This window comes from Cnephaeus nilssonii (genome assembly GCF_951640355.1).
Source record: "Cnephaeus nilssonii genome assembly, chromosome: 4".
In the NCBI taxonomy this organism is placed as follows: Eukaryota; Metazoa; Chordata; class Mammalia; order Chiroptera; family Vespertilionidae; genus Cnephaeus; species Cnephaeus nilssonii.
The window spans coordinates 74,257,843-74,402,021 of NC_137075.1; the positions used below are offsets into that span (position 1 = coordinate 74,257,843).

A 144,179-nucleotide genomic window follows, 5' to 3' on the forward strand; every position below is an offset into this window, starting at 1 on the left:
TTGCCAATGTTTGTTGTTCAGGCCTGTTGTTATTAATTTTCTTTCTTCCCCTCCCCTATAGCAAACACGCTCTGTTGTAAATGATAAGGAGGACAAGCAAGGAAGCTGAAGGTTGCTGTCCTTCCCCTTGGCTTGCAAAAGCCAAGGGAGATGAGGCACAGGACAGGGTCAGAGAAGTGTATCAAACAACCTCAAAAAAAGGGTGTTCATTAGTATGAATTCCTAAATCTAAAGCAGTTGGACACCTCCTTGGTTGCATATTGCAATCACTTGGGGGGACTTGAAAAGGGTGATGTCTGTACCCCTTTCCCATCATTCAGTGTGTCTGGCAAGAGCATAAGGGTTTTTAGTAAGTTCATGAGGTGATGCTGATGTGAAGTCAGGATGGAGAACCACTGCTTAGACTCAGTGAGCTGTCAAGACAACAATCTGCTCTTTAATCATTTCTCATCACTGAATTGTACCCTCTCAGTCATCGTGGGACCATGTTACATCCATCCAGGACCTACAAGCCCAGCTGGTCTTGCCCTCTCTCTTACTTTTTTAACAAATTTATCTTTATTGTTGAAAGTATTATAGATGCCCCCCCCACATTGGCCCCCTCTACCCCTTTCCAATCCCCTTCCCAGGCCTTCCCTGCACTATGGTCTGTCCATGGGCTATGCATATAAGTTCATTGGTTAGTCTCTCCCTACCACTCCCCGCCTTCCCTCTCTCTTTTGAAGCAGCTATGATGTGATCTATATTCAAGGACTAGACTCTTCTGTTCATAATTAAACTATGATGAATCATGAACCAATTAAGGCGTCACTCTGAGTCTCCCTTTTTTAAGATGCTGGACTTGGGAAAATTCAATGACCATTATGAAGATACCTAACTCAGTTTCAGGCCTATGGCAATACAGAGTAAACATTTTTGCCTTTGTTTCTGTTTTTATAGATAAGGACACTGTACCCCAATGGGATAAAGTAATTGCTTTCAGGCCATCAGATTTCTTGTTTGGGTGTAGTTTTTTTTTTTAATAATTGGACCAGTCGACAATATATCATTTAACTCTACCCATTGGTCACTCTTTACCCCCTACCCCTATCAACAAGCACATATACTCACAAATGTGGCTCAAGAGGATCTACAATCCAGGAGCAAACAGATATGCTAGTGCTGCCTCAGGATTTCTAGGGCTCTGACTGCTCACCAATTCATAGCTGTGAAAACATTCCACTTTGGGGTCCCAGACAATCTATCTACATCTTCTTCTCTATCTCTTCCATCAACAAAATGGGAAAATTCCACTGGAGATTAATTCTTGCCTGCATGGTGCTTTAAAGATTAAAATGCACTACATAAAAAAGCAAAGCATTAACCATAGGGAGGAATAGGAAAATCACCAAGGGAAGAGGCAATAACAAATGAATCAGCCAGAAGGTAAGTAAGCCTTTGCTAAAAATGAGCTACACGATTGATATGAACTTAAATTTCCTGTCTTGATCCCCGGAGTATTTGTAGTTTACCTGATTGAGACTAAAATCAAATTTCCAGGCAAAGCTGCTGTGTTTCTATAAAGGCAAGCCCATTTTTTAAATTAGAAAAATCCAAGGAAACTTAATTCTTAGGCAAGCATTGGGGCACTTTTTTCTGTCTCTCTCTCCCTGCCATCCCTGTATTTCTGTCTCTTTCTCTTTTTCTCATTTGTTGATCTTCACATTCAAACATGTCACAGATGATGGTGTTTTAAGTCATGCATTAGTGCAGCTACATATCTACCCATGAAAAGAAGCTTTTTCTCTTCCAGTACTGCCAAACGTGCCCAGGAGCCAGAAAACATTTTGAAAGCAGAAAACACTGTCAGGTGCCAACCTAAACTCTTGTCCCTTACCACTACCCCCAAAAGATTCCCAAGTTCCCCAAGTGTATCTTATTTGCTCAAATACATACTAAGCCAGGTCCATGTTTTCTGGAAAACTGCATCATCAGCTAGGAAAATATCCTTTATTTGATTTATATCAAGTCTGTCTTTCCTGAAATGCTTTCACTACCCCTTGGGACAACCACATTCCACATTTCCATTAAGGCCCATGCCTAACTTTCTTCAAGAAATCTTTGCTACTACAAACTGTATTGAAGTAACTCTGCTACAGATTTATAAAGTAAAAAAAAATATATAACAAAATGTTTTAAAAACACTAACAGGCACATTTGAATATGGTAATGATTGACAGCTACTCCCTGCCCAGCACTGCTCTCAAAGATGTTGGTTGGTGGGAAGACGGGCTGCTTGGATGGGAAAAGGGAGCTGAGGCAGGTAACCCCTCAGGAAGCAGAGAAGCCAAGGGTGGTCTTCATGTCCCCAGTTTTCCTAGATCGAGCTAATGAAATGGGTGCCAACTAGCTGGGAGATTCCTGGAATTACTGCCTCTTTCCTGGAAGTCCCCTTGACCACAGGGCCCAGAATCATTCCCTGTGTATTTAAGCTGGAGTAGACAACTGCCACCAGGTGGCACCAAACTGTGGCCAGGACCAGGGCGGATTTAGATGGCACAGACCCCTGGAACTCCCAGATGGCTAGTTAGGCAACCTCACTCTGGTCATTTCATTAATCTTGCAATACGATGCCAGGTTTTAAGCAAGTGAATTTTGGGACCATGCCTCTCTCATCACGAAGAGAACTTTACTTATTATTGCAGTCAACTTTATAGTGTTATTTTTGAGTTTGCATATGTCCACCCCCAGCCAAACCGCAAGCTCACTGGGCAGAGGAGTCATGTTTTCCATAGCTCTTGCATACCCCAGTGCCTAGTGTGATATGGAGGAGGGGTAAATACAACAACTTCTGTTTTATTGTTTTGATGCAGCTTTAGGAGGGTATAAATTGGCTCAATATAGATTTCTGTAACTTCCTGGATACAAACCTATCTACCCTCGATACTCCTCCCCCAGGGACATTCCCACACACACAGGGGCTCTCACATTTGACTCTATCAATGGCCACAGTCTCAGGTTGCAATCCTTTCGATCCCTTATCAGAAAAGTAAACTAAAGAACAAAGCATCTTTATTCAAAATACCTTTGTGATTCCATTGCTCCGTAATAAGCACAACTTTCTAGTTTTCTTTTCTTTTCTGATTTTCTGGTTTTGTACCTAGCTACTTATCCAACCTCTATTTATGTTTCCTATCTATGCTAAGTGATTGGTGAAAATAGAAACACACACACACACACACACACACACACACACACACACACACACACACTGGTAGTGTGTCCTTCTCAGGAGGAGCCACCAGCATAAAAGTCTGGAATGTGCTTGGCTTTGCACCCATCACAGCAAGGCATTAGAAATATTGGATTTAGTGTTGTGCGTCCCCAGATATAAAATTAGGCCGACAGAAGTCTGGATCTGGGCCTCACTCCATACTGCTAACTTGTAGAGCACTGGTAGCCAAAAGGGTTTGGAACGGTTGTCTCTCTACAGATGCTGCCATTCATTTCTGTGGGAACAGGACCACTTACATCTAATTACAGTTTCTGCTTAAATTAACAGGACAGATATGACAGCAAAAACTTCTTCAGACTAACTGGTGGGGAGACCTTTAGCTGACACAGCTTATGAAGTAGTTGGCTTGCAGCAAAGTAATGTCAATTTTAAAAAGCAATTTAGAATTCAGATGATTCCATCCAGCAATTTGTGGCAGCCAGCGAAAAATATGTGGGGTGGGGGTGGGGACAGCAGTGTGGGCAGGCAGGGGCACACACCATTTTAGAAAGAAGAATAGATTATCTTACAGAGTCAACAATTTTAGAGAGATTAGGTTATTTTACACAGAACCATCACCCAGCTAATAAGCCTGGAGCTGACGTTTGAACCCTGGCAGTTGAAATTCAGAGCCCTTTTCTTTTAACTGCCTCCAAGGATGTCTAGTGCCCTAACACACGTTGAAATGCACTTTATCAAATAATTAAAGGAGATTCTGGGCTTGAAACTGGTGTGATGACAGTTTTACTCACTTTCATTCTGGCCAGTCAACTTCATGCTGTCAGATCCACGGTGAATTGACCCTTCAGGACTCCACAAATTCCCAGAATGGGTCATTAAGTGACCCACAGGAGTCAGTCACCGTAAAAGTCTGCCTCCATCCAGCAAAGCATTCCAGGCTGTCCTTGAGAAGGGCTGTCCCAGCAGATACTCAGGGGTCATAGGATCTACTCCCAAATTGCCCTCTTGCCTGTTCTACACCTTGTTCCATCTCTCTTTCAGTGATCTAAACCTCTCCTGTCTACCTATTTAACCTGCCCATTTTTTAAATATATATTTTTATTGATTGCAAAGAGAAAGAGAGAGGGAGAGAGGGAGAGAGAAAAACATCAATGATGAGTGAGAATCATTGATCGGCTGCCTCCTGCAGGTCCCACTCTGGAGACTGAGCCCACAACCTGGGCATGTGCCCTGACTGGGAATTGAACCACGAACTCTTGTTTCATAGGTTGATGCTCAATCACTGAGCCACGCCAGCTGAGCGCTAACCTGCCCATTTGATACCCCTTACTAGATTCCAGCTGTGGTCTTCACGGCCTGGGCTCTAATTGCCATCCCTTTACCTTGATCAAACAACAGAGATTGTATGGCCCCTTAAATTATTTCCTTTCTCTACTCATAACTTCTGACACCAAATGTGTGGGTGTTTTCCCTCAAACCAACCAATCCTCCAACTCTCCAGACACCAATTGGATGTCCTACGATTCAATTCTAACACCAATTCTTCAGGGTTCGCACAGATCCCCAGGTTAAAGGCCCAGTCCCACAAGACTGCCCCCTCCTCAGACACCAATCACAAGTCCCCAGTTTTCACCTGTACTTCTGACCAACCAGTTATAAATTGAGATTCCTACTACCCTCTCCTCAGGTTTGATAATTTGCTATAACAGCTCACAAAACTCGGGGAAATGCTTAGGTTAATTGGTTTGTTATAAAGAAAACTAAAGGCCCGGTGCACAAAATTCATGCATGAGGGGTAGGAGGGACTACCCTCAGCCCAACCTGTACCCTCTCCAATCTGGGACCCCTTGGGGGATGTCCAACTGCCAGGGATCGGGTCTAAACCTCAAGTCGGACATCCCTCTCACAATCCTAGACTGCTGGCTCCTAATCGCTCACCTGCCTGCCTGCCTGATTGCCCCTCACTGCCTCTGCGTGCCAGCCTGATTGCCCCCAACTGCCCCCCCTGCCAGCCTAATCACCCCCAACTGCCCTCCCTGCTGGCCTGGTTGCCCCCAACTGCACCCCCCACCAGCCTGGTCACCCCTAACTCCCCCTCTCTGCCAGCCTGGTCACCCCTAACTGCCCCCATGCCGTCCTGGTTGCCCCCAACTGCCCCCCCTGCTGGTCTGGTTGCCCCATGCAGCCTGCTGTTCAGTCATTTGGTCGGCCCTCACTAACCCCCCTGCCGATCTGGTCACAGGCAGCCATCTTGTGAGGGTGTGATGGTCAATTTGCATATTACCTCTTTATTATATAGGATAGTAAAGGATACAAATGAACAGCCAGATGAAGAGGCACGGGGTATGGCCTGGAAGGGTCGTGAGTGCAGGAGCTTCTGTCCTTAGTGGAGTTGGGGTGTGCCACCCTCCCACCATGGGGTGTGTTCACCAACATAGAAGCTCCCCAAACCCTGAGGTTTAGATTTTTGTGGAGGTTTCATCATGTAGGTTGGGTTGATTATTAACTCAATCTCCAGCCTCAGAGGATAGGAGGTGGGGCTGAAAGTTCTTATCATGGGTTGTTCTTTCTGATGACCTGCTGCCATTTAAAGCTATGTAGCTGCCACCAGTCATCTCATTGGCATACAAAAAGACACTGTTATATTCCAGAGACTCCTTAGATGCTCCTATGTCAGGAACCTGAATCAATGATCAAATATTAGAACAAAAGATGCTCCTAGCACCAACTATCACTCAGGAAATTACAAGGGTTTTAGGAGCTCGGTACAGGAACTGAGGACAAAGATCAAGTATATTTTTTATGCCACACCCACAAAACCTAACGTATTTACTATCTGACCCTTTACAGAAAAAGTTTGCAATCTGTCTTAGATGAATAATATGGGCATATCAGCTGACAAGGTAGATTTTACCACCAAAAAGAAGCCTCTTGGTAGGTGTAGTTGAAGGCTATACCACCTCTGAGGTCCAGAATTCAGGACAGACTGTTCCAAATAGCTATCTGATTTTTAAATCCATACACTTCACAGTCAATTATTGAAAATAAAACTTGAACTAAAAATACCAAGACACTTCACCAGTTACTTTCTCCAGGGGGTACTCAAGTTACAAAATAAAATCATCATCCTTTATTCCCATAGTCTCAGACTAGCAAGAGTACATATTTGCCTGGTTGATTTATACAATGAAGAATAACAGGGGATGGGGGGAGCAGCTCGTGGGGTTAATATAAAATCTCCATTTCCTTGGATGTGAAAAGAGTTGGGGAAAGAAATAGTGATAAATATTTATTTTTTCCTTAGAGGGAGGAAAAAATAACAGCACTGCTTTCAACTAAGTTAAATAATTACTCATTTAAATATCATTGTGTGCAATAATGAGATAGGGATGTCAGTTAGTGGTTTCTGTCCTTCTAAAATCTCTTCTAGACCGAGAACATAATTCCAAAACATGCACAATGAACTAAATGAAATGTACTTATTTACATTTGAACTTATGAGAGACTGAAGGGGGTTCCTCACGCCCACACTGCACTGGTGTTGAGGAAGCAGAGTTTGGGGGGCTAATAAAGCGTGTACTGGACTCATGACTGTGCATAAAATCATCTACCAATACCTTGGGTACATGCACCAAAATCTGATCTCTTCTGAGTCTGATTCTCATGTTGTTCATTTTACTCTGTTTTAAAAAGGTGTTTCTGTCTTACTGAATGCTAGCCTGTTGTTTAGTTGAGGGGAAGGAGAATACAGTCCGCAGCATCTCAGTCCCGTAACTAACATACTGCCTAGCACTCACTGCCTCAAGGGAGAGAGAGAGAAAGGATTTGGCTGGAAATCACAAGCAGGGATTTGGGTCTCTCTCTACTTCTGTCTAGCTGTGTGCTCTCACGCCTCCCCTGTGCCTTAGGTTCCTCACCTGGAAAATGTAGACTATGAAAGAGGCGCTAAAGTACCAAAATGCCACGCTGCAGAAATAAAATGCAGTTGACGGTAAAGATTAATTCTTAAAAAAGTTAAAGTTTTAATAAAAATTAGCACTTTCTCCCAGGGGTATGTGTCTTCAATTCGATTTATCAGACATAAATTGAACATTTTCTTAACCTCAAGTGTGCTGACCATGTTAATACAGAAAACCCCAATTAGTTTAGGTGTACCAAGATTAGCAATGGACTCCTGTCCTCCCCTAGCCCTCATTCTCAAATGGTGCTGGTTCTAACTCCTATGGGGAGGGGGGGGGGATGTTTTAGGGGAAAGCAATGGGAAGCAGGGAAGCTGAAGGGGCCCCCAGGTTCCCATATCCTCCCAGCCCAAACTCCCACCATTGGACCAATGCAAGCAGAGGTAATTAATTATCTGGGAGATTTTTGGAATTACAGTCATTGTCTTGTCAGTACCAGACAGCCACAAAATCCAGAATTATCCACATTGATACATATGCCAGAGTGAAAAGTCACTGCAGGTTGGGCCAACCCAAGTTGGGAATAGGATGGCTTGGGAAAACGATGGTTCGTTTTTACCCAGGATCCAGCAGCTAGGTACAGGATTGCCCTGACCATTTCCTTATAATTCTGTCCCTTGCGTTTCAGCCTGTTTATTTTTTCAGCCCCCACTTGTCCCATGAGATGAGGAATGCTGACAAAATTGGCTTAAAATGGGGTGAAAAGCCAAATATCACTGGTGTTCAGCTGAAGTACTTGGTGGGGAGGAAACGGAAAGATCTAGCCCACTGGCCCTACTGATAAAGCTTTGGTGAGGGCCTCATTGCCACACAGCAGAATCTTGAGTTGTGACCAAGTGAAGAGGGGCTCTTGCTTAGCAAGGACCCATTCTCATTGAATCTGAGAGTCAAATAACAGTCAGAAACAAATGACCTTTGGATTTGTAGGGTCTGAATGTCTCTCTGCCTTATCAATTAGAATCCATCTTGTAGGGCCCAAGGCCAATAATAAGGTAAGGAAATATTTCCCCCATGTCTTCCTAAGGTGACTACTCAGATATTAATATGCAAAACAAGAAAACATTTATTACTGGTTATAGAACTGCCATTTTTACACAGATCTCCAGCACATTTTGAAAGCAGACACTGACACAGAACCCTACTTAGAGAGAGAGAGTATGACCAGCAGTCCCTCAGATAGCCACTTCAGTGGGTAGAGCAGAAGTGATAGAAATGGAAATTTTAGCCTTCAGCACACTGGCACTATCCTCCTTCAGGCCACCAATACGCATTATGATCAAAGGAAAGGCAATTTAAATTTGTTGGGCAGAATTTTTTCCCCCAAGCCTATGGGCAAGGCGGTTTTATTTGCTTGACCCTCGCTAGTCCTAAAACTATTTATGGTCAGATATTACCAAACGTGTGAAGAGCCACAGAACAAAATTACATTTCTTTTAACCAAGGGTAGGGGAAATAAGTTAATTTCATGCTATTTCTTGAGGTCAGATAACAAAATGCACACTTACCCAGGAAGAGAAATTATAGGCTTCGCTTCCCAAAATTGTTAGATCTGAAAGTAAAAGCCCCTGAACCCAGGAAGACGATGAAGCCAAGGTCTGAGAGTGCAGCCAGCTGGATGGGGAACCCAACGGCAGCCAGTGAGGGCCATTCATAACGGCTCCTTCATTGGGTGACTACAAAGAGGGTTCCTAAGAGGAGCTCCTGAAGATCACTATTCCAACTGGTAACGAACCCAGGAGAGAACACAGGTGGTCCCAGCTTCCTAGGTAGCTGATTTCCAGATCAGTGGTTCTTTTTTTTTTTTTTTTTTTCAATCCTTATTGTTGAAAGTATTACATTTGTTCCCTTTTTCTCCCATTGACCCTCCCTTTTAGCTCTCCCCAGCCCCCAGCCCAGGCCTTCACCACACTATTATCTGTGTCCATGGGTTATACATAGATGCATACACGTTCTTTCAGATCAGTGGTTCTTAAACTTTAGTGAGCATCAGAATCACCCAGAGGGCTTATTAAGACCCAGATTGCTGGACCCACCCCCAGGTTTCTAATTCAGAAGGCCTGGGGTGGAGCTGATGATTTGTTTGCATTTTAACAGGTCCCCTTGGTGATGCTGCAGCTGCTGGTCTGGGGATAACACTTGGAGAATCAAGGACAGTCTTAGGCCAGGAAAGGATAAACAAACACCTATGTTTCCTATTGATTGTATTTGCACAGCAGATCCCATCACACACTATTGATGAACAGCCACAAGTGCTACTCAGAGATTGCCTTGGATTGATGTTTTAGGAGACTCTCATATGCCTAGGGAATTACAGACCAAGAAAGGGGCCTTTCAGGACTGAGAGACTGGTGGACCCAAAGCTAAAATGGTGATCTTGAGAGGGAATTCGAGTCCAATATCCTCAAAGCCACATGGCTCACTCTGATTATCACAAACTGAAGTGGCTTAATCTAGAGCCTTACCCAAGGTCAGATCCACAAACCAGCAGTCCCCGAACATCTCTCTGTGCCAGATTCTGGGGCAGAGAACCCGATGAGTGATGTACCCAGAGGCAATGATGATGACTCTTGAGCCAAGGCTTCAGACAGGCCAGAGGATGACCTCAGCACATTTGTTCTTAAATAATCCATACACCAAGAGCAGATGACTTTAAAATAGCCCCAAATAATCCAGCCTGTTTATACTACACTGAAGAGCTTTAACAAGCCTTCCCTGTGGAATGGGCTTAGGAAGGGGGTACGGGGAGTGGGGGGGAGATCCTTTGCACAGCATGTTATCCTTTACAAATTAATTTCCACATGTATTGTCATTTGGTTCTTATCATTCTACAAGAGGAAGTATTAGCATCATTCCCATTTTACAGGTGAGGAGATGGAAATCAATAAGGTCAAAGGCCTGAGATTCAAACCCAGGCCACTCGAGCTCAATGCACGATACCACACTGCCTCTCAGAGGCCATGGAACACACATACAGCAGCAGCCCTGGAAAATGTTCCAAACAAAACGAGCAGGACAACCAACAAAACTAATTAAAAATCTTCATGCCAAGCAAAGTGACAAGTGAACAGACAAGGGGCAAGCTGTTTGGCCAGCAAATGATAGAGAGGCAAACAAAAGCAAGATAAAGTTTGGAATTTTTTTCAAGACTTTTACACAGCAGTTTCACAATAACAAAATAAGACATTTCCCTGAGGGCCCACTTCAAAGTTCTTACATAAACTATTCCGAGGATCCTTAAGCAGGCACCTCACTCACCACTACTCCCATAGGCGTATTTTAATACTCAATTTTGCACTAGTTTTTATTTTAGGATTTTCCAGGAAGAATCGGTACTACAGGAACTAAAAGTGCTTTGTTAGAGACGGTCAATTTCCGAAACCCAGTGATGTTGAGAATGCTTGTTGAGACGGTTTTTAAATAAGTATTCATGAAGATGCACTTTTCTCGTAAGCTCATTCTCCTCCTTGCTTCTTATCTCACTCATGTCCTGGGTCAGAGCCAGCCCTAGGCAAAACTGACAAATAGAAGTTTATTTTCAGCACCACCTCCTCAACCCTAATCCCCACTCTCCCCATCATCCTATAAAAACCCCTGGTACTTCTCCTACCTCCCCTCACTCAAAGATTCCATTTTTTCTCCTTTCCAATCAAAACCTGCCCTCCAGAAAGGATGTGATCAAAATTCTCACATTCTGGACCAATGGTTTCCAATGTTAGCTACACATTAAAATCACCTTTTATATTATTAAACATATTTATACTAATGCCTGGGCTCTTTCCTAAACCAATTGAAACAGAATCTTTGACAATGGAACTCTGGCTTCATTGTTTAAAAACATTCATCATGTGATTCTAACATGTAGCCAGGGTGAGACTCATGGCATATCCATTCATGAAAAGGTTCATTATAGTACCTTTTCTGGAGATATTTGTAATTTATATCATAAAGAAGCCTTAATAATGGATTTTTCAAGCAGGCCATGAGACACGAAGAGCACAGGGAGAAGTGGAGGGAGAAGAGAGGAACCCTGTGTTGAAATCGCCCCTGTTTGGGTGAATAGCCTATGGTTTTCATCTCCACTGTCAGCTTTGTGGGACTAGTAACTGGAGCATCCTGCAGACGTGCCTTTGGCTTAGGATTATTCTATCTCATTGTTTGCCTCTTAGACACAACATACTTCGACTGGTGCTCATGTTCCTACACTTAGATCCTTCAGTCATTTCTATTTTTCTCCACGCTGTCAGTTTCTTTTCCTCTCAGGCCTGATTCAAATATCTGCCCAGGATTTCCATCAGCTAAGGGAGTAAGGAGCCCCATGTTAGTTAGCATGGTATGTGCTGTGATGATGGTCTCTGGGTCTTCCTATGAAGAGGTGGATTAAAGCTAGCTGACTCTTTCTGGACAGAGCTCATAGGCTGGCAGTATGGTAGGATCATGGGGAAAGCAGGGTCTGGTTCTCAGCTTTGTGGGCTCTGCACCACAGTTTTATCATTGCACTTGTGAATAATTGGACCTTTATGAGGTGGCTCATATACCAACCTACCACACAAGTCATAACCCAATGTAACCATTTTTTAAAAATATATATTTTATTGATTTTTTACAGAGAGGAAGGGGGAGGGATGGAGAGTTAGAAACATCGATCAGCTGCCTCCTGCACACCTCCTACTGGGGATGTGCCCACAACCAAGGTACATGCCCTTGACCGGAATCGAACCTGGGACCTTTCAGTCCGCAGGCCGACGCTCTATCCACTGAGCCAAACCAGTTAGGGCCCAATGTAACCATTTTTATTGAGATCTTTGATTGCCAAATGGATGATGCCTGTTGGCCAGCCTCTACCTTAGCTTAGAAAATCAAATTCAGGGCAAGAGCTTTCCTAGTGAGAATAAAGGGAGAGCAGCAGTATAAAACGAAGAAGGGTCTCCACAAAATGCTCCCTGAGATCCTTCCTAGAAATTCTAGAAAACTAGATTCCTACATTTTAGCCATACTCACTGCCTCTTTGTCTCTTTGCCTTTGAAACAAAGACCTGCTTTCTAAGAGTTAGACTTTGATAGTGGCAGAGGAATCCGCCCAAGAGGATACCTTTGTCGATAGAACATTGCCAGAGAGTCAGACATCTGCAGTAGTCTCTTCAATTAGACCCATGGTTTTCAAGTCTTCTGCACATTAGATTATGTGGGACCTTTAAAAAATCCTGATACCTAGGCCACACCCTGGAGCAATCAGATCAGTGCCCCTAGGGATGGAAGCCCAGGGCATCAACATATTAGGAGCTCTAATAACACCACAGAAATGTGTTGCCAATGAACTCAGGTTATTTTTTTTTTTAACTCCCCTGGGGTGATTCCAAAGAAAAGCCAAATGTGTGAACTACAGAACTCTATCTATGTAACCAATTAGCATATCCACAGTCAGATTCCTTTCTCCCTCAAATAAGGCTGGAAATAAACCCCTGCTCCCTTTTTCTGTCTGCAATCCTGTTTAGGAAGGTTCAGGGTAAGGAAAGTTTATATTTATATTTATATTTACATTTACATTTACGTTTACGTTTACGTTTACGTTTATGTTTATGTTTATGTTTATGTTTATATTTACTAGAGGCCTGGTGCACGGGATTCGTGCACTGGTGGGGGGGGCGTGGCCTGCAGGGATCAGCCAGCTATGGGAGCTCCGCTCATCCTGATCAGCTGAGCGGCGCTCCCCCTGTGGGAGCGCACTGACCACCAGGGGGCAGCTCCTGCGTTGAGCATCTGCCCCCTGGTAGTCAGTGCACATCATAGTGACTGGTAAACTGGTTGTTCTGGTCATTCTGCCATTCAGTCACTGGGCTTTTGTTATATAGGATTTATAGTTATACTTATATTTATATTTATACTTATATTTATATTTACATTTATATGCCAGACACTGTTTCCATATATGCCTCATTAGTTATGAACATAAGCTGAGCTTCCTAAAAATATACATGCCAACCACATCGCTCTCCAGGTCTCCTTAATCAGAAATTCTAAGATCTTTAAAACTCCACAAATGAGCTGATTCAAAACTAAGGCTGAGAATTTCTGATCCAGGTAGATCACCTGGAACCTGTGATCTCTTTTGGCACTTGTCACAATAACTTCCATCTTTATACAGAGCCAGATTATGGGGTGAACCAACCAGACAAGTACCTGTGGTATCATTACATTGGAAGTGATAAAAATACCACAGAATGTCCTGCCAGGGAACTCAGGTCTCTATGCATACCTCCTAATTTAAAGGCAAAATGTAGCATAGCTCCATTTCTACTGAAGTAGGTGACCTTTCAGAAGAAAGTAAAAGGAAGAAAAGCATTGTTGCCAGTGTTGACCCCTCCTGACTACACAAATGTTGAATAAGTATTTCCAACATCCACATTGCTCACATATGTGAACCCAGCCCTCATTCCATGTCAGATTCCACTGATGCTATTTGGGTTGGTTGTTTCCATGTATTCTGTATGATAAATAACAAAGCCAATAGCACTGCCATTTATTGAGCACTTAATTATATTTCTGGCACTAAGTCTTATAACTTTTTACTTCTTACCAAAACTCCTCCCATACAAAGATACTCATTCATTCATTCATTCATTCATCCATGCATTCATTCACTCAACAAGTATTGACTGCCCATTGCAGAAAAAGACAGTATTGATAAGGGTAAGCACAGAGGCTTTAGAAGGATAACATGAATGTGAGCCCCCACGTTGCGAGCTACTGGTTGTATGCCTTTGAACAAGTGATTTATTCCTTTTAAGCCTCAGAGTTTTCTCCTCTGTAAAATACAGATAAGCATATCACCATAAATGAGTAACTCATTAAAGTGCTGAACACAATAACTATTCAGTAAGAGGAATGAACATCAGAGACTTTTTGCTACGAGGTGTACTAACTAGCTGGTAGGCTGAGTGCTGGACACCTTTATCTCGTGAGCAAATTCACCCATCATTGTTGTTTATTCATCTATTTCGTAGTTCAATCAGTCAACACATCATTTTTTAATGCTGTGCTAGGTTATGGGAGCTCACAGGTAAGGGGAGATAGACAATAAATAACCAGCGATGAGAGCTGCTGCGAAGGTGTGTGTGGGAAGCACCCTGGCAGTGCAGAGAGAGGCAAGAGTTTCATGGCACAAGAGACATTCGAGCAGCATCTCGAAGGAAGAGTGCAGCCAGCGACATGAGGGTGGGAGGTAGGGAGGGCACGGGCATGCCAGGCAGAGGGAAAGCTCCATGACAGGATAGGTTTCTGGGATCGTGGCCATCACTGATGGGAGAGCGAGGCCCTTGACTTTTCCATGGATTTGGCATTCTGAGGGGTTGGTATTTAATATTTGAGCCTGTTGACTTAGGTTTACCTACTCTCCTTCTCAGAAAATCTTCATTAAGACTTGATGAGTTACCTAGGCAATTCTTACAAATTCAGCAAAGCTGAAGGAAAGTAGTGTTTCCATTTTCGCAATCACTCATTCACTGGGAAGAAACTGCAAGTCCAAAGGCAAAAAGGAAATTTGGGTTTAATAGCTGTTTGCAGTGGATATTCCAATATAAATGTGCATACAAACACATGATGCTGCAGCAAAAATGTGCTTTTGAAATATTAACAGGAAGAGGTATTATCAGCATTCACTTATTAGGTTAGATTATATTCTAAACAAACAGGATTTCATCACGGGGGTTTCTGTAAGAAGAAAGCTCTGAGGATGCAGCTACAAAACACAGACCTAACCTGTAGCACTTTGTGCCACTTGCCCCCACTGCAGAGGCTGCAAGAAAGTCTCAGTGCTTCATGCTCCCAGCAGCCAGTCTCCTGGGAAGTATATTTTAGCCCTCAGATCTTTGCGATCCAATAAGATAAGGGTGGAAGGGAGACTGACAACTGTACTCCACTGTGATTGTCTATAAAACTGGGATTTTCCAAAATTGTTAAATGAATGTTTTACTTTTTAAGATATTTTCCAAAGTTAGGTAATCTATATATATAAAAAGCCAGCGACCAGAACACCATAACGACCAGAACAACCGGTCACTATGACACCCACTGCGGCCAACGAACCGGCCCAATCAGGGTGTGGGGTTGGCTGGCCAACCTACCCCTGTGGCCCTTCCCCCAGGCCAGCCCACCCCTGGTCAGTCTGCAGCCCTTCTCCCCGGCCGGCCCCACCCCTTATCGTCCCCAATAGGGGGCGGGGCCAATGGCCAACCTCCTGCAGCCCCTCCCCCCAGCCAGCCCCACCCCTGATTGCCGCCCCACCCCAATAGGAGGTAGGGCCAGCCAGCCAACCTCCTTTGACCCCGTCCCCTTGCCAGTCCCACCCCCGATGGGCCCCCACCACCCCGATTGGCCCGCAGCCCTTCCCCCATGCTGCCCTCCCCTGATCACCCCCCAACCCAATAGGGGGCAGAGTCAGCCGGCCAACCTCCTGCAGCCCCTCCCATCCTCCCCCCACCCAGCCCCACCCCAGATCAGCCCCCACACCCAGATCAGGGGCAGGGCCAGCCAGCCAACCACCTGCAGCCCTTCCCCCAAGCCGGCCCCACCCCCGATAGGCCCGAGGCCCCTCCCCCCAGTCAGCTCTGCTCCTGATTGTCCCCCTCACACCAATTGGGGGTGGGGCTGGCTGGCCAACCTCCCATGGCCCCTCCCCCAGCTGCTGACCCCCAATCAGTCCCCCCACCCCAATTGGGGGTGGGGCCCATCGGCCAATCACCCACAGCCCTTCCCCACAGCCAGCCTGACCCTTGTCGGGCCCTGATCATGGCAGGCCAGCCGGCCAACCTGCCGCCATCTCCTCCTCCCAACAGGCCCGGCCCTGATCCACCATGATTGGGGCCTCGTTGGCAGGACCCATGCATGAATTCATGCACTGGGCCTCTAGTTAAATACATAATAATGAGAACATAGGTCAAACACTAAATTACTTGCTCTTCACATGTAGCTCTTTGTCACCTCTCATAAGCCCATTTTGCTGTGTTTAATTGCAACTGTGCCGGTGACATTAATGCCATTTGCTTAAGTGCCTTCATGAAAAACACAACTCTGACTATTGTATAATGCATCTGATAACTTCCATTCCTGTGCATTTTCTTTTCTTAGTTGCATCTTGTTTTAAAGTTTATGATCTAATTAAGTATATTTTAATAATGCATGCTTTTAAATCAATTTGTTGTCACAGCTGGTAAAACAACAGGCATACAATGGCTGAATTACTGATCTATTTCTTACCAAAGCTTCACTAGAAAACTTGTAACAGGAGGAGGGGGCTTGGAGGTGATTCACTAAAATTATAATGACCCACATGAAGCCAGAACTGACATTTTGATCATTGCAAATACCAATAGCTAACATTATATTTTAAGAATCAAATCAGGACAATTATAATTTTATAAACTCCTCCTTTCCTCAATAAACTAAATTATTATAGAGGAAAAAAGTCATCTCCTGGTCATAGTCTTACACAGTAAGAAACATTTTAATTGTAAATGTGCCTTTTAGGGCCTTTACATTTTGAAAAGATGAGGAGGAGGACAGATCCTGAGTACTTACTAATCTGTAAATAGAGTACCAGGCCAGGAATCAATTCTGAAATGCGGCATCAATTGCACAGACTTCCACTTAGTTTTAGTTGAATAAAAGCCCTACTAGATACGCAAATAACATCCAACTTGCCAGATTAAAGAGAGGCCCCTCATAAATCACGATTGTCAATCATCACCCAGGATTAAGGGATATATTTTAAAAACCTAAAAGCAAGAGCTTCCTTTTAACTTCTGACTACTGTGCACTTTGGATTATCGCCCAGAAATAGTATTACTTGAAACAAGACTGCCTCCCTCCTACCATCGATGAGAAGTGCATTGTTACCATCTGCTGTTGACTGTTTGGAATAAACTCAGCAAGGCATGCAGCTTAGGGTTCAGAGCCCTTCGCAGACTATGCTTGTGTTTAGAACGCAGCTTCACATTTTACTGGAGCTGATTTTCAGTTTAGTCAGTGTTTTCTCAACACTGCTATCCTCCCCACCAGAAAGAAGGAAATTAGTCTCAGAACTAAGACGACCAAAGCGTATTCACATTGTAAAGTGGAAACTCCCTTTAAATCCTGCAACGACCAGTGAAGCTTTACTTGTAACCTCTCCATGTTTACTCAGGTGAATAATTTTTCCATTTTGTATTCTCTCATTAGCATTACCCTCTCTAGACATCCATATTATTTCACTATTAGAAAATATTCTTTTCTAAGGCATGTGTTCTTAGTGAATAATAGCCCAAAGATGTAATCACCAAAGGGCCTTGAATATATATATGTATATATGTATATGTGTGTGTATGTGTGTGTATGTATATATATATATATATGTATATATATATGTGTGTGTATGTATATATATGTATACATATATATACATACACACACATACACACACCTGTATGTATATATGTATATGTGTGTGTGTGTGTGTGTGTATATATATATATTTTTTTTTCAATTAAAAATATATATTTATAGCCTGGCCGGCATGGCTTAGCAGTTGAGCATTGGCCTATGAACCAGGAGGTCACAGTTCTATTCCTGGTCAGGGCATATGGCTGGGTTGCAGTCTCAATCCCCAATGTGGGGCGTGCAGGAGGCAGCCAATCATTGTTTCTCTCTCTCTCTCTCTCTCTCTCTCTCTCTCTCTCTCTCTCTCTCCCCCTTCCTCTCTGAATTCAATAAAAATATTTTAAAAAATAAAAATATATATTTATATATAAATTTATAAAAGGGAACTTTTAAAAAGAGTTATAACAGGTCTAACAAGCAACAGATTTTGTGAATTTGTATGAAAGAGATGTCCAAATAATAATCTCTAAAGTCTACAGAAGAAACTAATAACAGGTTTCTCCATTTAAGGGTGAGGGGAGACTGAGAGTCTAAAATGGGAAAGCCATGTATTAATCTATATTATTTTGTGCCTTTTATTTTTAACATGTAAATGTATTAAACATGTTTTAGTAATGATCACTAGTGTGGTTATTTAAAATTGTAAAAAATAAAATATATACTAGTTCTTTAAATTTAAAACAAAATCACATTCCAGCACTAATCTTATCAAGAAATAACCTTTTAATAAGATTATTAGAACAAAGTATTAATTTATGAAAAGTTCAGCATTTTATTAAATTGCTAACAAAACACTGAATTACAACCCAACAGGTTGCTTCATTGAATTTATTCATCCACTCCTGGCAAAGACATTCCAAATTTGAACTTAATTAATATTCCTTCTCCTGGTTTCCATAGTTTCTTTTTAAACATGAGTACCAGCAGAAGCTGGCAGTAACTTGACTCATATTCTCAATAATAACCCCCTCTGGCTGTCAGTATGTATGAAAAGGAAATTTTTTTCCTACTCAGAAGAGCTGCCATTTTCATGTCTTTTGTTTTAAAATATGCTAGTAACATTTCTTTCTCCCTCTTTCTTATTTCATATATACAGTTTGACATACTTAACTCTTTCCCTGACTGTGGTTCACACAATGCTCAGTGGGAAAAATGAATGCTCAAGAATTATAGTGTTGCCATTCTTGGGCCAAGCAACAGCTTCCATTCTACTTTCTGGTAACCTCAAAATTGCAGGGGTGTACGAAACAGGGGACTGACAATGAAATGTTCTGGTAGAACCCAATATCATGGCTTGAAATGTAGCTGGGTGCAGAAGATTTATTTGTTTCTATTGTGTCTTAATACCTAAATGATCTCCTTGGCCATTATAAACAAAGGGATGAATTGCTAAAACTACATCTATATGAGTAAATGGCATGTGGGTCCACTACACTGGTTCGTTTGAGCACCACTAATTCACTATATTCCATACATTTTCCCTAAGGCTAGGTATTTTCCTATAGTCCAAAGAGGATAGAAGCAGTCTCAGACCTAGTCTTGTACCTCCTCTCTGCCTTGTCTCTTCTGGGAGCCATGCTTGTCTTGCTGGGCTGATTGCCTTCTGTGAGTTACAGTGTTTCCAGGAATATGCTGTCGGGCTATGGCAGCATACCAATTATCTGTGTCCCCTTAATTGTAGTCTAAAATGCCCTCTTATTTCTGCCATGATGCTGTTGCTGTTTTTCAGACTTTGCTCTTAATTTTTACTAGGTAAAAATCTCTGTGCATTTGCACATTCTACACGGCTGGTGAAAAATGTTTCTGCTGACTAAATGTGTCTGTTGTGGTTTACAATAAGATTTACAGCCTTATTGATGTGGGATGAGCTCCATTTCCCCTGGTCGGCACAAATCAGGCCTGGACCACACATCACATCACACCCTGTGGTCCCTGCTTGTGCTGATCTTTGCATTCAGTCCTCATTGACCATCGGTGACAAAGGTAAATATGTAGACCCCGCCCAAGAGGCCATGGGGTCATTGACCTTTCGAGCTACTTCTCTTTGGTCTTGTTGACAACCATGGCTATCCCAACAAGTAACCACACAGAGCAGCCTGTTCTCATGGCCAGGGCGGGCCTTGTCTTGTCCACTACTACACTGACTTTGAGACTCACTGATCTCTCTGTTTTCCCCTGAAAGGGATTATTTATCCTATTTCATTGGGTTTAACTGAGAAGAATACACTCGCAAGCAAAAGACAGCTAGAAATACAGTGTGCCAGAAAACAATAAAATATTTTGTTTGTAGTTGTATGTTTCTCCAAAACTTTTTCAATTATCCTGATAAAAAGTCAAAGAAAAAAAATATGCCTTGCTGTGCCTCCAGAAAAGTCCTAAGAATAAATTCAAATATAATTTAAATTCAAATAAATAAGAAAATACCCTAAATAGAAAATATCTACAGGGTAGGCAAAAGTAGGTTTACAGTTGTGAGTACATGAAAGTTTATTCTTGTATTATTATTTACTAGAGATCGGTACATGAAATTTGTGCACGGGGAGGGGGGGAGTGGGGGGGGGGGGCGTGTTGTCCCTCAGCCCAGCCTGCAACCTCTCCAATCTGGGACATCCCAATCTGGGACTGCTGGCGCCCAACCGCTCGCCTGCCTGCCAGCCTGATCAGCCCCTAACCACTCCCCTGCCAGCCTGATCGATGCCTACCTGCTCCCCTGCTGGCCCGATTGCCCCCAACTGCCCTTCCCTGCTGGCCTGGTAACCCCCAACTGCCCTCCCCTATCAGCCTGGTCGTCCCCAACTGCCCTCCCCTGCAGGCCTGGTCCCCCAAAACTGCCCTCCCCTACAGGCTTGATCCCCCCCACTTCCCTTCCCTGCAGGCCCCGTCACCCCCAACTGCTCTCCCCTGCCAGCCTGGTCACTCCCAACTGCCCTCCCCTAATGGCCTGGTCGCCCCTAACTGCCATCCCCTGCTGGCCTGATTGCCCCTAACTGCTTTTCCCTGTAGGCCTGGTCACCCCTAACTGCCTTCCCCTGCAGACCCGGTCACCCCCAAGTGCCCTCCCCTGCCAGCCTGGTCACTCCCAACTGCCTTCCCCTGATGCCCTGTTGCCCCCAACTGACCTCCCCTGCAGGCCTGGTCACCCCTAACTGCCCTTCCCTGCAGGCCTAGTTGCCCCAAACTGCCCTCCCCTGCAGGCCCAGTCACCCCTAACTGCCCTCCCCTACAGGCCTAGTTGCCCCAACTGCCCTCCCCTACAGGCCAACCCCACCATCCCCATCTCCATATTTAAAATGAAAATGATCCCTGCCATCTCTTCTTTTTCACTACATCCTGATCTTTCCGCCCTTCCCCCCCCCCCCCCCCCCCCCCGCCCCGCCAAAGCAGTTAAATGTACTGTAGAATTTATTTGCTAATTATATTGATTGGCTTCTGCTGCTAGAATGTAAGTTCAACACCGACTGGGACTTTGTTCACTGATGTATCATCCCATGTGCCTCTAACAGTGCCTGTAACATTGTAGGTGTTCGGTAAATATTTATTGAATTGGATGATAAAATGGACCCTCAAGTGCTGATAGGGCCTCTATCCTAGACTAATAAAACTCTGTGAGGTAGAGCAGTGATTTTCAAGCTGTGTGCTACAAGAATTTTGAAAATATGCAATACCTATTTCCCTCTTTTCCCTTAGATTGTCAAGTTTTTAAAAATGACAACATTCAACACAATAGCAATTCGGTATGAATGAATCAAAATTATACCTATTTTTTGTCAGATCAACAAAAAATATATTTTTTGATGTGCAGCAGAATGTCAGTAATTAGTTTGTGTGTGCCACGAGATGAAAAAGGTTGAAAATGACTGATGTAGAATTTTGTGGTGATTCCTCACTGGTCATGTGCTGCATTGACCTCTGAACGTTGGGCACCCTTCCATGAAGAGCAAGGGAGGCATTGCGCCCCTCCACTCACATGCTTGTATTGCTGCTCATTTGCAGATTAGTTGGGTAAAAATAACCTTAAAATGGGCCCAAGTTGTCTATATTGCCCATCTTTGAACCGGAACTAAGCTTTGGGTATAGCCTTGCCCCACACTTGGGCAACATTACCAACTGACTTACTAATTCTTACCCACTGGCTCTAAATAACAAAGGAAAAGCTCACTCCCTCAGTTCTTTATGCTGGCTCAGGTACTTCCAACCTCTGCTCATGCTATGAAGAGCCACATCAATATCAACTTGCTGCATATTAAAGTATGAAAAGTATAGATTTCTTTAAGTGTAAGAACAAGTTTGAGAAGCTACACCAATCAAAATCCATGGTATGACTTTTAACAGAGTTGAGCTCTAAGCAGTATTGGGATTTTTCACTTTTTCAGTGTTCTGGCTTGTTTTGTGAAATGATCTGGCTTGGGGGTGGGAGGTGTTGCTGGGTAGTTTGGATTTCTGGTGGTAGATAAATCCATTATATTCTGAGGTGCACCCTTTGGGGAAAATTTTCCTGAATAGGATCTTTTGTTACACAGAATTAAGAGTTCATCAGTTGATCTTGGAGAAACATGAGAAGTCATCATAAGTCCAAATCCAGATGTTATATATGATCTGAGCAGCTGATTTTGCAAGAAATGTAACATGGTGGTTAAGAGTACAGGTACTAATGTCTGACTGCCCAAGCTCAATCCTGTCTCTACTTGCCCCTACCTGGGTGGATTTACATTGGGTTTCTCCATGACTCAACTCTTTCATCCATAAAAGGTTATGACAATTTACTATACCTCATAGAGTTTTTGTGTAGATTGAGTGTATTATTAAAATAACATCCGGCACAAAGTAAAAGCTCCATGAGTGTTAATTATCATCACCAGTTCTGCTTAGTAACTAGATATGGTGTCGACTGTGCTGAGCTCAAGAAGTACTGGAGAAATGCTTTTCCTAAATGTAGATTTAGATAGGACTCTCAGTGTTCCCATGTGGTGTTATTAAAATAAACTAATTTGGGCTTTGAGAAATCCACTCTACTGTAACTAGCCTTCCACTCCCTCTCTCAGTCATTTTAAAGCAGAAAACTCAATGGGCTTTGGAATCAGGAGTGTGGGGGTGGGGCAGAAAGAGCCTCTTTGAGTCTGGATTTGGAGCATGAAAGTTCTTGGAGAGTTTTGTTCATGGGCGTTAAATTGGCCTCGGTGTCTGGGAGCCTGATAGAAACTCCACAGGGACCCTGATATTGAATTTCAGGCTCTTGAACCTGAGAAAAATCACGGCCAATGGCAGACTAAATCACTTTTGGAGCTGTTCTTGGGTTATCCCCAAGCATGCAGAAAAGCTTTATTAACCACTAGGACCTTAATTGGGGGGAATTCAAGATATTAGACTGGAGATGTAACATTTTAATATTTTTTTTAAATTGACCTTTTGTAGACCAAGCCAGTAAAGCAGGAGTACACAACACTACATACTTCTAGTTATACCACATTGCGTAGTTCTGTAATGTTTGAAGTATTTATAACATGTATACATTACTTTAGAAATGAGAAAAGAGAAAAAATATCATATATACACATTTTAATCCATCTACACAAAAATTACTATAGTGGGGTCTTATCCTTTGAGGTCAAATGATGTTAAATATTCAACTAATAGCACAATTCAGAAAGTTCTAGAAAATGTGCCTCTGAATTCTACAGTATTTTTTAACAGCACCATTAAAGGCTATGAATATAAAACTGAAGTAGCCCTGTTACATTCAATTATTTTCTTTCAAATACCCTCTTTATTAAAATATAACTTAAATTCAGAAAATTGCACAAATTATAAATGTACTTCTCTATAAATTATTAAAAAGTGAACACGCTCACGTACCTGTAGCCAGGAAAGTAAACAGCACCCCAGAAGCTACGCTCTTGAGACACTACCCTCCTTTCCTTCTCCTCAAAGGAGAAGAGTGGAATCACTGGGTATGCATATGCAGTATAAAATAGCAAATAATTATCCAAAGAGCAATATTTCTGTTCCCACTAAAAGTGTATATAAATTCCACCTGCCTCACTTTTGCCAACACATGAAATTATCAAAGCTTCCTAATTTTTGCCATTCTGGGGAATGTGTAATGGTGTCTTATTGTGGTTTTAATTTGCAATTCCCTGATAACCAATATGGTTGAGGACCTTTTCATATTCCTACTGAGCATTGGGTAACCTCTTTTGTAAACTATGTTTCAAATTTCCTGCCCATTTTCCTACTGGAATGTCTTTTTCTTAATGTTGTAGATGTTTTTCATATATTTTAAATAAGAATCTTATAAATTTCTGCATTGTGCAAATATTTTTTCTTACTCTTTTGCCTTTTCAATTAAACTTCCACCACAATTTCTTCAAGAATCTTCATCTCTTTAAATCTAGTTCTCAAACCTCTAGACCCCAGAGATTCAGAGGCTTTCTATTCTAACTCTCTCACTCCTAATTGCAAAGTCCATTCATTTTCATGCCTTAGTATGATTGTAAGTTTCTAATTTTAATGTAATCCAATTTAGAGTTAATTCTTTTTGTTATTTGCAAAGATATTTTTGCCTATACAATCATGAAGATATTTGCCTACTATTTTCTAAGAGCTTTATCTTTCACATTTGGCTGCATAATCCTTTTGGAATTTATTTTTGTGTATTGTATTAAGTAGGAGGAATCAAGATTCATATATACATACTAGAGGCCCGGTGCACGAAAATTTGTGCACTCGGGGTTGGGGTGGTCCCTCAGCCCAGCCTGTGCCCTCTCGCAGTCCAGGACCACTTGGGGGATGTCCACCTGCCAGTTTAGGCCCTCTCCCTGGAGGATCTGGCCTAAGCTGGCAGTCAGACATCCCTCTGGCAGTCCAGGAGCACTTGGGGGTTGTCCAACTATTGGCTTAGGCCCACTCCCCCCAGTGCTGCTGAGGTGGGAGAGGCTCTTGCCACCGCCGCTGTGCTCACAACCATCAGCTGGGCTTGTGGCTAAGTGGAGCTCCCCCTGTGGGAGCGCACTGACCACCAGGGGCAGCTCCTGCACTGAGCATCTTCCCCCTGGTGGTCAGTGCGCGTCATAGTGACCAGTCATTCCACTGTTAGGGTCAATTTGCATATTACCCTTTTATAGAGGCCTGGTGCATGAAAATTCATGCACTGGAGGGGGTTCCCTCAGCCCAGTCTGCCCCCTCTCACAGTCTGGGAGCCCTCAGGGGTGGGAGGCGACCCGGTGATCAGGGGAAGGCGACGGCCCATCACACCTCTGCTGCTGCCACTGCCGGCAGTGCAAGCCTCGGCCGGCCCTTGTTACCTGAGCCTTGGGAGGCCCTGATCAGCTGGGCAGCTGCCATCCGAGGCTTGCCTGCACCTTGGGCCGGCCTTGGGCGGCTGGGCAGCCGCCATCTGAGGCTTGCCTGTGTTTCAGGCTGGCCCTGGGTGGCTGGGGGTTGAGGGGACTGGGGGACTCAGGAGGCAGGCACACGGAGCGGCTGGGCCTGCCTGGGGGCGGGTCTGGCCTTGACACAGGCCTGCCACCCCAGCAGGGCTGAGGGGACTGGGTGCCACCATCTTGTGGCTGTGGGTGCCACCATCTTTGAGGGCATGGCAGTCAATTAGCATATTCCCTCCTTATTGGCTGTGGGCCCACCATCTTTTGCAATGGCATGAGGGTCAATTAGCATATTCCCTTTACTAGATAGGATAGGATACTCCTTAGCACTAATATTACCATAAATCAAGTATCCATGTATGTGTCAGTCTATTTCTAAACCATCTATTCTGCTCAATTGGTCTATTTCTCTATTCTTTTGTCAATATTACACTGTCTTAATTATGGTAACTTTGTAATAAGTGTTGGTATCTAGTGATGCAAGTTCTCCAACTTTTTCTTCTCTAAGAATATCTTGACTGTTATTGGACGTTGGCATTTTAATATAAATTTTAGAATCAGTCTGTCAATTTCCACAAGCCAGCTGAAATTTTGATTAGGATTTTATTAAATCTGTAGATTACTTTGTGGAAAATTGATTTATGATATTGAGTCTTCTGATCCATAAATATAGCATTTCAATACCTTCCTCTCAATGTTTTAGTCTTATTCATAGATGTCTTGCATGTCTTTCACTAGCTTTATTCTTAGGTATTTGATGTTTTTGTAATAGGTATCATTTAAAATATTTTCAAATTTATTGCTATAAAGTCTAATTTGTATAATTTGTAGTATATTAATTTTTGAATCCCAACAACCTTGCTAAAGTTACTTATGATACTTATCTGTAGAATCTTTAGACTGTCTATGTACATAATCACATCATCTGCTAATGAGTTTTATTTCTTCCTATTTGCCTTAACAATTTTTTTCTTGCATTATTGTATTGACTAGAATCTCCATTACAATATTAAATAGAAGTGGTGATAGCAAGCATCTTTCCCTAATTACTGATCTCAGGAATATTGCTTTCAGTATTTTACGTTTGTTTAATACAGGGGAGGGCAAAAGTAGGTTACAGTTGTGAGTACATGAGTTTATTATTTCAATAGTTATATTACAACTGTAAATCTAGTTTTGCCCACCTGTATAATTTTTATAGATATTATCAGATTAATTTTGATTCCTAATTTGCAAAGTGATATTAACAATGGATATTGAATTTAATGTTTTCCTGCTTGAGATTTTTCCCTTAATTCTGTTTATATGGTAAATTGCATTGATTTTCAAATATTTGATCAACTTTGCATTCTTAATATAAACCTAATATGGTTGTGATATAGTTCCCTTCTTATATATATGTATATATATCACTGAGTGTGGATTTTTAATATTTAGGACTTTAGCATCTAGGCTTATGAGAGATTACTCTATAATTTTCCTTCCTTATATCTTTGTTTTACCATCAAGGTTATGTTGGCACCTAAAAGTGTTGGGAATTTCTTCCTTCTTTTCTATTGTTTGTAAAAAAATTGGTATTACTTCTTCCTTTAATGTTTACAGGAATCAAGAAAGTCATCTAAGTTTTCTTCACAGCAAAGTCTTTAAGGATTCACGATTTTAATATACATAAAATTGTTAATGTTTTCTATTTTATGATTTTTATTCCATTTAAAAAAATTTTTTTTGAAGTATAACCACTTAATCTAATTTTTAAAGTTTATTGGCAAAGAGTTCTGGTCATATTAACCTTTTGCTTTCCTTTTAATGTCTTAAGAACACGTACATAAGTTTCCCTCTTTTCTGATATTGGTTGTTTGTGCTTTCTCTTTTTTTTTCTGATCACCTCTTGCAGAGGTTTATCAGTTTCATTCATCTTTTCAGAAAACCAACTTTTTAAGTATTTAATTTGTTGGGGTGGCATTTGTTAATAAAATTATATAGGTTGCCAGTGTACAACTCTATGTATAGTACATCATTTGTATATTGCATTGTGCTTACCACCCAAAATAAAATCTTCGGTCACCATATATTTGACCCTCTATACTCTTTACTACCCTCCCCTCCCCTTCCCACTGGTAACCACCATACTGTTGTCTGTGTCTATGAGTTTTGTCAATTATTCATTTGTTGAAAAAATAAAAATGCCATTTGCAACTCATGGATGGATCTTGAGAATATGGTGCTAAGCAAGCTAACTCAGAGAGAAAACGTCAAGATCCTTATAACCACCATATGTGGGATATACAAGTTTTTACTAATCCTTTCTCCTGTATGTTTTATATTTTACTCTATTTTCCTTCTTTCCTATGTGTGTTTATTTTGACACTTTATTCTAAGCTTTTAAAATGGATACTTAAATAATTGTTTTCACCTTTGTTTCTTTTCCAATATACCCATTTAAGCTTTAAATTTTTCTCTATGCATTATTTAGCTGGCTCCCACAAGTTCTGATAAGCTGTATTTTTACCATTCAGTTCAAATCTTTTCTAACTTTTACAGTAATTTTTTTACTACTGAATTACTTAGAAATTATTTCATTTCCAAGCATAAGAAAATGTTTTAGTAAACTTTTATTTCTAGCATACTTCCACTGTAATAACAGCACATACTTTAATTTAGAACTGTTAAGACATTACAGTCTAGTACATAATAAATTTTGTAAATTTCTATATGCACTTTAAGTAAACATGCATCCTGGGGTTATGTGACTACCATTTACTTTGATATAATCTTTACAGAAAAATCAAATTATTAAAATATATTTTAAAGACCTCTTTACTGATGAAAGTAAAATTTGTATCAAAATTTTTCAGAATTTTAATGACATTTGTATCCATAAATTTCTAATATTCAATATTGTATAAATGTTCTTTTGATCAAAAATAATTTTATTTCATTGTTAATAAAATTGCTGAAGCAGAATAAAAGCAACTGAAATATAAGAATGACAATATGTGTGTTTTTTTCCTTTCAGATTTAGAAATAAATTACCTCTAGAGAATTTTGCTAACCCTTTGGTTAACTGGTAGCCTGCTTTAGACACCCCAGTTATGTCAAACTTCTGAAATACCCAAAACTATGCTTTCAAACACCTGAGATCCATCAAATATAAGAAAATTAGTTGTGGTATATCCATAATTTGTAATTACACTTTTCCACTACCATTGTCAAGGAGTCATTTTTGTTAACCTTGCTGAGATAAACGTGTTTTCTTTGGGATTACAGTTAAGTATAATAGCTAAGAACTATGTTACAGATCTCCAGAATCTCAAGATCTACAGTGTCTTCCAAGAAGTAGCTACCTGACATCCTCAGAATTAAGTGGAAAATTCTGACTCCGAAGTGGGAATCAAGATATAAAGCTTTCCTAACTTGTAAACAGTCCAACTATAGGAAGTCATCTATACACTTCCCAATTTAAACTTTCTGAAGGACTGACTCCAGCTGTCATTCCTTTTGAGTCTACACATTATATCCATACACTAAAATGCTAGAAGGTCTTTTTCTTTTGTGCTTTAAAAACAACTCAATTTTTATACATCTATCAAATAATGTATTATTTAAATTTCAAAACCACTCCCCTATGTTCCAAAGACATGGATTGGGACATAGATTTTTTCTTCTGTCACATTTCTAGTATTACTGAGAAAAATGCAGATTAAAATTAAACTTTTTAAAAACATATTTTTATTGATTTCAGAGAGGAAGGGCCAGGGAGAGAGAGAGAGAGAAACATCAATAATGTGAGAATCATTGATCGGCTGCTGCCTCCTGCATGGCCCCTATTAGGGACTGAGCCCACAACCCGGGCATGTGCCCTGACTGGGAATGGAACCATGATGTCCTGGTTCATAGGTCAACACTCAACCAGAGCCACACCAGCCAGGCAAAATAGTTTTAAAATTTTTTACATGACCTTAACCAACTTCTCCTGGTAAGAAAATAGATGTTCTTCCCTCACTCACTGATATTCCCCCTAAATCTATGGTTATCTAATGTCTCTATACCTCAGTTCCCTCAATTGCAAAATGGGAATAATAGTACCTAAGTCCCAGTGGGAGAATTAAGTGTAATATGTTCTTAGCAAGATGCCTGACACTTAGTAGTTGTTTAATAAGAGGTAACTTTAACAGCTTTACCTACCCCAACCCTAACTAGCCCACAAATTTAATAACTCTCTGGCCTCTTACAGCACCTGGTTCCATGCTACTATTATAGCACTTATTAAAGAGTATTATAATCTGTTGCATACATTAACTCTCTCACTAGGCTAGATTCTTGAAGGCAGGATCTTTCCATTTACCTTAATATCCCTACCTTCTAATTCAGTGTCTGACAAAAAAATAAAAATTTCAATGTTTGTTAGATGAAGAATGACTGAATGAAGTGATCTCACATGGGAAAAGAAGCACCTTCAAAAAATAGTAAAAGTGGTAAGGATGATAAATGACCACAAATGTCTTTTTTCCTCACTTTACAATAGTTGCACAAAGTCATATAATTAGTAAGTAACAAAGCCAAGATGCATATATCTGCCATTTCTTTGATTCAAGAGCCTTAGCTCTTCATCACAATGGTATATGGTCACTGCAGGCTGGTAGCATTGTGGGAGGATTTGACTCTCAAGATAGTTTCAGTTGGTTCAAATATGACTTCTTCATTTAATCTATTTCTGACATCACTATAAGTTCTTAATAGAAAGCCTGCACTTTCTTGCATTTAGAATTATAGAATTAGGGGCCCAGTGCATGAATTCATGCACCTTAAAAGGAACTGTGAGCCTCGAGACTGCGGTAGGCACAGGGGCAGGTTTCGGCCCATCCTCCAGGCTGCCGCCAGTCCCTCCCGCCGCAGCCCCCGGTCCTCTGTCGGCCAGCAGACTCGCTCCTGCCACCGCCGCTCCCATGCGCTGATGGTGCTGGCTCTGCTCACACCTGCTGACAGCACAAAGCGACTGGGGCCAGTGCCAGCAGTGGGTACGAGCGGGGCCGGCGCCATCAGTGGGTGTGAGATGTGGCTGCTGCCCTGATCACCCCTCAGGAGCAGGGGGAGGTGGAGAAGCCCTCAGGGGCGATCAGGGCTGGCAGCCACCGCTTGCACCCACTGATGGCGCCGATGATTGGGACCAGAGCTGGGCGCCGGCAGCGGGTGCAAGCAGTGACTCCGGTGCCGGCTATGGGTACGAGCAGGGCCGGGGCAGTGCCAGCAGCAGGTGCAAGTGCCAGGCGGGACCGTGGAGTGTGGGAACAAAGAATTTTCAGTAACCACCAGAAGCTCACCCCAACGACAGCGACCGGCGCCCCGCCTTGGTCTGGCGTCCCTGCTCACCTGCTCCACCATCCCACCACACCCAACGCCCGCCATGTTCCGCACACGCCCTCTGGTGGTCAGCACACGTCATAGCGACCAGTTGTTCCGCCGTTCGGTCTATTTGCATATTAGCCTTTTATTATATAGGAGGATATATATACTAGAGGCCCGGTGCACGAATTCGTGCACGGGTGAGGTCCCTCAGTCTGGCTGGTGATCGGGTCGATTGGGGCATCTCGCCCAATCCCGATCAAGGCCGCGGGAGGTTGGCTGGCCGATGGAAAGGGGGTGGGGGGCCACAGGAGGTTCCAATCAGGGCGATCGGGGCCAGCAAGCTGGGGGAAGGGGCCACAGGAGGTTGGCCGGCTGGGGGGAGGACCACAGGAGGTTGGCTGTGGGAGTATACTGACCACCAGAGGGCAGATCCAGCATTGAGAGTCTGCCCCCCCTGCCAGTGGTCAGTGCGCGTCACAGCGACTGGTCGTTTGGTCCTAACGGTCGCTTAGGCTTCTATATATGTATAGATATATATAGATGGCTTAAAACTACCCCTCTCCCCCCAAAAAAAATTAGAGGGAAAAACTACATTTACAGAAAAGGAGCCTGATAGGTATTACCTTAACCAACTGGTCAAAATGAACATCATCAGAAATGAGGAGAACTGAAATTGTGTACTACCTGACAGAATGCAACGAGAGCACAAATTTGCTTCTGTACTATCCCTGCCAAAAAAGGCACAACTGGATTCTCATCATTAGTAAATCTAAATTTAGGGACAGGCATTTTACAAAATAACAGGCCTACAAAAGTGCCAGGGTAACTAAAGTCAAAGAAAGACAAGGAACTGTTCCAGAGTGAAAGAAACAAAAGAGTCTACAACCTAAGGTGACACATGATTCTGAACTGAATCATTACAAAACATTATTGGGACAATTAGTGAAACTTGAATGGTGTCAGGATTACATGGGAGAAATGTTAACTTCCTGGTTTTGATGGTTGTTTGTGGTTATATAGAATTCCTTCTTCCTAGGAATACAAAAGTACCAAAGGGTGTATGGCACCATGACAGCAACTTACTCTCAAAGTAGAACATTTTTATTTGTATTGTATTTACAACCTTTCTGTAAGTTTGAGACTGTTTCAAATTTTTTCTTTAAAAAGTGGAATGCAGAGAACCAATCCACAGATTCTTAGAGTTGATAAAGGAATTCATGAGATATATAACTCTAAAAAAACGTAACTTTAATTATGATGGACTTTGTCCAACCCATGTCCACTGTGCACACATGTTCTTCAAAACTGTTTTAGTTTTGTCATTAAGTTGCCCAAATTTCTCACAAATAACTTTCAGAATCTCATTTAAATATCAGCACATGCACAAAAGCGTGCACACCTACACACACATCCTGTTAGGATAGTGACATGTTCATAGGTGCTGTTCAGTAGAGAGAAGCTATGTGAGTTCTATTTTTAAAATCAAACAAAAATATAGGTATTACTATAAAAATAACATCTCCCCCATGTGGCAAGAATTAAAAATACATCCCACTGGAGAATCCTAATATAGAGGCACTTAGTATTGCTCCTTATAAAGTTTTTCACATCACTTCATGTGAATCCTCTAAATAGCACACAGCATTTGCAAACAATATACTTAGAGGTAGTTTCTTGAGGTCAGCATTTTTCTTTAGGTCAGCATTTTCCAGATCCTATTTTGGATAATATTCTCTATAGCAAAAGGCTACAGATTTAACAGAACTGCCATAATAAAACACCAAGAGTTCAAATTTACCCACAGTATAAAGGTCAAAATGATAAGACAGGAAAAAAGGGATGGTCTTTCAAAAGCACCAGCCTATTTAATGTAACAGGAACATCAAGAACACTTACTATAAAAAACAAAACAAAACAAAAAAAACTTCCTAAGTCTCCAAGTTTAATCTAAAAAATTTGACAGTCCACCACTGGAAATTAATTCCTTGGTGTTGGTTCCATCCAATCTTCAGGCTTAGTTTATTAATATGAAGATACTCTGGAAGGAATAAACATTTCCTTCACTTAAAATTGCCAATGCTGCCCTAACCGGTTTGGCTCAATGGATAGAGCGTCGGCCTGCGGACCAAAGGGTCCCAGGTTCGATTCCGGTCAAGGGCATGTACCTTGGTTGTGGGCACATCCCCAGTAGGGGGTGTGCAGGAGGCAGCTGATGGATGTTTCTAATTCTCTCTCTGTCTCCCTTCCTCTCTGTAAAAAAATAAATAAAATATATATTTTTTTAAAAATTGCCAATGCTGAAGAGGAAGTCACTCATCTGAGTTATAAGTGAAACTTAACTTATTCCAGATTTCTTCTCCTATTCTTAACCCTCTATGCACCTTCCTATTAGTCACTAGTCACTGATAAATCTGTTGCACTGACCTTCCAGTGATTATAATATAATTTAAGTGGTTTTTTAAAGTAAACTTAATTCCAGTTTCAGACTTTTAAATTAAAAATGGCTCAGTTGGATACTGTCTCTTCAACATGCTAATATAAATATTAGTATCTTGGCTAAAATGAATTATTGACAAATTTAATACATGTTGCACAGTACATATTAATATAGAAAAATATATGTTATCAGCAGCATAATGTTGACCATGTTCTAATCCATTCCACCTGCTCAAATATTAGTGCAAATAATTATATATTTGTAATGCATCACTGCTGTCTAGCACAAATCTATGCCTTCTGAATAAATGATTTTCCTCTGAGGTTGTTTGCTGTTCGAGTATGATGTAATATATTCATATTTAAATTGGCTTTGTATGATGTGGCAGACTGCAACCTTCTAAACCACTTAGAAAATGAGCAAGTGTGGTTAATTATTTGTCTCTCCCCACAAAAGTAACATTAATCATAAGAACTGAAGTTTACTGTTTGCTCCCATATTACAGTGTTAAAGTATACAGGACCTAGTTTAAAAATACCAATCTTGTTAAGCCCACGGTTATCTGCCTAGCTGCTCCAAATCTGCAATTAAAATTCTTACTCTAATATATCAGGTTTCTCTCTCATATGCTCGTGAGGGGCTGTTTCTCCCCTAAATTTGAAAAGAAAAAGAACTGATCAGTGGCAGAAATGAAAGTTAAGAGTTAAGGCAATTTTTAAAAAGATTAAACATGCAATTTTTGATACATAAAAATGACTACCTATTCTTAATAAACCGAGTACATTTTTCTTTACATTTTCATTCCAACATTAGCCATTTAAGAACTACCAATGCACTAACAGAACTGGCAAACTTATGACACTGAAATAGTCTGGTTTTTGAAGGCAGAAGTCCTCATTTCTTCATATCTTCCCAAGAGTTGTCATTTACTCCCATGTTACAAGATATGATACAAAATACCTGGACTCTTTCTAGTACAAAATTATTAAGCAGAAACAGTATTATGATTATGTAAAATAATACTCACTAAAGAGAGTTTTTTATGGAACTATCTCTACTAGGTACAAAATTAATATTCAATTAAAATTTCATGACCACTTATAAAATTTTAAAAAACAAATTTAAAAACTATGACCAATTTTGTTAAGCCCACAGTTATCTGCCTAGCATTAAAAAAAAAACCCAATACCAAATTGGATACTGTATGTCAACTTCATAATCTAAACATTACAATGAGAAATAAACATTTGATGAAAAGAAAATCAGATTAACCAAAACGATTGAGCCTATAAAAAAGCACCTATTTAATGTTACATAAGGAGAATTGTATATAGAACAGAGAGAGAGCAAGAAAGACGTTTCAATCTTAGCCTATTACTCAGCCTATTACTAGCTATACACCTTGAACAGGTCTACTTAACCTTTTTGTGCCATTGGTGTTTCATCTGTCAAATGGATATAGAAGTACCCAACCCACAGGGCTGCTTTGGAATCAAATAAGATACTATATGCAAAGGGCTTAGTATAGTGCATGGGACTTAATAAATGTAGCTGTAGTTATCTTTATTAATTTAAAAACTGCTTTTACTTTATGTAGAATGATTTATTCTAACAATATGGGCTGGTCTTTTCCTCCAAACTAAGCACACTTGTATTTTAGGACAGACTTTTTCAAGCAGAAAAAAAATACTATAAGAACAGAATATAATTAAAATAAGTGCATGAAAGCACAGAATGTTTGTTATGAAATTCTCCATTAGAAATCAGAACTGAGTATGCTACCAGAAAGCATCTCACATTTGTGACTGAATTGGGCAATTTATGGGAAATATGCAGAATATTTTTGCATTAAAAAAAGTGTAACTACCAGATGTGAGCTTTTTAAGTCACTAACAAATTATGCACTGAATGACCTTAATTAATTACTCTCACGTATAGTTCAAGCATGCCTCAGGCACTGCCTTATAAACATGACCACCTTTAGGGCTTTGTGGTATTTAGGAACAAAATACATTACATGTATCTCTTTATCTGGATACATTTAAATATTCGTCACAGGTCAGAAAAAGACATTTTAAGGGAACAGTACATTCTCCACTTTGAATCAATCTACTGGCTGATAATTGAATTATTTCACTAAGAACCAGAGAATAAAATATTTAAAAGAAAGGAAAATGGCTTAAAATATATCATAAATTAAGATACTTAGCAGCTTTTCTTTTTGGTGGAAGTCTGGTCTTTTATTTTTAAAAATATATATATTTTTAAATATATTTTTATTGATTTCAGAGAGGAAGGGAGAGGGGAGAGACAGGAACATCAGTGATGAGAGAGAATCATTGATCAGCTGACTCCTACACACCCCCTACTGGGGATTGAGCCTGCAACCTGGGCATGTGCACTTGACCGGAATCGAACCCGGGACCCTTCAGTCCACAGGCCAATGCTCTATCCACTGAGCCAAACCAGTTAGGGTTTAAATATGTTTTTATTGATTTAGGAGAGGGAAGGGAGATAGAGAGAAAAACATTGATTGCCTCCTGCACACCCCATACTGGGGATCAAGCCGGCAATCTGGGCATGTGCCCTGACCGGGAATAGAACATTGACCCCTTGATATACGGGACAGCACTCAAACAACTGAGTCACACTGACTGGGCTAGACTTCCTTCTTAAAACTTGTGTTCTGTATTTCATTTTCTGTACCATTTTTTACAAATATAATATACTCAAGTTTTAGAAAACTAATTAATTTTCAATATTTTAGAGTATATTTTTAACTTCAAAATATTACCTAAATATTGCCTGTTAACTCATGTGAAACTGCAGAAAATTGCAAAGATTATCCTTATTCAAATGTTGGCTAAAGTTAGTAATATACAAAGTTCCATTATTGCTATGTACCATGTACATTTTACTCATCTCTTTTGAGCATAAATTTTGGGCAAAATTTTATAGTGGCTGTGAATATAAAAAATGTTTTTTAAATTGGAATATGAAGAATGCACATTGCTTTATACAACAAAAAATTCTTTTTCTTAGATAATCTGTTCAGGTGAAATTTCTAATCTTGATTATATAGTGAAGTATTTCTCTACTAAAAAAGGAAGTGAGAAGACCTATGCTAAGGAACATTTTAAAAATTTAAATAAAAATAATTTATGAAATTCAGTATGAGTTCTTAAATGTAAAATATGAAGTGAAATAAAAAAAAACAATTGCAGGGAATTTGTTTATTGAGCATTAATGTTAACACTTCTAAGTTAAGTATTCACTTATGAGTTTTGTCACTGCCCTGTCAATGGACATAAAGGAAAATACTGCAGAGAACTCAAGCATGGAAATAATAAACAAAATATCTATGCACAAGTATATGCTGTACATTTTAAAAATTAATCCAAACAAAATAATTTGAAGCACTTCTCTGACTTGGAAGTCTTAAAATGTTCTCTCATGTTTTATTTGAGGTCCCTCCTCCCCATTTTTTACAAATTGACACTGTATACAAAGAGTTCAAATGGCCAGTAAAGCTACTGCTTTAAAATTGTTGGCTTTAAGTAACAGAGGTATAATTTGAATTCACATCAGAGCTTTCTAAAAATGGCAATAGTACAAGCATATAACTTTCTCTAGTATCCAAAACCTATTCTGGCTCTCCCTTGGCTAAAGAACAGAAAACTAGACAGCCTTCTAAAGCTGCCACAATTTTCTTAACTGCTTTAATAAGAAATGGCATACTTCATTTTTCTTGTTTACCTTGATAACACTGGGCTAAACAGAAAAAGAAGGAAATTCAGTCAACAGTAACTTAAACAGTAGCTAGCTCTAGACCTGAAAGTTTAGGTAAAGTGGATGACCATTCAGAAACATTCTTATAAGAAAAGTAGTTTTTCAAAATTAGGCCAAAAAGCCTACTTAGAGAAAAAATACCAAGAATGAGTTGAACATTGAAGTTTATCTGTTCCTATAAGACTATGAATACAATGGAAGCTGAAATTACACGAGGTTAAGAATGCATTCCCAGAGAGCAAGTTTTTAGAGTAATGGCCTTCCTAAATTTCCACTGGATGTTTAAAATTTTATAAGTGATTTATTAAGTCACCATATTAAGCCAATTCAATTAACTACATTCACTAGGAATTGGTTCAGAAATGCCTTGAAAAAGATAATAACAGAAGCTATTGATTTGAAAAGCAACTAGCTTTTGCAAAGCTCATCTCCAAACTTAGGATATATGTTATCTATCAATTCCCAATTCCTCTTAAAATAGAAGACTATCTGCATATTTAGCCATCCCATCTTATTCCAGTTTAGCATTTACATCGAAATATTAAAGAATTGCATTGTTGCTAAACATTGTCAATATTTCTCATATACACCATTTAGATTATACCTTTTTTACTTCCCTTATAATATTAAAATGATGAATAAATATGGTCCTTATGTTAAGGTCCTCCACCTTATCTTAAGTGAAATATAAAATAAGGTAGTTTTATTAATTTCTTACTAGCAATGACTTAAAATCTGTCTACCAAATAAGAAATAGTAAACTTTAAGTTGTGGTGTGTTTTTTTCACCCAGGAGGCAGATATATTGTGATCCATACCTAATATCTACATAAAACATCTCATCGTTTTAGTTTAAAACTTTTTCCTTCAAATAGTATTACGGTTGTACCTCAGAAAAATCCAATCAATCAATTACAGAAATTATGCTCAATTGCTAACCTTTTGAGGCAAAAAGTTCTCTAGGAATACCTAAAATAACTTGATTAATAATCACCAGTGTGGAAAAGGTCATTAAAATTGATAAAATAGGATGGTGAAATTTCCCAGTGGAATATGTTAAAGAACATGAACTGGACCACTGGTAACATCTCATTTGCCTTCTGACACTAAGATTTTCCAGGATGAAAACCGTGACATGTAGTATCACAGGATGTGAAACTTGTATGTTCGAGAACAGTACTAAAAATCAAGTTAAGGGGAAAAAATAAGATATGGCTAGTAGTCCAAATTAAAAAAAAACAAAAAACTCCAGGGTAAGTATGGCTGCTGTTTTTCCAAACAGTCATTTTCCATAAAGTGTTGGCTATGTCATAAGAAATCTCCTGTGCTTTCTTTCTATCAACCAAGGTCTGCTGAAGTACAACACGTTTCCCTTATAAATTCAACCTCAGCTGAAATGTCGAGCAAGGCGGGCAGATCTATAGTCGGCACGAAGTTGTACGAAGGAGTGAAGAATGTTCTTGTCCAGATTAGCAAGTTGTTCGCCTGAGCAGACTTGCTTCAAATTATCTGGGGCAACTACCAGGAGATTGCAAAGTGCATGCAGAGTATCAAAGAGCTGTAACACCAGTGGGATCTAAATTGAGATAAGAAAAAAACATTAAAATAATTTCTAGTTTTACAATTATTCTGTAAATTCTTCTCACATATAACTGTCAGTCAGAACTTACTAATGTGGGACAGTTAAATATGTTAGACTTTTTAAAAGCTCCTGAAGTGTTAAAACTCAAATATTTCAGTCATTACATAAACTTAGCTATAATCTTTCTGAAAAGATACATATTTTGTCAACTTTCTTCAATAGTAACAATCATTTAAACTTTTGTGGACTAGAACTAATTATCATTATTTAGCACTTTTATTAATTTAAACCTTAAGAAAAAGTGACTTCAGAGAGATGTACATGAAGAAGGAACATATTTTGCTAATGTGTGACATATACAGCATTAGTAATGAAAGTCAATAAGGTCATTTGGACTGTGGAATAGAAATACGACTTTATCTAAAATAAAGCATGAAGAAAAAATGTGTTAATATTGGAAATATAATTAGAGTACTTTTTTCAGTTAGGAAATGTTATATGTCATTATAGTATCAACAAAAGTTATTAGCTTTACATAAATGATAAGTCAGTACAGATTTTTAATGGTCTGACAGATATTCATGAGCCAATTTACAAGTTTGATATTTGTGAATACATACCTTAAAGTCTTTGGCACACTTTCTATATTCAGCCACATCACAAATTGCTAACATGCCGCCCATACAACTGTAGGAATATTGTTGAAGATGCTCATAAATAAGTCGATGAAAACGTACTCCAAATTCCATCAAAACTGTATCCACATTCTTCCCATCCATGGAATTTTTAATCTTCTCTACTTGTTTTCTTACATAAGCACAGACTTTAACACAGGCCTGTAAAATTTTTCTACAGTTATTACATAGAAATGTGTATCATGTTAGCTAAGGAGAAAATACATATAGTTTCTCATTAATCTCTAAGTATAAAAAGAAAGAAACAGACTATAGAATATAGTTAGATACACCAATGAAAAAGTTAACACAAGTATTAAGAAAGCAGATATTCTTACTAGCATATCAAATAAGTTTACTCACATTAGTATACTGAATCAAAACATTGTTTTCATCTTCTGGCTTAAAATCTGTTTTCTTTTGTTCTGCAGCCAAAATATGCTTCATTTGTCCAATCATACAATTTAATGTCCTAGAGAATTGAGAACAGCATGTATTTGATCTGTTTAACTTATTTATATTATTTACTAGAGGCCCGGTGCACGAAATTTGGGCATGCGGGTGGAGGTGTCCCTCAGCCCAGCCTGCACCCTCTCCAATCTGGGACCCCTTGAGGGATATCCGACTGCCCGTTTAGGCCCGATCCGGGCAGTCGGACATCCCTCTCACAATCCAGGACTGCTGGCTCCCAACTGCTCGCCTGCCTGCCTTCCTGATTGCCCCTAATCGCTTCTGCCTGCCAGCCTGATCACCCCCTAACCACTCCCCTGCAGCCTGATTGATGCTTAACTGCTCCCCTGCCAGCCCGATTGCCCCTAACTGCCCTCCCCTATCGGCCTGGTCACCCATAACTGTCCTCCCCTGCCAGCCTGGTCACCCCTAACTGCCCTCCCCTGCCGGCCTGGACCCCCACAACTGCCCTCCACTGCAGGCCTGGTCCCCCCCAACTGCCCTCCCCTGCTGGCCATCTTGTGGCAGCCATCCTGTGTCCACATCTTGTGTGTTGGAGGACAGTCAATTTGCATATTACTCGTTTATTAGATAGGATAGAGGCCTGGTGCACAGGTGGGGGCCAGCTGGTTTGCCCTGAAGGGTGTCCTGGATCAGGGTGGGGGTTCCCTTGGGACGTGGGGCGGCCTGGGTGAGGGGCCTGTGGTGGTTTGCAGGCCAGCCAGGCCCCCTGGTGACCCAAGCATAGGTCAGGCCCGGCTGGAAGCAGGTATCGGGGATTTATTTATCTTCTATAATTGAAACTTTATAGCCTTGAGCGGAGGCCAAGGCAAGCCAGGGCAGGCGGGAAGCTTGGCTTCCTCCATCGCCAGGGACAACCCAAGCCTCCTGCTTGCTCCAGCTCTGTGGCGGCTGCTATTTTTGTTGGGATTTATTTATCTTCTATAATTGAAACTTTGTTGCCTTGAGTGGAGGCCAGGGCCAGCCAGGAAGCTTGGCTTCCTCCATCGCCAGGGGCAACCCAAGCCTCCTGCTCGCTCCAGCTCTGTGGCGGCCGCCATCTTTGTTGGGATTTATTTGTCTTCTGAAATTGAAACTTTGTAGCCTTGAGTGGAGGCCAGGGCTGGCCAGAGCAGGTGGGAAGCTTGGCTTCCTCCATCGCCGGGGGCAACCCAAGCCTCCTGCTCATTCCAGCTCCATGGCGGCCGCCATCTTAGTTGGGTTATTTTGCATACTCGCTCTGATTAGCTGGTGGGCGTAGCAGAGGTACGGTCAATTTGCATGTTTCTCTTTTATTAGTGTAGATACTAAGTTAAATTAACATTTCCTTTTTTTGTTGTTAATCCTAATTTGAGGACATCCTTTCCATTGCTTTTCTTTTATATATAAACTAGAGGCCCAGTGCATGGATTCGTGCACCAGTGGGGTCCCTTGGCCTGGCCCGCACCCTCTTGCAATCTGGGACCCCTTGGGGGATGTCGGACTGCAGGTTTTGGCCTCTAGTATGCATATAAGATCTTTGGTCAATCTCTTCCCGCCCTCCCCGCTTCCCTCTGAGATTCATCAGCCTGTTCCATGTTTCCATGCCTGTGCATTGAACGCCTGGCCCCTGGTCTCTTAGGCTTTTATATATAGACTAGAGGTGGGGATGAACCTGAAACCCAGATACAAGCCTTTGACTGGGAATTGAACCCAATACTCTTCTGTGTGCAGGCTGATGCTCTGACCACTGAGGAACCCTGGCCAGGGCTAAATTAAAGTTACTTAATTTAATATCACCAGAAAACTATTTTACTGCCCAGCCAGCATGGCTCAGTGGTTGAGCATCGACCTAAGAACCAGGAGGTCACAGTTTGATTCCTGGGTAGGGTAAATGCCTGGGTTGGGGGCTCGGTCCCCAGTAGGGGGCATGCAGGAGGCAGCCCATCAGTAATTCTCTCTCATCATTGATGTTTCTGTCTCTCTCCCTTGCTCTATGAAATCAATAAAAATATATTTTAAAAAACAAATAGCTATTTTACTATTGGTAGGCTCTGGATTTCAAAAAAAATCTTGATGTCAAAAAACTCTCAGTTTTTTTAGCTCCTGCTAAAAATGGGGTAAAGATTCATTCACCCAATACTTCATTTAAATCTTTAAAATCTTAGCAGCCTGTATATACATACTTCCTCAACAAGTATATATAAATAATGCTTAGAAAAGGGGAAAGATAGAGGGCTTAAGAAGAATGGCTAAATTTGGAAGAACAGGTGAGAAGAACATGAATTTCATAGTCTAAAGACAAGCAGGAGGCTGGGGACAAGTGATATTGAACACCTAGCATGCGTTTATAAGAACCTCAATAATGTTTGAGTTATGTGATATTCTCCAATAGTAATCAGTCACCTAGTTATGAGAATAAAAAAGACTGCACTGATCCAGAGTTTAGAATATTTAAGATAGTTATGGTTAAATAAAATGAATTTTAGGGTAATTATGAGAGTAATTCAAGGATGAATCAAGCAATATAAGCACAATAATGAATCAAGTAAAGCTAGGAAAAGAAGAAGAGATTAGCAAATGATGACAATATTAAGGGCTAGAGTTCCTGCTGAGGTCAGAAAGGTTGGAAGAAGAGGAGGTTGTGAGCACTGTGGGATTATTCAGTTTCAAGGATTTTGTTACCAGTGATAACAAGGTTGAACAGGGTATGAAAATGGGTAGCTGAAGTGGAGATGATCAAGAAAAGGACTGTGTCACACACATGGAAGTGGAAATAACCTAAGACTTAAGATTTAAAGAAAAATTGTGAATCAGATGCCCAAAGCCTCAATAAATTTAGGAAACTGATAACAGCAAAAAAAAAAAAAGGACGTGGGGGGAAGCCCTGAATGATGTAGCTCAATGGTTAGAGTGTCAGTCAAAGAGTAGGGGGTTTGATTTCAAGGCAAGGGTACATACCTGGGTTGCAGGTTCTATCCCCGGGCCTGGTCGGGGTAGAGGAGGCAACAAATTGATGTGTCTCTCTTACATCAATGTTTCTTTTTCTTTCTCTCCCCCGCTCCTTTCAACCCACTTTAAAAATCAATGGAAAAAAATATCCTCAAGTGAGGATTAACAACAAAAAAGGTGGGGGGAGGGGGCAGATGATGTGAGCTTCAAAGGCAAAGGGCCTAACAGATAGATATTGGTCTGAAAATATCAGCAGGGATGCAGGTGAATGCTGAGCTCACCTCTTGACCTCACCATACATGGGTAAAGGAGAACTGAAGTTCACATTCAAAAGACCACCACAGACCACTTTGCCTTCAATTAGACAACTAATGTAAATACTCTGAAACTGAGGCTTACATGGAAAGATGAAAATAAATGGCCTAATATATATTAAGAAGCCAACTAGGAAATTTGTACTTCCTATACTTTTGAAGGCTTAACATATTCAACTTCCCCACCTCTCAAACATGATTTTCAGGTAGTCTGAGGCAAAGCAAGAAGAAACAAGTTAGTATGAGGGATTTAGATTATAAAAACACATATGTTCTTTAAGTACTGATTATCATGTACATAATGTGTGTATTATAATTTTATTAAAAGAAGTTTTATGTATGTATAATCTCATGTGGTCCTGACTAAAAACAAAGGGAGAGACCAATTTCTAGGATTCTTTTAATTCTTCAGTAAACTGGTCTCATTAATTTTTTAACATTCTATTTTTCGTTTTATTCTTCAATTTTATTTTTTCCCCTTATTATCACATTTCTATGGTAGTTACTGATCTTAGAAGAAAACTGGGAAGTGAATTGCAAGTTTGTTAGTACTAATAAAGTAAAAATTATTTACTTTATAACAAAATAAAGTGGATTCCAGGTTTTCTTTATAACAGCACAGTAACTAAACTTGTATTCAAACATGCTTTCCTGAATAGGAGAGGAGTAGAATTACAGTAAAAAAGAAAGATATGCCCAGACCTAGTACAATGGGCTTAAGAATTTGAGTCCCAGCTCTACCAACATTAACTGAGTAATCTTGAGCAAATTACTTAATTTATTTAAGCCTCCACTTGCTCATCTGTAAAATAGAAAACTATTTCCTACCTAACTTATGAAATAATACAGGCAAAGATTCTTTCACTGTGCCTGGCACATAGCAAATGCTTGATATATAGCAGCTATTATAATCACCATAAACATGCCCACCATGATCTAAAAAGAAAAAAAAGACCCACTACACTATACTATGAATAGGTAATTAACTACAATAAACATTATAAAAATATTTTGAATGTAGAATTTGCATTCACTTAGTGGAAGTTACCTTTAGAAAATTAGTAGTATATTTATTTAAAGCATTTCAGATATAAGCCTGAAAATTCTAAATGAAAATAAAATCCTCTGTTACATACCATTGGAGAAAGAGGGAAGGAGTGAGAGAGAGAACGAGTGGGGGGGTTACAAAAAGTTTTTTAACTGAATCTGGTTTAAAAGTAAATATAAACATACTGGCTTCCAGAAATAATAAACTTAGGGAACTAATAAAAATAACATTCTAAGAAGGATAAAATCAACATGTAAAAATAAAGTCAAATGGTATAGCAGGATGGTAAAATTAAGATAAGACTTTTTTCATTTCTGAAAACCATTTTTATACTACTATAATGGTATTTTTATAATTTTTAGAAATGTAAAAGTAAAACTAACAACTTGCCTATCAATGCCAGTGTCCAATTTCATCTCCATTTGTTCAATTATTTCTTTTTTCTTCTGAAGGCATTCAGATAACTTAGGAGAAGAGCTATTGAATGTTTAAAGAAAAAAAATTACATTAGTAGCCTTACAATTCTAAGTTTTTCATATTCATATGTGTATTGTTACATACATTTATACACATACATGTTTCAATATGCTCTCAAATCCAAAAATTGCATAAGTAGTAAAGTAATTATAGTTGATTTTGAACAACATGGGTCTGAATTGTGTGGGTGCACTAAGACATGGATTTTTTTTCAATAAATACCATATATGTATTTTCTCTTAAAATACTGTATATGTATTTTCTCAAAAAAAAACCACCACAATATATTTTTATTGATTTCAGAGAGGAAAGGATAGGGAGATAGAAACATCAATCATTGATTGGCTGCCTCCTGCATGCCCCCCACTGGTGATCAAACCCACAACCAGGCTTGTGCTCTGACCGGGAATCGAACCATGACCTCTTGGTTCATAGGTCGATGCTCATCCACTGAGCCATGTCCAGCCAGGCCTTTTTAACTTCTTAATAACATTTTCTTTTCTCTAGCTTACTATAAGAATACAGCATATAATACATATAATGTACAAAATGTGTTTTAATCTACTATTTATTTTATAAGTAAGGCTTCCAGTCAACAGTAGGCTAGTAGTATAGTTAAGTTTTCGGGGAGTCAAGTTATACACAGATTTTTTACTGTGAGAAGTTAGGGGGGTTGGCATCCCTAACCTCCACATTGTTCAAGGGTCAACTGTATTTAGTATCCTAATATATAAAAAGCCAGGGGCCGTCACGACCTAAATGACCGGACAGACGACCAAACAGTAGGCTCCATTGATCAGGGGATGGCTAACGGGGGAACCGGGGTCCCTCAGGCTCTGATGAATCTGTGGCAGCAGCGACTGGTGAGCAGGCGGAAGGCAGACCACTTGGTCGCTCCCCTGGCCTGCAGGCTCCCATTGATCAGGGGATGGCTAACGGGGGAACCGGGGTCCCTCAGGCTCTGATGAATCCGTGGCAGCAGCGACTGGTGAGCGGCGGGCAGAAGGCAGACCGCTTAGTCCCTCCTCCCAGCCCTCAGACTCCAATCAATCGGTGGTGGAGGCGGGGCAGAACTGGGGACTGGCTCCCTCAGTAGTCCTGCAGGTTCAATCTCCAGAGGACAGGCCAGGCACCAACGAACCAGCGCCACCGGCACGATCCAGACAGTGCTGCCGGCCTCCTGGAACTCGGCCTCAGGCACTGCAGCCGCTTCCCCTCCCTAGACACTCCACAAGGAAGAAAGGATACCACCAGCAGCACCAAGGGCGACCAGCGGTGACTGCTCTCCCCGTGCTTCCTCCAGGTCACTTGAGCCGGGCCCCCGCCCGCCCCGCTCCAGATGAAGTGTGAACACTGCACACGGACGGAATGTAGTAAAAAAATAAAAACCGATGACCAAAAGAATGCTGCAGTCAACGTCCGGAGTCTGGCTGAGGAGAACAGAGAGAAGGGAGAATTCTATAAGGTGGCCGATACCAAGATATTTCTGAGTGACTGCCTGGCGTGTGACAGTTGTGTGACCACAGAGGAAGGAGTCCAAGTTTCTCAACAGAACACCGAAGACTTCTTCCGTGTTCTGAACCTTAATAAGAAATGTGATACCTCACAGTACAAGGTGCTGGCAGTGTCCGTGTGTCCTCAGTCTCTGCCTTATTTTGCTGCTAAATTCAGCCTCAGTGTCACTGATGCATCCCGAAGGCGCAGGCTTCCTCAAAAGCCCAGGGGCGCACTGTCTTTGGCATGAAGATAGCTGTGGACTTCAGCATCCTGGAGAGTCAGGAGGAATTTGTGCGTCGGTACTGCCAGCACTGTGAGGAAGAGCCCGGGCAACCCATGCTGACCTCTGCCTGCCCCGGCTGGGTTCGATACGCAGAGGATGCTGGTCACCCCATCACCGCCCACCTCTGCACAGCCAAGTCTCCCCAGCAGATCATGGGCTCTCTGGTGAAGGATTACTTCGCCAGATGGCAGAACCTGTACCCTGACAAAATTTTCCATGTCATTGTGGCCCCGTGTTATGACAAGAAACTGGAGGCCCTTTGAGAATATGTTCCCACAGCTTTGCATAGTTTCCAGGGTGCTGACTGTGGTGAAATTGTCCAGATAATGGAGCAAAGTGACCTTGCCTCGAACACGCCACCACGGACACTCTGTTTGGAGACATGAAGGAGGAGGAGGTGAGGCTCCACGAGGGTGCCAGCTCCATCGGGTACCTGGCGCACATCTTCAGGCACATGGCCAAGGAGCTGTTCAACAAGGACGTGGGGGCGCTCACCTACCTCACCCTGAGGAACAAAGACTTCCAGGAGGTCAACCTTGAAAGGGATGGAGAGGTTCTGCTATGCTTTGAGGCTGCTTACAGCTTTTGGAACATCCAGAAGTGGTCCTGAAGCTGTAGAGTGGCAAGTTCCCCTGCCACTTCGTGGAGGTCGTGACCTGCGCCAGGCATGCCTAAGTGGCAGGGGCCAGGCCCAGGAGAATTATGGGTGTGAAGACAGGGCACTGCTGCGGCAGATGGAAGGCATCTATGCTGCCATACCGGTGTGGCCCCCGAGACAGTGCCCATGTATAGGAGCTGTACCAGGAGTGGCTGGGGTGGGGGGCTGGGGAGAGGCGACTCCCCCTGGGCCCAGGTAGCCCTGCACACCCCTTGCAGGGCCCAGGGCAGCCTGCCAGAACATCACATGGTAAAGGTCCAGCAGATGCCTGGCCTGCAGGCCACCTGAGGAGGCATGTCAGACGCACGAAGGAAAAGCTTAGCATATCTGTCATTGCTTTGGTTTTCAGAATTCCCTGCTCCCCATCTGTCGGCTCCCTCCCTCTGAGGGGCACTATTGTCATCACATGGGTGCAACTGGAATACTGTATCTCGAAAGGATTGCCCCAATGTCCGTATCCTTTTATCCGACGATGAAAAAATCCCAAAGAACAAGAATAGAGACAGACTACTGTCCTTTAGGCTTAAAACAAAAACAAAAACCCGGAAGTGTCCTGCGAAGAGCTGAGACTTGGTTCTGTCCACGCGCCTCAGAGAGATTGGATGAGGAAATGGCCCTGACTTTACCCACTTATATTACTCTTGAAGGTGTCTTGGCCACAATGTGAATAAACTGCCAACTTTTGGAATAGGGGCTCACATGAAAGTCTGCATTCCCAACTTTTCTTGAAACAGATCTATGTTCTGCAGCTGTGGCCAACGTCCTGAGATCAGGTCCTGTCAACCAGGTCCTACTGCTGGGAATCAGAGAGAGGGCACTGGAATGGAGCCCCACCCCACCGCCCCCATGCCCTTTTACATTCAGGGATTGAGCTGAACTCTCTTTGGGGGAGGCCTGGCAAGGGTGACAGATGTCACAGATGGAAGGATGGAGAATGCAGAGGTGCACACCCTGCTCAGTCCCTCCCTGGGAGGGGTCAGACAGATGAAGGCCAGCCAGCCCACCCCACAATTGGGTGAGATAGCGTCTTCTGTATCCACCTCTCACCCCATGGGCCCAACCACTCCCCTCAGCTCCGGGCAGCCCTCTGTGTTCCATGACAGCGCACTGTGCCCTCACATGCTGCTTGCCCTAAATGAGAAGGGAGAGTGCAGTTGGCCCACAGACAACTATACAGAAAGATAGGGCTCACGGCTGGCGAGCACAGTGGCGGTGGCAGGAGCCTCTCCTGCCTCCGTGGCAGCGCTAAGGAGCAGCGAGCCGAGTGGTAAGGAGCAGCGAGCAGGCAGGTAGTAAGGAGCGAGGGGTCCCGGACTGCGAGAGGGATTTCCAACTGTTGGCTTGGGCCCGTTCCAACTATCGGTTTAGGCCTAAGCTGGCAGGCGGACATCCCCTGAGGGGTTCTGTACTGCGAGAGGGTGCAAGCCAGGCTGAGGGACCCCTCTCCAGTGCACGAATCTCGTGCACTGGACCTCTAGTTCATTGTTACTAGTAAGTTAATAGAGAAAATGAAGATTTAGATTTGTTACTTTCAGCTCTGAGAAGCCATCCCTAAAGAATATAAAAATGTGATTTTGAAATTCTGGAATTATTTGGTTTTCTTGTTTATTAATTATCTGTTAAAATAGTAAGAAAAGTTATAGACTATCACCAGAGTCTTAAGGACATAGTAAATTATACTAATTAAAATTTGGAGACCAACAGTTATATTTAGCTTTCTTATATTAAAAACAAAAACAAAAAACTTGACAGTAATATTTGCCTTCTGAATGCTACCTAAATATCAGAAACACCCAAAATAATAGGGAATATGCTTCCCTAGTAGTTATGTGAATTCTCGGCTATGAGAATAAGTAAATTTCCTTTCAAAGTGTGATTCACAGATCACAAATATTTTTTTATCTTTGAGATTGTTTCTGAACTAATTTCTTGGCATATCAATGTTTACAGCAAAATGCCTGGAATTTTATCTTTTATATGAATAGTTTTCCTCTTTAATAATAAAGTACACATATAGTTTTATAAAGCATGTTAACATATACAATATTTAATTTAATCCTCATGTGCTTTAAAAATTCACATAAATTGATAGGAAGATATAAACCAAACTTTACTTAATGTCTCATCAAAATCGATCCTATTACTCTAATAAAATTTGTGTTGTATATCTTTATATTACAAGTGAGTACAAGCCAGAGACCTTCTTTCACATCAGATATGTTTATGATATGAGATTCAGTCTTTTCAAACAAATCAAAATGAATACCACAGAAGAGAAAATAGGAGGCAAAGAAGAAGGCAAAGGACCTTTACTTTTAATTTCACACCTTTCTGTCCTGTTTGATGTTACTATGAACATGTATTACTTTTAATATTTTTTAAAAATTTTAGAATATTATATTTATTGAAATACCAAAGAAAATTTGACTAACCTTATTAGTGGCATAAGGTGGTCATTAAACTGCTTGTCAAAAAGATGAAAAATAGTATTGGCCTGATGCACAACATCCAAAAAGTAGAGATTTGCATTCCGAGAATCTGAAGAAGGAATTCCTAAAATTGGAAGGCATGTGTGTATATGTTAGAATCATACTTTAAGTTCATCTTGGCAAAAGAAAAATGAATGTGGTTTTTGTATATACAACATGAATAAAAGTAACTGTTGTTTTAATAAATCAACAATGATTTTTGTTCACAGAAAAGTAAAATTAAACTTGTTAATAACCGTAACAAAATTAATCCAAAGTTTTATGCCTAAATTTTCACCATCTACAATCTTCATTATTTGCTGAGATAAACCAAAAAATCAATCAATCAATGCATCATCTTAAACTATACCTGTTCCTTCCTTTCCCACTCTCTTGTGCCCAATGAATCACTTGAGCCATGAACACACTTCTACCATTTTTCTTATAGCCAGGTCTCTTTATCTCTGATAACAGTTAAAGTAATTTTTAAACTAGATTCATGGTTCAAATCTGTTTATTTTTTTATGCAATAGCAACATATTTAAACTTACTCATTTCACTCACCATATTCTCCACTACTGCCTCAAAAATATTTATTCTCAAAAAAAAATTTATTCTCCTCACTGTTTATAGAATAAATTCTTTTTAAAAATATATTTTTATTGACTTCAGAGGAAGGGAGAAGGAGATAGAGAAACAGAATAATGAGAGAGAATCATTGATCGGCTGCCTCCTGCATACCCCCTACTGGGGATCGGGCCCACAACCTGGGCATGTGCTCTTGACCGGAATTGAACCTGGGACCTTTTAGGCCAACGCTCTATCCACTGAGCCAAACCAGCTAGGGTCAAAATAAATTCCTAATTTTCAGCATAGTATTCAGGCTACTCCACATTCAGGCCCCCAAAAAGACAGCTAACTGTTCCAAATTTCAATTCCCTCTTTTTTTTTATAAAAGAGTAATAGTAATAGATAAACTCTAAGGTCCCTCTAACCCTAGATACTTATGTTTCTAGGGAACAGACTGACAGCTTCCAGAGGGGAAGGGGATTAGGGGCTGGGTGAAAAAGGTGAAGGGATTAAGCAAAGAGAAAAAAATAAAAAGAAGTTCATAGACACAAACAGTAGTATGGTGATTACCAGAGGGGAAGAAGTTGGGGGTGGGGGAAGGAAGAGGCTATAGGGGAGATAAATGGTGATGGACAGAGACTGACTTGGGGTAGTGAACACACAATACAATCCTATATAATAAAGAGGTAATATGCAAATTGACCCTCATAGCCTCGTGTCACAAGATGGCTGCCCCCACATCGTCACAAGATGGCCACCACAAGATGGCCGCCCCCATATTGTCACAAGATGGCCAGCAGGGGAGGGCAGTTGGGGGTAATCGGGCTGGCAGGAGAGGGCAGTTGGGGGGGACCAAGCCTGCAGGGGAGGGCATTTGGGGGCAATCAAGCCTGCACGGGAGGGCAGTTAAGGGTGACCAGGTCGGCAGAGGAGGGTAGTTGGGGGCAACCGGGCCTGCAGGGAAGGGCAGTTGGAGTGATCGGACCAGCAGGGGAGGACAGCTGAAGAGGACCAGGCCTGCAGGGGAGGGCAGTTGGGGCAACCAGACCTGCAGGGGAGGGCAGTTGGGGGTGTTCGGGCTTGCAGGGGAGCAGTTAGGTGTCAATCATGCTGGCAGGGAGCAGTTAGGTGTCAATCAGGCCAGCAGGGGAGCAGTTAGGGGGCTATCAGGCTGGCAGGCAGAGTGGTTAGGGGCAATCAGGCAGTCACGCAGGCAAGTGGTTAGGAGCCAGCAGTCCCGGATTGTGAGTCGGACATCCTCCGAGGGGTCCTATATTGGAGAGGGTACACGCTGGGCTGAGGGACACCCCCCACAAGTGCACGAATTTCGTGCACCGGGCCTCTAGTATACAGATGATGTACTATAGAACTGTATACCTGAAACCTATATAATTTTACTAACCAATGTCACCGCAATACATTCAATTAAAAAACAAAGTAAAATCCAAAATATACTGTATTATCTAAGAGCAAATAAAGCTTTGGGGAAAAATAAATAAAAGGCATAAGGGACGAGGAAAAATATTCACAGAAAATGAGGATATAAAAATACCCAGAGTTCTTTACAGGATGATGATTTTTTTCAAAGTTTTAAAAATGAAAATCAAAGGTGCTTTATTTTCCCACAAAAGACAAAATCACCCACTGATAAGAAAATTAAAGGCTCCAACACAAACTTACAAGAGAAAAAAGTAAAATCAATACACAAGTAGGAAATAATAATCCTTGCTATTCATGAAAGACATGAAAATTAAGGTATGTATTCATATTTTAACCACTAAATTATTAAAGTTTTCAATAAAAGTACTCAATGATGTGCAGAAAAACTGGCATAATCATACATGCTAGGAGCAGTGTAAATTAGTGAAAGAAAAACCCTTTAGGAAAAGAGTTTACATGTATAAAATTCTTAAGAATTTGTAACACACTTTGATCATTTCACTTCTGTAATTTTACCCTGTCCTGCTTGAAGTGAGCAATATGAGAGAACTGTGTCTTTGTATAGCTTTTAGCATCTGACAAATCCTTGCATTATAGCTCAAAAAGCATTATTCATTGCAGTGAACTAAATTCGACATAGAGCTGAATATATGTAAAACATGCATATAATTTAACATAGCAGATCAAAGGAATTTAATACAAATTATAGCACAAATATACTTACCAGCAAGTCCTGTATCCAAAGCATAATCAATATGCTCAATACATAAAAATTCCACAAGAATGGTAAAAATTCTAAAGGCATTCCTTGGTAAATCAGAAGGATCAGAGAGCTTTAAAAACAAAAAACAAATACATCATTCCTCAAGTCTACCTTTAAAAAAAGGCAACTTTTTTTCAGCAATCAACTTTGTATAAGATGTAATCAGTATTCGGGTATCAAAATAATAACTTACACTTCTTCTTTCCCACTTCCACTGCCTCTCTCACATACATAAAATGCTCCATATTTGCCTACAACTCTCCTGGCTTAGACTAGATCAATAATGTTCTTCTGACCTGGATTGCAATCCCACTCGTGGATTGTGATAAGAAAGAGAGAAGAGAAAGGAGAGAGAACCAATAGAAATAAAGTATAATAAAATCCCTCTTAATGTACACAGTAAAACCAAATATAGTTTCACGAAATACACACACACACACGCACACACACGCACACATATACATATTCTGAGCTGCCATGTAAAGTGCATTTCTTATTGGGGGGTATGGTCAAAAAAGTTTGAGCCACCAATACTCAAAACAAAAAGCACTCTTTATTTTATTGGGGGATGGGATGGGAAAATCAATAAACTGATGTGCTATAAAAATATGAAAGGCTCAAATCCTAGCTTCATTACTTCCTAGTTGAGTGAACTCTTGAGATGTTATTTAACCCTACAAAGCCTCAATTTTTTCATCTGCAAGGTGGGAATAGTAAGAATGTACTTACAGCCTAGTCTTGAGGTGAGAATAAAATATGAAAATGCATGTACCATAAAGTACTTTTAACATAATATTTAGCACATAGTAAACCCACAATAATAAATGTTCATTTTTATATTGATGCTGGTGCAGATTAACTATTCAGTAAAAGAATTAGTAGTTATGCTGAGAAAATAAAAGCTCTCTTAAAAAGTTAGAAAATTACCTCTCAAATTCAGACAACCTAATTTTTCAAATGCATAAAAATACATCAAAGAATATATACAGGGTTTAGCAAGTGTAGGTTTACAGTTGTGAGTACAGAGAACACAGAGTTTATTCTTGTATTATTTATTATTTTCCATATGAACTGTAAAACTATTTTTGTCCCACAAATGTGGATTGCAAACAGACACATGAAAAGATAGTCAACATCATTAGTTATTATGAAATTCAAAAATAAAACCATAATGAGTTATGACTACAGGCCCTATTAAATTGTCTAAAATTAAAAAGACTCATCATACCAAATACTGGAGATCACATCATATGGAAAAAAATGGAACACTCACACACTCCTATTACTACTCCTATAATGGAATTATAGTATAGTATATACGTATGTTTCTGTCTTCTTTCACTCAGTATAATTATATTGAGATTCATCCATGTTTTGTGTATGTATTAGTATGTTCCTTTTCATTTCGGGTAATATTTTATTGCATGAATATACCCAATTTGTTTATTAATTTACCTATTGATGGAAATTTAGATTGGTTCCAGTGTAGGAATGTCAAATGCTGGTAGGAATGTCAAATGAAACAATAACTTTGGAAAACAGGCAGTATCTTAATGACTACTACCATATCGTTACTAAGTATATACCCAAGAGCAATGAAAGCACTGACCACATAAAGACATATACATGAATATTCATAGCAACTTCATTCGTAATAGTCAAACACTGGAACCAATCTAAATTTCCATCAACAGGTAAATTAATAAACAAATTGGGTATATTCATGCAATAAAATATTACCCAGAAATGAAAAGGAACATACTAATACATACACAAAACATGGATGAATCTCAATATAATTATACTGAGTGAAAGAAGACAGGAACATATGTATATCCTATACTATAATTCCATTTATAAAAAATTCTAGAAAATTAATCAACTTCTTGAAGATATCCTTTTTAGCTTTTAAGACTTAGTCCTCAAATGTCCCCTCTTTAGAAAACTAATCTGTCGTGACACATAACAGATCAGGGGTTGCCTGACGATAGAAGTGGAGGTAGAGAAAAAGGAGATGATAAAAGGGCAAGAGTGAACTTTTTGATGTAATGAATATTTTCATTATTTAGACTACAGTTATAGCTTTAAACTGTACACATAATTTATCAAATGTATGTAATTGTTTTAATATATGCCGTTTATTGAATGTCAAAATTGTTTTTTTTTAATCCTCACCTAAGGATATTTTTCCATTGATTTTCAGAGAGGGAAAGACAGAAACATTGATGTGAAAGAAACACATCGACTGGTTGCCTCCTGCAACCAGGGCCCAGGCTGAGAAGCCTGCAACCAAGGTACGTGCCCTTGACTGGAATCGAACTGGGGACCCTTCGGTCCACAGGCCGACACTCTATCCACTGAGCCAAACTGGCTAGGGCTCAAAGTTATTTTTTTTTTTATTGATGTTTTACAGAGAGGAAGAGAGAGGGATAGAGAGTTAGAAACATCGATCAGCTGCCTCTTGCACACTCCCTACTGGGGATGTGCCCGCAACCAAGGTACGTGCCCTTGACCGGAATCGAACCTGGGACCCTTGAGTCCGCAGGCTGACGCTCTATCCACTGAGCCAAACCGGTTTTGGCCTCAAAGTTATTTTTAAAAAAGGAAATAAAAATCAACCTGCTTGCTTATTACACTGCCCTTTTTTATATCCTTTAAAGCTGCCATCATCATTTACAAGGTCAAGTCCAAATTTGTAAGCATGGTATACAAAGAGTTCTTCTCTATTTTTCAACCTCCTCCCTTATTACTCTCCCCAATGTACATTTTTATTTCAAGCATTTCATACTGCATAATTGATCTTTGTATACGTTTTTGTACATATATTATTCTGCCTGAAACAGCCTGCTAGCAGCATCTTCCTAAAGATGACCTATTTAGCTTTGAAGATCCAGGTCTCAAATGTCTCCTTTTTGAAACCTTTCCTGATATACTTTTTCTCAATTCCTTAACCAGGCAGAACTGGTTGCTTCCTCTTTGGTCACAGCAGTGCAGACATACTTTACATCGATTCTTTACATGTCGACTTTCTTTCTCCATACCATTCAAAAGTAGTGTATATATCTAATATTTATAACCTCAATGTCTAACACAGCAGCTGGCACAAAGTAAATGCATAATAATATTTGTTGGATTGGGTTGCAATGAATTGAACTGAATTTTAATCTTGTGACTTTCCAGGCAGAAGGTGGTGATTTAGAGTTGCTATGATTCAAATAAATATGGGGTAAGGAAAAAGTAGGTTTACAGTTGTTTGTATGAAAAATAATACAATAATAAATAAATATTAACACAAGAATAAACTGTTTCATTTACTCACAACCATAAACCTACTTTTGCCCCACCCTGTATGTTGACAGCTACATGTTGGACGATCTGAGATATATGTTGGACTATATTTAGAAATATTTTAACATATTTCCAGTATTCAGAAAATTAAATATATTACTGTACCAAATATACTCATTACCCACCTAGGTGTGTCATACCGTAACATTTTTACAAAAGTACTTCTAAATAATTTTAAAGTAATTTTGTTCTCTAAAACAAAAATCCTATATATTTTTATTACAAAAAAAATAGTTCTTCCTAACCAGACAGCAGATTTATATCTTAGTATAAATGAGGCAAAACTTAAAATACACAACTATGTATTAGTAAAATAAATTTACAATTACTCTTACCCTATGACATCTTTCAAAGGCTTGTTTGGTTTCTTGTAAAAGATTAACCACCACTTCTTGGGATAGAAAGGTTTCCCCATGAGTATCGATACTTGGCCCCAAGTTGGTACGTTGTCTAATTCTCTCTTTCAAATCTTGAATACTAGAGCATCATATTAACCAATTAAAAAAGAACACTTCACTATACATAGATTTTCATTTCAAGTACTCTCAAAGTTAGTATACATCAACAACAATAAAAAAAATGGACCAATAGTCAGATCTAAAAGTTCTAATTCCAATAATTAGTTCTGAAAAGAGAAGTGAGCCTTAAATCTCTAAACAGAAGACTTTCACCTGAAAAATTAGGAGATTCAGAGTTATGATCTCCAAAGGCTCTTTCAGCTCTACAATTCTGACTCAATAGCCAAAAACTCCTTGTTCTATTTTGTCGGAAGTGGGCTACTCCAAAGAAGTTAGTATTCCAGATAACTAAATGGTTCTGCTTAAAATAAACTTTAAAATATGATGTTTTTAAAATATGTTAAATGATTTAAATATAATGGTTATAATAAATCCCAATAAACATTTCTTCACTATTAAACAAGATCTGTTCAACATAATTTAGCTTTCCTTAACAACTAAAGCGTCACTTTGAACATTTATTATATGGTGGTATCATTAGGTTAGATTTTTTTTTATCCTAGAATATGTAGCTCCAGACTACTGTGAACTAATTTACTTAAAAATGTTTGATTGTTCTTTAGTTTTTCTTTTCCTTTACTTGCTCCTGCCTTTCAGCTGTCAATTTTTACTCCTAATTATAACCTCCCCCTGATCATTATTTAATATACAACAAACTGGGAAATAAGATACTGACTTGAGTGTGTACATATGTGGACTCTGGACCCTGGTTATAGGGCTGCACAGAAGCCATTCTGCTTCATCCTAGAATCAACTGGGTTCTAGACAGTTGAGATCTGGATTACTGAGGTGCCACCAATTCTTTCAGCAAATCACTATCTTCTAGTATGTGAATAATCACAAATTTTAAGATATTAATTAAATAATTTTATGTACAAATCATTAAAAAGCTCAGGGTACCTAAACTGTGAACTGTCTATTGGCTGTATTTTTTCACACCTATAATAATTTAAAAAAAAATTGCTTCCTAGTTAATAACCTGAAATTTGAAACTAAAAAAGAATCTATAGAGCTCTTTATAGTACTGGTATTCTGCTTTACATTTTAATCATATTATGTTAGGTCATTTTTAATATGTGGTTCAAGGGACAGGATTTGATCAATGTTATAAACAAATTGGATTAAAAGAGTTCTTCATAAAAAATTCTGATGACTCAATATTGGACAACTTTGTCCAAATATAATAAAGTTCTTAATATCTTTAGTCTTATTAATCATAAACACTCACCCTCCTGTGCCAATGGATCTCTTTTGATGGTTTTTTGAATCATAATAGCGCTGTAGGATCATAGCACTTCTGCTTTTCAAATATCCAGTCTCCACCTCAATATAGTTCTCCAAATAGGAAATGAAAATGGATTTGATAAGCTTAGACAAGAAAGTCTGTTTATCAGTACCTAAGTTAAACTCCATCAACTTGCTGGAAAGATTTGTGGTTCTTTTCATGGAAGAGGGGGAAAAAAGATTAATATATATTTTAGGCATAATAACAATACTAAGGAATATATATTTTTACAATGTAAATTTAATAGCTTATGTTAAACCACCATTTCTTAAAGCTTGGGAATGTACTTATTAGGATGCAGAAATAATGTACTTATTAGAACATTATGGTTTTAAAACTGCCATAAACTGCTAGTGATGGCTTAGGAGAGGAAACTGAGGCAACCAACCAGTCTAGAAATGGCAACAAGTGGCAGAAAGTCTTCACGTATGCTCTAATGCCATTCATGACGTGGTACACAAGTCAGAATACTGAGGGGGTTTACTCTCTGTTCATTCTCGTTGGTCTTTGTCCATGTGACTTTTCTCTAATTCTGTTTCCCATTGTTGAAAACAGGCTCATAATAATGTTGTTATTTATAAGAACTTTTGGATTGTGGTTATTTTTCAAAACTTTTCCTCTCAAAATGATGACTGAAGAATAGCAATAGGGCTAGGTAAAAACTCCATATGAAACTTCTGATATAATATTTCTAAGTTTAACACTGTCTTTTACAAAAAAAGATTCTCACATTAGACTTAAAGCTGAAATTGTCATTTTAAAAAGAATTTGTCCAGCAGAGGTGGGCTGAAGGGGGTCAACAGGAAAAATGAAGGGACATATGTAATACTTTCAACAATAAAGATTAAAAAAAAAAAGAATTTGTCACTTCCTCAATTTCTAAAATTTCAACTGCAGATAAATATAATTATACTAGGTTCTTGGAGAAAATAATTAAAGAACAGTGAATTAGCTTACAATTAAAAAAAAATTCTCAAGTCTTAGTTTAAATAATGTAAACAAAGCTTTGTTTCATTAGAATGCATTAATATAAAGCATAATACCCTTAAATTAATGTACTAAGAATACTACTCTTGTACAATACTAATCTATAAGCCAAGAATTTAATGCTAAAAAACACATTGCTATCTGCCAAACTATTATTCAAAAATACTTGAATACTTGCCCATTTAAAAAAAAAACACATTAAAATCTAAGATCTGTTATGATTTTATAATAATTAAAAATATACCTTGTATATAAGTCATAGAGATTTTTGAGATACTGCTCTGCATCAGACTTCCTACATTCTTCTAACTGGTCTTTCACAAAACTCTAAAAAAAACAGTCAACATTTTGTCAATTAAGTAAATATTAAATTACATACTCAAGATGTATTTTTCTGAAATTAACTCCACATTCTTAAACTTTTCTGACTTACAATTCAATGGAAAAGGAAATGTGTAGAAAATATACCAATAAAAAAATAGGTTTAAAATTTTACCGCTATATTTACTAGTCCATCTACATCAGTCATGGGAATAAGAATTAAGAATTTCAAAATATCTTTTTTCTTGAAAATGGCCTATCCTGACTCATAAAGTACATTTACAACAACAACAACAAACAAAACCTGAGTTTATACGAATATAAGCATTTCCTTAAAGCAGCATTTACCAAACTGTGGTCTTGGTAACATTACTGTCCCTTGAGGCATTAATAGGCATTACTCTAAAACTGGGAAATGCTGTATATTTCCCCCCCTATTTCTAGAGAAATACTTATTAGTACTTTTAAAGGGTATTTAAAAGCCCTAAATTGTGTTTTAAAAACAAACATATTTAATGTATCTTAATCCAGTGGTAAACATAGCTTAGGAAATGTTGCCTTAAAATATAATGCTATGGGAGTATAGGCTATAAATTAAATTCCTATGATTTTTCCTTTTCATGTTAGTACCATATTATAAAAAATTCTACAGACTGCATTTGTAATTCTTATTCAATTTCACAAATGCCATCTATTGGTCAAGGTGAGGACCAATAAAAATAAAAATTTGAGGCTACCATACTATAACCTGTTACTACAATTGATACTACTACTACTACATACTGGTAAACAAAATTCAAACATGTGCTTTTATGACACTTAGTGATTAGCATATTTTTTCAACAAAACATGTTTTTGTTTTTTTCTGTTTTTGTTGTTAATCCTCACCCAAGGATCTTTTCCATTGATTTTTTTAGAGAGTGAAAGGGAGGGGAAGAGACACAGAGAGAGAAAATTGATGTAGAGAGACACATCAGATGGTTGCCTCCCATGTGCGCCCCAACCCAGGGCCAGGAGTCTGCAACCGAGGTACATGCCCTTGACAGGAATCGAACCTGCGACCCTCAGTCGCAGGCCGATACTTTATCCACTGAGCTAAACCAGCTAGGGCAACAAAACATGTTTTAAAAAGGATGACACTATCACTCCTTTTCCCCTTCAGTGAATAAGTAGATTTCTATTCCTACTGTCATTACACAGTAAACTAATATTTAAAAAAAACTTTTAAAACACAGAAAAAAAAATCAGATATTGCTTTAAGAACTACATAGTCGTTATTTAAAATTACCTGTAGTTTGATTTCAAATACGTTTTGAATAAGTTTAGCTAGTACTGTTTCTGGATTACTAAAGATATCTCCAACTTGTTTGTTCACCCGTTGACAGAGTATTGCTGCATCTTCAAATATATCATTTCTCATGTAAGCACCCTAAATAGCAGAGGCATTTTACATAGTGAATACATAATTTTTAAATAGTTTTTACAACACAAATTAGCATATAATAAAATGAAATCCAAAAAGTGTACTGTTATGTTACCTCCTGGCACTGCTTTATATAAACATCAACACAATGGGAGTAACCCTATGAAGAAGAAAGAAATACATTATCAATGTTCTATTAAATTATAATAATAATCTCAATAAAAAAAAGTATAACTATGTAATGTAATAAAGCTATGTCTGTGTCCCAATGAATGGCCAATAGTTGTTGGACTTCAAAGAAAATTTAGGTATGAGTTCTTTATAGTCATTTTACCCAATCATCATCTAGTCATCTCCTTCAACTCCAAAACATGTGCACGCACACAAACAGATTCAAGGTCTTGAGAAAAGGTTTTAGAAATATATATTTCCTTCTGTCCTCTTTTGGATTCAAAGCATTTGCTTTCCCTTGCAAGAATGTGGACAGAGCTGCATTTAACTGACATTCTGGAAATTTACTTTAAAAATTGAATCCATTTAAATAGAATGTGTTTAAATAAAATAATTTGTCATGTTAAGCTAATTACAATGAGATTTTTGCCAATTAACAAATCAGACATTAAAAAAAGTAAGGTAAGCAATATCCTATTTAACAAAGAGGAAATATGCTAATTGACCATCACACCCCCACAAAGATGGCGGCACCCACTGCTAATAAGGAGGGAATATGCTGATTGTCATGCCCTCAAAGATGGCAGCACCCACAGCCCCAAGATGGCGGCACCCAGGCCCCTCAGCCCCACCAGAGCATCAGGCACGCGGCACAGCCGCACTGCATGCCTGCCTCTGGAGTCGCCCAGTCCCTTCAGTCCTCCAGCCCCTCAGGGCCGGCCCGAGGTGCAGGCAAGCCACCTATGGCAGCTGCCCAGCCGCCCAGGGCCACCCGAGGCTCAGGTAACCAGGCCCGGCTGAGCCATGCTCTGCCAGCAGTGGCAGCAGCAGAGGTGTGATGGGGGCGTTGCCTTCCCCAGATCACTGGGTCGCCTCTCACCTGAGGGCTCCCAGACTGTGAGAGGGAACAGGCCAGGCTGAGGGACCCCCCTCCAGTGCATGAATTTTCATGCACCGGGCCTCTAGTAAAGTATAATGTCTCAAGAGCCATTCTTTCTTTTATATATATATATATTTATTTCAGAGAGGAAGGGAGAGGGAACGAGAGATAGAAATATCAATGATAAGAGAGTATCATTGATTGGTTGCCTCCTGCATGCCCCCTACTGGGGATTGAGCCCACAACCTGAGCATGTGCCCTTGACCAGAATCTAACCCGGGACCTTACAGTCCACAGTCCAACGCTCTATCCACTGAGCCAAACCAGCTAGGGCTCAAGAGCCATTCTTAATACTTAGATATGGTACTTAAATGAAAAGTTCAACAAATGGCTTATATTTCCCTAATCCAGTGGTCGGCAAACTCATTAGTCAACAGAGCCAAATATCAACAGTACAACGATTGAAATTTCTTTTGAGAGCCAAATTTTTTAAACTTAAACTTCTTCTAACACCACTTCTTCAAAATAGACTCGCCCAGGCCATGGTATTTTGTGGAAGAGCCACACTCAAGGGGCCAAAGAGCCGCATGTGGCTCGCGAGCCGCAGTTTGCCGACCACTCCCCTTATCTGACATAAATATAAAGAAACATACTAAAGGAAACACTATTTCTTTAAGCACTATGTTTACAGAAATGCATTCCCATACAAATTATCTTTGTAGTTCAAATTCCAAGAAGACAGTTCTATAATAGAATATTCCTTTGTATTATCACCTGAGATCCTCTGGATTTAACTTGTCTTTTACTAGTCACATTGCACCTACTCTGTGGTTCCTACATTCCACTAGATACTTAAGATCAAGTTGTCTTGCTTTTGACCTATTTCATAACATGCTTGACTGAAAAGAATAATACATTATAAGTCAAGAAGGCAAAAGAATATGACTTTCTATGGAAAACTATATAAAAATTCATATATAGCTTGACATGATATCAAATACATATATTGGTGTTTAATAAAATATTGTTATACAACATAATAAAAGGCTAATATGCAAATTGACCAAACGGTGGAACAACCAGTCGCTATGATGTGCACTGTCCACCAGGGGGCAGACGCTTAATGCAGGAGCTGCCCCCTGGCGGTCAGTGCACTCCCACAGGGGAGCGCTGCTCAGCCAGAAGCTAGCCTCATGGCTGGCAAGCGCAGCGGCGGTGGCAGGAGCCTCTCTCACCTCCGCAGCAGTGCTAAGTTGTCAGGGAGTGGGCCTAAGCCATCAGTAGGACATCCCCCGAGGGCTCCTGGACTGCGAGAGGGTGCAGGCTGGGCTGAGGAACACCCCTCCCCTCCAGTGCACAAATTTTGTGCACCGGGACTCTAAAAGAACATAAAATCCCTATTTAAATAATATTAAACACCTAAAATTTAACATAACTTATAGAGAAAGATATAAAATGTATAGTAAGATTATTCAAAAAAATTATCATAATAGTCATATAATAGGGGAAAAATCAGAGACTATAATATATAGAATTTATATAATCTCCAGCTTTGAAGACTAATTTTCACTTATAATTTTTACTACTTACCTTAAAATGAAGTAAAACTGCTGCTACTTCCCTCATTCTGGAGATTTCACCTTTTTTTTGAGCACTAGTAAACTCCTGAATCAGTTGGCATTCTAAATCATGGTATTTACCTAAAAATAAAAAGAAAGTCCATGAGACAAACAAGGTATGCAAGCTATTTGCTAGCATATGAACTATTTATAAATATAATGACTATGGATCTAGCCCTCTTTTGAAAAATTACAAAAATAGTAAGATATTACAATGAATCTAGACACTACATTATATTGTACTTTATAAATCTATATTTTCAAGACAAAAACACCTTCCGTATCTTCCCAAATAAAACAGCTGAACTCCCACAGTCTGACTGCTATTTACCACTATTACTTTAAAAGCAGCTGATGGGGAAATACTCCCGATGGTATCTCTGAGAACAAGGGATAGGAAAAATCTTAAACTTGAAAGTGCAGAAAGAGTGAGGAGGACTACAGAAATTTTTGAGTTCAGATGCCTTTGCCTTGAACAAAATGGTAGATTCAATACCAAATTTTACCTTAAGATAATATGTGATATTTGATTCAATATATTCTTGAGGTTATTATTAGTTCTGAGTGAATAACTGAACTTTGGACTAATCTATAGTGATCAAAAATAGGGCAGGAAGTCCAACTACCTGTGTCATCCTTACCCTAACACTTTTGGGAAAATAGGTAGTTCTTTGAACCTTCTATACAAACTGGCCTCACGAACAGTGATCGGGCTACCACAGGAGCCTGAAATATAGTGGCTTTTCTAGAAACCTAGAATGATCTGCCTAAAATATAATCCAAAAATTGGCAAAAATCAAACTAATTATGTAAGGAATTATAAACTTAGTTTGTGTTTTTTTTAAAAAGAACCTACTCTAGAGATATCTTTATGAATAATCTCCAAGATACATTGTTAAATTAAAAACAGAAGGTAAAAACTATTTATATAGAATGCTAAATTATTTTAAAATAAATGAGGATGATAGAACTAAATTTTACACATATATACGTGATTTATGTCCTAGGCTTATTTATCTATAGAATACTCTGGAGGAATACCCAAGAAATTGGTAATGTTTCAAGGAAAAGCAATCAAAGCCAAGGATAGGATGGAAGGATGACATGATCCACTATCTCTCCTCTTACTATTTTTTTTTTCTTTTACCCAAGTAATTTGTTGCTTGTTCAAAACAGTTAAATAAATAGAACCCCACTTACTTGCAATTTTGGATTTTACATCTGAAAATCTGAAAGATAGAAACCAATGATGAAGTTCATTAGTTGTGACAAATATACCACAGGAATGGTACTATTGTAAAATATTAATAAAAGGGGAAACTGAGTTTGGGAATAGATGTGAATCCCCTGTACTAAATATCATCATAAAATAAGGAAGAAAGAAAAAGACAAAGCCAAAAGGGAGACAGTACTGACCAGAAGCATGCCAGGTGACAAAACTAAATTTTGGATTTTCAGATGGGGTGGTTGGTTCTCATTTAGGAAACCCACATTGAATAACCAATTGTCAAACAACGAAGAATTGTATGAGGCATTAACAATCCAGCCAGCCCCAAAACTGAGCTACTGCCTCTAGTCATATTCACTGGCATTTTAAATGCACTTGATATTTGCATATTCCTCCCTCCGTTGGGATTTTTTTTTTCAAAAGTTCAATTATTGTTATTTAAAAGAAAAATAAAAAGTATATACAAATGAGTTATTTTAAAACTAGTGTAGAAGCCAAAAAAAGGACCAAGCAATGTGCCTAGTAGAGTAACCAATCTTTGCAAATTCAGAAACTAAAATATCACACACACCATAGACTAGAATTTTTTTCAAATCTATACTAATAAAAGGGTAATATGCTAATTAGACTGGGAGACCTTCCAGACGTTCTTCTGGACAAAGCCATGGTGGTGGGGCCAAGGTAGAGGCGGTTAGAGGCCAAGAAGGGAGGGCAGTTGTGGGTGATCAGGCCAGGATGGGACGGCAGTTGTGGGTGATCAGGCTGGTGGGGGGCGGGGCCGTTGGGGGTAAGCAGACCAGCAGGGGGGTCAGTTGGGGGCGAGCAGGACAGCGGGGGAAGTTTGGAGTGAGCAGGCCAGCAGAGGGGCAGTTGGGGGTGAGCAGGCCAGTGGGGATGGAAGGAAGGGGCGAGCAGGCCAGCAAGGGGGACAGTTGGGGGTGAGCAGGCCGGCAAGGGAGGCAGTTGGGGGCAAGCACACTGGCACGGGGGGGAGGGGTAGTTGGGGGTGATCAGGCTGGCGGGAGGGGCATTTGGGGGCGAGCAGGCTGGCGGTGGGGGGCAGTTGGGGGTGAGCAGGCCAGCAGGCAGAGTGGCTAGGGGCAATCAGACAGGCAGGCAGGCAAGTGAGCGGTTAGGAGCCAGCAGTCCCGGATTGCGAGAGGGAGTCCGACTGCCGGTTTAGGCCTGATCCCTGTAAACCAGCATTAGGACATCCTTCGAGGGGTCCCAGATTGGAGAGGGTACAGGCTGGGCTGAGGAACACCCCCCCCCCCGCCCCCGCCCCGTGCACAAATTTCGTGCACCGGGCCACTAGTCTTAAATATCAGGGGAAATACACATCATGGAAAATGGATGCTGAAAGTTCCTACACAATCAGTGTGAAGACAGAGGAAAGTGACTGGCAAAAGAGATGGCAAAGACAGATGAAGAAAGTAATAAAAATTTAAAGTTATACAAAATTGATATGCAGTCTATGCCACTCAATAACAGGAATACGTTCTGAAAAATGGGTCATTGGGCAATTTCATTGTTGTGTGAACATCATACAGTACATTTATACAAACGTAGATGATATGGCCTACTACACACCAATGCTATATTGTATATAGCCTATTACTCCTAAACTACAAGCCTGTATAGCATGTTACTGTACAAAACACAAGATTAACTCAACCACAAGAGAAAATGAGGCCATCAAGAGACCAAATAAACCCGAGACACAAGAGGCCATTGCTAGTGTAACCAGGCATACTGTTTTACAGAAAAATGTTTTTATAAGTAGAAAGAGTACATTCTACAATAGTGATAAAAAGTACAGTAAATACATAAACCAGTAACATAGTTGTTTATTATAATTATCAAGTATTATGTACTTTGCATAATTGCATGTGCTACACTTTTATATGACTGGCAGCAAAATAGGTTTGTTTACATCAGCATCACCACAAACTCATGAGTAATGCATTGCACTACAACATCACAATGGCTACAATGTCTCTAGGTGATAGGCATTTTTCAGCTCCATTATTATCTTATGGGATCATATATGCAGTCTATGGAAGGCCAAAACGACATTATGTGAGGCATGACTGTATCAGTCATGGCAGATCACACAGTGCACTTCAAAGGTGTTGTGAATCTTTATGAAAAAAAATTAAATCTGATTAGGATATATATATTCAACTCCAAGAACTGACAGAGAGGCTAAAACAAAACTGTAATAGAAGTATGCAATTGTATAATTGAGAAATGGAAGAGATGAGTATATGCATGTTTTATAGCAGGCGTCCTTAAACTATGGCCCGCGGGCCACATGCGGGTGTTTTTGCCATTTTGCTTTTTTACTTCAAAATAAGATATGTGCAGTGTGCATAGGAATTTGTTCATAGTTTTTTTTAAACTATAGTCCGGCCCTCCAACGGTCTGAGGGACAGTGAACTGGCCCCCTGTTTAAAAAGGACCCCTGTTTTATAGAAACATATCATAGAGAGGATAGAGAGGGATGGGAGAGGTAGCCAAGAATTATTATGCACCTATCATGAGCAGCACATTTTAACCCATTTAAATAAATGGCACAAGTATGAAATGAGATAAAGTTAAAAGAGAGATTTTTGTGGGTCACTTTAAAAATCATTTCTCTCATGCTGGGCAAGAATGAGATTATTAATAATATTTAAGTCACAGATGACCATTACTGCTAATCCTTTATGAGGACATAGTTGAGAGTAAAATAAGATATATTTTGTGGGTAGGGAAGGAACTCTCTATGTTTGCGATATATGGTCAAGCTTTAAGTATAGCAATACATTTATATTCTACCTGTACCAGAGGATCTTCCAAGTATTACCAAAAGAATAACAGATATATTGTCTGTTATATGGGAAGACATATTTCTTTCAGATATTCACAATGCAGGAACTACTACTAGCAATATTTTATTAAAGTGTCTGACATTCCAAGGACAAAGGAAATCATGCAAAAATTTCTGTCTCAGTAAAGTTAAATTTGGGATAAAACTATTAATACCTGATTTAGATGGCCTTAAGCCTTTCAACTAAAACAAGGGTTCTTAAACTGAACTCCCCAGAGACTGCGGATAAGCTAATGAGTATAAAAACTACATAAAACTGTATACAACAATCTGTGTGAAACTGACTTATTGGAAGAAACTTTATAGTTTTCATCAGCTTTTCATTGTTGTCTCAGATCTTTAAAAACTTAAGAACTCTCATCTAGAGATAGGAAAAAGCAGCTGGGTGGTCCCATGTTTAAACTCTCTCAGTTTCCTCCCATCCTGATTATGAAAGTCCAAAAAATAAAAATTCAAAATCTCACTTCAGTAAATTTCAAAATTTTTCCCCCAGAGGAAAACAAAGAACTGAAATTATTTCAAGGTATATTATTACATTTAGAAACAGAGACCATATTTTTTCGAGCCCCGGCGTGTGAAATTCGTGCATGGGGCGGGGGGGGGGGGGGTCCTTCAGCCCAGCCTGCACCCTCTCCAATCTGGGACCTCTCAAGGGATGTTCAACTGCCCATTTACAGGGATTGGGCCATGGGGGTGTGGCCCCCCACTGGGGTGCCTGGCCAGCCAGGGTGAGGGGCTGATGGCTGTTTGCAGGCTGGCCAAGCTCCCCAGCAGGGACCCTCACCTGGGGCTGGAAGCAGGTATCTGGGATTTATTTATCTTCTATAATTGAAACTTCATAGCCTTGAGCGGAGGCCAGGGCCGGCCAGGGCAGGCGGGAAGCTTGGCTTCCTCCATCACCGGGGACACCCCAAGCCTCCTGCTCACTCCAGCTCTGTGGCCGCCACCATCTTTGTTGGGTTAATTTACATACTCGCTCCTAACTGGCTGGTGGGTGTAGCAGAGTGATGGTCAATTTTCATGTTTCTTTTTTATTAGTGTATATTGTACCTTATACAAAGGAGGTACTAAATACACTCTTGTTGAATTAATGAGCAAAATCATAGAGGGAAAAATACAAGTTTATTTTATAAATTACACCATATATACAAATTAGCTCTTGAGAAATAAACTTGCCTATCAAAAGGTAACTCTTGGGCGATTAGGTGCAACTTCTGAATGATGTCTGCTGCTTCCTTTATCTATTAAAAAAATAAAAGCAATAATTATTTTAAAACCCTTATATATATGTCCAAAAACATGTTTATATTTGAAAATAGTAATATTCCCCTATGTATGCCCGCAGACCCTCACCTAAACAATTTTCTTTTAAAATTCTCAACAAATAAAACTTTTTGAGCAACAGGAATGCATTTGGGGTATCACCAATAAGTCAATAAAACATACACATCTGTCTTTCTGGCACTGAAATCTTACCATTTCATAATGCCATAATCACCTTCCCAATGAAACCTATAGTTCATTTCCTCTGAAAAAATTCAACTAATTACTGAAAGCAGAAGTGTAAGTTTCTTCCGAGTTTATCAATCCAAAAAGGGTAAACAAGATATATGAAAATAATTCCGATTATTCTGCTGCATATATCCCACTTTAAGTGAATAAAACAACAAAAATGCCACTTCAACATTTCAATAATTAGGTCAGACCACCCTCATCCAATGAAATGTAACTATTCAAAATCTACAGAAATTCTGTTAATATTAAAAGTTAATTTCAGAAAAGAAACACTCATTAATATAGTCACCTCAGCATTTCCAAACCACACATACTAATTTCATGAAAAAAAATGCCAAGCAATTCATTTAAAAATTAGAATATAAATACTTTATCAGCAATCTGTAAGCTAGTGTACTAATTTACACATCAGAACAATAAGTCAGCTACTCAGTGATTTGAAGTTCTTCTCTGGAAAGTAATAACTGTAGTTTATAATTAGGTCATTGTTATTAATGCTATAATTTGCTTTTATCCTTTAACAGTGCTCACCTTTTCAGAATTTGTAAAAACATCAGATTTCAATTCTCCATCTAGAAACTCATTAAAGTATTTCATCAATTTCTGAGCCTCTACTGCCCGTTGTCTGGGTGTGTTTACCCCTTCCAACTGGTCTCCAAGGTGACAGACTTTGGTTGCTACATAGCTAATGTGCTCATCCAGTTCTTGGAAATGTTGGAAGGCAACCTGAAAAAAATATGCATAAGCATAAAATACAATGACAGAACCCAGTTTTTACTTATAATAGAATGACAGCGCCCAATTAACTTATAATTCGTATCAAAACTAAACTACTAACTCATCACTACTCTCAAACTAAGGTAACTAAAGATAACATAAAAGTTACATAAAGATGATCTATAAAAATGATTCATGCCTATTAGATAAACACATAATCTGAAAATTTTTAAACAAAATTGCAGAATTTTATCCTTGTAACTATTAAAATCATATTTTATTATGAATACATTTACTAATCAATAAAACAGCAAGACTAGTTACTATTCATTCTGTTTAACAAAGTTTCCCAGTACCACTTAACTCATAAATAATGGTTCTGATAACAATGAACTAAGTATCAAAGAGACTAGTCATCTGAACAACTCACTAGCTACTACACTAAAAAGTTAAAAACATGTTAGAAGTAAAAGACACTGATTAAAAAAAATATTTAACAAACATTTATTTTAAATATTTAAAGAGCAATGATAATATAAGGTAATTTTTTTTTTTTTTTTTTTTTTGCTCAGCTTTGAAAACAGAAAAGATTACAATTGTTCTACTGAGGCAAATGTATATTACTTCCTAGAATATCCCTTTCCCACGGTATATTGATTATCTTCTGGTAGATAAAAATTATGCACCATGAATGCCTCAGAATTGCCAATAATAAAATTGCTGATAATTTAGTATGACAGTTTTGTCCTAACCTTAAATTGAGGGAGAAAAGCTGAAAACATATACTAAGGACATCCTCTATGCTAGACACTATTCTAAGCATATTAATGTATTTATTTATGTAATCCTTACAACAATCTATTTTATATGCAATGAAAAAACTGAGGCACAGAAAAGCTTGAGTTGCTTAAAGTTACACAGCTAATATTTTGTAGAGAACATTGGCTCCAGAACTTGTTAAACTATTAATACCATTATTATTATGAAGGGAAAACTGCATTAGAAGTATCTGAAATTTATCAATTTAACTACTTAAAAACATATTTTCTATCTTACGTAAATTACTGACTTCCTTAAATATTTTCTCACAGCCATAGATGCTTAAATAAATGAAATCTGAGCAGAGATCAGTTTGCTAATCTCTAATGCTAAAAAACAAATAGTACCTGGGAAGCAGCAGAGCTAAACATTGTTCCTTAAACTTACACACTTATACACTCACAAAGGGCAATCAAGTCTAGATCAGGCTGTGCAAGGAGTTCGGAGGTTCCAGATTCAGTCTGGAGCCGAAGAATGACTAAGAAGCTTGACCTAGTTAGTCCCAAGGCCAATTTAGTTATTTTTTTTTTTTTACTCCAAAATGGACTGAGGAAGAATTCTACACCCACTTTTTCCACAGTTACATCGTAATTCTTATTAGGGTACATAACTCATGACTTTTGTGAAACTTCCCAGACCAGGTTTCCTCTGGGGAAAAACCTGATAGGCAATAGTTAGTCTGATATTACTTTGTTTTATGATTAAATGAGAATGCAAGCGACTACCTGAATATCCAAGCTAACAATAAGCCCTTAAAGATATAGGTCTGCTGAAGCATTATTCTTGAAAGGTTGCATTGTTAGAGGAGAAGCAAGGGCCACACTATACTGGACAGCACCCCATCCTAAGAAGGGAATACTGTGATCCCAAACCAACATTCAATAGTAAGACACTGCCAGGAGTGTTTGATAACAATCCATTAACATTTTATCCCATGATATGGGAGAACTCAGAGAGAAGCCTCAACAGTTAATCTCATTTGACTAGGTTTTTATTAAGAACTGAAAGCTGAAAGGAAATAAAGATATTATAGTCTATATATAAATTATTCATTGCTTAGCTAAATATTTACCTGATTGCTTTTCTGAAGCTCTTGTACCTTCTTGGCAAATTCCTTAGCTTCTTTCTGACACTGTTGCTCTAGTTTCTCTACTTTCCTTTGAATCCTTTCATCCATTATCTGGAGTTCCTGAATATGATTTACAAATTCTTCTAATAACCTAATAAAGGAAAATAAGAGTATGTATCCTATGATTAATTTTAGGAACTAACCAGTTCATTTAGAATTGTAAGGTATTAATAAACTTGAATTGAACTAAGGATGATCATGTTAATCTTCTCTATAGTACCTTGTTAGGGATTACCTCTGACATGAAAGAAAACCTCACCTAAAATCTCCATTAACCTCCAAAATAGAAATCAATTTCAAAGAAACAGTCAAAAAGTTAATGTACTACATAAAATTCATATTGTGCATTCTAGGGTTCAGTGACTTTCTGTTCCCCAATTTACAACTATACTTAAAACAACACATTTAACATGTTTTTATTGCCAACTCTAATTTATTAGTAATTGGAGAAAATATTAAGTTCTTATAATGTAACAAAACCCCTTCCCTCATACCAGTTAAAGTCCTGCTCTAAAATAAAAGGAATGTAAAGGGGGAAAAAAATCAACCAAAGTTCTAATGCTTGTGTCTTTTAATGACCAATTGTTAACTAAAATCCCTTTATATGAACATTAAAAGAATTTCCAATAGTCACATCTATTTCAAACACAAATTTGCACTAGATTGGGTCTATGAAAAAAAAATTTCACTTCACCTTTTAGGATCAAAAGCTTCAGATCCCCCTCTAGAGCCTCCTCCTGGGGTTCTCCATACAAGACGTTCAATATACTCATCTGCCACAAAAGGTTCCTAGTTTATAAAATACAGGTTCTTTTAAATTTTTTCATAGAAGATAACTTAAAAACACCTACAAAAATGAAACAGGTTCTACTATGTGAGAACTTCCAATGAAATTAAATTACTAATACCAGTTAAAACATCCCAACAGAAAAGTGAATAATTTATTGAAGAAATACAAATGGTCAAGAAACATAAAAAATATGCAATTTCACACAAAAAATCAAACTTTTTTTTTATCTCACAAAGTGACCAAGTTTTTAAAAATTATAATATGTAATGCAGGAGAGGGTAAACTGAAATTCATACTCTCATTACTATCATAAATGTTAACAGGTACAATATTTTTGGACACAAGAGGTAATATTTTGGTAATATCAATAATATTACAAATGTTCTTACCCTTTAATCCAGTAATTTTCCTTTTAAAATTTTAAGGGAAAAGCAGATAAAAACTTTTTACAGAATGTTCGCTGAGTAAAATTGTCTACATAAATGTTCAACAAAATCATTATTGAAAAGTTATGATAAACTTGTAAGATGAAAAACTATGTTCCTATTAAAATCATGTTATAAAAAATTTAAATAAAATGAGGGAAATGCTCACAATATCTGATAAAAAAATAAGATAAACGTATTTTCTGAATTTTCTCATGGAAAAAAACATTAATTAGACAACAACAAAAAATATTAGAATTAGAAGGACCAATCCAAAAATAAATAAATATTCAGCCCTAGCTGGCTCAGTGGATATAGTGCCAGCCTGCAGACTGAAGGGTCCCAGGTTCGATTTCTGTCAAAGGCATATGCCCGGGTTGTGGGCTCAATACCCAGTAGGGGGCATGCAGGAGGCATCCAATCAATGATTCTCTCTCATCATTGATGTTTCTCTCTCCCTCTCCCTTTCTCTCTGAAATCAATAAAAATATATTTAAAATAAATAAATATTCAAATGTTCACCATTGGCTGACAATACATTTTTTTAGACTAGTACACAATTATTTACATATTTTCCACACTACCCTCTTGGAAATAAATATCATATATTGTCCCCCATTTAGCATATAATTTAAGCTGGTAGCACTTGCTAGTCGTTCCAGTTTAAATTGTTTTATCTGTAAAATTTTCCTTTTTTTTTCTTCAATTTTTAAAAAAAATATTTTATTGATTTTTTACAGAGAGGAAGAGAGAGGGATAGAGAGCCAGAAACATCGATGAGAGAGAAACATCGATCAGCTGCCTCCTGCACACCCCCCACTGGGGATGTGCCCGCAACCAAGGTACATGCCCTTGACCGGAATCGAACCCGGGACCCTTGAGTCCGCAGGCCGACGCTCTATCCACTGAGCCAAACCGGTTTCGGCAAATTTTCCATTTTTTAATCATAGTTAAAAAAAACATTTTCATTGATAAACATTAAATGAACAATACAATTTCCAATATCAAGCACTCTGTTAGGTTTTGGATTAAAAGGATGTATAAATACAAACTGAGAAATCATCTATATATATAAAACCCTAATATGCAAATAGACCGAATGGCAGAACAACTGAACAACCGAACAACCAGTCACTATGACATGCACTGACCACCATGGGGCACGTGTGGAACATGGTGGGCATTGGCAGCAGGCGGCAGAGTGCGGAACATGGTGGGCATCGGCTGTGGTCGGATGGCGTAGCAGGTGAGCTGGGTGCCAGACAAAGGCGGAACGCCAGTCACTGTCATCGGGGCAAGCCTCTGGTGGTTACTGAAAATTCTTTGCTCCCACGCACCACGGTACTGCTGGGTGCTCACACCCGCTGCCAGTGCCGGCCCCGCTTGCACCTGCAGCCAGTGCCGAAGTCGCCGCTTGCAACCACTGCCAGTGCCTGGTGCCGGCCCTGATCACTTGGCACTGTCAGCAGGTGCAAGCTGCAGCTGCCAGCCCCGCTGGCCCCTGAGGGCTTCTCCACCTCCCCATGCTCCTGAAGGACGACTGAGGTAGCAGCCACTGCTCACACCCACTGACAGTGCCGTCCCCGCTCGCACCCACTGCTGGCTTCGGCCCCAATTGCTCCGTGCCGTCAGTGGGTGTGAGCGGGGCCAGCACTGTCAGTGCCTGGAAACAGAGGTGGCAGGAGTGGGTCTGGCGGAAGTAGGGATCAGGGGCCACGGCGGGAGGGACCAGGAGGGGATGCGAAGGATGGGCTGAGACCCGCCCCTGTGCCCACCACAGTCTCGCAGCCCACAGTTCCTTTCAAGGTGCATGAACTCATGCACTGGGCCCCTAGTAGTCTAATAAATAGGGAAAAGCAATAGTATGTGATAAGTAAATAAAAATGCATGCACAAACTTCAGTATTAAAATTGCTGAGTGAGTTGTTATAACTCAGTAGGTAGTTGGAAGATGGAAATACAATATTTATTAATACACTGAGCTTGGTTCAAGGAGAGTTGGCTAGGCATAGATGTCTACTAAAAATGAATAGCAGCTGCAATTACAACCTCATTCAGGGGAAGCCATGAAATTCAGTGTCAAGAAAAATATCTTCCCAATAGGCAAAGGTTAGGGAAACATACCTGGTCATTCTCCTGAGTGGACAGAGAAATGACCTGAGATTAGAATATACATGGGACTCACAGACAACAGCAAAGAGCCTGGCTATCAGAGGACATAGATTAGTAGATGAAGATAAGAAGTCTTGGGCGGAGTCATGTGGATGGATATTTGAGAGTGGGCATGAAGAAATAAGATCTTTGTGAGACATGTTAACACCCCTAAAACACAGACATCCACCATGGAAAAAGAATTAATCAATGAAGACAAAATGCCTCTGCCAGTTCACATCAGCCAGCTTCTGCCCAGCATTAGCACACTGAACAGAGCAAACAAGTACAGACACAACATGGCCCCAACAGCATGAGGTCCTACTCACCAAGGCAGATTCAGCTGTCAAAGCCAAAGATCTAACAGTAACAGAGACCAACTCTAAGCCCTAAAACAGTCCCATCCTTTAGACTAATCAGCCTCATGGTGGCAAGTTGACTACATTGTACCCTTTGCAGTGTGAAAAAGTAATTCATTCTGCCAAAATTAAAAACATTCACAGTTGGGTTTGTCTCTCACAGAGGGAGTGTTTGTTCCCCTGGCATGAGATCCTGCATATCACATCAGACCAAGGGACCCATTTTACAGCAAAGGAGGTGATCATAGGATCCACTGGTCATATTATAAACCACACAACCCAGTAGCTGCCAGTCTTATAAAACACTGGAACAGCCTGTGGAAGACATAGCTGGAGCACCAGTACAGAGACAATCTATACTAATAAAAGGGTAATATGCTAATTAGACCAGACATCTTCCAGATGTCCTTCCAGACGTCCTTTTGGACAAAGCCAAGGTGGCGGGGGCTGAGGCAGAGGCGGTTAGGGGCGATCAGGCCAGCAGGGGAAGGCAGTTAGGGGCAATCAGGCAGGCAGGCAAGCAGTTAGGAGCCAGCAGTCCCAAATTGGAGAGGGTACAGGCCGGGCTGAGGGACACCCCCCCATGCATAAATTTCGTGCACTGGGCCTCTAGTCTTATATAATAAAAGGCTAATATGCAAATCGACCAAACGGCGGAATGATCAGTCGCTATGACACACACTGACCATCAGAGGGCAGACGCTCAATGCAGGAGCTGCCCCCTGGTGGTCAGTGCACCCCACAAGGGGAGTGCCGCTCAGCCAGAAGCCGGGCTTACGGCTGGAGAGCGCAGTGGTGGTGGTGGGAGCCTCTCCCGCCTCCACAGCAGCGCTAAGAATGTCCGACTGACGGCTTAGATGAGCCTAAGCTGTCAGTCGGACATCCCCTGAGGGCTCCCAGACTGCGAGAGGGCACAGGCTGGGCTGAGGGACCCCCTCAGAGTGCACGAATTTCGTGCACTGGGCCTCTAGTTAGATATACAAGTCAGAAAAATAAGTTTGTATTTATTACAGGGACGAAACTGAAGCTAGATATAATTTTAAAGGTATTATTTAAAACTTCTGAATTGAATGAGATCAGAAGGAAGAGGAACTTAACAGCATTTGAAGAAAGAAAGAGGGAAAAGATCCAACAACAAAACAAACAAACAAACGAACAAAGAAGGAGGGAACAGTGCAGGAAGAGGAAAAATTAGGAGAGAACAGTATCCTGGAAACAACGTACAGGTTTTATCTTCAGAGGCAATCTAGTTACTACAAAAGTTTAAGATAAATCAGCTACTGATCTCAATGTAATTGAAGTAATAAAAAAGCAAAAAATGAAACAAAAATCTTTCTGCTTATAAAACTAAGTGAATCTCTATAATTTGCTTTCTAATACTCAACCTTGCTACAAAGGCATTTACAATGAGAAAAAGCCAAATTTAACAAGTTCTAAGACCTCCAAATGACCAAGTCTTCCCAAGAGGATTGTCAAAAGAGAAATTTTTTAGAAATCTTTCATAAACCAGATGAAGGTATATCTTCACCTTCTATTTTACTATAGTAGTAATTAAAAGTAAAAATTGCCAAAACAAAAACTGAAGTATACAACTAAAGGCTAAGATACTACCATATTAAATTCAACTTTAAGTAACTGGTTACTGATGGCTCTATTAAATGATTTTATTTCATACTCCTTATATATGCTACCAATTGTAAGAAAAATATGGGGTTTGTAGTAATTTCTGTTAAAAATTAAGACGTCAAGCCCTTGAACAGGAACATAAATCTTTAATTTAACATTGTTTCTGAGATACTGAACTAAACTTTTATATTTTCTTAGAACATCTTTACCAAAATAGATCCAGTACAATGTGTTACAACCACCCATATCTGTCTCTGCACTCCCTCTCCCCGCAAAAAAGGCATGTCAGCTCCCTTAAACATGGACTTTATAAAGCCTTCTCAAAGTTCCCCCCAACTGCCCCTATGGTCTCAATGCCTTGTTGTGAGCCACCACTTCCACACCTAAAACATGCAAATACAGATTCTCTCTCTGCTCAGTATTCCTGAATACACCTCACCTTACAAATTGTAGTCATCTTCCATCTCTGCTCTGGAATGCCCATTTCCAAAAAGTTTCTACTCATCTAACAACATGCAATTTATGTGATTACTATATGAAACCTTTCCTAATTATCCAAGGAAAAGATTCTGTACTCCCACTGCACTGTGTTGTCTCTTAACGAATATCTCCCTGTGATGATGTGATATAAGAAATACATATGTTTGTCTCTGTACTCGGCTCCTGGCCACATCTCTTAAAACCTTTAAACATTTATTTAACAGCTAATGTGACTGAAACAAGTAGCATTTCAGCACCTTAAAGGTAAAGGAGTGGTCCTTACTTGTATATCTCACATTCATTAATATATATTTACCACATTAACAAGGGATCTTTCCATAAATATGTTTAAATAGTTTTTGTTACTTAGTTTGAAAATCTAGGAGACATAAATTTGTGCATGAAAAATGTGTTCTTGGCTATTCAAAATCTAACCTGGAAGTCAAAGAGCCATTGTCACCCCAGTCAAATTACATGATCTCAAATACTATTACCAAGGCATCAACATTTACAATAAAGAAAAAACAACAACTAATTCCTAATTCTGGCATTCAGGACCTCTACAATTAACCCTCCATTTTCCTTGCATGTCATTCCACTTCTTCATGCATGTTACATTCCAGCAAAAATGAACTCATCTCTTGTCCCCAGGATCTACACTTACCTCCCTTTATGGCTTGGATTTTACTGTCTACTTTATTAGAAAATCCCTCCACCCCGTTCCACAAATTCAAATCTAACTTATCCTCTGTATATCATTCAAATGACACCTCCTAATCCTTTCACACTTCTAGAGATAATTTTCCCACCCTCTCAACTCCTTTATCACTTTATCTAGGCCTCTCAGACACCGTTTATAACTTTATTTCAAGAGTATCTATAATAATAAAAGCATGAAATGCTAATTAGACCAGACGTCCTTCCGGACGTTCTTCCTTCCGGACAAAGCTGCAGTGGGCTGGGGCAGGGCCCTCGGCAGAGGTGGCCGCAACGGCCAAGGCCCTTGCACGAATTTCATGCATCGAGCCTCTAGTGTAGTTATATATCTATTTTCCCCCTTCCTCTACTTAACAATAAAAGCAGGTTCTATATATAATTCATCATTTTCCAAAGTATGTACATGGAATTCACAAAATTAATAAATACTACAAAATAAATGTCTCATGGTCAAAAAAGCTTAAAAATGAACGTCTCAGAATTTCTAACATATTAAGTTATACTGTACATCTCTAATGAAACAAAGTATGCCCCTTTCCAAAACCTATTTGGCCTGTGAACCATTTGGGGTGTTTTTTTTTTTTACAGTGCACTGCGTAAGATTAATATTTCTATGGCGAGCAGCCTCATTAATCTTGGCACCTTATCTTGAAGTTAATAGGTCCTCAGTAAATATTTGTTGAATAAATGGGTAATTGGCCCTAGTTAACAAAAAACTCTCCCATTAAGGTAACTTGCCCAAAGAGAAGACTCCAGAATAACACGAGAAAAAAATAGCAAGTGAGAAGGGAATATAATATCCTTAGTAGTGCAATAAGAGAAGAGAAGAATATTTGCAACAACAGAAAAAGAACTTATGAGTACCCAATGAAGAGGGCGAACGGAGTGGCGGCATTGGGCTTAGCCTGATCGTGCAGCAGGGTGTGAGGCAAAAAAAAAAAATTCTCCTTGGATAGAATTTGGTTGAAAGGAAAATAATAAAAATATAAGAGGACAGAAGAATTAAAAGCCAACAGCTTCTCCTGTCTCAATAAAATAAAGACTTATGTCTTCTCATTTACAGGTTAAGGCTACCTTTCCAGATAGTCCAACAGCTAAGTCATCAATTTCCTAGGGCATTTGCACCACTTATGGAAAACGTCGGATCTGTGCACACCAGATGTCCTTGACAACTCATCCCACCATCCCCTGCACAAAATTTGCTGCACCAGCAGACTATGAAGCCAACCACTGAGCTTCTTTTCATTATCAAGTAGATATAATATCCCTGACAACAAAACGGAGGACACAAGTGTTTCTTCACAGTATTACGGCCAACTGAGACCACGCTAAGAAAATCAGCTTGCCTATATGAGGACCCCTTCTCTTATTGGGTAGCCAGGATTTAAAGGAGAGACTCTGACCTGTGCCGCTGGTGACTAACTTTACACACTGAACTGGTCCTGAGAACCGACATGTCTTCTTTGTAAGTGAAGACTATACAACATAATCTCGAAGAACTGCATAGTGGTGCAAGCCAAAGGCATACTGTATGTGTAAAGGACTCAGAAACAAGCAAGTTAATCTTGTTGAAAGGGTTTTTCATCCTTTGTTCTATTTGCCAGTGTTAGTGTTTTGCTGGCTTCAATTGTTATCAGAAAATGAGGAAGAAGAAAACACTACCTAAATGAGAGTTCTGGGGAAGAGTGGGATTCCTCTGAAGAAGAGGACCCTGTGGTGCCCAACCTGACACCTCTGGAGAGTCTTGCCTGGGAGGTTAAGTGCCTTTTAAAATATTCAACTACTTGGAGACCTTTAAATCCTAATTCCTGGTTATACTGGGGTAAACTCTTAGATCCAAGCACACCAGTCCATATACTTTGAGAGATAGGTCTAAGACTCTCGCATTGCTCCCACTGTGTACCCAAACTGGAACCAATTCCTGAGTGGCCACTTCTGGCTTCTTGTGGAGTCCCACCTGTTCAAAAGCTGCTGAAAAGTCCCAGCGACTTTCCAGAGATCACGCCACTCCAAATGGAGCACTGTAATTTGCCACCAAACAGTTAAACCGAACCTTGAAGCCACTCCCATCCCTGAATTCCTAAAACAGATCCCTGATGCATGTGTTTCTGGTTGTTGCTGTGGCTGGTTGACTAAACAGTTAAGGAAACAACCACACTGAACCCATCAACACCACTTACTCTTACACTGACTTCCAAAAGGCCGTTAACAAACTCCTAACTGCATCCCTGTAAAGATTCACCATTTGCTCTGGTACCTCCTACGTTTCTGATTGAGAAAGTAGTACAAGTTACACAGCCCAGAGCTGAGAAAGGAATGCCTTCTCAACCAAACTGTCCTGTCCTGACAAGCTGAATATCTACCCAAGAGGCCCATCACTCAACTACAGAAAGTATGCATTGTGAGCACTCACTTTGACAGACCCTGTGGATAAAACAAGAATTTCAATAGAGATTTCATCAAAAGGGACAGTGTTGCAAAAAATAAATTGACTATTCTCCACATTCAGTTCTCCCCCCAATTTACTCTGCCTAACTGAATAGACTCTAACTCTAGGTATCTAATGATTAATGGGAAGGACAGGGTAGGCTACTCTTTTCTTACCCAGCCTTCACAACAGCCATTGTGGAAAGTGGGAGGTTAGCTACTCCCAACTGTACCTTCCTAAGCATACTCTTCTCTGACACTCATTTTTAGGGAGGTAGTTAAAATTGAATAACTTGACAAAAGAAAATGGTGGGAATATGATTTATCTCACAGCTTTTATATGGATAGATCTGCATATGGCATTAAACAGGCACCTGTTCTATAAGGGATATATTTCCTGCATCTTGGCACCCAGACTTTAGTCAAGAGGAAATAAAATACATTCCAAAAGACCAAAGAGAAAGGATTATTAAGAGAGCATTTATGTTTTCTATACTAACTGCTAGTGGATTAAAGTATTTCAGTCTGTATGTTTCCTGGTACAGCACTTAATGCACTTTTCCATCCACTGCAAACTTTCCAGGATTGCTTCTAACTGTAAAGAACCTTACTATGGAAAGTCTCAGTCTAATATAACCTGAAGTTAGAGTTTTTTAGTATCATTGTTTTCCTACATAAATTAGCTTTAGATCTATCTGAACAAAGAAGTATATGTACTCTTATAAATGTGTCTTGCAGTGTTTATTTAGATGAGTCAAAATGTAGAAGTCAGCATAAATAAAATGCATGAGACCGTTAGATCTTTTCACACCATAAAGACTGAAACCTGCCCTAGCCAGTTTGGCTCAGTGGATAGAGCGTCGGCCTGTGGACTGAAAGGTCCCAGGTTCAATTCCAGTCAAGGGCATGTACCTTGGTTGCGGGCACATCCCCAGTAGGAGGTGTGCAGGAGGCAGCTGATCGATGTTTCTCTCTCATCAATGTTTCTAACTATCCCTCTCCTTTCATCTCTGTAAAAAAATCAATAAAATATATTAAAAATAAAAAAAAGACTGAAACCTGTGTATGATCCTGGTTGACGGCATCTAAAGAATTCAGAAAATAGATTGTTAAAGATTTATCTTATACCCCTTTATTTTAGTTTTGCTTTTTCCTATTCTCCATAACTCAGTGCTATCTACAATATGGCATCAAAACCTTAAAGCATTAGGGAATCACAAATTCTATAAATGTGTAGCAACTTTAGGAGAGAAGGGTGTTTATAACCTAATGGGTATTTCTGCTAAGCCTTAGTTGTCTTAAAGAAAAAAAGAAGGGGATTGCAATAGGTAGAAAAAATGTTTGTTAGTGGAAAATTATTGAACTGAAACCGTATCATACTGTTAGTGTAACTGAAGTATCAGAAACTGTTCCTATGTAGATGTTTTCTGCGAAACTGGTTTTTAAAATGTTACAACCTGTTTTTTTTAAGGGGAGGTGGGAAAGATAGGGAAATCAAAAAATTAAAATATGTTGATGTTTATGTAATTATAAAATAAAAAAAGAAAAAGAACTTACTACCCCCAGCTACTTCTTTATATGTGGAGGAATAATTACTCCAAACCACATAGGAATTCCTGGTCAGAATATCCATCCTGAGGTGATCATTTAAAAACACACACATAGATCTTTTCAGAAAGATTTGTCAACAAGGACTGAAACTAAGAAGGAAATAGTATTTCCAGGATACTCACTATTAAAATAACTGAATAATCTATTACTAATCATTTCTGTCAACCAAGGTAATATCCTATAGTTGATTTTGTTGTATGAAGGTGTTTTAGTAAAAAAAAAAAAAAAAAGGCAGTCTCATGGGATCAATATTTTAAAAGAAGTACAATTAACACTTGGAATTTCATGAATTCAAACCATAATTTTGCATTGATTTGACCTCTTTCAACGTGGAAAAATGAATGCACAATTCAACTTAATAGTGCATTAAAACCAGGATGAATAAAAACAAAATATCCTTGACTACGTCCTGACCTCGGCTTCTCACAGTTCCCCAGCTGTGACTAAGAAAGGGAAGCAAGAGAAAAAAACATTCCCTGACTTGTCCTACAACCTAGATCCTATGGAAGTAGGAACAGGAAGTAACAGCAATGACTAAGGTTTGTGTGTGGTTTTTTTTAAATCCCTCTCCTCCCTCTAAAGCAAAGAGGCCAATTTTCACTTAGGGATGAGAACTTAGGCAAGAGTAGAGCCTGTTGTAGGGCTGCAAAGATAAATATTTTTCTTAATCATACTATTAACATTTCATTGTAACTATTAATGTAATGATGCTTTTCATATTGATGAAACAGCAAGCTACATATGGTCAGGAAAAAGAAAGTCACATGAGTTAAGATCCATAAGCATGTTTAAGATTGCTCTATGAACCCTCTGGCCACAGAAAGGTCTGTCTCTATCAGCAGTGGTTTTCCACCTTTTCCATCTCACAGCACACATAAACTAATGTTTATGTAATTATAAATTCCTCTAAAAATCTGTGGAAAACAAAAAATTGTTATATTTTTTACTGATCAGACAAAAAAAATAGGTATAACTTTGATTCATTCACAGTGGACAGCTATTTTGTTGTTGTCATTTTTTTTTTTATTTGACAATCTAAGGGAAAAGAGGTCAGTGCCCCTGACTAGTCAAGTATTGCTTATTTTTAAAATTTTTGCAGCAGCCCGACTGGTGTGGCTCAGTGGTTGAGCATATCAACCTATGAACCAGATTCCCACATGGCGGGGTTGTGGGCTAGATAACCAGTGGAGGGTGTGCAGGAGGCAGCCAAACAATGATTCTCTCTCATCATTGATGTTTCTATCTGTCTCTCCCTCTCCCTTTCTCTCTGAAATCAATAAAAATGTGTATTTTTAAAATTATTACAATCAGAGGTACACTGGTTGAAAATCATTGCTCTTTCAGTAAGTAAATATTACCAACTGTCACATAACTGGAGTCACTGAGTGAAGTTAAACCTTAATTTGGTTTAACTACTTTACTAAACGGTGGACCCCAGAAAGCAAAGTATGCATTTCTCTTCTTTCTCCCCTTCCCACCAATGGGAGTAGAAATCAAATACACTTTCAAATAAGTTATATGAACTCATGGTCAAATGTTTAAAGAAAAAAGAGACGTAATTGGGAATGTCAAGCAATATTCATTAACTCAAAGACTAATGCCTTATGAACTGTATGACAAAATAACTTTCCTATTAAAAGCTAGCGAGTCCAGTATTTTATTAAGTAAATTAAAGATCTCAACTTCATACAAAGTTTTCTACCTTTACAAGATGTAAAAAATAAAACAAGGAACTACAGAACTACTTTAGTACCTTTCCCAACAACACACAGTAAAAGCTTGTAGCAAAAAGAATGTCAATCAATAAGCAGATGGAATTAGAGTAGTTAATGTGCTATATCTCTCATCACTTAAATCTAAAGACATGTAATTAGTATTTCCAAAGTCTTTCTTGTAACTATAGATCCTTCACTCACAACTTACTATTTTATTACAACTTATTATAACAATGGCACCTTATTCCTCTCAAAAGCATTATCTATCCAAAAGCTGACAGCAACCCAAAATACAGTAACAGTAACAAATGTGAAAAGTTCCCAGTTATAAAAACTGTGGCATTTACACTTTAAGCCAAAAACAAAACAAAAAAACACCAAAAAAAAACCTGCTGAATCTTAAGCAGAAAAGGGATCCAATTTTCACTCAGATAGAAATTCTCTAGTCAACTGCAGTCTTCTCAATTATTACTTACTTTGTTACTCAATATGAAACACAAGCACACACAAAAAGGGTCTTTCCTTCCTCTTTCTTCATATCTGTTTTCATCTCTTTCACAAAAGGAGATCCGTTCTTTTTACGCTTCATTGTTTTTGCGGTCCCATTAGAATTTTCCCATCCTATTATCTCACACATCACAGCTTCTCCCATTGGATTTCACGAAATTAAATTTTAAGTTCTAGAGACTGAAAACTCTCAAGGAGCACATCAGCATGCTCACGGTTTCTCGCGTGAAGGCTTCTCTAGCCAGCAGGCAGGCAGGGGGTTTTATAATGCACACCAGCTCTCTGAGGCTGGCACACGAATGTTCGCTTTAGTTTGGCCCCCTTCCGCCTAACGGACTACACAGGCCTTTATTATCCACCGAAAACAACACTTCGGCCTTTCCCAATGTAAGGGTAAACGGGCTAGCAGGTGAGCGCCATTCCGTTTACTAACGGGATGATTACAAACAAGAAGCCCTAATGCGTCCCGATCTCAGGTGGCCCCAAGGAAATGACTCGAGGGTCCCAGCGACACGACGGGCTGGCCCAACCTGGGGCTCCGGACTCCTCTTTCCGCGCCCGAGCCAGCCCTTCCCCACCGCGCATCCCGAATTCGTCTCCCAGCGCCCCAGCCTCCCAGGCGTCCTCTCTCCTCCTTTAGGACTCCAGGCTCCCCTCCCGGCCGGCCACCCCACCCCGACCCCCCAACCAACCCTCCCCCAGTTCACGCTCCGCCCGCGCGGACACCGGAGCCGCCACCCCACCCCTCCGCTGCGCACCTTTCTTCCGAGGGCTGCTCTGGGCCCCCGGGACACCCGCTCCTCAGCCCGCCTACCTCGCTGCCAGTACCCCGGGCCTGCCACTCCCCGAAGACCCGCCGGGACCCACCTCGAAGAGCTCGGCCGTCGTAGCCATCCCGGCCGGCTGGGAGGCTCGCCTCGCGCTGGACGCCGTCTCGGCTTCACATGCTGCGCCTCAGCGGCGCCGCGCACAGGTTCCCGCTCCGCTCGCCAGCTCCGGCTCCCGGACGCCGCGGGCTCCCCAACTCCCCTCCGAGCCCAGGCGGGGCAGGAGAGCGGCCATGAAGCGAAGCTGCAGACGCCTGTCAGCTGCCTCCCGGCGCCGCCCGCGCCGCTCCCATTGTCACCGCCTCGACGCCGGAAGTGGAGCTGCGCGCGCCGGCTCGGCAGTCGGGAGGGGCGCACCGCCGGCGAACCGTGGAAAGGCTCGTCGCAGGGCGAGTGAGGAATCTTGATCCTTGCGGGCCACCATCCCGGAAGTGGGATTTAGAGGAAGCAAGTACTGGGGTTGCTGGGGAATCTTAAATTCTGGAGATTCTAGGTGCGGGTTCGCAGAACTCCGCTGTGGCCTGTGTTGGCCTGGACGGACTCAGAGGCTTTCAGTCACTTCATCTGGAGGCGCTAGCTTCTCTGCTGAGCCGCACCTGTTCGTGGTGGGGCAGAAGGCAGCTCGGATGAATGCAACTCGGGCTTCTGTTAAGAACCCACCTGAGAAAGCCGGTCTGCGCTCTTCTCCGTGGCGGCCTTAGGGGTGCACGGATGCACTAGCGGCTTATCATGGCTCAGCGAGCCGTGTGGCTCATAAGCCACGAACCCGGAACTCCCCTTTGTGGCACGGTCAGATTCTCCAGGTAAATGCTGGTCTGAGTCCTCCGGGATGGTCAGTCGGAGGAATGGATCATGGAGCGCAGCTTTGTGATGCAGTGTATCGCTGATCCGAAACCTAGTGCGAGTTACTTCACCTCTATTTCACCTGTTAAATGAATATTTTAATAATACTAACTCATAGGGTTGTAAATGAGTTGATGCCTGGCACATATTAAGTATTGTGTGTTTTCTAACAGTGTTATTTAGTAGTACTACACGTCTAAAATTACTGCACCTGCTTAGTATTGAGATGGAGATGAAAGGAAGGAAACACGTGTTTACAGTTTTTTCTTGCACTACTAAAAATCAGTCAATGACATTTTAACTCATTCTTCTGGAAAATCCTTGCTGAGCAGTATCAGACTGTTATTTTCATCTTATCGTGTTTTCATTCCTAGAAAATTTCAGGTAGTTTAAAACTCTCCTAATTGTTGAAGAAAATTGAAAAAGTACCAAATTACATTGTATTCACTTTTTCTTAGATGGATGGTGTACGCTGATCTGGTTTTATTTCTAGAATTTGCCACATGTATCAAAATAACTGTGAGGAGTACTATATAATAACTTCAGAAAATGTGGGTGGCAATTGAATAATCTGTTTCACCTTTTATTCTCAGTGGCTATTGACAGTTTATGTATTGCCAACAAATTCATTCTTCTCTGAGGAAAGCTCTGTAGTGAAGTAGTAGATCTAAACTGAGATTGAAGCAAATAAAGATGAGAGTGATTTTAAATGAAAAGTGGTTGGCAATGTGGACATGAAAGATTCCCGCTTTGCAACCTAAACAAATTTTGTTACCAAGGGCATCAAGTTGGAGTTTACCATTTCCCCCCAGAATACAGACTTACATTTGTTGTTGTACCTTAACTAAGGGAGGTAATAATATTCTCTAGTATGGTTTATTAGCCTCATTGTTCTATCCAAAGTACTCCTCGTTTTATTTATATATTCTCTTGGGTGTCTTTATTTCTGCCATTCTCCTTGCCTCATAGGTAACATATCTTTGTTGCTATCTTTGTATTTGTGTGTTTGTGTATTCATTTTTCAAATTGCATCATTGTTCCTTCGATTTCATTCCCTTTCCTTTCATTTGTCAGATTTCTCAGCATTATTTTAAAGAAACTTCCATGTTATTTTGAGCAGCACTGTTCAATAGAATTTTCCGCAGTGATGGACATGGGAAATGTTCTGAATTGTGCTAATATTATAGCCACTAACCACATGCAGCTTTTGAAATGTGGTTATTGCAACTGAGGAACTCAATATTGTTTAACTTTATGTTTAATCACATATGGCTAATGGCTACTATATTGGACAGTGCAGGTCTAAGTCATTACTTCTACTTGCTCTGTAGTAATCTATGGTTTACACCTTCAATATTTACCTATCCTCTTCTGGAGTGATGTATCCCAGGTTGCCTCCAACTCTGCCATCAGAACAGTGCTGTAGTAGATAGCCTCAAAAGGTGTATGGGGCATATCTATGCTGATTTTGACTAAATATTGCCCAATGATTGACTCTTCATAATACTTTCTCCCAGTATTTCTATGTCTATCACTCACTAGCAGTGAGTGAGGGTTCCTTTATCGCCTTTCTTTCCTAATCAGTTTTTGCCACAATAGTATTTTATTTTCATTTGATTTTCTCTGTGTAGCAATGATTGTTAACCCTTTGGATTTCCTCTTCTGTGACTTGCCTATAGATATCCTTTGTTCATTTTTTTTCTTTGAGACTTTCTGGTTTTTTTCTGTTAGTGTGCAGGAGTTAATTGTGTATTCTTGAAATACTAGTCTTATGTCATCTTTTTAGCTATCACAGATATTTTCTCTTCATTTATTGCCAATTAATGTTGCCCTTGATTAAACAGAAATCACTTAGTTTATTGCAAGCAAAGTAGTTAGTACTTCGAGGGATATCTTCTTACATTATCTTCTCTTAACTTTATCATTTTATTTGTTATATTTACATCTTTAATCTATCCATAGTACATCTTTGGATATGGTGTTAATATAGGAATCCCATTTTGTTTTTCTCTATACAGTGGGCCAGTTTTCCAACATCGTCTTCCAAACAATACATATTTTCTCCATTGATTTGTGGAACTATTGATGGTTTATTATGTTTCCCAAATAACCATTGGTCTGTCTCAGTTCTGTTAGTTGTCTGTTATTGTACCAATACCATACTGTATTTGTAACTGTGGCTTTGTAGCTTATCTCAATATCTCATGGAGGTAAGATTTTTACCTTGTTACAAAAATAACCTCCTTGAAGAAGTCATGCTTGTTTTCAGAATTTTTTCCCACTGAGCTCAGAATATTTCAGAAGAAAAATTCAGATATGTTTGGTTGAGCGCTTCAACATCTTTATGGAGGCAGCAAGTTTGGTTCAAATAATTCATTTGTCACTTATTCTGTATTGTTGAATGAATTAATTAAGTTTTATTATTTCAATTTTCTGACTTGTTGGGACTAGTGGTAGGGCTAAACAGATATGCTCTAGCATATTACCCACATATATGCCAAACAAGAATGGCCATAATTTAATATTTAAAAAGAGAAATGATCTTTCCTGTGTCTAACTACTTTTTCCCCACAAAAGAAACTTGATTTAGATTCTATTTTAGAGGTTTGCTGCCCGGATAGATACTAGTAATAGTATCAGGTTAAGTCTGGCTGAGGTTGTTATTGTACCTCATAGTTGTAGGGCCATTTTAGAAAAGGCCTAGAATAAATCCAAAATGGCAAGTTGAATCATCCAACAAAAATATTTATTGAGCATACATTGAAGCATTGTAAAAGGTCCCAGATTAACTTCTTAGTTTACATTCAGTCATTAGATTCTTGCATTTAAGAAGAACTTTGATTATCCTTTAAGTAACTAGATTGTAAGACACTGTTCTAATAATTTAATTAACTATTAAATTATGTTTCGTAGTAGAGTTTAGTCCAAAATTCTCAACTATTCTCATCCAGAGACTCAGAGAAAGAAATGGCATCCACCTACAACTACATTACTGGAGTGCTAACTAAATCTTTCCCTTTCTCAACCAAGAAAATGCATCAGAATGTAAATGAATGAGGATCACCAACACACTGATAAATTTGAATACATTGTTATTCTTTTTAAACAATATTAGTAAACATCAATGTTTTATTAGTAGAATCAGTGAAAAAAATTTATTTTGGCCAATGTGTGTTCTTGATCCTCAATGAGAATTACTGGTATGTTCTTTAGCCACCTCTTTATTTTACTAATAAGAAAAAAGACTTGGGGAAGTTAGGTAATTTACACAGAAGTTAATAGCCAAGAGATTGATTTTGTTTGGATTGTGGAGAGGTAAGGAATAGGGAAAGCACTTATTTTTTGAACTAAGAAAATATGATCTAACATTTCTATAAACGAACAAAAGCACCTTCTTTTCTGATTCCCCCCAAAAAGGGATGAATTAGTAACTTACCATTCAGCCTAGAGCATGCAAATCATAAAGGATTATTCAGATTTTTTTATTACCTTATACTATCTTTGAGGGCCAGAGAGGTAAACCATTATTACTAAAATGTTCATATATTTTTGTATGGGTTGGCAAGAAAACTTGGGGTACCTGTTATTCACTATCGGTTAAATAGAATAGAATATTCCTCTTGTAATTGTATCATCTCAACTAGTGAACTAAAAATTGTAGAGGGTTAAATCAAACCACTTCCTTTGATCCTACTCTACTAAGATGGGATCAGAAAGTAAAGTGCTTATAGATGCCTAAAATGTGTCCAGTTACACATTCTTTGCCTACCAAGTGGGAATCTCAATGGCCAAGGGACTAGGATTTCAAATTAGAACCATATTCTCTACCTATTTAAAAAAATTAACTATTAAATTATGTTTAGTAGTAGATAATGATACTTTATCATTTGAGATAATATACCAACTATGCAACAGTTAGTTACTATAGTCAGAACTTAACAAGCAATATAACATTTTTTGGGTTATGGTTTTCATGGGTGTGTATGTATTTGTTACTGTGTATTTTGTTATTACTATTACCTTCAGTTTTTAGTTTGTTTTTTGTTTTTGGATTCTTCCATTTTTATTTTACTTGGAAGAATAATTTTTAATGTTTTTGTTTCCATACTGCAGACGGTATCCAACTGTTGAAAAACGAGCCAAAGTCTTCAATGGAACAAGTTATGTGCCTATTCCTGAAGATGGTCCCTTTCTTAAATCATTACTCTTCGAGCTTAGATTATTGGATGAAGATAAGGACTTCATGGAGAGTCGTGATAGCTGTTCTCGCATCAATAAAACGTCTGTGTATGGACTTAAAGTAGGAGGTGAAGAACTCTGGCCAGTTGTTGCTTTTCTGAAGAATGGCATAGTATATGCTTGTGTTCCACTAGTTGAACAAACTTTATCCCCTCGTCCAGCACTAATTAGCATTAGTGCAATTTCACAAGGCTTTGAACTTCTTTTTGGGATACAGGATTTTCTTTACTCAAGTCAAAAAATTGATACTGAGCTAAATACAAAACTGAGCCAATTGCCTGACTTGCTTCTACAGGCTTGCCCCTTTGGAACTTTATTAGATGCCAACTTACAGAATTCATTGGATAGTATCAATTTTGCTTCTGTGACTCATCCACAAAAGCAGCCAGCATGGAAAGCTGGGACATACAAAGGAAAACCACAAGTCTCTATTTCTATCACTGAAAAAGTAAAATCTATGCAATATGATAAACAGGACATAGCAGATACATGGCAAGTAGTTGGAACTGTCACTTGCAAGGTGAGATTTTTCTCTGGTACTTGTTTTATCATACCATTTAACACCTATAGAGAAAAGTAAAATTTACTAATTTTAGTTTACATTGTTATATGACACTAGAGGCCCGATGCACGGATTTCGTGCAAGGGGCTCAGCCCTCGCAGCCGCCGCCTCAGTCCTCGAATCCCCAGCTTCGTCTAGAACCGTGGTCAGCAAACTGCGGCTCGCGAGCCACATGCGGCTCTTTGTCCCCTTGAGTGTGGCTCTTCCACAAAATATCACGGCCTGGGCGAGTCTGTTTTGAAGAAGTGGCGTTAGAAGAAGTTTAAGTTTAAAAAATTTGGCTCTCAAAAGAAATTTCAATCGTCGTACTGTTGATATTTGGCTCTGTTGACTAATGAGTTTGCCGACCATTGGTCTAGAAGGACATCCGAAAGGACTTCAGGAAGGTCATTAGGCTGTCTGGTCTAATTAGCATATTACACTTTTATTATTATAGATTATTATAAATTGTTGATTTTTATCATAAACAGCAGTCACTAGATGTTAAATTCATATCAAATTTGGTAAAATTATCTTTTTGCATTCCTTACTTAGTTATATCTTGCTACAGTAATGAATTGCCCCATTGTCCCAACAAAGAACATTTATTATCATTTCTGTGGGTCAGGATTTCAGGAGCAACTTAGTTGAAACTTCTGGTGTGAAGTCTCTCATGAGATTACAGTCTAGATTTCAGCTGGAGCAATAATCACCTGAAGGTTTGATTGGGGCTAGAAAATTTCACTCACATGACTGGTTTATGGTGGGAGGTCTTAGTTCCTTTCCATGTGAACTTTTCAACATGCTGCTTAAGAATGTCCTCACAACTTGGTGACTAGTTTTCTGTAGATCAAATGGTTAGACGAGAGACAGACATGGGGCACAAGTAGAGCTGTATTTTTTATTACCAAAACTGAGAGGTTAGATAGCTTCACTCCCACCATTTTCTGTTGTTTAGAAACAGGTCACTAAGTCTGGTCCGCATTCAAGGGGACTGGAATTAGGCTTCACCTTTTAAAAAGAGTTAAATCATTTGTGAAAATATTTTAAAACCACCATATCTGTTTTCCATTTTCTCTAGAGGGGGTGAAACTGACAAACCTCAGATTTAATATCTAAAGCCATTTTGAAAGGCTCTTGATTTATTTAAACAAGTCAATGAGTTAATATGGGTTCCTCTGGTTAGAAAGTAGGAAAAGTCAACAGAAATAATGATAGCAGTGATCAGTACCATGTTGAATAATGATCTAAATAAAAACCTCCAAGTACAATTTTTACAAGTGGATATTAATATTCTCAGGTACCTTTGTTTTTCTATCTTCCTTTATTCTCTGTACTTATGAATATAAACTTTTTTATATATCAAACTTAATATTGAGTGGTTATGTACAAATCCTATAAATAAAAGTAGATTTCAAGAACAGAGAGGTAGAACCGTCCTGGGACAAATTGGGTCTTCCTTTTCCCGTTTAACCTTAAAGTGACTTACGAATGTATGTGTTTAAACTCACTTCCATCATGATCAAAAATATACATAGCAGTTATTAAGTTTATTAGAAGTATAAATAGCTCCAAAGTTGAGGTGTTCGTGGGTTATGTTATTTGTAAGTCTTAACACAGTTGAAGTCTTTTTTCTTATATTTCTGTGACAATAAGTAGGGAATATCCTATATAATAAAGAGCTAATATGCTAATTAGACCAAACAGCAGAATAACCGTCCAGATGACCTTCTGGATGACCTTCGGACGACCTTCCAGATGAATAGGCAGGGCTACGAGGGCAGAGTCCCTTGCATGAATTTCGTGCATTGGGCCTCTAGTGTTACATATAATTTACTAATAATTAATACTATGGTGTTTAAATGTCTCAACTCATTAATAAGCTGACCCTAGTTTATTGTGTATTGGAATTTTGGGTTGATTGCTATTTTTTTTGTCTGATACAAATTAAGGAAAACTTTCTTCTTCAAAAAACTTTCTTCTAAAAGTAAAACGAGTATGGCTGTACTTTAATCCACATATTAAATGTTTCTTTAAACTTGTATGTAAATAGTATATCTGTTAGCCAAACATTTTTTAAGTACTTCAGAAGCTTAGTATACAAAGAAGTTTTATTTTGAAGCCTGTTGTAAATGGAAGTAATTATCTTCATTTTATCTTAACCCTAGTAGATAACCAAAAACCAGTGGACTAAAGTTCTAGTCCCCACTTTACTGCTAATTTTCCATGTCTTTGGAAAAATCTTAATTCTTAAATTTTTTGCTTATTTTTAAAATCAATTTCCTAGGACCCTTCTGTTTTTATAATTTCTAGTTAAAAGTCCACATTTACATATGCCAGATTGGTTTAAAGGGTAGTACGTAGATTTCTTCTAAAATGAATGTCCTCATTCTATAGTAAATGGTGATCTGTTATTTTAAATGCTTAGGAAGTGGATAATTTGTTGGTGGTTTCCATAATGGCTGCATTTTCCTGATCCCTGTAAGAATATTAGAAGCTAATTAAATAAATATAAATTGATTGTTTTAAAATTATAATAGTATTTGCTATTAATATTTGCATATATTGTTATCTTTATAAATATCTGTCATAAAACAAAACCTTTTTTCTTGCTAATTCACATATGGAGATAAAATGACAGATGGTGTAGAAGTTAAAACACTAAAATATTTAAGTGTTATAGTAAGAGTGTATGGCATTTTTATTTTCAAATGTGATTGATATTACTGTAACTGTCACTGAAAGACCGTTATAAGACACTAGTTATGCATGGTGCTGTTTATATGCCTGCCTAATCTCTAAGTATTTACATTTTATAGCACATATTGTCAGGGCCAGCCTGACAGGTTGAACCGCTGAGGTAGGGAGGTGGGAATTGAGAAAAGAAGGAAAGACAGGACAGCAGGATCCAGAGGAGTCTGCAGGTAGTCATCCACCGGCTGCACCTCTGCAAGCCGTCGAGCTACTGCAGCTAGCTTTATTGACTACGCAATGCCTTTTATACACAAATACTGAATAGGACGTCAACAAAGAGGAATGTACTCTCTGTTCTTCTTAATCTCTAAGAGAAGTCAGGAGACCAAGTTCTCGGTAAATATTTACAGACTTTTGATAAGCTATAAATGGTCTCTTTTTCTACTCATCTGCTGACAATAGGAATGTGCCATCAAAACAAGTTAGATTGAAACAAGTCAGGGGACACTGTGTGGGCTTATACCCTGTCTCCAGCAACATATATTCTTGAATTTATACAATCAATAGATAAAATGAAAAAGGTGAAATATTTCAGATGAAATGGAAAACAAAAGTAGGCTCCATAATTAGAAAACTATATCCATTCAGCAAATATTTTTTGAGTGTTTCTTGTGCATAGCAATGTGCTAGACACTAAGGATGTGAAGAAAAACAGGTCTGTGAAGCTGTCAAATCTAGCTTCCATGGCCTTCCTAGAATACTGACTTCCCTTTCCCCTCTACCTTCCAAGTCTCTCATTACCTCTCATTGGCAAACTAACCCAGACCACACAGGAAAAAAGATCTTGGGCTTCTCTACATTGCAGAGGTAGGCTGTGGAGCTGACAATACAGAACGCAAGGCCTCACACAAAGCATCACATGAACTGAGGTTACAAAGAGAAAAGAAGATTGTAGCTGGAGGGAATAGCACATAACAAGCATGGAGGTATAGAATATTATTATTTATTCAAGAAAATTCAAGAATTCATTATGTCTACAGCATTAGTTGCAGGGTAGAAAGTGATGGAAGATGTAGGTGGGAGCCAAACAATGAAAGGCTTTCAAAGGGATACAAAACTGAGAGGAAACTACTGAAAGGTTTTGAGCATGGATACAGTATAATTAAAATTATGTTTCATTAAGGTAACGACACTATTGGAGGGTGGATTGATTAGAGGAAAACAAATCTAAATACATTAGAAGACTATGATCAAAATTGTAAGGTCCTGTACCAAAGTGTTTGCAACAAGAATGGAGAGAAGTCATTGGGTTTAATAGAGCTTTTTAAGGGTTGAAAATATAAGCAAAGGATTCCAGGAAGGCTCTCCTAGTCTCTGGCTTGGGTGTCTGAGAGCATGATAGAACTATTAACGAGAACAGACAGCAAAGAGAACAATGTCTTAAGAGAAAAGTGAGTTAAGTTGTGGAAAATGACTCAGATAAATTCAGGAAAGCCTTGCCCAGAAGATGGTTGCTTCTAAGATCTTGGTAATAATTTTCCTTTTGTATTACAGTGTGATTTAGAAGGAATCATGCCAAATGTTACCATCAGTTTGAGTCTCCCTACCAATGGATCTCCACTTCAGGATATCCTAGTTCATCCTTGTGTGACTTCTCTTGACTCTGCCATTCTGACTTCCAGTAGCATTGATACAATGGATGATTCTGCATTCAGTGGACCTTACAAATTTCCATTCACTCCACCTTTGGAGTCATTCAACTTATGCTACTACACTTCCCAGGTAAACAACCTTGAAAAAGTTGAGACTTTGCAGATCATTCATACATTTGGTCCAAAGGAGAACTTTTCATGAGTAATTTACCAGATGAATGAAAATGAAGATTCAATTCTTTGGATTCAATTCTTCGAATAAGATGCCTCTTATCTCTGGTGTCCGTAACAGCACTTAATGTTTTCAAAGTCATGGAATTTTTTTTTTAATGTTCCCAAATAAGGAGTTTATAGTCATAGGGAAGATCTTAGTATAATTTTGGTTTGAACCATGAACTTGTAAAAATACCTTTAATCTTAGGCAGCTGTGGTTATTAAATATATAATATCATTAATAGCTGTTTATTGCTTATTGAAAAACTGCTGTGTCAGATATTGTCCTAGGCACTTTACATGTATTTTCTCTAATACTTTCAAAACCCTTGTATTTTTATCCCCACTTTACAGATGAGGAGAGTCTCAGAGAAGTTCAATGGCTTGTACAAGGACATATAACTGATAAGTAGCAGAGCCTAGATTTGAACCCAAATTTTCCAAATTCCAAAACCTACTTTACCATTTGTCTCTTATAATTGTGAATCAGTGGTTCAGAAAAACCTTAAGTAAAGGGAATTTACTTTGAGAAGACAAAAGGCAATCTCATTGTCACTCAAGGATAGGAAGTAGACCCAAGCTTTACTGAAACTAGAATCAGAAATTAAAATTAAAATCACTCTATACTTAAGGTCTACACTGTCGGTCTCATCTCTGCTTCTCAGTCTCTTCTTCCACCTAGCTTTCTCAGCTTGCATATGTCCTCCAGTACTAGGACGTTACTGTAAAAGTAGGTCCTTCCTGTTTCTTATTTCAGATGTACTAGAAATATTGATGGGCTCACCCCAGCTTATAGGTTGTCTCCCTTTCAATCAATTATTGATAACCAATTTAGTAAGCTACTGCTGAGCTGGGTGTGGGGTGGAGTGTCACAATATACAGATGGGGCAACAGGAACTGTGGGCAGAGTGTCAGTGCATGTCCTAAATGGCAGGTCATAGAAGGAGGGGAACCTGGATGAGCAAGAGTAGGAAAAAGAATGTAAAAATGAATTGCACACCTTCATCAGGCACCTTTCTCATCTCTGAAAACAGAAAGAGATGGAAGAATCTTTGCCTTTACAATGAATGTAGCTCCATCATCTATTAAACAAACAACTTGGAGTAACCCATTAGTCATTAACAATGTATCTTTAAATAATGAGTATATTACTGCAAGACTTTTTTCTCAATTGCCATTGATATTTTAGACCCATTAACCTGACAATTATATAAAAGTTTGTATATGTTTATTTCCAGGTTCCTGTGCCACCAATTTTGGGCTTTTATCAAATAAAAGAGGAAGAAGTACAACTAAAAATAACAGTTAATTTAAAACTTCATGAAAGTGTGAAAAATAATTTTGAATTCTGTGAAGCTCATATACCATTTTATAATAGGTAGGAATAAAATAACATGATGCCATGATTTCTGCCTTCCTTAGTACATTGCCACTGCCCTACAGTGAACTGTTACTGTTTTTAACCTTACTTTTAAGATTTTTTTAATGCTATTCAAACAAATGCTGATTCTGAACCAAAACATAGTGATAGAAATAATCTCTACCTTTAAATGTGTCTATTTTTCTGGTTAAACATGCTAATAAATATAAACATAAGCCAGCATAGCTTTCTCAGAGATTGTTTCACTCCTGGCTTTATTTCTAGCAATTTCTCTCTACATAAGTCAAGCCTTGCTATCAACTATCTGGTGAATTAAATCAATCATATCATAAGATTACAGTTGACTCTTGTACAATTGAGGGTTGGGCCACCAACCCTGCACAATGGAAATCCCATGTATAACTTTCGGCTCCTCAAAAACTTATCTACACTTGACCCTCCACACCTGCGGATTCCCAACTATAGGTTGAAAAGGTTGACCTGTGGACAACACAGGTTTGAACTATTAACTATGTTAATCAAGGGTCAACTGTACTTCCTCATCAATTCTACTTTTAAACTTGTTCTACAGCATAGTTCTTTGCAAAGTGTATAGTAAAATTATAGTTTTAATATGTCAATCTATGTGACTATTAATATATTCTATATTATTTTACATTTATTTTTAGAATTAATAATGAAATATATGTCATCACCATAATGTTTATTGTGCTTCTGGCATTTTTTGAGATACAATATTATTTGTTCTACTCTATTCTGCCAATTTGAATATAGAAATGCTTTTATGCTACCCTGGTATTAAGTAACAGTAGCAAGATTTGACTTAGATTTCTTAAAATTGTTATATCTATGATCTTTTTTTTCTTTTTTTATATTGTGTCCTTTTTTAAAGAGGTCCAATCACACATGTGGAATACAAAGTTAGTTTTGGCCAGCTCGAAGTATTTCGAGAGAAAAGCTTATTGATCTGGATTATTGGTGAGCCAGGTTTTGTTTATTGATTATTTTTCATTCATTTGCTTTAGAATTTACTTAATTTAGGATATTTGATTGGTATATTTTTGTTTTTAGGACAGAAGTTCCCAAAATCAATGGAAATTAGTCTTTCTGGAACTGTAACTTTTGGAGCCAAGAGCCATGACAAGCAGCCATTTGACCACATTTGCATTGGGAGTACAGCATATTTAAAGGTAAATATATTTGTATGGCTCACTCCCTTAGAAACCTTTCCTTTGCTTCTAAATTACATATACCTAATTGATTTTTAATGTTTTCTAGCCATTTTTTTTTGAACTCTGGGTTGTTGTTGTGTGTTTTGTTTGGTTTTTTTTGTCTGTGCTGTTCTTTTTTGATTTTGTGAGATTATTTTTGTTTAGTGTTAGTAACTTTCTATTTCAGTTAATACTGTAAAACTTTTAAGGTGATGCAAGTAAGTATGACCTAAACACCTCACCTTAATCTATTTCTGCCCAGCTATCCTTATCACATGTGAAATTTGTATACCAAAATGTAAAATGTAGTCCTTTTCCCCTAGAGTTACTTTCAACAATCCATGTCAACAATTGATCAGTGCTAACAGCTTTTGGTATTTCAAGGACAAAGTGAGCACTTCTGATCAATGTGGTCAAGGAAAGCATTGCAGTAGAAATGGAATTTAAGCAAAACTCTGAGGCCCAGATAAGCATGAATGTGAAGCCATGAAGACTAACATTTGTATGAATTAAAGAGATAACATAGAAGATTGAAGGATAACAAAGCATGCTTAGGAACCAGGGCCAGGAACAATAGTAGCTCATAAGGCTGGATACATGATTTAGGTGTGGATTGTAGAGGGTTTCAGTCTAATTTTTATTCCTTTATTAGAAAATGTCATAATTTTTTTGAGTAGGGGAGTGACCTTTCAGAAAGGGATACTTTATGAAGATTAAGCTAGAATGTATGTGAAGATGGTGAGAGGAAAAAACTATAGACAAAGAAACTATTTTTTTAGCTCTATTAGTATTCCAGATGAAAGGTATAAGTTAATGATGCTGAGCTCCTGTAGTATCACAGAAAGAGAAAGGATGAGAATATAGGACAGTGATGGCGAACCTATGACACGCGTGTCACCCCTGGCACGTGCAGCCATTTCTGATGACACGCGGCCGCTGAGGCGGCCGCATGCCGAGGATGAAACATTTGTGAAATAATGTTTTTTCCTCAAAGTGACACACTACCCGAGTTATGCTCAGTTTTTTGGCGAACTTTGACACACCAAGCTCAAAAGGTTGCCCATCACTGATATAGGAAGAGATTGCTGCAGGAGTTGTAATAAACATAAAGCCTTGGTCACTAATTAAATATAGAGACAACAAGTACTTTTAAGTCAAAGATGGTATTATTAAAAATGCATGTAATTTAAACAAGACTTGAGGCTCCAAGAGAGTGGAGACCATGTGAGTCTCATTCACTCATTGTTTTACTACCACATCTAGTCCAATACTTGCCACAATAAATATTTGATGAATGGATCAATATAGTACTTAGAAGAAAATACTGATGTGGAGAAAGCTGAGAGGGAGCAGGCTTCATATCATGAATGTTGCTGGTGATAGCAATGTATCCCAGTGTAAGTGTTCAGAAAGTAGCTAAAAACTTGGAGCAGGATTCTCAAGAGAGAACTCAACTATATATAGGATTTAAGAGTTATCCATGGAGAAGAAATAGTCAAGTCAATTATGACAAGGTTGATTTCCAAAAAGCTAGATATTATAAAAATAAGATTAAGATTTAAAAAAAAAGGGTAAGAGAAAATAAGGAGAAAGATTCGGAAGAACCAATGAAGAAAATTGAAGAAGTGATCAAAAAGGTAACAGGAAAACCTAAACAGAATAGTTATCAAAGAAGAGAGATTGAAATCCATACATAAAAGCATTAGTACTTCTGAAGTCACAAGTATACTTGTGACATTCATTTCTTCTGTCTTAATTTCAACTGTCCACAAGCTTTGTTTCAAGGATTATTATAAAAATTCCTGCTTCCAGATATTTTTCAGAAAAAATGTGGGATGTTAGTTACTACATTGTATGTCTTTCAAAGGTAGGGATTATGACTTTTCTATTCATTTCCATCACCTAACCAGATGTAGTTTAATCGAAAGCATGTACTATATATTTGTGTTCACTAAATAGACTTATTTTTATAATATCTAGCTTTTTGGAAATCAACCTTGTCATAACTTTCAGCATCCAGAATTATGCTAAACAAGCAATTAAAAGCCCTTTATTATTGAGATAATTTGAGTTGCAACAGGAAAGACATTGCAAAGATCTGGAAATTACATTCCATGCAAGTGATCAGTTAGTTTTGTAATCAAAATCAGAAAGTTAGGAAGTGGGAGAAATTTGCAAGGGAGGGAGATAGAAGAAAAAAAGTATAGAAAAGTTATCAGAGTATTGCAAAATCAGGAACTTTTAGCAGCAAAGATGAAGAGAACCAAGGCTACTGAAGCTCTGTAAGATATAGAACCTTCATAGTTAATGTGAATATCATTGTGACTTAGGCACCCAGGGCTATGCTTTCAGGGAAGGTACTAATGGCCCTTGCTATTAGAATCCCACATAATAATTGACATTTATACTGATGACACGATATTATCAATTAAATCCGAGACCTGTGGATTACATTTTAGAACGGTTTTATAGGTGAGAGAAGGGGTGATTTCTAAGCTTAGTTATATAAAAGTTAAATATCATTTTTCTGGAAAATTAAGTAGAGCATCTCATTTCTTCTGAACACCAGAATAAACTGGTGTTTGTATTTTTGTAATTGTATTTTTGTGGTTTGGTAGAAGATATATATGTTTCTGCCTGTAGAAGAATTATGATCTAAATATATCACAACCACATATCCTTAGAGGTAGAAGAGAATATCCAGACCACAGACACCATTGGGGAAGGAACATCAGCTTTGTAATCAGTCAGGTCTGAGTTCAAGTGCCAGCTCTGCTACTTACATGCTGGGATTCTAATTGCTTTCATCTCTGAACTTCAGTTCTCTCATTTGTACAATAAGGATACCTTGCAGTTTGGGTCAGAGTTCATATTAGTGAAGTGCCTAGTATATGTGAAGGATTTCATGATGCCAGCCTTACAAGGAAATGACCCTAATGCAAAGGGGAAATGGTGTGTGTATATGTATACATGTGCACACACACACACAATATTCAGCTTCAATATTTGTGATTTAAAACTTGTGAACTTTGGCCGAAACCGGTTTGGCTCAGTGGATAGATAGAGCATCGGCCTGCGGACTCAAAGGTCCCGGGTTCGATTCCGGTCAAGGGCATGTACCTTGGTTGCGGGCACATCCCCAGTAGGGGGTGTGCAAGAGGCAGCTGATCGATGTTTCTCTCTCATCGATGTTTCTAACTCTCTATCCCTCTCTCTTCCTCTCTGTAAAAAATCAATAAAAAAATATATTAAAAAAATATTTAAAAAAAAAACTTGTGAACTTTGTGAAGTAAAATCCCAAAATTGCGTCAAGGAAAAAAATGTGACTTTTTATTTTTACCAAAGAATCACCTCAATTTGCTCCATTTTTCTTCTTTTTCTAGCTTCATTTTAGGATCTTAGATTACACACTTACTGGGTGTTATTCGGATCAGCATTCAGTTCAAGTTTTTGCATCAGGAAAACCAAAAATAAGCACGCGTAAGTTGTATAGATTCATACTAACTTGAGGGAATTAAAATGATGTTATACAGTTATTACCTAAGGTAAAATTAAAATGTAACTGAAAGAGATCAGGGAATAATCCCAATTTATAAAATTCTGGCCTGATCCTATTCTTTGAAAGAGTTTGTATACTTCATACTGTCCTCTGCCTTCTTCTGTTTATGAAATTATCTGGATGGGTAAGAATTGGTGTAGAGATGGACTTTAAAATTGGATTTATTTTGCTCTGTTTATAATATACACTTTTATTCAGGGATTATTCACAGGGGCTTTGGTGTTGGACAGACAAGGGTTTAAGTCTAGCTCAGACAGTTTGTTATCTGTAATTTTAGGCAAGTTAGTTAACTTCTCAAAGTTTTAGTTTCTGCATCTGTAAAATGGAAATAATAGTATTATTTACCCCAGGATTCTAAGCAATTACTTGTTAAGGACAATAATAAGTTCTATGTAATTTAATTAGATTGTCATATTCTTTACCTACTTAAGGTTTTTCCTATTTTCTCCTGTACCATTTTTTTGGGCTGTTTTTTAAAGAGATGATATATGTGGAATGGTCTTCATAATGCTTTTTTGTGTGTGTGTGTGTGTGTGTGTGTGTAAAGGCATTATATAGTTATGTCAGTTTGGACAAACCAATGGTTTTGTCTAAATTCAAACAGACCAATATTTTAGAATGTATCTATGGAATACTGAATGCAAAATGTTAATTTAAATAATAATGGCTAACTTGTATTGCTTACTGTATGCCAGGAACAGTTCTAAGTATTTTATGTATTAACTCATTGATTTTTATATAATACTATTATGTGTTATTTCCATTTTACAGATGAGGATGCTGATGGAACAGAGAGATTAGATTCACATAACTAGTAAATGGCAGATCTAGGAATCAAACCCACGTAGTCTAGCTCTGAAGCCTGGCCGCTTCACCAATACGCTGTGTTGCCTCTCAGTGTCACTAAGTTCCCAAACTGGGGGGAAAATAAATAAATAGAAAGATAGGGTAATATATCCTAACTATATCCTTTTCACTGTGAAGAAGGGCTTGAAGAAGAAAGGTAGAAAAGGCAGAATTAGATATTTAGTGATGTGTGTGATAAGAATTTACAGGTGTCTAGCTCCAAATGAGCATTATCTTAATTTTACATATAAAAAAACGTTACTTCAAAGAGAGCTGTCATTTGTCCAAAGCTACAAAGCTATTAAAGCAAAAAGCTTAGATTTGATCAGAATTATAAGAAACCACTGAAGCAATCTTTTAAAAACATTGTTAGGAAGTTCTATCTCTGAAATTTTGAATGGGTAGAGAATAATTGCAACATCAAAATCAGGACCTTGGTAAAGAGGTTACAAAAGGGAAACCAATAAAAATTTTTTTACTGTTTTTGTACTTGAAGTAATGATCCATAGAAACAAAATTTAGGGAAAATGGAGGGGGGGGGGGTGGCTGATTTAGCATAAATTTAACATAAATAAACTTAAACATGGATTATTTAAATGTTTTAGTGAAACCAAATTTTTGAAGTGGTTAAAGTTATAATAATGCCTTGACAAAGTCAAATTAAAATGAATATTTCAAAGTATTGCCTTCCTTGAAATAATTATATTCCACAACTTTAAAATATCTGTCTCTTACTGAATTTTTGTTAATATAATTTATTAACACTTATCATTTATTTCTTTTATTTTTCAGACCGGAAACTAATTTCTTCTGACTATTACATCTGGAATTCTAAAGCTCCTGCTCCAGTAACATATGGATCATTATTACTGTAATTATTTCATGTTTAAATAAGGCTTATACAATAGTAACATAGCCTAAATTAAATCATAGTCTTATTTTTAATGTGTATGCATATAATCTATGAATGAGAAAACATTAAATGATTTAATTATAAAAATGCTCTTGTTTGATGTTTTTAGTCTGACATAGTTTGGCAAAAAAGTACTTTCAAGACTAATGTCTCCAATTTTGTTACCCTTTGATTTTTCTCAACTATGATTCAGAGCATAAACCAGTAGTGATTCTAGTCCTGAGTTACCCTGCCACATGTTCCTTCCTGTGCCTATGGCAGACATGGCTAATCAATCGCAGCTCTTTTTCTCCACTGAGCTTCGTGGATACAGGCTCAGGTTCCTCTTCAGTTCAGACCTGCAGGCAGCCACTCTTGATGGATTGGTGCTCCAAACCTGAGTACCAAGCTTCTAGTACATCGTGTTGTTACAGAAAGCCAGAGACCACATTAGAAACAACTGTAAATCTCTTGAGAAAAAAAACAAACAAAACAGTCAATGAAAACAAAGCAAAATTCTTTAAATAGTAAACTGTTCTTAATAAGAACTATCCAATTGACTTATAAAGAATCTGCATAATTCTCGTTAAAGTGTTTATCGCTCTTCTAAAGTTACTTTTCAGGTAAGCTTATTATCTGCCACAATAACAATTTGCTTTAGGTTGTCAACAAGAGGGGTGGTATATCTTCATATATATATATTTTATTGATTTTTTACAGAGAGGAAGGGAGAGGAATAGAGAGTTAGAAACATCAATGAGAGAGAACCATCGATCAGCCGCCTCCTGCACATGCCCCCTACTGGGGATGTGCCCGCAACCAAGGTACATGCCCTTGACCGGAATCGAACCTGGGACCCTTGAGTTCGCAGGTGGACGCTCTATCCACTGAGCCACACCGGTCAGGGCGGGTGGTATATCTTCAGAAGATGAGCATAGTGTTTTGTGATCATTTAATGTGTGCAGCCAAATTTTTAAAGATAAATTTAGGTATTATATTGCTTTTTTCATGTTTTATTATTATTAAATTCATTAATGAATAAATTCAGGTAAAAATTCATATAGCGTATTTTCTTTAAATTTGTTATTATCACTCTCTTATTAGCATTATCTTAGTTTCCTCAGGAATCATCTAGTCATAATCTTTAATCTTTACCTGTCTTGACAGTTACATGTCTCATTCTGTTTTCAAAGCAGTTCATTGTCAAGTTGGACTTTAAGTGACCATTCAAGAAAAGATAAAATCTTGCCGAAACCGGTTTGGCTCAGTGGATAGACCGTCGGCCTGCGGACTGAAGGGTCCCGGGTTCGATTCCGGTCAAGGGCATGTACCTTGGTTGTGGGCACATCCCCGGTGGGGAGTGTGCAGGAGGCAGCTGATTGATGTTTCTCTCTCATCGATGTTTCTAACTCTGTATCCTTCTCTCTCTTCCTCTCTGTAAAAAATCAATAAAATATATATTAAAAAAAAAAGAAAAGATAAAATCTCAAGATCCTCAAATCTTAATCCATGTCAAGTTTTTTTTCACGGAACAGAATTAGGAGTGTTATGAAAAAATATACATTACAGATTAGTATACAATTAAATTATATCTTAGTTTCTATTTTTTAATGAGTCTCTTAAGGAAAAGCTTAGAAAAAGCTGTTAACTCCTTGAAAGGGAATTATGATAGTTTGAAGGGATATTGCATATAAATTTAGGATTTGAAATGTGATTTTTTTAATTAAGGTCAGTCCTACTCATTATAAACTCATATTTTCTGCAAGGCATTCTCGTGGCATAATGTTCTCTGTTCAAAATTATCCTTAGTAACACAGGAAATGGAATAACTCCCTGATCAGGACTTTAACTTATTAGTCTAGCTTAATCATAGTAGTAAAAACCTTCCTTTAAAAAAAATGACTCCCCTGTAGTCATTTGATCCCTCTTTAACTCGAGGAAAGCTTATCATTTAACTTAGGTTAATATTAAGGGAGCCATTTGGACATCTTGATTGTATAAATGTTTAACAAAGTACACTAAGATAGACAAGAGGCATTTATCTAGTGAGTAGGCAGAGATTCAGTATAATAATCCCGAGGGAAAACTCTTTATAAGCAATCAGAAAAACCAGTGAATCTTTGATTTGACATTTCTAGAAACCTGAGGAAAATCTAGGGAGGACTGGAAAAGTGTGGGGCCATGGGCAACCTAAGGCCATCTGTTGCCATTCCATTCTACAGAATGCTACAAAACTAAAACCAAGTCCTGTTTTCTTCCCGTTGAGATCAGCTGGACACATTGTGATGCTTTTGATTTTGTCTAGAAACCTGTCACTTCGGGATAATTTCTGAAGACAAAGTCTGCTTCCCGTTTGGTAGGTGACCTGTTTAATGTTTTCCCTGTGTCTGGGAACTCCTTAGTGTAATTAGCGACCTTTGAACTCCACAACTAATCCTGAGCTATTTTGTATTCCTTACTCATCTTTAAGGCTGGACCTTTCTTTTCTTCAGACTCCGCTGCCACAATTAAAGAAGAAACAGCTGCATTTCAAAGGGATTCCGATCCAGAAGCTTAATCGTGATTGACATGTTCTTATTCTAAGCTATAAGACACTCTTAAGAGTCCTTTCTTGGGTTAAAACTTCAATCATTTTCTAAAAAATTATCTCACTATGGATTTTATTCATTTTCTTTGATAACTATTCTTTGCATTTTTTAACTTGAAAGATGCTTTGTGTTTGCAGTGAATATGAGCACCTATTTCCAAAGATTTGGATGGTATCAGACCTACTCTAGATGAAAAATTGCTAAATTCCTTTTTAGTGCAAATTATGATTACGAAATCTGTTATCATATAGGTAATTCTTCAATAGACCCAAACAGTACAAAAAGTGTTAAATTTCTGAAAATGTGCTCCAGAAAAGCTGGTTCATGATTTTGGTGAAACCCTTCTTTTCTAAACAATATTTTTTAAACTTTTTAAAGCCAGCAGTACCCTTACAGAGGTGGGCATTTTTTTTAACTTTCTTACCGTAAAATAATAGATTTAAATATCAGGTTTGAAGTAAATAGCCTTGTCAGGAGTTCTTAAGAGAATTATTTCTTTAAAAATGTTTTCTTGATTAGACATTAGTCTGTCTTATAAAATTTAAGTGTTTTTCACCAACTAAATATTTGAGTTGAAATAATTGATTTTATGTATTGTATAATTTAAGGTCTCTCGAAACACAATTTTGTACACAATAACAACAGCTAATATTCTCCTTCTTTTTATTATAGTATTTCAAACCACTTTTAGCCATTCATAGACGCCTACACCACCCCTGGGAGGGAGGAGGTCGAGTTTGCATCCAGAGCCTCTGCAGGGACGGCTTCCACAGAGAACGGTTGTTTCTAAGACAAAGGTCAGGAAAGGGATGTTAATAAACAGTCCTCAGGTTTAAGGGACTTTTTTAGGATTACATCTTAAATTCCAACAAATCAGATTTAGGAGTTACTGAAAGTGAAATTGATCCATCCCTCATCCAAACTTTGCAATACTTTCCTGTTCTGACATCATTTAGATAGTTAGCTGTATTATCAGATTAGAAACCATTGTACCACGCTGCTGAAAGGAAAAGGAGGCAAAAAGCTAAACATAGGATAAATTCTGAACCTTTTAACCTGGCTGAAGTACGTTGGTCCCTGTTATGCAAATACCTTCAATCCTCTGCTAAGTTCAGTGGAAATAATTTTCTTGAATGACAGGTTTATTCAGCAAGGATTCAGTTGGTGATTAATCCCCCTTTGATCTAGGGTATTTCACTTAACTACCAGTTACCTCGTTCTGACAAAGTGCAACTGAGATTAGGGCGATCACTAGAACACTACCAGGGTGTGCGTTTATTCTCTCTAACCTTTTAAAGCAAGGGCCAAGAATGCAATTTATTTTCAGTATTTGAAGATGTAAAGTCCTGTCTGCTAAGTTAGAAAGTCAATTGAATACCAAATGAAGTTTATTTCTTACGTAATAGAACAAACATTTCTTTTTTGCTTTGCCTAACAATGATTTTAGGAAACATAGACTTTGGAAAAAGAAGAAAGACTACATTCTAAGTATATCTTCTAGTTTCGTTTCATGTACTAGAGAATATACTCATTGACCCTGAGATAGCCCCAAAATCAAAGCAGTCGCTACAATTTAGGTTGAAAAATCCTTCAGTTTTATTAAATTGCATGGTTTCTTCCCACCCTCCTCCCATTTAAAAAGGTCATGCTACGTGGTAAATCCAATTGCGGAAACATGTAATACACAAGTATTCATCTTAAGACTTCTGATTTCAAGGCTTTATTTGTTAACTTCGTCCTTTCTTGAGGAAAACAACTTACGTTCCCATCATAAGAATAATTGCGTTCACTTTCAGAATGAAGATTTTTGTTCATAAAGAAAGGTAAATGATGCCATTACAAGAATACTTCTAAGTAATTATTTTAAATTATCAAACTAACCATTTTCCACAGCATTGCTTACTATTTTTCTGCCTTCCTTTTCATTTAACTGTGTACCTCTTCTTCCATAACTTTAAGCCTTTGAAATATTCTTTGGAATCTTCCACAATATTTTAAGAATAAAATTTTAAGAAGTGTTTTATACTAGGGTTTCTCAAAAAATTCATCTTTAAAAACTTATCATTAAAATTTATCTTGCAAGATATCAAGTGTTCGGATCTATTCCACATATAGTTTAAGACCCTTAAAAAAGAAAATAATTTTTAACAAAAATTTGTTTTTAAATACTAAGTTATTATTAGTGATTAATGTTATTATAGACAGAGCATTTTAAATGCTTTGTAATTGTTCATTATTCTAGTAGCAGTTTGCAATACAAGTTATGTATTTATGTAATTATACATTATTTTGGTCCAAAGTCTCTGTGACCCAATTTCTAAATTGAAACAATGACTCAAAGAAGTACCTCTAACTTCCCTGGGTATCAGCCTCTCCTGTTTCAATTTAGTAACCAAGCTTTCCAAATACCTTTTGATAGCCAGTTACTTAATCACAGAAATTGAGGATCAGAAAAAATATAAGATGAAAGGCAGGATCCCCTGGCTATGTTGCTAAGAAACTGGTATTTTTAATAATTCACTATGCAGTAAGTATTTAGTTAATGAAATGTTGCAATATATTTTGAAATATGTATCAGAATCTATATAAACCATATGTACATGTATGTATATGTAATATATATAATACATATGTTAGTGTGTATGATTTGGTGGGTTTTCTTATGAAATATGTTAGTGTCATGTCAGGAAATAATTCAAATATCTTTCCTCCAAACACAGTGTTAGTTAATAGTAATGAAGAGGTTCATTAACATAAAAATTTCCAAAGAACTCATGAAATCACTCTTACAAATGATTAAAACTTTTATTAGCTTCAGCTAGCTTCTAATTTTTTTGTCAACTATTTTATGGGTATGATAATATTGTCCACATATAGCCTGGAGCAGCGCAAGGTCATATCTCTATGACTAGTTTATTGACTTGTAAGCAGGCTGCTCTGAGGTCCAGGTTGATTTCTCTAAGGCCCTGGCTAATCTGCATAATTGTTGGCAGTGTAGTGTTAATGTATGATGCACAGGATTTAGCATTTACAAATTGATGGGTGCTCTGGGATGGAAACCACCTGATGAATTGTTTCTAGAATAGGATATGTGAAAATTTGTATATTTTAATAATCTGTTAAAATTTAAAGTCAAAGTGTATGTTTCCTTTAAATGTCTTTTTAAATGATAGTTTTGTAAAAAAAATATTGTTATCCCTCTTAAAATTTTTACTTTTTCTCTCAAGGGACTTGGGTGCCCTCTGCAGGTTATAAAGAGATAATTAATGGCAATATTTATTTTGAAACCCTGTGATTTTTCCCTTTTAGAAGCATAGCCTGTATAAATGTGATCTATTTTATTTATATTGTTAACTTTGTTAATTTTCTGGTGATTGAAGGAAGAGTTTCTTTTCCTGGCCTATTTTATTTAATGTGAAGTAAAACCATTGAGTTTTACAAATCACTTAGCTAGGGCTCTTTGAATATTGGAACTATACACATTGGAGCTAATACAAAGTCCCTCACAGAAAGGAGATTGGGAAAATTTAGCTATTTTGAAATTTATTGAAGATGTAGAGAATAACTTGATTATTTCCCATTACATAATTAGAATATTAATACATTTGAAATAAATTTTACTTTTTAAATATGCAATGTGTAAAATTTTTAAATTATGTAAGTTCTATTTCTTAATCTTGTTGATGAGTGATGATTGTGTTCAAACTAAAAACAAACAAACACAAGCTTCTTAGGATTTACGTATTTAAACAAAATTAGGATTGAGTAGATAATGTTCTGGCATTTTTGTTGCATAGGTCTACTGACTAGAAAGAGTATTTCTATTTGAAGAGCAAAGTGCAAAGTTCACATCTGAATTACTCATTTCTGTACCCATCTTTCTCAGTTGGTATAGCAGGTTTGTTTCTAAAGGAGATAGGCGTTCATTTTGTATATAAAATTGTAGAACTTGAGCACTAGTGGTACATCTGATTCACTTAAAGCTGCCAGGGGAACTAAATATGATGAGAACAAGAAGAATGGTTGGATCACATTAATAGAAATAGATCTTTTTGCAAGAACATAGTGATCCTGATCATCAACCTTGAAAAGTAAATTAGAACAAGCAAATTGGCTGTTGAAAAATTCTTTCAGCACTCTGCTGTTGCTACTCAGCTAGTCATGGCTCAGCCAGAGGCAAGGAAAAAATGCAGTTTGGTGTTAACAAAGGAAACATTATTAAAGTGAATGTTTACATTGTGTTTATTGAAGTGTTGAAAGAATATTTGTTGCAACTTCAACCTACTGTTCTCCCTGCTATTACATTGCATGAGTGATAATGAAAATAATTTGTACATTTTAGAAGAATAAGTAACATTTAACTTAAGTGTTTGTCGATTGTCTTCAAAATACATAAATATCAAACTTAATACTTTCTTATTTAAAGATTTCTTTCTCCAGGAAATGTATCTTATTAAAAAAACCAAACTCATTAAATATACCTTCTGTTTATCTCCACACCTGATCTCATACAAAGGGCGGAGAAGCAATTCAAGGGTTTCCAAATGTTTTATGTAACCTTTCCCCTAGAAACTACAGTGCATAAGAAATAATAAGCTGAAAATTAAGCAAATAGGAAAACAATTGTGAAATTACTGAAGTGAGTGTGTAATTGAATATATAATATGTTCATTGGAGAAACAGCTTGATAATTGAGAGAGCTTTTGTGAGCAATTTTCTTAAGCTACTTCATAAAAACTAACTTAAGAATAGACAACAGTTGAAACCATGCATGCCAATCTGACTTCTAAAAATTTAATAAGTATTATAAAATAGGAAAGTTAATTAAAAATTCAGAAAGAATTTAAGCTTCCACCTATCTAAAATGAACAATTTAAATTACTCATGTTATAGAAGTATAGAACTTAACAGAGATTATAAAGTACCATTTTTACTTGGTCTCTTTTTTTTTCACCTGGTCTCTTAGCAGGTGTTATTGAATACAACAATTTAGTATTCTGTAATCTCTTATGGACTAATTTTTGAAGAACTAATTTGAGATTCACCAACAGTAAAATCATAATCTTACATATTTCAGCCTAAAAATCTTATCACAGCAAAGATTATTAGCCCATGCGATAGGCTCCTGAGAACCTTTTAGCCACGTACTTTACTATTAACCCTTACAATAATATATTTACAGAGGGTCATATTAATTAAATATAGAATTTATAAAAATTATTTTTAGTTATGAATTACCTGTGTATCAGTTTATATTTAAATATTTAATATTTTCCTAAGGAACTTCAATCTTTGTCCATAATGTAAAAAAAATTTTTTAATCTAAAATAAAGCAAATGGCAAGCCACTAATTCTGCTTTGCTAAGGAAGTAACCAGAAGTGGCTAGTGATGCTTATCACTTGTTAACTAATCGTAGCAAGAGGACTTTTTAACTAATGTGAATATCAGTGGCTTCGTGCCCATAATATGTAATTCACTTATACATATTAAAATAGCACATGCCATCTTATTTAATTTTTAAGGCCTAAACACAAACAAGGCATGACTTGGAATTAAAAACTGCTGAGTAACCTAGTTGAAATGGAAACCCTGCCCTGGCTTGCTTGGCTCAGTGGATGGAGCGTCAGCCTGCTGACTGAAGGGTCCCGGGTTCAATTCCAGTCAAGAGCACATTCCTGGGTTCCATCCCCAGTAGGGGGTGTGTAGGAGGCAGCCAATCAATGAGTCTCATTGATGTTTCTATCTCCCTCCCTCTCCAAAATCAATAAAAATACATATTTTTAAAAAGAAATGGAAACCCTGCCAAAACCAGTTTGGCTCAGTGGATAGAGTGTCAGCCTGCAGACTGAAAGGTCACAGGTTCGATTCCGGTCAAGGGCATGTACCTTGGTTGCGGGCACATCCCCAGTAGGGGGTGTGCTGGAGGCAGCTTATGGATGTTTCTCTCTCATCAATGTTTCTAACTCTCCCTCTCCCTTTCTCTCTGTAAAAAATCAATAAAATATTTTTAAAAGAAAGAAATGGAAACCCTAATCTATAATAATAAAAGGGTAATATGCTAATTAGACCAAACAGTCAAACGACCTTCTGGACGTCCTTCCGGACTAAGCTGAGGCTGCAGCCGTGGGATCAAGGCAGTGGTCACAGCTACGAGGGAGGGGTCGAGTCAGGTGCTATGGCTGCTAAGGCCTACTCTTCACAAATTTCGTGCATTGGGCCTCTAGTTTGGCCAATAAAAGCTCATAATTAATGTTAAACTTTTATTGTGCTTCTATTATATGCTATTCCAGAACTAGATAGACAAAACAATTATACCTGATTTTGAATGGTCTAACTCCTGGGATGTATTAACATTGTAATACAGGAGACTTCTTCTAGATATTGCTAATACAGAAATTGTCCAAATAAGTGGTGCTTGAGGTTCTCCAGGCAGACAAAAGAAAGAAGGGCATCCTAGAGTCAATATTTCTCTGTAGTCTACCTGACAAGCAGAATCCCAGAAACCTGAACATCCTATCTAATAAAGAGGGAATATGCTAATTGACTGCCCCGTCCTCAAAGATGGTGGCACCCATAGCCAATAAGGAGGGAATATGCTAATTGCCCCACCCTCAAAGATGGCTGCTCCCACAGCCAATAAGAAGGTAATATGCTAATTGCCCTGCCCTCAAAGATGTTGGCACCCACAGCCAATAAGGAGGGAATATGCTAATTGACTTCCCCGCCCTCAAAGATGGCAGCCCCCAGTCCCCTCAGCCCTGACAGGGCCACAGGTGCGCAGCAAGGCCAGGCCCGCCCCCAGGCGGGCCCGGCTGCTCCACATGCCTGCCTCCAGAGTCCCCCAGTCCCCTCAGCCCCCCGGCCGCCCAGGGCCGGCCCGAGGTGCAAGCAAGCCTCAGATGGCGGCTGCCCAGCCACCCAGGGCTGGCCCAAAGCACAGGCAAGCCTTGGATGGTGGCTGCCCAGCCGCCCAGGGCTACCAGAGGCTCAGGTAACCTGGGCCGGCCGAGGCTTGTGCTGCCGGCAGTGGCAGCAGCAGAGTTGTGATGGGGCGTCGCCTTCCACTGATCACCAGGTCGCCTCCTGCCCCTGAGGGCTCCTGGACTGTGAGGGGGGGGCAGGCAGGGCTGAGGGACCCCCCTTCCCCCCAGTGCATGAATTTTCATGCACCGGGCCTCTAGTATTATATGGTAAGAGCTTGCAAGGGAATATTTTTTCTTCCAAATGTTTGAGATTTGGGAACTTACAAAAATAAACGTCTAAGGAAAGTAATTACCATATTTAATTTCCAGGCTAGTATACACAGAAATATGAGGCACTCCTACATACAAAATGTACTTCCCCACTGTCTCCCCCTTTTGCCTCCCTTGGTCTCTAATTATGAATGTATGTTCACATGTGCTAGTATGAGATTTACCTCTGTATTACCAGTGAAGAAAATATGATGTATAAATAGGATTATGAGGAAACTATATAAATGAACTTTTATATAATCTGTTAATCTAATGTATATTATGCTTAATCAATTGATAAGCTAAATTTTTGTTTAGGATGGTTTACATATGGTAGAATTTCTACCTTGGAACACATTCTTAGCCTTGAATCAGTTAAATATAAATTTTATATATATATATATATATATATATATATATATATATATACACACATATATATATATATACACACACACACACACACACACACACACATATGCACGTGTGTGTGTGTGTGTGTGTGTATAACAAGAAAAATGCAATCTCTAGAACACTATATGTATATTAAACTTTTCAACACTTCTCACGCCAATATTTTGACTTGAGGATGACATTCATGTTTGCATGGTTGTATTCTCAGTGCCCTGAGAACACAAAAGAAGCTTAGTCTTAATTCAGTAGAGTAGCAAAATATTAAATATGTAACAAAGTAGGTTGTTTTCCACCTAAAGCAAATCAATGATGTATGTGTGATTGTTTTGCACATGTATAAAAAGTCCATTGTGCAAACAGTGGTTCAGGCCACAGGAAGCACAGGTGATTTCTGCCCTGTGATTGCCGTCGCTGGCACTATTCAGAGAATGTGGCACTATGACACTGCTCTTCAGACACTGCAGAGCTTTGGCTCAGCCTGTTAGACCAGGAGCAGCTGAGGCCTGCAGTGGCTGCCCATCATAGGTCACATCTTGGCAGTTATGCTTCAGTGAACTTGGAAGCATTTGGTCCTCCCATCTTAGAAATTCCCTCCTGGAACTCACTCTCCAATGGCTTTGTGAGCTCTCCACTGTTCACCCGAGTGAATCCTGATTTTGTTCAATATAATATGACCTGATACGACTCCCCTCACCCCATAACACCACAGCTTCTCGGTGATTTCTGTATACCGATGAAATAGAATTGCCAGTATCCAAGAATTGTGATTATTTTGTACATTTTCATTAACCATAAAGGCAGAATGGTATAGAGGAAATATGCAATCTTTCAACTCATACAGGCCTGATTTCAAATCCCAGCTCTGCCATTTACAAGCTGGGTGGTTCCCGGTAAATTACCCTCTTTGGTCCTCACTTTCCTCCTAGCTTCATAGGGTTATTGTGAGCATTAAATGGTAGCAAGTTCTAACTGCATAGGTAGTCAATCAATACTCATTCCCTTCTATATCAAAGTTTAAGGATGGCCTTTACATGCAACTGTTCTGTCTATAATTACAGTTATGCTGTCAAATTATCAAAATTATATGACTTGTCCATTTGACCTTGGTTTTCAATGTTCAGCTGTGCATTATATTGCAAAAATGCCTACTCTATTGCTTGAAGTTAAAACATCCATAAAATTAAGTGGGTGTGAGTGTTCTATAAAGGTTTGCTCAAGTTTAACAACTCATCATTATTCATGGAAAGACATTTACTCAAAATTCAAATAAGGTTTGAAAAAAATAGTCATATTCTGCCAAAAATGGGATTGAACAAAACTGAAATTCATCCACAGGAACATAGAACAAATGCAGTAATAACCCACCAACTATTAATAGAGCTCAATTAACTTCTGGAAGGCTTTTCTTTATATTGTCCAAGATATGGTGTGTGCCATTCATAACTAATTACTATGAGTGGAAGTCATTTCTTCATAAAATAAACCAGGTTAAACCTGAATTTGATGTCTGGTAAGGAAATGAATACAGAATATCCCGACATACACATTTGTTATGTAATATACTATGTAATATATTGTATTAAGCTCTAGGGAAAAAATGTAAAGATTAAGTGCTTGCTTTTTTAGAATTTATAATATGAAAGATAATAGAAATGCCTTAAGTCCTACCATTGATCCCTTGGGTTTTCTTAAAATATTTTTTCTAAGAATAATAGAAAATATTGATTTAGTTGACATTTTAAAATGTCAGATTACTTGATTTATTGATTTAATGAAACATTATTTGAATTGTCAAATTAGCTTCCTAGAAATCTGAAGTTTTAGAACAAGAGCACTTAAATCTTAGCAATGCTAAAAAGATCTGAAAATAATTTGTTCCCTTCTCATAGAATAGGGACATTTTGTTTTTGTTTCATTCTACCAGCCCTTTTGCCCAAATTAACTTTATTGAGTAAAGTACTCTAAGTTGCAACTGCAGTTTTCTAACATCAGTGGGCATTCCTTCACCTACCAGAAAGCCAAGCCCCTCTGACCCTAGGCAAACTCATGTTGAAGACCACGCCCCTACACCCAAGGAGGGGAGGAGCTTACTAACTTCCCAGTTCTGAACATGCCCAGTTGGTGGTGCCGGAGAGATTCCTAAGGGCTGCATGGAGTCGTATCTATTAATAGTTACTTCTCTTTATACTTCATTTTATTTCTAGCAAACACACTGGATTAACATTTTTAATAGTGACATAAAGTTTCCTTATATTTAAAAATGAATACATGTAAAATAAAATAGTAAATAGTTCAGGTGCTATATTGCTAACAGAAAGGTTGAAACTTGCATAAGTGCACAAAAGTTATCCTGGACTTTTTGAAAGTCAAAGATTGATGCTTAGAGCATCTGAAATAGAGATAACTTTATTATGCTCCTTAAGACAGTTTTTCAGTAAAGCCCTGGGAGGGGTTAATAAGCAGTGCCATTAATGGAAAATATACCCTGGACTTGGGGTTAGATACAGTTCAAATGCTACTTCTGTTTAAGTAAGCCTTGGACCCAGGGTCCTCATTTGTAAGTAAAATAGGAATCTGACTCCATAAGACTGGTATATGAATTAACTGACACTGCACATATAAAGTGAATAGAATATAGGTGGTCCTTCTTCATTCCCTTTGACTCTCCCTGGAATACAATATCAGCTGTTTCTATTTTCTTAAAAGATTAGGAACTGGAAGTAGGTCCCAATTATTTACACTATTTTTCTGTAATGTACTAGCAACATGAGGAAAAGAGAAGTATTAAATCCCCACATTTACTACAACACAGAGAAACTAAAAGTTTGTGTTAATGGCAAAGTCGGATTTAGATTTTTATCTAGTTACACTAATCAGCTCCCCTGCTTCTCTCTCTCTCTCTCTCTCTCTCTCTCTCACACACACACACACACACACACACACACACACACGGAGAAAATGCATTCACACATGTATATTCTTATAATGGGTGATTTTCTTCTCTATTTTGGTAACTAAAAACTGAGAGGTGAAAATTTGACCTTTATTTGACCTTTTCCAGAACACTTTTATATACATGTTTTGTTATTATCTTTGTATTGTATTTATTTTACTATTCTCTTTATTTTCCCTTTGCTTCAATTTCTTGTCCTATTGTATCCTATTGTACTATACTATCCTTTTATATTGATCTTTGTTAATGTTATATACTATTAATATCTTTTATTGTTAGCTTCCTCAAATTATTTTTGGAATAAGGTTAAGAATAATTGTATATGCAAAGTAGTGTTATTAGTCCACCACTGATAAGTGGGCTAGGCAAAATTTAAGAGGCAAAGATTGGAGAAAATTTACTATGATCCTGAAACCAATTGTCACTTCCCTGATGACTTCTAACTTTAAGCATTTCATCCTTCACTTCTAACTTTAAGCATTTCATTCTTCCTCAAACACAACTAATTTCGTTATTCTACCAATCATTGCTTTACATCAAAAGCCATTAGAACCATTTGACTATTTTTTGTAAGTGACACTAACATCATTAACAATTCTACCAGTTCATGTAGTCAAATAGATTGTCTTTCAAATTACAAGAGATGACTTCTGAAGCCGTCATAGCTAGAAAATATTTAGGAGACTTTGCTTTGCCGAAGCCTTCCAAGCTAACTTAGAAGCTACAGAAGAAAATGAACCTTATCATTGCCTCTTCTTTTTAAATAAAAACTACTTTACCTAGCTTAATCAACCATCTTATGTTCATGAAGCTCAACTTTAAGAAATCAAATATTTGGAAGAATATGCCACATGGCTTGTAGGTCATTCACAAAGAGAGATTTGACACAATGACCGAGTCATGGAGTAAGTATGTGGTTAACCAAAGAGAATACTTAGAAGCTCAGTTGCAGGGTCTGGTGTGTTTGTTTTCACATTATTCTCAATAATAAGCACACCTCATACAGCATAATCCTACATGTTTCTAGGAAGCCAAATATTTTCAATATCAGGATTTATTTGGGTTCTATTTGTATAAAGCATAAAGATAAATTTTTAAATAAAAATAATAATTTGGCAGTCCTTTGTAGCAAAGATCTACTTTGACAAGAAAATTATAGCAATTGTACCTATGGTATACAGGGCTGGGACTGCTTAAAATGAAAGAAAAATAAAAGATTATTTGTGTATGTGTTTCTATATTCTAATTTGAATACTCTATCAAGAGAAACTAAAAATTGTGTTTAATAGGACATTCTCATGCTTATGACAGTCTTGTGATTATTTGTATTCAATGCTAAATATTTCCTGACATTTTTACTTCTATTATTTTTAGCCATTCACCCACAAATGCAGTAAGGCTGACATAATTACCCCCTTTTAATCCACAAGAGACATGTATTTACCTATTTGGTATAAGGCTTTTCATGCTAGCATGCTGTTACTGTGACAAGACTGCTTTGAACACACAGTAGGTAAAATAGTATCGTATTTTGCACAGCAACCCCAAAAGCTGAATGTTAATTTAACCAGTAAAGGCAAAATAATTACAATAATAAGAATTCTTATCTGCTGATGCAGTTAAAAATGGAAGTAAAATTGTTTTTATATAGCCTATCGCTGGCTTAGTAATCACTCGAAAAATCAACCAAAGTGCAGGTGTGTTTGCAATGCTGCAACAAGTTATTACAGATCCTAGGAGAAGATCTCAGTGTAGTAGATGTTTGTGGCATACCTAGAGTATTTGACACCCAGAGTGGATTATTTTTTAAGACCCATCACATCCATATGACAATATGTTCAGTAATAATCATGTAACGGCCCTAACCGGCTTGGCTCAGTGGATAGAGCATCGGCCTGCAGACACAAGGGTCCCAGGTTCGATTCCAGTCAAGGGCATGTACCTTGGTTGCGGGCACATCCCAAGTGGGGGGTGTGCAGGAGGCAGCTGATTGATGTTTCTCTCTCATCGATGTTTCTGACTCTCTCCCTCTCCCTTCCTCTCTGTAAAAAATCAATAAAATATATTTTTAAAAATAATCATGAAACGAATAAGAATGGTAACTAGGAAAGGAGTGCAGATGGTGAAAATTGTCTTTTATTGAATGTATATGTGTATATGTGTGTGTAATATATATACCATATGTGTGTATATACATATACATATGATATATACACATATATCATAATAATCATGCCAGTAACAATGCAAAATAAAATAATAATTTCAAAGTAACTCAAATAAATAATAATACACTAATACTTTTAAATTGCATGAATATATTTTGAAAAGGGGATGAATTTATACCTATATATTGGTCTGTCACAGTAATGCATAATAACATTACAGTAAATGATAAGTAAACTTTAATAAAACGAAAACAACTGCAAAAGGTACAATTTAGACAATTAAATCATATCCCTGACTGAAGATTCTCTTTAGTTTAAAACAAAATATTACTTGTTAGTTTAAAACAAATAATTAACAATAAAACATCAAATTTAGTAAAAGATCTGAGCTTTGAAATAAAATTTACACTTCTCAAATGGAAACATCACACCTCAAAGTTAGCATGCTATTTCACTACTGTAATCAAATCTGCCCAGAATGACCAAAGTTACTCAATTCTATTTCTTCATCTTTCACATCACTGTGCTACATTGTTAATTTCAAATATACCCTTTAAACATAGAATTACGTAGTACCAAAACGTTTGGAGATAGAAATGGCTTCAAAGCAAGCAAGCGTCAACAATCGGCCGTGGTTATTACTCTGAAAAGAAATGGGTGCAGCTGAGTTCAATGCAGGGGCTAGTGGTGTAACTGGGAATTCTCCAAATTAACTTACATGCAAGATGCAAGGTTTATGAAAGGGTAAGTTATGAAAATGTGCTGATATGAAACTTACACATATTTTACTTCAACTCAACAATAGCCACAGTAATCGATTAGAATTTAGACTAATAAGAGATCGTTTGGAAGAGGATTATTTCATAACTAACATTGTTTAGAATTCTTGGCACATGACCATTGCATTCTTTGGTCCGTTTCATTTTTTGCTTAGCTTCTCTCCAGACAGTGCATCTCCTTATTGCCTACATCAGGAAGGACCACCCTGCCTTCAACACAGGGCTTCCTACTCCAATTTCATCTCTACCCACAAAACCTGCTTTGTTTTGTGCCAGGTACCCAGAGTGGTCCCTCACTGATCGCAAAGCCCACTTTACCTATCCATCAGTGTCCACTTAGTGAGGAGCTCCGAGGGTGCTATCCATTAGTAAAATTAGCAATTGTTAAATAACCCTGTCCCTGCAGCCCAGTGCTATGACACACCATGATTAGTTCTGCCCTATACCCCCACTATTTACACTATAAAGACCTTTTTAAAAAACAAAACAGAACATTTGATTGGAAAGGAAATTCAGAGCTGGCTGTAAGTGGGCAATTGACCCTCAGCCTTTTTGTTTCACCTTTGAGCATATTCCTAGTTTTTCACCCTGTTCCTCCCCAATCCTAGAATCTCAGTGCTCCTGTAGTCTTAGATTTCTGAGATCATTTTGAAGTTTGTGTCCCCACTAAAGTGGTAGGAATCTGTGTGTGTCTCACTACTCAGAGGATTTGCTTTTCAAGTAAGATTGCAGTGAGTAAAGCTTAGCACAAAGGCCAGTGGTGCAATTTCTGACGTTGGGATTATTCTGTATTTTGGATGTTAGGGCCACCATACTACCTCTCAGATTATACTACATCACGGACTCCTTACTCATGTGGTCCATGCTGATAAAGTGACTTAGCCCAAATGACTACCTATGGTTGCAAACGGGGAGTTAGGGCTCCTGAGCTTATGGGAGCTTCTATCCTGATAAGGGCACCTTTTCAGATCTTTTTTATAAAGTCAGGAGATCTTTCTGCCATAAAATTAAAGCAAAAAACCCAATATTCAGGCAGCATTGGTAGCTATGCAATCACAACTACATTATTTTTTTAATATATATTTTTATTGACTTCAGAGAGGAAGGGAGAAGGAGAGAGAAACATCAATGGTGAGAGGGAATCATTGATTGGCTGCCTCCTGCACGTCCCACACTGGGGATCGAGCCCACAACCCTAGCATGTGCCCTGACCAGGAATCAAACTTTGACATAGGTCGACGCTCAACCACTGAGCCACGCCGGCCCGGCACAACTACATTGTTTATTGTCAATTTCCTCAGCTGAAAAATGTGGGAGCAAGGCAAGATGCTTGATGATCTCTAAGGTCCCTTTCACCTTCTTTGCTTCTGATAGGTAGGTGATAGATAGATGTACCAAATGTTACATAAACTAAATCTTATCATGTGTAGCCATGTAATTTTGGGAAAGAGAGGATACAAATTATTAATAATAGAAAAAAATTATGGTGTGACAGTGATTTCAAAGCTCATGGTTAGGAAGGAAAGTTGTGGAAGTATAAAAATCTTTCCCTTATAGAATTTTCTTGGTTGGGTCACACACACATACACAAAGATTTTGATAAATTCTATCCACAGATTCTTCTTTAATTTAACCTATCAATTAAGCATCTGCTGTGTTTGGCATTATTAAGGACTGGGAATTCAGCAATGAATAAAACAAAACTGTCTGTTCCCATGGAGATCATCCTATGTAAAGGGAGATAAAAAAAAAAAAAGACCTAATAGGTAGGTGTTGAGTGTTCAGCTAAGCTACTCCATAGTATTGCTGCCATGGCATCCACTTGTCTGGCCAAGCGCCCTGCAGGGGACTTGAACTGACACCAGCCCCTCCCTTAAGTGCTTGCCCTAGAGAACAGCTCAGAGTCACAAGGTAAATCTAAATTCTTGATATGACTCTCTCAGTGACCCCATGGAGCTTACCCAAACCCTACTCTTTTTGGTTTCAATGGGCTGATCATGTCTTAGCCTGGGAACCCCAAAGTGCTCCACCCGTGGACCCTAATAAAGATGAGCTCCAGGTTCTGCTGCTTGCTCTACCTGTACCCTGCTTCCCCCACCCCCACCCCCTTCCCCACCCCCATCCCCACCCCTGTGGCCCCTCAAAGCATTCCGTGTACCTCCTCCACGACCTGTGAGTAATAAATTTCTCTATTTCCCTTTCCCTTTTGGTCTTTTGTTGAACCTTCAGCTTACCATCTGACATCCTAGGCCTCTACTTACAAATGCTAATTTAACTAAGTCATCACAATAAAAGTCTTTCAGGCAGGGATACAGTCTTTGGAGTTTGAAGAAAGAAGAAATGGAAGGATGAAGGATGAAGAGTTTGGGAGGGCGGAAGTGTGTACAATTGTTATAACATAATGCATAACTGTCACAGAAAGGGGGTGGCAGAGGCGAGAGGGAACCTCTGGCAATCAGGAAAACAGCAACAAGTGCTGTGAATAGCAGCACCCACACAACCCAGGAAAGAGACGTGACCTGGTCCTTTCTGTCACAAGGACAGCAGGTGCCACAAGAACAGGTGACGGTGTAACTGAGCCGTGCTCGTACTTCTCCAACTCCTTATCTTGAGACAAACGAAATGATTTTATGTTGTTGTTCTTATTATTGAATTTTGAGAGAGGAATATCGACCGGCTGCCTCCTGCACACCCCACACTGGGTATCAAGCCGACAACCCAGGCACGAATGTGTCCTGTCTGGGAATTGAACCTGTGACCTCTTGGTGCCTGGGATGACACCCAACCAACTGAGCCACAGCGGCCAGGCTCAACGTAAGTGATTTTAAAACAACTGCAGTAATTTCACAAAACATCTAAAGCCTAACTGCAGTTGTCAACTAACCTCTTGACACACCAGCAAAATCAAGACACTAAGCATAAATAATGCTTGAAACATTCTATCCTAGAGAATACTGTTTCTCAGTAAGATACAGTCTGCTATTGGACTTGCCATTTTTTCTTTTTTGGCTTTCTATCAGTAATGTATTGAAAGTCAGAGGTTGGAAGTTTGCAACACAGGAAACCCCTCTGAGGGTGCTTTGAGGGTTTATACTGAGAAGTTGCCCAATTCTTGGAGGTGTGAACTCCAGGGAAGGATGGAGAGAGAGGGTTCCTGGCTGAACCAGTCCTGGTCCAGAGGTACTGGGCTGACTGGTGCACAGGAGGGAACTGGCCTGATCAAGATCAGTAGTATTTGGCTGCGTGTGTGGAGACTTGATCCAAACAAAACACCCTGTGCTCTGAATAATGGGGAGGGGGGAGACCCTTGATTTGTCCACATTTATCCAAATATTTATCAGTAATTTGAAGAACAATTCAGGCACCTTCAAATTGCACAAATATCCCTACTGCTTAAATGGAAATGAAACCAAGTGACTTTTCACTGTCTACCACCCAAATCAAGTTTAAATCCTAGTCCTCAGAAGGAAATCTTGAGAGTATAACGTATCACATATTTCCTTACACCATACAACTTCATAACATCTAGGTTAATTCTGAGCTTAGATAATAAGCACTTTCCATTCATCAATTAATCCCTGGCCATTTTCTCTTTAATCCTCCCAGTAACCCATGGAGGTTCAGAACCTCCATTGTGTAGAAGAGGAATTGGAACGTGACAAGATTGAACTGTGGAGCCAAAATCTGAGCACCGGGCCCCCAATCTCAGGACGTCTCCCTCTAACACAAGGCCTTCCGGGAAGCAAACCTCATTCTTCGGCAGTTGGAGAGCCCTCACAAGTATTATTTTTTTCCTATTGTGATCTCCTTCCTAGCAGAGGCACACTGAAGCTAGATTACTCACATTAATCCAATTCATCTTTTCCCTAACTAGGCTGGTGTGAACTTTCCTCTGCTTGCATCTTTCTTAACCCTCCCTTGTACACACGGTGCCATTCCGTTCATGTGTGCTCTCTAGCAAGCCTGCCAACAATCCTTCAGAGTTATCTGTAAAATAAACTTTTGGTCCCGACTCCCTCCGTTCCCACAAGCAAAGGACTCACTCAAACTTCATAGGGAAGAGGTGAAAAAAAACATATAAATGTGATTCTTCGAAATATCTCCTTCAAGTTCAGGGAACGTATCTTGTAGGGGCTAATTGTCAGAAAGTTTAATTGTTCCCCTGCATCTCGTGTGCTGGGGCACACCATAGGTACTAATAGTGAGAAAATGCAACTGTGGCTCTGCTGTGCTCTCTTCATTAAGCTAATGGAACATTTTCCTCTCATTTTCTCCCCAGGGTGGCTCTAGCAGTACAACCTTATAATTGTTGCTCTTACTGTAATTGGAGGTAGTAGGAGTATATGTAATCTTATTGTCTTTCCTATGTGGTGGTAGTTTATTTATGACCTATCGATAATTCCCAGCCAGCAGCAGAAAACCCAGTGAGTATTACATTAGCATTCCCTCCTAGGAGAGTGACGACTAAACAAAGACTGTTATTAACCACAAAGAACATGTACCAGGGATGGCCCATCATACCAAATATAAACTTCATTAATGCAAGGATTGACCCCTCTGGGTATCATGGGTGTTAATTTTTTCACTAAGATTAGCAGAGCCTTAATCTTTACCTTTCTTGAGATATGAACTGAGCTTCAAGAACCTTTTGGAGATGCTCTCAAAGGCCACCACACACTCTCTTCAAAGTGATGGGGAGCCTTGTTTGGCCATTGTGAAGTCCTTAGGGCCGTGGTCGGCAAACTGCGGCTCGCGAGCCACATGTGGCTCTTTGGCCCCTTGAGTGTGGCTCTTCCACAAAATACCACGGCCTGGGTGAGTCTATTTTGAAGAAGTGGCGTTAGAAGAAGTTTAAGTTTAAAAAATTTGGCTCTCAAAAGAAGTTTCAATCGTTGTACTGTTGATATTTGGCTCTGTTGACTAATGAGTTTGCTGACCACTGCCTTAGGGTATAATGAGTTCGGGAGAAAAGCATAGAAATGCAGCATCCACCTTTCTGATTCAGGGCCAGTAGGCTGTGCTGAGTACAGGTTGGAGCCAGCAGGACCCTCCCCAAAAGAGGAATACTGGGTCGTCCTGGGAACCTGGGAAATACAAATGAGATCTGTTGAAGCACCAACAGCTGTTTTGCCAAATATTGACCTCCTACCACATAACAATGAAATAACCCCTTTCCCGTCTTTTACAAGGTGTAAGACTCTTTAGGACACTGCATGTTCTCTGAAAACTCTCCACAACCTGTGAGTTATATTTGGTCTTCATTAAAGATTAACTGGAGAGAACTTGCATGTTGACTATTTTACTGTTTAAAATTGTTCCATTTGAGGACTGTCCTTTATTTTTGGACAGAAATTATCTTCTAAGTTCAGTACACAGAGCTCATAAATGTAAAAAAAAAAAAATTGCAAACGTAACATTATGTATTCCACCCCCATTAGGATATTTAACATCTAAGAATTTAATGCATAGTTAAGTATCTGGATTGTCAAAACTTACAAACTGAAAATTGGCATTGGTCAAATATCTTTTATGTGGCAAGCGCAATGCTAAGAACTTCACAGACATTACTTCCTTTTATACTACTGTAACAGGCAGAATAATGGCCTCCCAAAGATGTCCATGTCCTAGTCCCTGAAATCTGTATGTTAATTTATAGAGCAAAGGGGAACTTGCAGGTGTGGGTTTTGATTATTATTAATTATCTAGGTGGGCCAATATAATCACAGGGGTCATTATAAGGAGGAGGTAGGAGGGTTAGAGTCAGAAAAGAAGATAAGACAAAGGAAGCAGAAGTCAGAGTAATGAGGCCGTAAGACAAGGAATCTGGGCAACCTTTAAAAGCTGGAAAAGGCAAGAAAATAGATTCTCCTTCTAGAGAATCCAAAAAGAATGTACCTCTGCCAACCCATTTTCAACTTCTGACCACCAGAACTGTAGAAAATAAGTTTGTGTTGTTTTAAGCTACTGAGTTTATGGTAATTTGTTGTAACAGCAAGAGGGCACTAATACAACTCCCAATAATTTTGCAAAACAAATTTATCATCTCCATTTATAGATGAGGAAACTGATATTTCGAGGGTATCAAGTGGCTTAGCTCACCTGGTTCCTCTCGCAATGCATAGTGTATAGCTATTTTTGAGTGTACCTTCGTTCTCTCTTGAAGCAGGTGTGTTCTCCCAAGGTTCTGAAAAAGCTGCAAGATGCATGAGTTAGGTAACTCGCTAACTGAACACCCTTTTGCCTTCAGTCATCAGATTAGATGACTTTTTAAGATGACTTTTTAATAAGCTTAGCTGAGGTTTTTATTTTCTAAAACTGTGGCAGCTTTGTGGAGATTAATTCAGCATTTTTGATATCTGAGCTTCCTATATTACTCCTTCTTTGGCCAAAATTTTCCTTTGTCTCATCTTTTAAGTTTAGACTCAAAAACTACTAATACCAGAAGAGAATAAACAGTCTGTGAAGGAAAGGAGCTTGATGTGTTTCCCAGTTTGTAACAACAACTTTAATTAGGCAGGGTCTTAGAGAAAGAGGTCATATTCCAGTTTCAACGTCACACACAACTCATATAAATGGAGAACATACTGTTGTATAGTTAACAGTCATTTTCAATGTCTCTAGCATCTTGTGGTTCAGTGAGTTCTTCAGCAAGTCTAGACATAATGGTTTGAGCCATAGCAATTTAGGTTTCTTCTGGTTTTAAACACATTTAGAGTTATAGTAGATACTAGAGGCCTGGAACATGAAAATTCATGCACTGGAGGGGTCTGTCCCCTCTCACAGTCCAGGAGCCCTCAGGGGTGGGAGGCAACCCGGCGATCAGGGAAGGTGACACACCATCACACCTCTGCTGCTGCCACTGCTGACAGCGCAAGCCTCGGTTGGCCCTGGTTACCTGAGCCTTGGGTGGCCCTGGGTGGCTGGGGGACTGAGGGAGCTGAGGGGACTGGGTGCCGCCATCTTGTGGCTGTGGGTGCCGCCATCTTTGAGGGTGGGGCAGTCAATTAGCATATTCCCTCTTTATTAGATAGGATGTGTTCATTGCCTATCACCCCTGGCTTGGGGGAATATTCCTCCTCTTTCTATGTGATTCAGTGAGGGCAACCTCACCATCCCTATGTGACCTAGGCCTGGCAAATCAGAGTATTCTACCTCCTGGCCACAATGAAGTTCAGGGATCAAGGAGGATATGTGACCCAACTCAGTTAGTCCAGAGTTCTTCTTGGGACTTCACTGCCAGAGAAGGAAAGATGCTTTCTCTTCCTCTTTGGCAAGCTATCAGAATAATATAAGCCTATGACTCATGCATCTTATGGCCCTTTTTCCTGAACCTTGCAGGGCAGCCATCTGCTGCAAGAGAGATTGCAGCCAACACCAAGGAGCTGAGAGTTAGGGACAGAGAACAATAACAAGTTCTGATTTATCCAGCCATGCCTTTCCAGCTACCTTGCCTGGACTCTCCCAATACATAGCCAACAGTAAGTTAATTGGATAAAAATTTGTGATTGAAATAAAAAATATTTTTAAATTTTATTTTTCACAAAAGTGATAGCATGCCTGAAATAAAAGTTATATCGTGAAAGCTTCCTCTCCAGATTGTCCCATCTGCCCAGTTTCCACCCTGTAGATTAACATTCTTAATTTTTTATGTAGCCTTAAAGATTTTCTTCATGCATATACAAGCTACTATAAAATGGTATCTCTACGTTCCTCTATTTTAATACAAAGTGTATCACATTAGACATATTGTTTTCCACCTTGCTTTTTCCATCTAATAGTATACCTTGTCAACCTTCTCCTATCAATGGATAGAAAGCTTCTTCACTCCTTTAAGCAGCTAGTTAGTATTACAGGATCCATTTTGATCAGAAGCACCTTGGAAATGCAGGTTGGTTTTGAGGAATTGGGTTAAACTCTATGAGGAAATAGTTTCATTCCACGGCAAAGAGCATACAAAATTTCTAGACCCTTTTTTTTTTTTTTTTTTTTAGTAAATCTAAATCTCTCTCTGTCTCTCTCTGTCTCTCTCTCTGTCTCTCTCTCTCTCTCTCCATTTTAACAATTCTCCAGAGATTAACGTCAAACTTTGGGATCACATTTGCCATGAAAATTATGAATAACCCTATATGATCTTGCAAAATGAACCCAGGGCAAATGAAGACTCTGGCATAGGTTGTAAATTAAAGACCTGCAATTCAATTTGGTTACAAATATGTTTTCTTTGTACAGTATTTAAACATTTTTAAAACTATTAGATAATGTTTTAAAACTTTTAATTGGGGTCCTAGCCAGTTTTTCTTAGTGGGTAGAGCATCAACCTGTGGACGGAAGGGTCCCGGGTTCAATTCTGGTCAAGGGCACGTACCTTGGTTGCATACTTTTCCCCGGCCCGGGCAGGAGGCAACCAATCAATGTGCTTCTCTCACATCAATATTTCTTTTTTCTTTCCCTCTCTCTTCCACTCTTTCTGAAAATCAATGAAAAAAATATCCTTGGGTGATGATTAAAAAATAATAATAAGTAAAACTTTAAATTGGATTATTTCATATTAATATTTAAATTTCATCTTCTAATTTCTCATTTTCATATTTTATATTAAAATATAGGTTTCTGGTTTCCATAGAAAACTTGGGTTACTCATTTCCACAAGGCAACATCAGGCTGAAGTTCTGCAGCAAGGACTCACTTCCACAGGGCATTCTCTTTACAGTTCTTAGGCTTCCTACAGTCACCCCAACTCTGAGGCCAAAGGCTTCTTGCCATATATTCTTATCATGTACTATTATTTCTCTGTGATGTGACTGAATATAGTACCAGTGTAGCTCCTATGGACATTTGATTGTGTGGCTTTCATTTTAATGCATTTGAATCATGGGGAATTATTTTTCCAAAACTGTCTTGGACATTGCTCAGGGGTGGCAGTGGGGAAGTCATTCTTTTTTCCATCTTCTTCATTAATTTCCTCTGGTCTAACAGTGAAAAAAAAAAGGAAAAAAATACTACAGCATGTAGAAATCTGAATACATAAAGTATTTATGTAAAAGTTTTCTTGCTCATTCTGTCATAATTATTGCATCCATCAGCATTCTTTCCACATTTAATTTGGCTTTCGATCATGGGGAAATCAGCATCTTGAATTATTCAGTCCTTCCTAAGGTTAAGTCTAGATTTTCAGGTCATAACTGAGATTTGACAATGATTCAATTACATTACCCAACAGAATATCTGTGTATTCCCCACTGTTCCAGCACAATCTAGTCCAGGCAGGTGCTCAATAAAGGCATGTTGAACTTCCACCTAAAGATGACAGATTAAACCTACACATTTCCTCTGACACCCTTACAAAACACACACACACACACACACACACACACACACAAAAAAAAAAAAAAAAAAAAAAAAAAAAAAAAACCACAAAAAGATGCACAAGTCTCAAAGAAAATGAGAGCAATAAAATGTTGGAAGCTGGAAAGCAGGACAACAGGTATCTTACCTAATAAACCAGAGACACTGGTAGGGAAAGCAAAAAACCAGCATTCACGTCTTCTTCTACCTGGCAGACAACTGGGGCCTGATTCCCTTAGAAAGCTGAAAAAAGGGGGGCCCTCTGGACTGGGGGCTCTAGGAACAGTTAATAGTGTGGACACTATGTTGAAAAGAAGAGGCTTAAGTAAAATATGTATACATACTAAATATTGAAACCACTGCCAGTGCTCTTCCCCAACTTGGCTCCAAGAAAGCAGATAGTGAGGTTCATACCACCCACACAAGAGCGGAAAAGTTTCTTCTTTTGAAATGTGACCCCACCGAGATAAATGATCTAGAAATACTGATGTGAGATGGAAATTCTCATAAACAGCCACCCAACCACTCTACAGTGAGAGCCATAATTATTAAGCCTCCCAGGCTAACAAAGAACTTTCACTGAGCTTTTAAGTGATCCACTATTTTATTTATTTATTTATTTATTTATTTATTTATTTATTTATTTATTTATTTTTATCTCAGAGAGAGAAGGATAGAAACATCAATGATGAGAGAGAATCATTGATCAGCTGCCTCCTGCATGTCCCACACTGAGGATGGAGCCTGCAACTTGGGCTTGTGCCCTGACTGGGAATGGAACCATGATTTCCTGGTTCATGGGTCAATGCTCAACCATTGAGCCACACCAACCAGGCAAGTGATCCATTGTTAATTATTACTAAGTAGGTAAGAATCCTTAGATATCTGAGGAAAATCTCCAACATAAAAGACAAGATGAACAAAAGAAAAAAAAGATGAGTTGCAACTTAGAGGAAACAAAGACTATGGAAGGAGATGGAAACTTTTATAAAGTTATCATTAAAGTATTCAGAGACAAAATCAAACCACTGCCCCTTTGTGTGTAAAATTAAAGAGAGGTTTCTGGCTTATGTGGGCACCAAAAAAAGGGTGTCACTACTATCACTACTTGCCCCTGGGAGAAGTGCAGAAAAAAAAAAATATTCAGAGAAATGAGACAATATTGCATCCCTGAAACTGGAAGTTCTATTAAAAAGGAACATTCAGAAAGGTTTAAAAAAGAATCATTGGAAAAGTATAATAATAGAAATTAGAAATTCAATATATGAATTAGAAGAGAAACTCTCCAGAAATTAGATTTTTTTAAAAACACAAATAGAAAATATGAGTAATCATAAGAAAATTAGAGAAATACAGGTGATCCAATACCTGAATAATAGGATGACAGGGAAAATGGAAAGGTAGGACCAAGAAAAACACTCATGAAAATGTTAAATGAAAAATTAAATGAAGAACGTGACTTTCCACATTGAAAAGCTCCATTACGATGAATAAAAATGGACTTACAATAGGCTTATAAATACGAGCTTTCAGAACTCAGAGAATAATGGAAAGATTCACAACGTTTCCAATGGAAGAAAATAGATTAGATATAAACAATGAAGACTGAGAATCAGATGAGACTTCTCAGGAGAATACAAGAAGCTAGAAGAGAATGGAGTATTGCCTATAAAACTGAGGGAAAATAATTTCCATTCTGTAATTCTAGGCTCAGTCAAAACACCTCGTGAGACATTTTCAGAGATTCAGCATCCCACAGACTTGCTACCTATGAACCCTTTTTCATGTGACTTTTGGAGGAGGCCCTTCCTCCATCACACACACAAAAAGGGGTGGAGGGAGGAAGCCAATTAAGAACAAACTTGGGAGTCCCATAAACGGAGGATCCTAAACATCTGAGAGGCAAAGGGAGTCCTCAAGACAAAAGTAATCAGATGTCTAGGTTAAGTCAGAATCATAGTTCTAGCCTATATTTCACATGATCAGATACATCCATCATGTTAACCATTAGCTTAATATAAAACATAAACTTCAATCCCAATTTACATTAATCACTAAGATACAGATGGGTGAAATGGGTGTGGGATGGGAGCATTTTTCCCAAATCATGTATGCTTTTTCATTTTGTTTTATATATTTTTATTGATTTCAGAGAGGAAGGGAGATGGAGAGAGAGATAGAAACATCAGTGATGAGAGAGAATCATTGATCAGCTGCCTCCTGTACACCCTCTACTGGGGATTGAGCCCACAACATGGGCATGTGTCCTTGACCAGAATCGAACCCAGGACCCTTCAGTCCACAGACCAATGCTCTCTCCACTGAGCCAAACCAGCTAGGGCACGTATGCTTTTTAAAGGAAGGGTTAGTTTTTGAGTCACATTTTCCTAATTCCCCACCCTCAACTTTCCCAAAATCTACCAAGATCTTATGTAGCAGAAATACAATCTCACTAGTAAATACCTTTTGTTTTTAATAAACCTTTTTTATTTTAGAATACTCCCAGGGACTTGCAGATAAGTTGCAAAAATAGTATAGAGAGTTTCCTTACACACCTCACTCAATTTCCCCTATTGTTAGCATCTTATATTATAGCAATTTATTTGTCATAACTAGCAAGTCATTGTCAGTACTTGACTATTAAGTAAACCCCATAGTTTATTCTGCTTCATTATTTTCCCTGTACTAGGTTCATATTACAGGTTATCACAGTATATTTAGTTATCATGTCTCCTTAACCTCTTCCGGTCTGTGACAATTTCTCAGATTCTCCTTGTTTTTAATGACTTTCGTCATGTTGAGAAGTACTGATTAGGTATTTTGTAGAATGTGCCCTGATTTGGGTTTGTGTGATATTGTGTTATCATGGTTAGACTAGGCCATGCAGGTGAAATATCATTCTCTTTCATATCCATATCAGGGCTCCATGCTGTCAATATGGCTTATCATTGATGATGTCCCCCCTGACCACGTGGGGAGCTGATGCCACATTTCTCCATGGTAAAGCCATTACATCCCTTTTCCCCATGCTACACCTCAGAAGCAATTCACTAAGCACAGCCCTGACTCAAGGAGTGAAGAGTTAAGTTGTGATTATTCAGTGCTATTAAGGATTTTTAGAGCAGGACTCCCATAAATGTATACAGTAGTTAGCACTCTTACTTAGTCTTTGCATTTTTATTAGGAACTAGAGGCCTGGCGCATGACATTCGTGCACTCAATTGTGGGGGAGGGGGCCCTCAGCCTGGCCTGCGCCCTCTTGCAGTCCAGGAGCCATCTGGGAATGTCCAACTGATGGCAGTTGGACATCCTTAGCACTGTCACAGAGGTGGGAGAGGCTCCTGCCACCGCCACTGCACTCACCAGCTGTGAACTCGGCTCAGGGCTTTTGTCTGAGCGGCACTCCTCCTGTGGGAGCGCACTGACCAGCAGGGGGCAGCTCCTGTGTTGCGCATCTGCCCCCTGGTGGTCAGTGTGCATCATAGCAACCGGTCGTTCTGCTGTTTGGTTGATTTGCGTATTAGCCTTTTATTATATAGGATAACTAACAGATTTTAAATCTTTGAATGCTGAATAGCTACATAAATTATTTGGAATTTTTCCTTAGAAAAGATTTACCTCTTCTTCCCTATATATTCCTTGTTTGTTCAATTATGGGTTCCTGGCTATTTATGTTATACTTTGGATTATAATCTATGACTATCTTATTTATTTTGTTGCCCAAAGTGTTCCAGGTTTGTCCATTGATAGTTCTTTTAGGTTGACTCCTATTTCTCTTTAACATGCCTAATTTTTTGTGTTTTTGTTTTTTGAGTACTTCCTTACTCTCAGGCACTACAGGATGCTCCAGGCTCATCTTAATTAGTCTCTGCCTCAGCCCTATAACCAGCCATTTTCCCAAGGAGCCTGATTCCTTTTATTAGACAATGTCACATACCCCTAATTTATTGTTGTTATTACTTTAGGACTTTACCCTCCTCCCCTAACTTAAAAGTTATTTAATACCAGGGAAAGAGAAAGATATTACCTCAGGATTAATGTAAACTTTATTTTAACACCTTACTACTAGACAGAGACTATATTAGTTGTCCCTTATCCTAGAAAAACAGAACTAGAAATTAGAATTTTCAGTTTTAACCTTTTCCCCTTAGCAATGTTATTTAACTAACATATTATAATCCATCTGAAGAATGCTAAATGGGTATTCCTTCCAAAAATGAGATTCAGTGCTATTAAGTATTTTAAGAGCAGGAATCCCATAAATATATAGGATAGTTAGCACTCTTGCTTAGTCTCTGCATTTTTATTATAAATAACTAACAGATTTTAAATCCCATACTCTGAGTCATTCAGTGTGTGCATAGCTAGTGTCATTTTTAAAACCGATATAAAGGGAATGGGGGAGAATATGTTTTCACTCTACACATAAAATGAATAACCAACACTAGAAATAAAAAAAATTGCTTCAGAAAGGGATAGTTAAGATAAATTAATCTGAAATCTATAGTACATAAATGTGAATTCAAAGGTGATTGTATTTTCCCCCTAAAAGCTACATTTATACTTACAGATACAAGGCTCGACTCAACTGTCTATGTCAAATGTCAGAATCTGGTTATTAGACTTATGATGGGATTTAAGCATTTTAGTGAAAGGGAAAAATAAAATATTTTTTTGTTAAAAGTAAGTTTTGCAATTCAAAGGATTTATTCATTTGGGTCTCCAAGTTCCTCCTTTCAACATGAGAGAGTCTTGAAGGTAGTATCTTTGCTTCAAAGGATTTTGCTTTCAAATCTAACTTTTACTTTGAAACCAACCAAAAAGAAACTAAGTATATCAGAACCATACCTAATCCCCTAGGAGTCAGCATTGCATCAAGTTTATTAAAATTAAACACTTTTCTTTTCTTTTTTTTCTCTTCCACAAATAGGCATCTGGTAATAAAAGCAAATCAGCTGGGTTAGGATAAAACAGACAATGTTTTTCCTTCACTAGTTCATTTGGAAAAGTCGCTTTGCTAATTGAGAAAATTTTAATGAATTTTACTTGTATTAAAATAAAGGTGATTGCTTCATGGCAACAATGTACTCATTTGAGAAAGTCATTACATTTATGTATTGTGTTTTCATGTAAATACTTTTGCCAAAATGTATTAGCAAGGAATATAATATTATGGTTCATGGTCCATGCAGTATCTGAAAAGAATGATTGTATAACTAATCAGTGAAAACAAAGTAAATGTTCCTCTTGGGTTTGTACAATAAAAATGGAATTAGAATTATTCAGGCTCAAAAATGCAAATATAATGCATCTCTACCAGCAGAAAAATAAAATTTTAAAGGCAAAATTTGTATATTAAAGCCAGTGTTTTAGTTCCTCTGAAAGTCTTAGTTTGATTTCAGAACTGATCTCATCAAAATTCACTTCATGCATTTTAATAAAGTAATTAAATATTTTACTGTTTTTAAAACAATGAAATTATCATTCATTCTCCAAAACAAACTCACTGATATTCTGAACACATTCTGGGGAAAATTAATGCTAATCAGTGCAGCGGCAGCAAGCAAAATAGTACTTTAATGTATTAAACAGTAACGTAAGATTAAATTCACAGTAAACTCAAGAGCAAATAACCAATATCAATTTAAACAGATTAAATCCTGGGAAAGGGCAAAGGTTGGAAATGATCTGAAACGATAACCAAATTCTAGTGAGAACAATGGGCCTTGTATTACACAACAGCAACCCCTACCGGAAGCTGGCGGCTGCTTGGGAGGCTTTCCCGGAGGCTGCAGGGAAGGATGGGCAGGGGGACGGCAATCTGTGAGGATGCTCAGGCTCCACCTGGCAGGCAAAGCCGCCGTGGAATTCAAGTTCAGAATCATTTCTTCTCCATTGTGTAATCATAAAGCTCAGGTTCATTACCTAGAATTTTTATTATTTCTCAACTATAAGTGGACAGGATATTGTTTCAAATATTTCAAAGGTTTCATTAGGAAACATTTAAAGTGTCCTCTTTTTAAAAAAGCTAAAATTCTGTGATAAATACTTGACACAAAAAAGCTTCCTAGGAATTTCCTCAGAGCTCGAAGTTGTTCCTGTCATTAGTCGAGAATGTTTCTGAGGGTGCTTTGATATGACACCCCAACAAGCATGCATGGTGGCTAAACTTATACATTTGTATACAAATACGTACGGATGAGTACATATATGTGCACGTGCGCGCGCGCGCGCGCGCGCACACACACACACACACAAAGCATGCAATCTATGAGTCAAAGTGGAACCTATAAAAGCCTTGCTAATTGGAAAGTTCATCATCAGTTTGCCACTTAGTGTTCAGGCTTATGGCTTTTTCTGTCGATTTTCTTTTTTGGGGGGTAGAGCAAATATCCAAAACAATCACTTGCAAGAAGAAACATGAAACATCGTAGAAATTATAAAAGGCAATAATTTGACAGACTAACCATCTATAAAACATCTTCATTTAAAAATTAATGTAAAAAGCCCAACAGTATTTTGAATCCAGCAATTCAAATGAATCAAATATTTAAACTGTTATGTCATATAATTGAAGAAAACCTCAGTCAAGCTGACTTGCTAAACGTGTGTAAATTCCACAAGCAGTAAGTACAGTGATCAGAGAACTAAACTGGAGAAAAATCAGGAGAGATCATTTTAGCAGATGGGGCAGAGACAGAGAAGGGAAGAAAGAAGGAAATTGAAGCAAGCACTGAAACCAGATTTGGCTTGAAAAAGGAGCCTAAATTATTATGAAAAATGATCATGGAAACATCTCTCAGCTTTGCCCTTTACTTTCTGAACACCCATCCCACCACCTCCAGCACCAAATGCTTTTGTTTCGTGACTTACTTGTGAATGGTTTTTCTAAAAACCTAGCAGGGAGGGAGGTGCATTACCCAACCAAGTCAGTCCTATCTCAGCGCCCACGTTCGGGCTCCCAGACAGAGAAGAGGAGAAGCTGAATTTCCTTCCTCGGAGTTTCTGAAGTGTGTGGAGGAGGTCAGGAGCAGCCAAATTGTAAGGAACTCCATGTAACTTCCTGGCCTGAAATAGGGACTAAAATTCTTTTAGACAGGAGCAAAATATCTACTGAGAGTCGTCTGCAGGTGGGAGTGTTCCTTTCCTGAGGCTAGAAGCACTGAACACATTCCTCAAAGAAACAAGATCCAAAGTATTTGAAATTTCAGTTGCTCTAGTCGGTCAGCTTAGTTGTTGGGAAGAAAGTACTGGGTCCAGGACACAGGGCCCAGGCGCCTCTCAGCTTGGCCCAGCTGTGCGCCTTCGAGGGCATTGCTCCTTTCCGTGCCTTAGTTTCTTCATCTGCAAAAATGAAGACATTGGACTATTTTCCCAGTTCGATGGCAAAATAAATGTTAAGGAAGATACAGTGTTCAGACAAGACGTGATTTAGGAGTGCTCCATAGAACCATCATTGCTCAAAAAGAGAATGGGTTCGCAGAATCAGAGAACTAAAAAGCTAGCAATGCGTTTTCCCAGGATTCACTCATTCATTTATTTATTCATCCATAGGTATTTATGAAAGGTCTGCTATGTGTCAGACTCCCAGCCAAGAAATGGGATACAGACTTGAATAAAACTCAAGCTTTTCCCTCAAAGAGTTGCAGCTTAGTGGGGAAGAGAGACACACAGATTTGTTTTCACAACACAGGGCAGCGAGTCCTCATCTAACATCTGCCACAGTGCTGAGAGAGCATGTCAGGAGGATCTCAACCAGGGAGGCAATGGTGAAAATGTCACCAAAGGATGCCCGGAGGGGCAACACTCAAGTCCCATCTTAAAGTATGAACAGGAGTTAGCTCTCGAAGAAAGAAAAAAGTGTATTTGAGGCAAAGTAAGCAGCTTTTGAGCTAAAGTCTAGAGCAGGGAAAAACACATGGATGGTTCAGGCAACCGTAAGCTGTTCAGAGTGGCTGGTAAGCAGGGCTGTGGCCAGAGAAAAGACTGCGGAGAGTGCAGGAGAGTGCAGGAGCAAATCCTGAAGTGCTGAAGGAAAAAGCTCATTCTATTCAGGGTGAAGGCGGGTGGGAACAGGAAGAAACAGCTTGGAGATTTTTAAGACTGGTGGCAAGACCAGTGAAGAGCTTGTGATAAAGATCTGTACCAAGGCCATAGCAGTAAAAATAGAGAGAAGGGAAGAAATTTGTAAATATTCATAAAGTTGAATCAAGGTTTTAGTGATTGATTGGGTTTCAGGGTGAGGAAGAGGGAGATGTTAAGTATGATGTTCTAGTGTAGATGGCTGATGCCACAGACAACATCAAAGGATGGAGATCAATTTGGGTTGGGAAAAAAGAATTCTGTCTGGGCTGTGGGTTAATGAGACATTCAGATGGAACTGTCTAAAGGGATTCTAGAAGCTAAAGGAGAGATTAGAGGCAGAGACACAGATTTGGGAGTGAACAGAAGCAATGTCCCAGGATCACAAACTCACTGTTCTGTGCCCAAGAGAGGAACCCGCCTCTTCCCTCTGCCACCCTAACAAAGTCTTGAAAAATCCTGTGGAAGAATTCCTATTGGCTTGGATGATATGCCCAACTCTGTGGCCAAGAGGGTTGTCTTGCATTGATTGCCAGCCCCTCTAGGATCATTTCATGGGAGGATTATGTCCCAAAGGATGTAACAGTGCTATGCAAAGTCACAAATGTCCTTAGCACCCCTTCATCCATTATCTTCTGAACAAGAACTCATTCTCATGAGCACATCCTGAAAATGTATCCTTCTGGAATTCCTCTACCTCAGAAACTCCATTCTCCCATCACAGCCTTCTCTCACCATACATTTATCTCCACCACTCTCAATCGCATACACACACTTAACCTAATCTTCACCTTCATCCAGGACTCCAGTTTGCAGACTCCTCCCAACTTTACTTCCTTCCCTATCCAGTCTGGACCACAAGGGTCACATATTTGGTCTGATTGTGGGTCTGTGCAGGATCACAAGAAACTCACAGATGATACTGACCAGCCCTAGGGTGGGCCATGGCCCTCCTGAGTGATTCCTTGGTCTGAGACCTGAATATTCACATCTTCCTGACATGTCTCAGTTCAGGTGATGCTCAGCTGACTTGCCCACAACCACCTCTGCACAGTCCCAAAGCAAGTAGTTTTACAGTGGCCCAGGGTTGAGTTCTTGATCCAAAGCCTCTCCTCTCCCCTTAAAAATCAGGAGATGCCAGTGAAGGTTACCACAATTTTAAAATGCTCTTCTATACTGTTAAGGAAATCTATAGTTCTTGGACTTGATGAGTTACTCCACTTCTTTTTTTCCACTAAGTATTCAATAAATATTTATCAAACAAATAATAATTTCAAGTTAAATTTCTATTCTGTATTTTAACAAATACACTGAAACCTTTTAATTCTCTCTGCTAAAATGCCCTATCCAACAGAGATCATTGATGAATATGGTGATAACGAAAAATACGGTTGTTCAGTAACTCCTAGAGTTAAACTAGTGATATCTACATATAGTGAACATGAACAATCATCTGAGGAAGTAAGTTTACCAAGACTTTGTAAACACCTGTGACTTACACCAACCACGATTAGGAATCCCCACAATTCCGATCAAGGTAATCTGGAAAGTGTGTTTAGAAAGTAAACTTCATATGGTAACAAAACTGGAAATAGACTGTATGAGCTGTCCAGGAAAGAGAGTGATCTACCTGAATGACCAGGCTGCATGCACATTTCAATCTTATCTGATTTAATTTTTTAATAACCTGATTTTCTTTTGGTAGTTTGACTACAAGAAGAGAATATATGGGTTGTACAGATGGAATGCACCATCTTTCTGGCAGTTATATTTATCATTGCTTGCACGTATTTGGATCCTCATTCAAAACAAAACCAACAGAGTAATATCAGCCTAATTTTGCTTCATTACCATAGCAACATAACAGTGAAAAAAAATCACACAGCTTCTTCCCTCCCTCTCACATACATGCCCTGTGTTTCTCTTTCGCCTATTTCATTCATCACCATTTTCTTCCATCTAATTTTTTCATCCTTTTTTATATGTTGGCTTCTTTCCTCCCCAAAATGTTTGAGAGTGGAGGTGACTAACAAAACGTCTTAAATTCTAAATGCCAATTTATATGCTCTGTTTTATTCTCTTTAGGGATCCTCCCAGTCGACCAAAGATAGGAACACATTTTTTTTTCCAGAGATGCTGATCTGTATTTCTGACTAAATATAACTTCAACATTCAGAACTTAACTAAAATTCACTCTTAGGTTAAAGGAGAGTATACATATTGGGGGAGCCACTAGCATAACTGAATTTTATTGGGCTTTGTTCCACTCCTTTCTCTCATCCTCAACATAAGCAGCAGTGAAGAAATGGGGACAGTGACAGGAGCTATAACAGATAAACATTTCAATAGCACCTAAAATGAAACCAGGGACATGGACACTATTGCACTCCATATAGAGAGTATACCTACCAATTCCACTCTGGGCCCTCCTTTTCCTATACCCCGGCCTCCTCCCTAAGAATTCTGACTTTTCTCAGGTATCTATTTGCCATCTGCCTTTTTCCTCGAAGGATGGCCCTAACCCCAAGCCTAGATGGTGAATCTTAACTGACATAAGCTAATTATGGGGGTACCATTCCTTTGCCAGGATTTTGGCTCAGGCATGAGCATGCAATACTCTTCTGGCCAATAAAACATAAAGGAAAATCTGTTGGTGGCTTCTGAGAAAGTTTGTTGAGAGGAACAAGCATGTGGCAGTGACCGCTTGTTGCTTCCCACTATGCTCCACTTAGTCCATAGTAGTAGAAAGTTCACCTGTGTACATGGATAATCCAGAATAAAGAATACATTTCTCAGCCTCTTTTTTAGCCCATTTAGGCCTGATAACTTCTGACCAATAGGAGAAAAGCAGACATGCAGGGTATCAACTCCTGGGAGTCTTCCTCCTTGGATAACTGACAAGTGCCCTTTACCTTCTCTTTCTCCTTTTCTTTATTCTGCTCTGTGGAATGTGGATGTGATAGCTGGAGGTGAAATAACCACGTGAGATCATGAATGACCTTGGGAATGAAGAACATGTATGGAAGAACAAAAAATATACCACACTTAAGCTACTCTTATTTTGAGTTTCTGTCATTTACAATCAAACCAAATACTAAGTAATTCAAAGAAAGAGAAGGCTCATTTTAAGCTCTCCATGTTGTGTCTAGAAGTGATTCCTGGAGCTGCCATAGCCATTGTGCAACCATGAAGGAAACCAGCCGGAGGCCACAGCAGAACATCAGGATGGCAGGTGATAAGATAGAGCTGCAGAGTCAACCAACCCTGCAGCTACCTTCCTGTGGATTTTTCATTATGTGAGGAAATATATTTCATTATTATTTAAGCCACAGAGTTGGTAATTTCTGTTTCTTGCAGCTGAAAGCAATCTAGCTGGTACAGAGTTTAATGGTTTTTAATGGTTGTAAACAACATGATCCTTTAGAAAAGACTCAGCTAACCAAAGATTCAGAAGAAAATGATTAAATCTGAAGGGTTGAGGAAGGTGTGCTATGAAACATTTAGAAAATAGAAAACAGAGGGAAAACACATAATCTCACCAGTCCAAAAGAGCCAAGATAATAATTTTGACCTTCTGGTCTTTAAAAAAAAAAGTATTATATATAATCATATGTTTTTACATATACATATAATCACACTATATGTTTAACTTGATCTCTCCCACTGAATATAAATAAAAATTCTGGACAAAGGATTAAAAGCAACTACCTGAGGATTCGGAAAAGTAAATAAAAGACCAAGGCAGTTTAAGGAGAGAATGCAAAATGTGAAGAAAAACAACTCTGGTGGTGGTAAGTTTTCTGCTTTCTTGGACTTTTGTTTTGTTTTCAGCTTTTGTTTTGTTTTGTTTTGATTTTGCTTCTTTATCTTTCAGCTTTTATTGGATGATGGGACAAACTAGTGAACTGCTTAGTAGATGCAGACAACACAGGCTTTCTGACCAGAGCACTGGGAACAGGAATCACTGCATGCCTTTCCTCGATTTACCTTTCAAACTACTTACTTGCATATTATAGATGCCTCATTAGGCCTCTCAAAACTGTGCCTCCTAAAACAAGATTTTTTTTTTCCATTTTAAATAAAGCAAGCAGCATGTCCTGACACCCAAGAAGTATCCTCAATTCACTTATTGGAAACCTTAAATTCTGTCAGTCATTTTCCCATGTTGATAGCAAACAGGAGATTTTCATTTCAGCTATCCCCCAACATCCAGCTGATTTGGCCTCACAATCAGCAAGAATATCCAATCCATTGTTTCCTTCTATCTACTGGGAAAGGATAAAAACACTTGGGTTTTCAATATAGGAGGTGGGGGAGTAATGGGCCTGGCTGAGTTTGGCTATTTCTGGACTGTTTTCTCCCATCTCATGAACGAAAGGATTTCTGAGACTAGATGCCAGGCCGTGGCTAATACTGATGGCGTGCTCTCACTGCCGATGGGCAAAGAATGTGAGGAGGAATAGAAGGAAACAGAGAAAGAAGGCTGGCGTCATCTTTGCAGCAAAATGCTCATCCATCCCAAAGATGCTGAGCTGCTCCTGCGCTGCCCCTCTCCTTCCTCCTGGAATAAATTTCCGAATAATCACAGCTCAGAGGAGTTGTTCTTTTTCAAGCCACAGCCTCTGGGTGCTTCTCTTTAATCAATTCTAAGTAACACTTATCTTCAGATCACAGGCTAAGACTGAAAATGAAATTTAAAATATTTTTTATGTTTAAAGTGTATACATGATTGATTTTTTGTAAGTTTGGTGTTCACGTTGTTTTAAAAGTAGTCATTTTCACAGTAATCAGAGAATTCAGACAATTCTAACAGTTGAATAATTCATGCTTATTCACATTTTATTACTTGTAAAGCAACAATAGTCTGTCAAAAGTGCAAAATATGTTTGTAGACACCAAGAACAATTTTTTAAAATGTAGTTGTTTGAGAAGATTTCTGTCTGAACAGTTCATAAACTGGTTTTGTACAATATACCAATGTTATGCTGATATTTGAACTATTTATAAATTTCAAACATAACAAATTGAAGATTATCAAAGTTTTAAAATACTATCTTTGGCCCAACAGTTTGCCAGGTGATCACTTTTTGTCTAGCATACATATTCCTCCTAGTTTTCTGGAACAGAGAAGCTAGAAAATGTTCACAAATGAATAAAAATAAAGTAGAGTTTCAGGCACAAATAAAAATAGAAAAAGATTGGGAGTTGTTAAGAAAAAAAAAACCAACACAAAACTTTTCCAATGCATTCAGCATAACAGCCTAACAACAGGATAACAAAGTGATTGAAATGTTTGTTGTGATCAAGAAATTGCAAATCAATAAAAAGCCAGGTAAGTACAGAGAGAGAGCTTAGCTGCACCACACTAAGACCGCTCTGCCATCCTGTGGGGAGAGGCAGCCTGCAGGGCAGAAGGGCAGGGAGCCCAAGGGAGCCTGCCCTCAGGAGCGCTGGGTTGTCACCTAGAGAAACATCCGTCTCCCTTATTACCCCACCGTGCTTTTCTGCCCCACATCAAACACCAGATGGACGGCCAGCTGTCAGAAAACACTGTCTGCTTGCCTCCTCAATGGGAGTACAGTGCGTGGAAGGTACCCTTTTTTCTGAGTCTTGTACTTTCATGTGAGAAGTGCTGCTAAGGCAGCAGGAGCTCGGGGTAGGAGTTACGTGCTACAAAAATGTCCAGAAACATCAAACGTTACTCTCTCTACAGAAAGGTAGGCGCCAGCGTTAGCCGCTGATTCTTTTGGCTCAAGCTGAGTCAAGCAGTACACAAAGAAGAGACAAAAGCCTGCAAACGACTGGCAGTCACCGCGGGGTACGCCACACCAAGGTTGGCGAACTCCCGACGTCGTTCCTTCTCGGTGGAAGAGCGGCTGCACCTGCGTCCAGCTCAAGCTTGGCCGCATCTCCTCCCCTGGACCCCGGAAAACTCTCCGCGGCAAGAAGGCAGGGCTCTGGTCACTGAAAGCCCAGGTTTCTGTGCATGTGTGGCTGCTTATTCATATGGAGATTTTATTCCTCAGGCTTCACCCACTTGAAGCTTGAGCTCGTTTTTAATGAACTATAAAATGAGGCATGACACAACTGTTAAAAATAATTCCTTCTGTAATAACTAAACCCAAGTGCAGCTTCCTTTTTCTGGAGGCCTGTGGAATTAGCCACAGCCTCTAAAATTAGCACTTTTATCTCATGTAACCCTTTGACAACCCAAACTGAATTATCCATTTACTGTTTACTTGTAATACTAATCCTCACAGACCACTCTTTTGAGTGTCTCCTGCCAGTTTTTATGGTATGTCAACTTTTTTAAAAATATCATTGATTTCTTCAATAAGAACTAAATGGGAGGGGGGAAGCATTTTCTTTCACCTAGTTTTATGGATGTCAAGAATAATAAGATACTTATGGATCTTAAGAACTGCTTGCCGTAACTGGTTTGGCTCAGTGGATAGAGCGTCGCCCTGTGGACTGAAAGGATTCCAGTCATGGGCATGTACCTTGGTTGTGGGCACATCCCCCGTAGGAGGTGTGCAGGAGGCAGCGGATCGATGTTTCTCTCTCATCGATGTTTCTAACTCTCTGTCCCTCTCCCTTCTTCTCTGTAAAAAAATCAATAAAATATTTTTTAAAAAATTAAAGAACTGTCTGCTCATAGGGTTCATTTCTTAAAATGTATAGAACATCTTGTTATATCAGAAAGATGCACCCATTATCCTTCCCCTTTAATAGAAAGGGAAATAAAGGCCAGTTGCATGATTTCTGCAAATCCCTATTATGTAATGGGGGCGTGAAAAATTCCAGAGAAATCACCTATAAAATGATTTAACTACTATTATGTTGTTATTTATCAAAGCAGGAACAGCATCAAGAAATCTGCATCTTTCCGTACTATATGGAATATAAAATTGTGGAAAGGAAAAACACCTCTTTCATCATTTCCCTTCTGTGGATTTTCTTCTATGTCAGATAGTAGGATAGGATTGCCGACCACTGTTCACAATTCCAAAGTGATCTTGGGCATCTCTACAGCAGGGCCTCTCTGAACGGGAAATGTCTATGCATGGGGGAGGCCCTCAGGACACTGTAAAAGCAGACGCAAAGCAAACTGGTCTGTCATGTTAGGCTTTCTATCTTATTTGTAGTTATGTGGTTGGAAGATACTTCTTCCAGTCAAGTATCTGTCTATTTTTATGTTCATAAAACACTCTCTTCAGAATTCAACCTTCAAATACCCTTGATGTTAGAAAGGCAAAAAAATGTGCTATTGTTCACTTAGATGACACACCACTTCCCAATGTTTGTTCTAATCTACTAATAGCCGATGGCAGGTGGACAGTCAAAAGAATTCCCATGAGAGCTATTTTCTCCTTTGAACAAGATGGAAATGGCACTGGATTAAGTTCAAATATTGTCTGTGACTGTAGCATATAAAGACATTAAATAGTTTATGGTACTGTAATGACTAACCTCGCAACTATTACTATCTCTTAAATTGTGTCCTGATAGCTTAGTCCCACAACTTGCTAAGAAAATATAGTGTGAAAGGGTCAAGAGCATAGCTATGTCACAGTAGATTTAGTAATCCACATGTGGTTAGTAATTCATTCATAGAGTCCAATTAAAAAATGTGAAACAGGCAAAAATGACTGTGTTTCAATCATGGTTAATCACACAATTCTTCAGTATGGACCATAACAGCCATCATGAGACATGTATGGGGCACCAATGGCAGCGATGGAAGCAAAAGGCAATCATTAGCCACAAATAATTTCTATGAAAATTCACAACTGGATAATTCCCACACAAGTTGACTTTAGGAATAAAGTAATAGGTAATCTAGTTTCTGAGTATTACCAGACAACTGAAGATATAGAATACAAAATGCACAAATCTTAAACAATAGGTATTATAATACTGATGAGATTATAAATTCATATAACTTGTCCAGTCATAAGCCAATAGACACAACACATGTTCTAAGAGTTTATAAAACCAATATTTTTGGAGAAGTAAAATCTCCAAAGTATCTGCCTCTGTAAAAACATCACAAAAATAAACAAGATGTTAGTTTTGGCAAAGGAAACATTAAATGAAGAAGCATAAAAATAAGACAAGTTATCATCTTGGTAAGTCTCTGGTTTCATACAGATATTTAATGACAATTCATCTGATAGTATCTTAAGAATATTTTTAAATATATGTTTTTATTGATTTTTTATAAAGAGGAAGGGAGAGGGATAGAGAGTTAGAAACATCGATGAGAGAGAAACATCAATCAGCTGCCTCCTGCACACCCCCTAATGCGATGTGCCCGCAACCAAGGTACATGCCCTTGACCGGAATCGAACCTGGGACTCTTCAGTCTGCAGGCTGATGCTCTATCCACTGAG

At 38.7% G+C, this 144,179-nt stretch overlaps 2 protein-coding genes and 2 pseudogenes across 5 annotated transcripts; 3 read left to right on the top strand and 1 right to left on the bottom strand.

Moving 5' to 3' along the window:
- Positions 1–35,962: 35,962 nt before the first annotated feature.
- EXOC5 (exocyst complex component 5) lies at positions 35,963–84,442 on the bottom strand. The gene is made up of 18 exons (XM_079769619.1): positions 84,194–84,442; positions 71,214–71,308; positions 70,463–70,610; positions 68,386–68,580; positions 67,516–67,580; positions 63,440–63,468; positions 62,211–62,320; positions 59,685–59,729; positions 59,435–59,575; positions 58,070–58,152; positions 56,782–56,991; positions 55,371–55,512; positions 51,649–51,757; positions 48,879–48,999; positions 43,922–44,008; positions 39,152–39,260; positions 38,735–38,950; positions 35,963–38,108 (listed from the first exon to the last, which is right to left on the bottom strand). The coding sequence occupies exons 1-18, from the start codon at positions 84,218–84,220 to the stop codon at positions 37,920–37,922; spliced, it is 2,121 nt and encodes a 706-aa protein (XP_079625745.1). The 5' UTR covers positions 84,221–84,442; the 3' UTR covers positions 35,963–37,919.
- LOC307098647 (nuclear prelamin A recognition factor-like) lies at positions 44,027–48,836 on the top strand (annotated as a pseudogene). Its single transcript has one exon. The product of its transcript is annotated as a nuclear prelamin A recognition factor-like (transcript).
- Positions 78,598–82,814, top strand: LOC307097563 (DDB1- and CUL4-associated factor 16-like; annotated as a pseudogene). The gene has a single exon. The product of its transcript is annotated as a DDB1- and CUL4-associated factor 16-like (transcript).
- A 153-nt stretch (positions 84,443–84,595) lies between the features above and the next one.
- AP5M1 (adaptor related protein complex 5 subunit mu 1) lies at positions 84,596–104,803 on the top strand. 2 transcript variants are annotated; one of them, XM_079769621.1, is made up of 9 exons: positions 84,596–84,956; positions 89,110–89,755; positions 94,025–94,252; positions 95,574–95,713; positions 96,609–96,694; positions 96,788–96,906; positions 100,311–100,407; positions 102,125–102,203; positions 104,447–104,803. In XM_079769621.1, exons 1-9 carry the CDS (start codon positions 84,883–84,885, stop codon positions 104,460–104,462), a joined length of 1,485 nt encoding a protein of 494 aa, XP_079625747.1. In that variant the 5' UTR covers positions 84,596–84,882; the 3' UTR covers positions 104,463–104,803. The 2 variants fall into 2 exon arrangements, with proteins under 2 accessions (XP_079625747.1, XP_079625746.1); XM_079769620.1 differs by having other exon boundaries at positions 104,530–104,572.
- Positions 104,804–144,179: the final 39,376 nt, after the last annotated feature.

What these genes read in the sequence shown, in the direction of transcription:
- EXOC5 (XM_079769619.1), bottom strand. Translation starts at nt 84,220, where the DNA reads ATGGCTACGACGGCCGAGCTCTTCGAG. An exon ending in TTTTTACAAATTCTGAAAAG is followed by an intron (nt 67,581 to 68,385) that starts GTGAGCACTGTT and finishes TTTTTTTAATAG; the next exon opens with ATAAAGGAAGCAGCAGACAT. An exon ending in AGATCCATTGGCACAGGAGG is followed by an intron (nt 55,513 to 56,781) that starts GTGAGTGTTTAT and finishes ATGATGCTCTAG; the next exon opens with TATTCAAGATTTGAAAGAGA.
- AP5M1 (XM_079769620.1), top strand. Translation starts at nt 84,883, where the DNA reads ATGGCTCAGCGAGCCGTGTGGCTCATAAGCCACGAACCCGGAACTCCC. An exon ending in GGCACGGTCAGATTCTCCAG is followed by an intron (nt 84,957 to 89,109) that starts GTAAATGCTGGT and finishes TCCATACTGCAG; the next exon opens with ACGGTATCCAACTGTTGAAA. An exon ending in TTGGAACTGTCACTTGCAAG is followed by an intron (nt 89,756 to 94,024) that starts GTGAGATTTTTC and finishes TTTGTATTACAG; the next exon opens with TGTGATTTAGAAGGAATCAT.